Source organism: Antechinus flavipes, chromosome 2 (assembly GCF_016432865.1).
Source record: "Antechinus flavipes isolate AdamAnt ecotype Samford, QLD, Australia chromosome 2, AdamAnt_v2, whole genome shotgun sequence".
Classification (NCBI taxonomy): Eukaryota; Metazoa; Chordata; class Mammalia; order Dasyuromorphia; family Dasyuridae; genus Antechinus; species Antechinus flavipes.
The window spans coordinates 5096101-5240279 of NC_067399.1; the positions used below are offsets into that span (position 1 = coordinate 5096101).

At 43.8% G+C, this 144179-nt stretch overlaps 1 protein-coding gene across 1 annotated transcript; it reads left to right on the plus strand.

Annotated features, from left to right (window-relative positions):
* The first annotated feature begins 51243 nt into the window (after positions 1-51243).
* On the plus strand, positions 51244-112405 carry LOC127546299 (cytosolic 5'-nucleotidase 1B-like). The gene is made up of 14 exons (XM_051973496.1): positions 51244-51390; positions 61611-61706; positions 61992-62180; positions 62789-62899; positions 70763-71050; positions 71526-71693; positions 75739-75868; positions 82733-82855; positions 90292-90482; positions 91710-92048; positions 92462-92659; positions 96801-96908; positions 108352-108771; positions 111462-112405. The coding sequence occupies exons 1-14, from the start codon at positions 51358-51360 to the stop codon at positions 112077-112079; spliced, it is 3012 nt and encodes a 1003-aa protein (XP_051829456.1). The 5' UTR covers positions 51244-51357; the 3' UTR covers positions 112080-112405.
* Positions 112406-144179: the final 31774 nt, after the last annotated feature.

Here is a 144179-nt window from a genome sequence, read left to right on the forward strand (position 1 = left end):
TTTTTTTTCTCTCTCTCCCTTCCTTCCTTTTCCTTTCCTCTTTCTCTGTCTCCGTCTGTCTCTATCTTTCACTCTGTATCTCTCTCTGTCTTTCTGCCTGGCTCTGTCACTCTTTTTTCTCCCCACCCTGTTTCTCTGTCTCTTTCCTCTGTCTCTGTCCCATCTCTGTCTCGTTGTCTGCCTCTCTCTGTCTCTCTATGTGTCTCTGTCTCCTCTCTGTCCCTGTCTCTATCTCTGTCTCTCTCCCCTCCCTTCTCTTTCTCTTTCCCCCAAGTTTCTCTGTTTCTTTCATCTGTCTCTGTCTCTCCTCATCTCTTCTCTTTCCCTTTGCCTGTCTACCCCCTTTTCTATCTCCTTTATTTACTTGATTATAAAAATAATGTATCCCCCAAATGGAACTTTAAGCCCTTAAGGGCACCAGCTGGGCTCAGGGGGATTCCGTCAGGAACCATTCCAGCCACTTCATTGGGTGGCTCAAAGGGAGGTAGAAGAGACCTCTGCAGCCTCTTCTCCCCCTCCCCTTCTCCAGGGGAGGCTTTTGTTCCTTTCAGGAAAGGAAGTGTGGAAAGTTGAGGCCCGAGGCCTGTGGGTCTGCGGCCCTGAGGCGAGCGCGATCATCTCGGTTTTAGACAAGGCAAAGGCTAGAGGTCCGGGGACGTACGGAGAGTGTATTAAAGGCCGGACTTGAATCCAGTCCTCGGTTCTCCATCCCCAAGCCCGGGAATTAGCTATGGGCGCCCCCCCCCCCCAGTCCGCGATCCCGGAACGGCCCTTGGGCCCCGCTCCCACACTAGAAGGCCTCTTCTGTCCTGTGGGCGCTCCCCACTTCTCTCGAGCATCCAAGAAGCCCGACAGAAGCTCGGGGCCCTGCTCGGATCCTTGCTCCCCCCCGCCCCCCAAGGTCCAGAGCCGAGGACGAGCGGGGGAGGGGGGAGGAGGCACGTGCAGAGCTCAGTGGGAATCGCGTGGGTGTGAACGCGGGGAAAAGTTGGCCGGGCCGCGCGGGAGGCTGCCGAGCCGAGCCGGGCCTCACTCCAATGTTTAGCTTGTCCTGACAGCCCCAGCTGCCCAGAAACATTCCTTCCCCGAGCTGCCCTTTGGCTCTGCTCAGTCTCAAGGAGGCCGAAGCGCCCCCCGCCCCCCGCTGCCCCCACCCACCCCGGCCCCGGGCGCCCCCGCCCCGGGCTTGGCCCCCTTGGCCAAGCTCGCTGGTGCAATCAGCGCTCCCATTCCCCGCCGGGGAGCGGGAGAAACCGGAGCTTGATTACACTTGGAGCACAACTCCCTCTCCTCCTGCCCCCCCCCCTCCCCCCGGGTTTAAGTACATAAAGATTTGCCTCCGCGCTGGATCCTTAAGTGATTCATTCCCCTTGGTGGCGCGCCAGGCCGAGAGCCGAGAGCCCGCTCTGGGAAGCCAGAACTATCTAATCACTCCCCAGCTTCGCGGGCAGCCATTTATCACAGGCCATTAATCCATTAGGCCGCTGCTTCCAGCCCAGCCTGTCACCAGCACCTTCCTTTGAACAGCGCCAGGCCCGGCTGTGAGCGCGCTCCTTATCGCGGGGCACAGCGGGCCGGGGGGACCCGCCGAGCCCGACTCCCGGCGCCCTGCCCTCCGCTTGAACTCGGCACCGGGCGGCCCGGGCCGGGGGCTGGCGACCCGCGCTGCCCGGATGCGGGGACTCGGCTGCAAGGACCCTTCGGGGCCGGGACACGCCGCGGGGAAAGCGCGGACGCGGCCGTAGGAGAAAGCCGGGGCCGTGGCTTTGGTCCTGGGCGCTTGGGAGAGGGAGCGGGGAGGGCTCAGATCCGGCCCGGGCTCCGCCATCGATGCATCCCGTGATCCTCGGGCTCTGGAAAAACGAGACAGAGATTCTCCTCACCTTTCCCAGCCTCAGTTTCTACATCTGTAAAATGGGGAGAATAATGCTAGCGCCGACCTCCGGAGAGTGTTGTGAAGACCAAAAGAAATTTCGCATCCATCCATCCATCCATCCATGGATAATATAAATTGAACACTAAGCATGTGTATGCAGACATTAAAACAGTAATTACTTCTGTGTTTTTTAAAGTCCAGGGCCCTCATTTCACACTCGGGACAAGGGACACCCAGGGGGCCAAGGAAAGGTGCCCAAAGTGGGGGGGGGGGGACCCGGTCTGTCACCCGGCCCAGGCACAAGGGGATAGGACCTCAAGCTGGAAATGACCTCGGAGGTCATGGCATTCCACCCTCACCCCATTTTAGAGCAGACAAAACAGGGCCCCAGAGCTGATGTCAGTGACCCGGGGCACACACGATGGGCTTCCTTCCCTGCCCAGTGAGGAGGCTGGCATCCATTCTGTGAGCCCCTAAAACCCTAGGCAGGTCACTCTTCCCCGGCTTGCCCCCAAACCCAGGAACTTTGCAGAGAGGGGCCTCAGACAGCATCAGCCGGACCCAAGTTGGCACGAAAACCTGTCCTGTAACTGGCGATGGGCCGGCCTTTGCTTGAAGCTCTCCAGGACCTGCTTCCCCCTGAGAAAAGCCATTCGTTCCACTCTGGGAAACTCGAATTCTTAGAAAATGGCTTTTTTCTTCTGAAACCAAGTTCAAATTTGTTGCTATGGAAATCTGACCTCTTGCTTCAGGCTCTGCCTTCTGAGGCCAAGCAGAAAAAGTCTAAGTCCTCTTCTAGGAGGCTGGAAGAGGCTTCCTTCCCCCCCCCAAGAACTTCTCCAGACTCATGGAGCCAAACCCTATCCCGTCTGTCACCAAGGCAAGCTCCTTCCTCAGTCTGTCTTTCTCTTGGATGTGCTTGTCCAGGGCCTTTTCAAACCTTGGCATCCAGGTGGGATCCCATGGCACCGGGGGACAGAAACCTCCTTCTTGTTCCTGGACAAAGCATCCCTCCTCATGCAGCCTAAGGTTTCAGTCCCCCATTGTCGTGGCTACACATGCCCCAGCCGACCACCAGGGAATGTGCTCGCAAGGTGGACGGGTCCCTCTCGGTGTCCAATTTGTCATGGGATCGAATCTCACCCGGTGGTCACGAAAATAAAACATTGTTGGTCTCTGATAATACTCCTCGTTTTAGGAGGATGGCACTTCCTGGCAAGTTTATCGAGTTTGTGAAAGACCTAGTTTGGGTAGAATGGCAAACATCTGGGGTAAGAGAATTCGCAAAGATGGGGGAGGGGGCTCAATACATGAGCAAGGTCCTTCACCTGAGTTTGAAGCATCTACTGTGTCCAGTTCAGGGAGAGGGAGGGGTGATGTGATAAAAGTCATTTACAACATTAAGTCACATTCACTAACAAAAGGTTTTCCATGGCTGTGAACTCCACTGGAGGCAGCAACATGAATGAAGAAGTAGACAAAGAAGGGGCCATTTTGGGATGCATTCATGGACATCTGGTGTCCAGAGCAAGGGGACTCATCAGCATCACTGCCCTCCTCGATCACCCTTGAAGTCCCGTGCCTCCTTCCAGATACATGTGAGAAGGGCCATTTAACAAGAGTCCAAAGGAGGTTCCCCAGGCTTGGGCAAAGCCTTCCTATCAGGCTGTGTCAGGGACAGTTGCAGAATTGCAGAACATGAAAGTTTAGAGGGACCTCAGGGACCATCTCATCCATCCCATGCACAGCAGAATCCCCAGAGAGACCCATCCTAGAAAAAGAGCAGACTCGGGGGAGAATCACAAGTATCTTCAATTACTTGAAGGGCTGTCCTAGGGGAGAGGGGTGAGAATGTCTGTATTTGGTCACAGAAGACAGAACCAGGAGCTTCGGGAGGAAGGTGCAGATAGGTAAACTTGGAACATATAATGACTAGATCATAATGAGCTCCCTGTCAGTGGAGGGCTGATGGCAAGCCCTCCACTGGGCTTCCAGGCTACCAGAGGGAGCTGGTGACTTTAGGCTAATCTCTCGAAGTGCTAAGGGTTAATGAATTATCTGGCCCTCCCTTTAATTAAGTCACATCATAAATATTTATGAGCTACATCAATTTAATGGATTTTGGTGGCAGATCATTTAGTCCAATTCCTCCTTCCCTTTTATTCCTTCATTTTGGAGGTAAAGAAACTGAGGCACATCCTATTGCTTGAAATCACACAGCTTGTCTAAGCAGAAAGGGAACAAGAACTCAGGTTTCTTTTGTCTTCCTTCCATGGCATAACCTCATCATTTGTTTATTCGTTCATTCATCTATCCATGTACTCTATCATAAATATTTCTTTAGGACTTTCTGCTGGAAAGGCCCCCTTAGAAAAGAAAGAAGCTCCTTTTCCATTAAAGTCTGCAAAACACTTCCCTTGCAGCCACTCAATGAGTGAGAGATATCATTATCCCTAATTTACAGAATGGGAAACCGAGGCACAGAAAGAGGAAGTATTATTCAACCCCTGAGTACTGGGACTGATATACAAGGGAGACTAAAAGGAAGGGGAGGAAGGCCAGAGCACATGGAGCTTGTCCACATTACACAATGGTAGACAGCTCTCTCCTGACAGCTTAAGCTATGGGGCCTCATACCACAAGTTGAGATAAAGAAGGTGATGCAGGGAATGACACTTTTATGTTTGGAACCCCTTCCACCCCTAGTCCCCCCCAACCTCGTAACGGGCCGGTACTGTGCATTTTTGGTGTGATCTCTGTGATTTTCACCACCACGCAGAGTACAGCTGTTGCTCCCTTCCAGTGTCCCAGCCCGTCTGATGGATGGGGCCCCTTATCTCTCCAGACCGCACCCCAGCAGTCCTGAGGGCCTATTAGCCTGCTTCTAGATGGGAACTCTCCCAGCCAAATATTTGTGTCAGAGTTATCACTTGTTTATGTTAAATGACACCTCCGTCTATTTGTCACAGGGTTTCATTTGTATTATGTAAATTCCACAGAATTATTACGTGTTCCCTGACAAATGACATCGGCGTTGGCCGAGGGCGTTCCAAGGGCCCTCGGTTCTCGCAGACCCCCATCCCACCCCAAGCTGGTTGAATGGGAATGAAAATTTCAAATTAAACTCCTTGGAATGGAACAGGGAAAAAGACTGGATGAGTTCTATTACTTGAAATTTGGAATTACCTCCTCCTCCCCTGTACTATTCTTGTGCCCACATCCTACATCTGAGTGTGTAAAGGCTACACCTGTGTGCTCACCAACGGCAGAGGAAATAAAGGTAATGCAAACAGGATGCACCTGCCTTCTTACCTCCCCTAAAAAGGGGCCTAGGACTAATAGCTAGGACTGATTTTCAGAATGGGGGGGGAAACTGGGATTGTGTTAAAGTTATTAATGTTTTTCCCCCACTTTCTTTTATTTTTCTTAATTTTTCTTTGAATTGTGGTTTTGCAACACACATAGTAAGTCTGATAATGTTTTCTAGCTTCACACATATGAGTATTATACTACTTGCCTTTTCAATGGCTGAGGGAAGACCTGGAGGGAGAGAGAAAATTTGGAACTCAAAATTATAAACAAAATTATTAATATAATTCATTCAGAATTAATTAGCCATTTGTGTGTACCAGGTATTTTGTAAGGACTGAGGGTACGAATTGAAATATGAAACAAACTTAGGCACCAAGGAGCTTCTCTTGCCCCCAGAGAAAACAACAGACATTGGTAAGTTGGACAAAAAAATACAAAGTAAATTCAAGTTAATTTGGAACAGGAGAGTACTAATAGCTGGGGATGGGGGTGGGAATTAGGACAGTGTTCGGGCTGCAATGGGACCACATCACAGGTCCTTTTGTTTGGGAAGTTCTCTTCACCTACTCTGGCAAACGAGGGGCTACAACTTTTCAAATAGTCATTGTAGGTGGGAGGAGCAGAGAAGCAGAATTGTGGCTGTGCCTCCAGGGATATAGCTAATAAGAGACAACACCCAAGTTCCAGCCCAGCTCTTCTGACAGAAGCAATGTCAGAAAATGCAGATGACTACCTGACGATCCCTGTATAAGCTTCTCAGAATGTCCCCATCCACCCCCTACCACACACTTTGGATCTGACTTTCTCCAGCATTAGGGAATGCCAAGGATGGACAAAAGGTTCTTCCATGTGAAGTTCTTTTGATGGGCATGAATGAAAGGAAGAATGGTTCAGGACAGGGACGGGACCCAGGTCTCATGGCTTCTGGTCCAAGGCACATCTTCTAGTCCCTGAAGAGCAACCTGAAGATTTGGGAGCCCCCAGAATTCCCAGCTGTCACTTAATTGAATTTAAGGTCGTTCTTGGCTGCTTCTGTAAGAGTTGAGTTTATGGCATTAACTGGTAAATTGTCATTTCACAGCTTATTGAATGAAGGAATAACTGTTGTGCTTGCTGAATGATCTCTGAAAGACCGTGGAGAACTGGAAAGATAACAGAAGCACAAAAGAGGAAAAGGAAAGAAGTCTACAAAGTATAGACCAGTGAACCCCTCTTTGTTTTCTAGAAAAATATCTAGAATTCATTATTGCAGGAATCTTAGTGAATACATAGAATCAGTCAATCAACAGGCATTTATTATATGCCACACTTTGTACTAAGTACTAAGAATATAAAGAAAAATCAAAAACAGACATTGTCTTCAAGAGGCTTATATTCTAATGGGAGAGATAAACTGTACACATGCTTAAATGCATTTGGGATACAAAGTAGATAGAAAATAATAGCGTTAAGCAAGGAAGTCGCCAGCAAAGAAAGACAGAATCCAATTTAATCAAGAACAAATCAGATCTTATATGAAACTGTTTTAAAAGCTTCTGAATAAACAAAATCAAAACATCCAAGGGGAAGTGATTGAATAGGGAAAAAAATTATACCAATATGAAATTTCTCTGAGAAGTACTTGATTTTTAAGAGATAGAAGAAATTAACAGATATGGATAATACACACACATATATATATATGAACATTACTATATGTGTGTGGACTATATATGTATATATATATATATATATATATATATATATATATGTATGAGGGTACTCAACAGACAGACTCATTGGTGAGTCTACTTCAAGCATGTAAAGACTTCCCGTGGCAGAACTGGAGGGAGAATGAGTACAATTTGTTCCCAAGGTCATGAAAGCTGCTGAAGCAGATCCTGTGGAATACTTAGAACCTGGTTAACTATTAAAGGCGCCAAGGGCATCCACTGCATCCCGGGTCATCACCAGTTATGCTGACTTTTGTTTTACTAGTAGATTTCAATGACTCTGGTTAAGAGATATTAAGGCTGATGACTGTAACTCTACCTCATCCAAATCCAATTCACAAGCAACTGAAGACATCACCTTGTAATGTTAGTAGAACTCTTCAAAAAGCAAGTCCAAACAACAAAACATATACACAAATATGTATGATATAAATACATGTTATATTGTTACATATATAAGATATGAAAGAATACTTCTAAAAGAAGAAATGCAAAGTATTCACAAGCACACAAAAAAATCTTCCCCTTCACTAACAATAAAAATGCAAATCAAAAGACCACCGAGATCTTACCTCACACCCTGCAAATGGAGAAAATGACAAAGGATGGAAATGGTCGCTATTGGAGGGGTTGTGGAATTCTAGGTTTAATCACTTGGTAACGTGGCAATTAAGGATCATTTAAATAAAGTGACTGAAATGTTCATACTCTTTAATATAAAGCACATTCCAAGATGAAATATACATCTAAGTATTCCTAATAACACTTTTATGGTGGCAAAGAACTGAAAACCAAACAGGTACTCATTGATTGGGGAACAGTTAGGCAAACTATGGTGCAGGCAGGTCATTGGATATTATGGTTTTGTAAAAAGTGATGAACGTGGTAAATCCAGAGAAGCATGTAAAGACTTCCATGCACTGATGCAGAGGGAAGCCAGCAGAGCCAAGAAAAGAAATGTCAAGTATAATGAAAAGAACAAATTATACAGAAGAAACCTTGCTCTGAAGAAGAGATCTGAGAAGCAGCCCTGGCTGAGGTTGGAGGTCCACAGATGGTGGCTTTTTTTTTTTTTTTTGGTGGATTAGTTTTGCAAGTTTGTCTTCTTTCTTCCTCACATATGCATATGCACATGCATGTGTGTGTGTTATATGGGCCAGCTCTCTTCGGGGAAGGGGAAATATTGGGGAATATGCAATATAAAAAGAATATGAATAAAATTTTATTTAAAAATGTAGTTTATGCCAAACTAATTTCATTTTCGTTTTTGATGGAGATCAGGAGAATCCTATAGATCAGGAGTCCTCAAACTTTTTAAATAGGGGGCCAATTCACTGTCCCTCAGACTGCTGGAGGGCTGGACTAAAGTAAAAACAAAAACTTTGTTTAAATAAAGAAACTTCCTAGCCCTGGGTGAGGGGGATAATCGTCTTCAGCTGCCGTATCTGGCCCGGGGGCCCTAGTTTGGGGACCCCTGCTAGATGAATAGACAGAAGAGAGACAGACAGACAGACAGACACACACACACACACACACACACACACACAAACACAATGGGAGAGACAGACAACACAGAAAGACAGAGTTGAATGCATGGATAGATAGATGGGTGAATGGATGGATGGGTGGATGGATGAATGGATGGATGGATGGATGGATGAACGGACTGAGGGACAGACAGCTAGATAGAGAGATGGACAGATAGATATTATATAGACAGGTATAGTATCACAGTACCTAAGCCAGGTAGACTCATCTTTCTAAGTTTAAAATTTCAGACATTTACTAGCTGTGTGACCCCTGGGCAATTAACTCCGGTTGCCTCAGTTTCCTCATCTGTAAAATTGCTTGAAGAAGGAAATGATAAATCCCTTTAGTATCTTTTCTAAGAAAACCCCAATGGGGTCATGAACACTCATACACAATTGAAAACGACTGAATCCTCCTCAGTTTCCGAGTCACCCCCTTCCCCTTCCTTCCCAGTTCCAGTTTTCTTTCCCATTATCTGTGATATGGAGAAGGATCTGCCTCACACGTAGAGCTTGAGGTGGGGTAGGGGATCGGGATGAGGGTTGGGAGGAAGGAGTTGGAGGCTCTGTTCTGGCCTTTGGGCCCTACCTCCAGCTTCCTCCTCCTCCCTGAAAAACACTGGAGAGGCCCCAAGTCTCCTGTAGCTACAGGCTCAGCCTTCCTCTGGGTCTCTGAACTTTTCCCTGAGTCTGCTCCGCCACCCCCTCCCCCAAACCCCTCAGATCGCGCCAGGAGCCCGCAGCTCCGCAGCCTAATCATGGGACCGACGCCCTAGAAGGGTGCGGCCTTTCACCCCTCTGCTCTTCCCCCCCGGAGGGCAGCCGGCTCTTGAGGGGATCTCCCCTAGAAACTCCCCTGAAAGCCACTTTCATTGTCCGCACCTTGCTCTCAGGCCTGGCCAATGGGGGCAATGATGGGCCACTGGCTTGGCCAATCCCTGTCAGGGAGGGGGTGGGGTGTGGAAGCCGGGTCCTTTAAAAGGTTTCTGAGCTTTGGGGGCGGGCACCTGCCTCGTGCTGCCGGCGGGGGCTGAAGGAGCAGCGGGCCGGGTGCCCGTCTCTGCCCTGGCTCAGTCCCACCGTCATGGCCGAGCAGCGCCGCGGCTTACCTACTGCACCTGTCCAGAATAACGGCAACTTGGCTGCCGCCGAAGTCTCCAGCCCGGTTCAACCCCAGGCCGAGACCTTCCCGGCGCGGCTGCCGCCTCCTCTGCAGGCGTTTCTGTATTCCTACAACAGCCCCCACAGGCCCAGGCCATCACCCCAAGGGGGCCCCCGGAGCCACCGCACCCGCAGGCAACGGCGTAACCGATACAACTTCAGCTCCCAGAGGCCCAGACCGTCATCCCAAGGGGGCTCTGGCGGCTCCCGCAATCCCAGACTGTACCACGTGGGCCGCAGGCCACGTGGTGGGAGGACCTACGGTAGCCGTGACCCCAGGCACTCACTCCATCTAGACATCTGCAGCGACCTAGATTCCAGTCAGTCACCCCGAGAGGGCATCCCTTGCAGTATCATTGTCGGCCACAGCCCCGGGTTGTCACCTCATCGGGACTTCTCCAGTGGCCTCAGTTCTAGGCTGTCAACCCAGGAGAGTACTGGTAGCCCAGAGAACCTCACGTCACCCCAGCAGGACACCTGCACTTACTTCTGGCAGTCATCCCATGCTGTCCCCGCAGCCGCCTCAGACTCAGGCCGTGGGACTCTGATCCCCGCAGCAGCAGCCTCGGACTCGGACTGTGGGTCTCTGGTCCCCGCAGCAGCCTCGGACTCAGACTGTGGGTCTCTGGTCCCAGCAGCAGCCCCCTCGGACTCGGACTGTGGGACTCTGGTCCCCGCAGCAGCCCCCTCGGACTCGGACTGTGGGACTCTGGTCCCCGCAGCAGCCCCCTCGGACTCGGGCTGTGGGTCTCTGGTCCCCGCAGCAGCCCCCTCGGACTCGGACTGTGGGTCTCTGGTCTCCGCAGCAGCCCCCTCGGACTCGGGCTGTGGGACTCTGGTCCCCGCAGCAACCGCCTCGGACTCAGGCCATGGGCCCCTGACCCTCAAAGCAGCCCCGACAATCCCAGATCGTGGTCCCCTAATCCCCGCAGCAGCTCCAGGCCGTGGGCCCCAGGTCGGTGCAGCAGCGGCCGAGACAACTCCAGGCCGCAACCTCCCGAGCCTCCCGGCAACTCCGGCAGCCTCAGGCTGCCGTCCCCGGAACCTCCCTTCAACCTTAGGCCGCGGTCTCCCAACCTTCCTAGCAACCCCAGCAGCCCCAGGCCCCGGTCCCCCGCCCTTCCTAGCAACCCGGGCAGCCTCAGGCCACGATCTCCCGATCCTCGCAGTAACCCCTTCAGTCCCAGCCCCTGGTACCGCAACCCTCCCGGCAATCCCAGGCCTTGGTCCCCTGGTCTCAGCAGCCACCGCTTCCCGAGACTACACCATCTGGAGCACCAGACCGATGTCCCCATTCTTCCGAGATTGGCAGGGGAATCTAATTATGCCTTTTCAACAATATCCCCCTTTTTATTACCCAAGTCAGTACAGCTGGGAGCTACCATTCCCTCCGCCCTGGTTACAGTGACAACTCTGGAGCCACAAATCCTGTCTCAAACCTGGCCTCCATTTCCCACCTCCATCCCCACTCCCAAATTCCCAGCTGCATTCCCAACTTCCAGTAGCTGCAGCATCCTATTTGCCCACCCCCAGGCAAGAAGAAATCCTCCTGTTCCTGGGCTGGAGCTCTTTCCCAGCAATTCCCCCAGAGTGAGTAGGGGATCCTACGATAGAGCTGGAGAATATGGGTTCTCACTTGTGGAAGGTTGGAAAAGAGCAGTTCTACTCCACAGCCCTGCCCTCAAACACTTGGTACAGAGGCCTGTTCCCAACCATTTGAGCACCCTGACCCTGCTTCCCACCAGCCTGATATGAGCCCCAGCAGCCCAGGCCCAGCAAGGGAGCCAATCATAGGGAGAGCCCAACTCTGGGCAGCTGAATTAGGGCCTGAGTGAGAGCAAAGTAACCTAAGGGAAAAGCCAACGCAGCTGGTCCTGGTTTGCTTGTCTTTTGACTTTCACCCTTGAGAGCCAACTGGGCCTAAGACTTGGACCCATTCCAGGACTGGGAGTCTTAGTTGTCCCCAAAGGTTCTCCCAAATGAGACCAGCAGACCCTGCAGCTGAAGCAGTGCTGGCCCTGGGTCTCCTGTCTTTCTAATCTGCTCATCTCAGACTAGCAGCCCAAAGGCCTATAGAACCCCCTCCAGCTCTCCTTCCTGCCCACCTCTGCCCCAATTTGACTCAGGACCTTTTGGAGGACACATGCCAGGTTCTGTCTCTTCATCTGCCCCAATAAGCCTCCTTCCCTCACTGGTACTAAGAGGAGAGCTTTTTCATACTAATTTGAAAATCTTTTATTGCGTGGTGGACACTTGGCTTTGGAAGATCTCAATCAGACTCACTGTAACCATAGAAAAGTCACTTTTCAGTGCCTCAATTTACTGTGATAAAATGAATTTGTGAAGTCATTAAAGTTCTCATATGTGGGGGAAAAGCTGCTGTGAGCATTTTTTTTTTTTGGTACACAGAAATCCTTTTCCTTTCTTTGATTTGAGTGTTGGTACAGCCAGGCAAGCGTATTTATTTACAGTTTTGGTTTGGGGCCTGAGTCCTAATTGCTTTCCAGGACAGTTGTCCCTACAGGGTGCCAATGCCCACCTTCTCACAGAGCTTTCAACTGCTGCCCTTTCCCTTTGTTTTTCTATGCCAGTATAAGAGGGAACCTCAAAGATATTTTAATTTGCACATGTAATTATTAGACATTTGGATAATTGCTCATTTGACTAAATTTAGATTTCTTCCTTAATTCTTTGGTCAGAAGATAATTCTTAAATCTTGGAAATAAAACCTTTATCAGAGATACTTGACATAAAGACTCTTCCCCCACTTAACTGTTTTCTTTCTAATCTTAACTTCTCCCCACTTCACATGTTGCAGAGATACTCTGCTACGATTGCCTTCTTGACTCCATCTCCCATAATTTTTTTTCTTCTTGCTGTGGCTAACATCTTCTCAAGCATCTTTACTCTCAATTATCTTTTTTTAAAAAATATTTTCTTTTTTTTTTCTTTTAAGTTCCAAATTTAAGTTGAAATTCTCTTCCTTACTAAAATTCCTACCTACTTTTTGATGAGAAGGCAAGGATTTTTGGTATCAATTATCTCCATGAAGTCATATAAAATATATTAGCTAGAGGGGGAGAGAGGAAGAGAGAGTGTATGTTCTTTCTTTGAACCAATTTCAATCACAGTGAAGTTCAAACTTTGCCGACCTCCCATTTTCTTGGTCCACTTAAAAACTCTTCTTTGTGTACTTCTTTTATATGAGAATATTTGGCCTATTCTATTTTTACCATCCTCCTTCTCCCAGGACATCCATTTTTAATCGACTCACATCCATGTCCTCTATGTAGACTTGTTTTCACCATCCTAATAATGATTACATTTTGTATCTGTATCATCTTCCCATATAGAAAAATAAACAATTTAACCTCTTTGAGTGCTTTATGATTTCTTTCATTTTTATCTTTTTATGCTTTCTTTCTAGTCTTGTGTTTGAATGTCAAATTTTCTACTTAGCTCTGTTCTTTTTATGAGGAAAATTTGAAAGTCTTATAATTCACTAAATAGCTAATTTTCCCCTGAAGGATTATATTCAATTTTGCTAATGAGGTTCTCCTTGGTGGTAATGAATATGGTGATCATATTCTAAACTCCCTGCATCACAGATTCTATTTTTACTTTTCAGATTTTATTGTGATTTCACCTTATTCATTTGCTTTTTAAATTTTTTTTAAAAAAGCTTTTATTTTGTTTTGTTTCCAATTATTTCTGCTCTTATTTTTAATATTTCCTCTTTTGTATTTTTACTTGTTGGCTTTCTGGTTTTTTAGTTTTTTAAATGCCTATTCAGTTCATTGATCTTTTTTCCATTTCATTAATGTTTCTTTATAGAAGTATGATTTTCCACCCTGGAGATAAATGAATTGTATCCCAGAAATTTTGGCATGTTCTTTTGTTATTTTATTTTCTTTCATACACATATATAAATATACATAAATAGAGTTATTTACTTCTAATGGATGAGAGCTATGGAGCTTGTATTAATCTAATGGATTAGAGCTAACAAAGTCAGCATCTAATAATACTTTATAATAGTTTCTGTCCTATAAGATGAAATTTAACAGGAATGAATGTAAAGATTTATAAAAACAACTTGATAAAGCTGAGCTGAAGGGAGGCAAGGTGAGATAGTGGTTTGTTTGAAAAAGCTCTGGGGTCATTAATGGGCTGAAAATTCAGTATAAGCTATAAAAGATAATTTTATCCTGGGCTGTTAAAAAAAAATAAAAAAGGATTATCCCCAGGATTAGGGAAATACTGATCCTAGGGCAGAAAGTTCAATTTCAAGTGCCACATCTTAGTAAGGAAATTGACAGGAATGTGTTTTTAGGGGAGATCCTGAAGTTTTGGAGGGGAAAGTTTTCAAATCCCATCTTTGACACAAAGAAGATGTAGGACATGGGGGAAAATCCCTTAAATTCTGAATAATCTAGGAAAAGTGTCTTGATTCAGATTTACAGGTCTATGTTACTGACCTGCATTGGATCAGGGAATTTCAACATTGGGAACTTCTCTAGCTTTTTGGTCCCAATTTCCATTTTTTTAATTTTAATTTTTAATCTATGGAATCAAACAAGTATTAAGGGAAAAAAATGATTGTGTATGAAACTGCAAATCAACCATGTACCATTTGTTATTCCTTCTAAATTACATTAATGTAACTAATTATGTAATTATGTAATAAATTATATAAGATGTAAATTTCTTTTTTTCTTTCCTCCCCCCCATCCTAGATATAGCTACCATTAGTCACAAATGGGTATATATGTATGTATATATAAATATATATGCACATACACATGTATATGGATACATACATATTGTTCTATACATACTTCTTTATAAGTTCTTTCTTTTAGACTCTGCAGTCTATCTTCAAATGTCCTTTATTTCGAATGGGTACATCCTGGCCATATGACGCTGGAGAAGTTATTACCTCTATCTCAGTTTCCCCATCAGCAGAATGGAGGTAATACTCAGCTATTTATCACATAGCTCAGAGGTGAGAAGAACGGCCGCTGGAGGATAGGGGAATCCCCAGCTACATCCCAGCGCCCAGACTCTGTGGGACTCTGGGAACCCCAGACCTGGCCTCTGTCAATGGACTACTCAAGGGTCCGACATCAATTGGCTTGGGCACAGTCCCCGCTTTGGAGTTAGCGGGACCATCCAGGACGAGTCCACTTTAGGGGGAAGTGGGGGTCAGGAGAGCTTTGGCCTGGAGCTTTCCTGAGCAGCGTGGGATTTGACCCACCCACACATGTGCATGTACACACGTACACCCCCACATGCACACAGTACACTCATGTACCCGCGCACACAGGATACAACCTGACACTATTATCAGCCCCACGGCACAGAAGAAGGAACAGGCCCAGGTGCGGGCGTCACGGCGCGTCTCTGAGGTCACAGACCCCAGGTGGGAACTACCGCCAGCCTTGGGGCTCCTTTCGGGATGGTGGCAAGAAGACTGGGGCTTCCAATTCTGCCTCTTGGATTGAGGAGGGGCGAGACCCTACACAAGTCACTTAAGGGCTCTCACGCTGTTTTTTCCTCTCTAAATCGGGGATCATCGTGTTTATAGTCTAGTGGCTTCAGCCTCGTGCCCAATTCAATGACCCCATCTGGGTTTTCCGGCGGAGATCCTGCCGGGAGGGGTTGCCGTCTCCTTCGAGAGGGGAGAACTACGGCAGCCAGCTAAAAACGTGGCGGGAGAGCCCAAGGAGGCGACCCCCTTGGAGAGCTTTGGAAACCTCCAAGCGTGGCCGGCGGCTTCGCGCGGGATCCCCGCTGACAGCCCCCGGGAGATAGAGAGGAGGCGGGGGAGAGAGCAGGCGGGGAAGGAGGCCCGAGGGTTCGACGCCGGGGTCAGTTTTCCCCCGGGGCCGTCTCAGTCGCCAGGTGCGGGGACAATTTATCAGCCCCTCATAAAGCCAAGATCAAACGGGCGCTGCCTCCCCCTGAGCATCTGCGCCCTGGGAAGGAACACTTAGGCCCCGCTCATGTAAACAGTTCTCAGTTAAAGAGCCCCCTGTTTATAATAAGCAGGGAAGGAGAAAGGGGTCAGGGCAAGGCCTGCCGAGAAGCAGGTGGTGGACAGCCTCACGTTGCCCCAGAAGTCATCGGAAAGTGGAATGTAGCAGCTCCCGTGGACGCCAGCCTCCCCATCCCCACCCCGTCTCTGTCTCTGTCTCTGTCTCTGTCTCTGTCTCTGTCTCTGTCTCAGTCTCTGTGTCTTTATCTTTCTCTATCTGCCTGTGTCTGTCTCTGTCTCTGTGTCTCTGTCTCTGTCTCTGTGTTTGTCTTTATCTACCTTTCTCTGTCTCTGTATTTCTGTCTTTCTCTATCTGCCTGTGTCTCTGTCTGTCTCTCTGTCTTCATCTCCCTCCCCCCTCTCCAGCCTACCTTTTTAACATGCTTTCATGCCTTGCCAGGCCATGTGACCTAGGAATCTCCTAAAGTCATTTTCCATCTCCCAGAGAAGCCCACTTTTTGCCCAGCCCAGCCCCCAAAGACTCACAAACTACAATATCAAGGGGGAAGAGAGGGGAGGGGGCACTAGCCTCTCCTTCCTGGTGGCACCAGATCCCCAAGAGTGAGAAGGACATTCAGAGATCATCTAGTTCTACCCATAATTTCACCTGATTGGAAACAGACCCCCAGGACTCATGCAAGGAGCAGACCCGGGTCCCACCCCCACATCCAGGCTGCTCCAGTGCCCTCATTCTATGGAAAGCAATTTGTGGGGCCACTCTCAGACCTTGGTGAGTGAGGGGCACCCCCTCCACTTACAAAGTGTAAAGGCTGGAATCAAGAAGACTCCACTCTCTCAGTGGACTCAGACACTAACTGTATGACATTAAATCACTTAATCTGTTTGCCTTGATTTCTTCAACTATAAAATGGGGATAGTAACAGTACCTACTTTGCAATGCTGTTGTGAGGATCAAGTGAGATAAAAATTTTGGAAAGTGCTTAGTACAGTGTCCAACACATACTGGGAGTTTAATAAGTGCTTCCTCCCTCCTTTCCTCCTCACCCTTCCTTCCTTCCTTCCTTCTTTTTCCTTCCTTCCTTCCTTCCTTCCTTCCTTCCTTCCTTCCTTCCTTCCTTCCTTCCTTCCTTCCTTCCTTCCTTCCTTCCTTCCTTCCTTCCTTCCTTCCTCCCTCCCTCCCTCCTTCCTCCCTCCCTCCTTCCCTCTCTCCCTCTCTTCCTCCCTTCTTCCCTCCCTTTCTTCTTCCCTCTCTCCCTTCCTCCCTCCCTCCCTCCAAACTCTGACATTCTACAGAAACTGCTGTGACCAACAACTCAGGCCTGGTAGTCACTCTGATAATGGTGAACCTCTGAACATCACCAAGATGGTTCTCAGATCCTGAGTTGGTCACTTGCATCCATTACTGGAATCTTATTTTAAACATTCATTTTTAAATTTTCAGTCAGAAATTTTCTCCATCCAACCCACTTCCTCACCCATTGAGAAGGTAAATAATAGGATACCCATTGTATGTGAAGTTTTGTATAACATATTTACATGTGTCAAAAAAGAAAAGCAAGAAAAATAAGGTGAAAACAGTTTGCTTCACTCTGCATTAAGTTTATTAACTTTCTCTGAATCTACCTCTCTGTGTATCTGTCTCTGTCTCTTGAAGTGTATAGTATTTTTCATCATAGGTCTTAGGACTGGAACAGTCTTGGGCCATTGCCTTGATTAAGGTAGCTAAGTCTTTCACAATAGATCGTCTATTCCTGTTCTATGTATAATATTTTCCTGGCTCTGCTCACTTCAGTTTGCATCAGTTCATATAAATCTTTCTAGATTTGTCTGAAAGTATACTGCTCGCCATTTCCATAGCACAACAATGTTCCAATCCAATCGTGTACTATAACTTGTTTAGTAATTCCCCAGATAATAGGGATCCCTGTAATTTCCCATTCTTTGCCACCACAAAGAGTTGCTAGAGTTTTAAAACATATAGTTTCTTTTCTCTTTGATCACTCTAGGACTTCTTCACCTAGTTTTTTTTTTCAAATAGTTCTAATAGAATTAGAATGAATTACTCTTTGAATATTTGGAAGAATTCACTTATAAATCCATCCTATGGATTTTTTCTTAGAGATCTCACTTATGATTTGTTCAGATTCTTTTCTAGATAAGTCTCTTTAAATATTTCTATTTTCTCTTCTATCATTGTAGGAATTTTTTTGCTAATCCATTTCATTTGAACTGTCAATTTTATTGGCATATAATTGAGCAAAATAGCTCTTAGTTGATTAAATTTCATCTTTATCAATGGTGCATTCACCTTTTTTAATTTTTGACACTGATAATCTGATTTTCTTTTTTAAAATCATATTAACAATGACATTTATTTTATTTTTATAATGCCTTTAGTTTTATTTACTAGTTTTGTTTTCTTTTTTACTTTTAATTTTATTAATCTCTCCTTTGATATCCAGGATTTCTATTTTGGTGTTTAGTTGGTTTTAATTTGTTCTTTTGCTATTTTTGGATGTATAACCCATCCATTTGTAATATTTTTCTCTAAAATGTGATGTTCTTTAGGAGCAGGTTTCTTGGGGAACTTCTGGAGGCAGCCTTAGTTTCAGTTCAGTGTAATCACCCCAAACACTGTCAGGGATTAAAGTCCAAATCCTTTATTGTTTCTGTCAAAATCTTATCTCCTTTACTTGGTACTGGGCTAGTTTTCTGGAGGCCTTCCGGATCTTGCCTTCAGCCCTTTGTCTCTTCCAGCTTCTGCCTCTAGTTCCCTCTGAATGTCTCCAGACAGCACAGGGGTGGAAAATGGAATGAATCTGTCTCCACCTCCGAGAGTGGTCTTGTCCTTTAGTGAGCTTGTCCTTTAGTGGGCTTCTCCTTATGTATTCTCTCTTAAAAGTGTGAATCTTGTGGAACTCTAATAAGTACTTAGTACATTCGTGAACTAGAGAACTGTTAAGTACCATGCTAAATCAGATAACTGACTTCGAACCTTGCAAGAATCCTAATATTCATTGCTTTGCTCTTTTTTTTTAGTGATTACATGAATATATATAGTATGCATGCATGTTATATCAGTTATTATCTTTAATGAAATTGATTGTTTTTATGATTCATTCTTTGATCCTAATTATTTAGGATAAGCTTAGTTTTTAATTCATTTTTAATCTATGCTTCCAATGCTTTTTATTGAATATAATTTTAAATTACTTTATAGTCTAAAAAAAGTAAATTTAACATCTCTCCTTTTTGTATATATGCATATGTATACATACTTATGTAGATACACACACATTTGTGTGTGTGTGTGTGTGTGTAAATGTGGATTGTATTCTTTACTTTTTTGAGAATAGGTTCAAAAAAGAGTGAAGTTCAAGTGTTGCTAACTTCCTCTCTTTCCTTCTGCTTTGTAAAAACTCTTTCTTGTCCACCTCTTATGTGAGAGAATTTTGTACATTCTTCTTCCGCTCTCCCAGTACATCTCTTTCTCAGACTTCCGTTTTTGTTTTGAGATCATCCCAATATAATAGCTTCATACTCATGCCCTCTAAGTAGATTTCTTCTAACTTCCCTAATGAGGATAAAGTTCTTGGGGGGTTACATATAGCATCTTCCCTTGGAAATATAAACAATTTAACCTTAGTAAGTTCCTCATGATTTCTCTCTCACATTTACGGTTTTATATTTCTCCTGAATCTTATTTTGATTTAAATTTTTTATTCAACTACAATAACTTTTTTTAGGGTCATGTCCTTTTTTTCTTGCTTTCTTATTTCTCCCACCTATTCCTTGACTTTGAATTCCATGTTGAAGTTAGGCTCTGATCACTGGAGGTTAAATGAAGAGTATCCAAGCTTCAGACTTTTTTACCCCACTATTTTCAGAGCTAATTCTGGAGGCCTATAAATTTTTGGTGCTTTTAAGGTGGTATGATTCTAAGAGAGCATGGGAGAAAATGAATTCATCCCTCCTTCCCTTACTTTAACCCTCAGAGCACAGGAGTCCCAATAGTAGGGCCCTGTAGCAGTCAGTTAAGCCTGAAAGGGAAAAAAAAACCTAGCATCAGCCAATTTGTCCTCCCTAGACCAGTGAATTGTGAATCATCCAGTATGAGAACAATCTAAGATGCTTTTAGAGTCAGTCTACAGGGAATTGCCATCGAAGGATAGGGAGTCAGAAAGGGCTCAATAGAAGAAAATAAGGAGGAAATCTTCTCCCCCACCTCCAAAATTAACAAAGATCACAGGAATCTTGAGGATAAGCAGATAAACAATCACGGAAGTTAAAGAGTAGAGGGGAATATGATTTCAGGTAGTTGCAAAGAGAAAGCAATTGACCCTGTAGGTTGCTGAGAGAGCATAGAACCAACATACATTGTTCCTGAATGGTTTAAACCAAAAATAAGAATTGTGAGACCAGAAATTTTGGCCTGCACAGTGTTGGTAGAATTTTAAAAATCAATTCATTTGTGGTCAAATCTTACCAAAGAAACAAAAGAGAAGTCATATGATTGGGAATGCAAACACAAGTAAAGGACAATTTATTTATTTATTTACTTTTCTTTCTCAACATTTTATTTTTCCAAATATATAGTTTTCAACATTCTTTTTTGTAAGACTTTGTGTTCCAATTTTTTTTCTTCCTCCTCCTCTGCTTCCCTAAAATAGCAAGCAATCCAATGTAGGTTAAAAATGTACAGTCTTTCTCAGTATATTTCCAAATTTGTCATGTTGTACAAGAAAACTCAGACCAAATGGGAAAAAATGCACAAGAAAGAAAAAGCAACCAAACAAAGGTGAAATAATATGCTTTGATCAATATTCTATCTACATAGTCAGATGGAATTTTTCATCCCAAGTCTATTGGCGTCATCTTAGATCACTATATTGCTGAGAAGAGCTAAAGTCTCTCATAGTTGATCATCACATACTGTTGTACAATGTTCTCCTGGTTATGCTTGCTTCTCTCAGCATCAGTTCATGTAAGTTTTTCCAGGTTTTTTTCTGAAATCACCCTGTTCATCATTTCTTAAAGAACAGTAATATTATATTATATTCATATACCATAACTTATTTAACTATTCCCCAATTGATGGGCATCCACTCAATTTCCAATTCCTTGCTACTACAAACATTTTTTAACGTGTGAGTTCTTTTCCTTCTTTTATGATCTCTTTGGGATACAGTACCAGTAGTGACACTGCAGGATCAAAAGGTACAAACAATTTGATTCCCCTCTGGATGTAGTTCTAAAATGTTCTCCAGAATGGTTAGATTGTTTCACAACTCCACCAACAATGTATTAGTGTCTCAGTTTTCCCACATTTCCAATATTTATCATTGTTTTTTCCTATCATTTTAGGCAATCTGAGAAGTGTAAAATAGTACCTCAGAGTTGTCTTAATTTGCATTTCTCTAATTAATAGTGATTTAGAACATTTATTCATGTGACTATGAATGGCTTTAATTTCTTCATCTGAAAATTGTCTGTTCATATCCTTTGGCTATTTATCAATTGGGAAAAACTTGTATTATTATAAATGTGATGTTTCAATCTGTAATCAATTTCTTCTTTGGGTGTGGATAGGATTTTCCATTACAAGTTCTTCAGAATAGTCGTGGATCATTGTCATGCTGAGAATAACAAAGTCATTTATTGCTGGTCACCCCAGAACATTCTATTACTTCATTGTACACAGTATATTTCACTTTGCTTAAGTTCATGGAGGACTTTGTGAGTTTTGTTCTAATAACGTCCTGCTTATAATTTTCCACAGAACAATAATACTCCATGACAATGATATAACACAATTTATTTAGCCATTCCTCACTTGAAAGGGATCAACTTAATTTTCATTATTTTTTGCTCTGAGGAAAGTACTGCTATAAATATTTTTGTTAATATAGGTCATTTCCTTGTTTTTTTTTAAATCTCTTTTGGTATTCATGCCTAGTAGTGGTGTTGTTAGATAAAAGAATATGCATGAATTGATAGCCCCTTGGGCACAGATCATATCCTTCATTTATCATTTGGGGCATGGTTCTTAATTTTTTATGAATTTGACTCAGTATGTATTCTTTAAAATCTAACCATTTAAATTCTGCAATAATGCATTTGGATTATTACTGCAACAAAATTAATTGGGCACCACCAGAATATTATTTATATTCAACAACAAGTCAAGATGGAAAAATACTCATGGTATATAAAATAGTTATTCCTGCTATTGCAAATGGATCTCAGAGTTACTTCATGCCAGACAAACTCAGCTAGGTGCATTCAGAGGCCAGAAAAGACAGAAAGCTGGAGGCTGAAGCACAGGCCCTTGGACCATTCATTTCCATCTTCATCAGCACTGTGGGGGCAGGTCTGTGCTCCTTAGCTTCTCCACTGGAACCAAGACAGCAGGAGGCCTCTAAGAAAGCTGCCCAGCCTCAGGCAAGGAGACAATAAAGGATTTGGACTTTAACACCTGGCTGAGTTTGTCTGAGCTTATATGCTCTCTCATCATAAGTGTGAATCTTGTAGAACTATATTAAGTACTAAATACATGTACTGAACTAGATAACTTATTAAGCACCATGCTAAACAACCATTGTCTTTATCAATTCCACTGAGTTAGCACCTTGTTTCAAATTCAGCGTTCTGGCCCATAACATCAATGCATATACTTTATAAATAAAAAGCTTTCATTTTAAAAAAGAAAAAAAAAGAAAGTTGATGTCCAAACTTTTGGTTTTTGATCATGACTTTCAGGTAGATCAATAATTTTTAAAGTTCTCTCTTCTGGATCTATTTTCTAGGTCAGTTGTTTTTCCAATGAGATATTTCATTTTTTTCTATTTTTCATTTCCTTTTAGTTTTGCTTTATTTCTTCATTTCTCATAAAGTCATTACCTTCAATTTGCCTGATTATGATTTTTAAAGAATTATTTTCCTCAGTGAACTTTTGCTCCTCCTTTCCCAATTGGTCAATTTTGATTTTTAAAGCATTCTTCTCTTCATTAGTTTTTCATATTTCCTTTTGCAACACTATCAATTCTTTTTCTAATTTTTCCTCTCTCTTTTAACATGATATTCAAAATCCCTTTTGAATTCCTCTATGGCCTGAACCCAATTCTTGCTTTCTTAGCGGCTTTAGATGTAGGAGTTTTGACTTTGTTGTCTTCTTCTGAGGGTGTGTTTTGATCTTCCTTGTTATTTTCTATGATCAGAAACGTCTTTTGTTGTCTGTTCATTTCTCCAGTCTATTACTTGACTTTTACTCTTTGTTAAAATAGAGCTTTATTTCCAGGTGGAAGGGCACGGTTTCAAGCTTCAGGAATTTTATGCAGTTGTTTCAGAGATCCTTCTAGGAACTTTACCCCAATATCTCTTTTCTGTCCTGGAACTGTTAGGAATGTCCCTGCCCCACTGTAGCTGTAAGATCTAGTGTTCTAAAGCAACAGTCCTGCTTTGCTGGTGCTAAGCTCAGGCCGTGTCTAGAGCTGGCATGGCCTGTACTGGGATTGCATGATATTCTCCCATTCTGTTGCCAAAGACCTTTTCTGCTAACTTCCATGTCCTTTTTGATGTCTCTGGGCTGAAAGGTCTGGAAGCCACCAGAACTGTCAGTGATTCAGAGGTGACTAGACATATTTCTGCTTTAGTGATATGAGGCTGGAGCTAGGGCTGAGACCAGAGCTGTGCTTGCATAGCCTTCACTGGGTCTGCATGCTGTTTTTCCCCCTGATCTCACAGACCTTTTCTGCTAACTAAGTTCCTTTGGCTGGAAAATGTTTTATTCCATCTCTTTGGGTGTTCTGATGCTCTAAAATTTGTTTAAATTCATTATTTAAAGAAATTTGAAGAGGTTTAAAGGAGGTTTGTGAGTTCCTGCCTTTACGCTTCCATCTTGGTTCTGCCACCTATTCTCATAAATTTAACTCTGTTCTCTATATATTTTAAAAATGAAACCTTTATCAGAAACACTAGCTATAAAAAGGAAGCTTTTTGCTTCTTTTCTAATCTTGGCTGCATTTGGTTTTGTTTATGCTAATTTTATTTTTAATTTAATGTGATCAAAATTATCCATTTTACATTTCATGTTGTTCTATGATTCTTCTTTGACAATACTGTGACATATTTAACATGTATAGGACTGCTTGCCATTTTGGGGAGGAGAGTGGAGGGAGGGAGAGGAAAAGTTGAAACAGAAGTGAGTGCAAGGGATAATGTTGTAAAAAATTACCCAGGCATAGGTTCTGTCAATAAAAAGTTATAATTATTTAAAAAAAAAAAAGAATGACAGTTTTGTTTCCTCATAAATTTCTCTAATTCCTTAAATTTTTTTTCTTCCCTTGTTACTAAAGTTAAAAGTTCTAATATTGAATAATAGTCGTGATAATGGGCAACTTTGTTTCACCCCTGAGCTTATGGGAATGCTTCCAGCTTGTCCTCATTACATATGGTTTAGATGCTGCTTATCCTTTTAAAGAAAATTCTATTTATTCCTGTGCTTCATAGTGTTTTTAAATGGGAATGGGTGTTATAATTTGTCAAATGCTTTTTCTGCATCTATTGAGATCACTGTGTGGTTTCTGTTAGTTTGGTTATTAATATAGTCAATTATGCTGATAGTTTTCCTGATACTGAACTATGCCCGCATTCCTGGTACAAATTCCATTTGTTCGTAATGTATTATCCTGGAGATAAATTGCTGTAATCTCTTTGCTAATGTTTTATTTAAGATTTTTGCATCAATATTCATAAAATTGTTTTATAATTTTCTTTCTCTGTTTTGGCTCTTCATGGTTTAGATATCAGCATCATATCTGTGTCATAAAAGGAATTAGATAGGACTCCTCCTATTTTTGCAAATAGTTTATATTGTATTGAAATTAATTCTTTAAGTGTTTGGTAGAATTCATTTATAGAACCATCTAACCCTGGAGATTTTTCTTAAGGACTTCATTCATGGCTTGTTCAATTTCTTTTTTCTAAAATGAAATTATTTAAATATGTTGTTTCCTCTTCTATTAATATAGGCAGTTTGTATTTTTGTAAATATTGATCCACTTCACTTATCTAGATTTATTGCATACAATTGGGGGAAATAATTTCATCTTCATTGGTGCTGTTTTCATTTTTGATACTGATTATTTAGTTTTCTTCTTTCCTCTTTCTAATAAAATTAACCCAATGTTTATCTATTTTGTTGTCTTTTTTTTTTCCATAAAACCAACTCTTAGTTTCAATTTTGTGTGGTTTAATGACCCCATTTCCATTTGGGACAAGTAGGTCATGCCATAGTGATAGAGTGTCAGGCCTGCAATCAGGAAGATTCATTTCCTTGAGTTCAAATCTACTATTCCTACTACTACTAAACTACAACAAATACTATTACTACTACTACTATTACTATTATTACTACTGCTATGACTATGACTATGACTACTATGACGACTACTACTATTATTACCACTATGCTACTACTATACTACAACCATCACTACTACCACTATTACGTGGCTAGAAGCTGGAAAATGAATGGATGCCCATCAATTGGAGAATGGTTGAGTAAATTGTGGTATATGAATGTTATGGAATATTATTGTTCTGTAAGAAATGACCAGCAGGATGAATACAGAGAGGACTGGCGAGACTTACATGAACTGATGCTGAGTGAAATGAGCAGAACCAGGAGATCATTATACACTTCAACAATGATACTGTATGAAGATGTATTCTGATGGAAGTGGATCTCTTCGATAAAGAGAGCTAATTCAGTTTCAATTGATCAAGGATGGATAGAAGCAGATACACCCAGAGAAAGAACACTGGGAAATGAATGCAAACTGTTTGCATTTTTGTTTTTCTTCCCGGGTTATTTCTACCTTCTGAATCCAATTCTCCCTGTGCAACAAGAAAACTGTTCGGTTCTGCACACATATATTGTATCTAGGATATACTGTAACATATTTAACATATAAAGGACTGCTTGCCATCTGGGCTAGGGGGTGGAGGGAGGGAGGGGAAAAATCGGAACAGAAGTGAGTGCAAGGGATAATGTTGTAAAAAATTACCCTGGCATGGGTTCTATCAATAAAAAGTTTAAAAAAAACTACCACTATTACTATTATACTACCACTATATTACAACAACAACAACAACTACTACTACTACTACTATTACTACAACAAGTTGAACTAAAATCCCTTCCATCTCACAGACTAACAGCTGGAAAGTATCTCAGTGGCCACTAGTGCAACCCATACCTGTCCATATTTCCCACAGGAACATTCCCTAAATACTCCAAGCTTTCAGATCTAGAGTTCCGGCAGAAGTCATGCTCGTGTTTTGGGGCAGGAGTAACCTGAATCCCTAACCAAGGCAGGGGCATGACAGACATGAATTGAGGGCTCTGCCCAGGTAAGAACCTGCCCAGCCATTCTGGCTCCTGCCTCCTGTGGACTCCAAGTCTGAACAGCCTGGGCAGGGGTCTTGGCTAAGCCTCTGAAGGCAGTATGTCACCTCCCACCACCATCACTCCATCCCCACTTGGCCCTAACTCTGGAGGAAGCTTTCCTTGGCTCCAGTAGCTTGGGGTGGGAGGGGGTCTGCTCTCTGGCTCATTCTCTTCAGCTCTATGGAACCTCCCTCCCTCCCTCAGGAGACAGAAGGAGGCATAAATATGCTGGTTGCTAAGAAAATTATCCCACACAGAACTCAGAGTGCCCCAAACCTGGAGCTTCTTCCCACCAGAGTTGGGAATTCTTTCCCCAAGAGCAGCTTGGTGCCTGATGGTCTAGGGAGCAGAGGTCGGGAGCTCCCCCTTTTGGGGCAATATCTCATTTTCTCAGTTATTGGGGGAAGGTCCAGGGATCAGGGAGTGAACCAAAACTCAGTCTGGTCCCAAAGCCAAATCTCTGCCTTTGAGCTTCCCTGGAGGGGGGTCATTAGGACTCTTTTCTGAAGGCTGGGAAATGGGGGCAGAAACCTTGATGGATGTCTTTCCATCCATAAATAATGAAGAAACTTTTTTTTTTAATGTCATAGTACTGGTGAGCATCAGCATAGGACTGTCCTTGGACAAAGTCCTATCTTCATTTCACAGACTGAAAAACTAAGATGGGGAGCGGGGTGGAGTTGCTTTGCCACGGATCACCAGAGACAGAGCACGAGGCTCCCTCTCCGCCTTGGTTTCCTCCTCCCACACTCTGCGGTCTCCTTCCAGTCAGCAGGCCCCATTTCAGTTTCCTCACCCACCCAACTAGGACCAGAACAGCCTGTGAATGTCTGTCTGTCCATCTGCTCTCCACTAGCCATGAGCAGCATCTCCTAAGGAGACGAGCTGTCCAGCCATGGGACGGATGCCCTGGTGGGTGGTGAGCAAAAGCTTGATGTACCATGGGATCTACCATACTTGTTCCGCCTACAAGTGTGGGCCGGCCGCGACCCCTTCCCCACTGGCTGGCTCTCAGCTTACTGTCCCGGGCTCATCACCTGTGTTACATCCCGGATTCCTGTGGCATCCTGGAGAACAGACCACCGACGGGGCCATTCTCAGAATAAACTTGGGAAATGCACAACACAAAATGAGGGTCACCCCATTATATCAGAAATACGGTTGTTACAATATAGAAAAAAGAAAAGCTCCCAGGACCCCACCCTCCACCACGCTGCTGGGTGTGACCTGGCACAAGCACGCATTGGCCACAGGGATGCAGGCCAGGACATGGGCAGGGATGGGGAGGATGGCCCTCAGGACGTCCTGCCTTCCCCGTCAGGGTCCGCCACTGACTGCCTCCAGTGGTGGCTCCCAGCCAGATGTTCTCTACAAATCAGAGGCTAAGCCCCTGAGCTCTGAGGCCCTTCAGAGTTCTAAAATCCAGCGAGACTTGAGCAAGGCTTTGTTACCTAGGACCCCCCCCCACTGATGTGTCCACTTAGGGGGGGGGATGCTAATTGGTGCATTTCTCCTTCTCCTGGGCCAGCCTATCCCTTCCTAGAACTGTTTCTTTAGAGATAAAGTTGAGGTTCGGGCTGGAGAATGTCTCCGGCCTCCTGTCCCGGCCCCCGAGTCCCACGGCCCCCCACTGAGCTTCTCATGGCTCCGAAGCCCTTCTCCAGTGACATCCTCCATTCCCTGTCCCAGCTGTGACGTTCTCTATTTTAGGGTCACTTACTCTACCTTGGGCCGCTTCCACTCAGGCCAATAAATATTTAATCACTGGATCTGTGGCGGTAGGGGAGGAGGACGTACAAAATATTGTGCTTAACGGGCTGCATGTTAACATCCTTAAGTCTGAATAGTAGCGAAAGGCTCACCTTAGCCATGGCGTGCAGCGTGGTGTAAATGCTCGCACTGAACCTTTATCAATCAACTCTCCTGAGGTGACTCTGGCACCTCTCTGCATTTGCTCCCCCATCACCCTCACCAAAACCTTGGACCGCTCTTGTCCTGGGGGTGCCTCGGACAGCTCTCTCCCGCTCACACCTCGCCTCTTCCCTCTTCTCAAACCTCTCCTCGGCTTTTGTGCCTCCCACTCCTGACCACACTCCGTGGCCAAGACCTCTCGAGACCATCTCTCGGGGTCAATAATCCCCTACAAAGTCTCAGGATCTTTCGGACAAGTAATTCCCCATCACTGTGTCCTCTGGGAATCTCTGCGAAAGGGAGCCCATGGGAGGCCCAATTTCTAGCAGCCAAAGGGAGGCTCAATTTCTAGGAAGAAGAACCTTTCCTATAGTTACACTAGACTAGCTGCCTGGATCCATTCCCAAAGATCTGGTTGGCTTCTCATGCCAGCTACCTCCCGTCCCCTCCCACCTCATTCTGGGTGTCCATTCCAAAAGCACAACCTGACACAGAACCCTGGAATTGATAGGAACATTATTTTTCTTAAAGTCAGTGGGAAAAAATAAGATAACCAGGAAAAGCCCCTTCTCTTCCTCGTTCCTAAGGAATGACTCAAACACCTTGGTCTGGGAGTGGGCTACCTGGTAGGCCGAAGCCCCGCTACCTCAGGAACGTCCACTCCCAACCCAAAAGGCCGTGCTCTGGGGTCAGGACCCGGACAACAAGCGGAGAAACGAGCTCCCTGAGCCGGAAGTGGCCTTCAGCCCTTCTGCAGGAGGGGTGGGGATTTCTGCCTGTCCCTTTGTTGTGGCCATGGAACAGGACTCAGTGGGAAATTCTGACATTTCTTTGGTTTGTTTCTTGTTGGTTATCTGAATATCCAGAGTGAAAGAGAGACTGCGGCCCTATATATGGCCCCATGGGGAAGGGGATTACCAGGGAAAGAACCTCCAAGTAGACCAGTGTCATTTGGAGGAATGGGGGATGTCTATCTGGGAGAAGATCAGAGGAGATACTTTCACATTCCTAGAAGGCTTCCCCATGATGGGGGGATCAGCGTTGTTCTGCTTGGGCCAAGAGAGCTCTGCTCTCACGAACCAGGCCCAAGCCCAATGGGTGGAAGTGTCAAAGAGGCAGGCTGAAGCCCGACCGAAGAACCAGCTTGGGTACCATCTACATGTAGAAGAGACTCTAAGAAGTAAGGTCCTCCCTGGGACCTCTCTGAGTGGAGACTTTGTGGCCACTCTGGGGAACTCGGAGGGAGATTTCTGCCTTAGAATATGCTGATTGAAATCTGTCTGTCCCTGCAAATGACTCCCAGATCTGTCTGAACCTGCAAGTGACTCTCAGATCTGTCCCTGCAAGTGACTCCCAGATCTGTCTGAACTTGCAAGTGACTCCCAGATCTCTGTCCCTGCAAGTGACTCCCAGATCTGTCTGAACCTGCAAGTGACTCCCAGATCTCTGTCCCTGCAAGTGACTCCCAGATCTGTCTGAACCTGCAAGTGACTCCCAGATCTGTCTGAACCTGCAAGTGACTCCCAGATCTCTGTCCCTGCAAGTGACTCCCAGATCTGTCCCTGCAAGTGACTCCTGGATTGTCTTTGCCTGCAAGTAACTCCCAGATCTCTGTTCAGCCTCAATATTTCCCCTGAGATTCAATCACTAGGTGCTTATTGGACATTCCAAAGTGGATATCTTGGCGACATCTCAAACACAGCATATTTAATCCATCTTTCCCTCGGACAAAACTGTCTCCTTTCCAAATATCCTGGTTTCTGTCAAAAGTAGCATCAGCTTTCCACTCTCTCTCGTTTAAAACCTTACCGTACCAATTCCAGTAGACTTGTGATGGAGAGAGCCATCTGAATCCAGAAAAAGGACTATGGAGACTGACTGTGGAACACAACAGCATTTTCACCTTGTAATGGTAATTTGCTGGCTTTTTTTCTCATTTTCCCCCCTTTGATCTGATTTTTCTTGTGTAGCATGATAATTGTGGAAATACGTTTTGAAGAATTGCCCATGTTTAACCTGTATTGGATTACTAGCTGTCTAGGGGAGGGAGTTGGGGGAAGGAAGGGAGAAAAATTTGGAAACACAAGGTTTCGCCAGGATGAATATTGAAAAACTACCTTTGCATGTATTTTGAAAATAAAGAGCTATTATTAAAAATAAAAAAAAAAACTTAGCATATCCTTCTCCTAGCTCTCCCTTATCCCACATTGTCAGTCTTTCCATTTCAGGCTTTACAACATGTCTTCCTGCTAGCACCCTCTCAGCTGCCATCCTCTTCCAGACTTTGATCACCCTTCCCTTATAGTATTGCAGCAATCCTCCATCTGGTCTCCTTGCCTCAAGTCTCTCCCCATTCCAGTTTGGGATTAACTAACTAGTTAGACGCAGATAGAGATACAGCATTTATGAAATCACTCTGTTCTAGGAACTGTGCTAAACTCTAAGGGTTACAAAATCAAGAAATCAAAATGGTTCCTATTATTATGTCAAAGACAGTCAAAGAACAAGGAAGTCTCTGCTTTATAATGTTCTTGCTTTAAATCAAGAACCATAAGAATACCTAATTCAATAAATTCCAGGGCTGTCTTGTTAGCTCTGACTCCTCTGTTCCCTTTTTTTTGGGGAAGAAGCAGGGAGAGACAATTGAGTAAGTGACTTATCCAGAGTCACAAAGCTAGTAAGGATCTGTAGCCAAACGAACTGGAGTCCTAGATGTTGTATCCACTGTACCACCCAGCTGTCCATGTTCCTCTTTTAAAACTAAATACAACCTGGATCCATCTCATGTTTTCAGCCTCATGGACATGATTTCCTTTGTCACAGCCAAATTGACCTTTCTGTTCTTCACTCCCAATATCCCATCTTTGGGTTCCATGACATTAACCATTCCATTTCTGATCTCTCCCTCATTGAGCCCTCATCTTCCTTTAAGATAGAGCCCAGGTTCCACCTTCAACTTGAAGTCTTTTCTGCCCCTCCCAACTGCTGGAGCGGCTTTCCATCCTCAATGACTTTGTATTTTCCTGCTCTGTGTGTGTGTGTGTGTATGTGTGTGTGTGTGTGTGTGTGTGTGTGTGTGTGTGACACCAAAAGTGAACTAGACACCCTCACTAAAGCAGCTTCAGATCTATGGAAGAACACAAATCTCAGAGCCCAGTAAGGAGCTACACCTAAGGAAAACTTCATGGACATCCAGTAATCAGGAGCTGGGATGCTACTATTTGGCTATGTCTGAACCCGTTCTGTATGTATTTGCGGGGGGCGGGGGGAGGTGTTTGTTTTGGAGGGAGGTGTTCCTTTAACAATTATCTTTATTATACCTGCTTAAAAATACCCTTTCCAAAACCTAATTCTGACTGATTATCAATGGGGAGTAACACTGGTGGGGGCTCATGATCCAGAGTTCTAGAACCCCCAGCAAACCTCAGAGCCCTAAGAGAGTAGAGCAACTTCCTTTTGGGTGTCCCAGCCCGAAGAGTTCAAATCAGCCAAAGGATCCCAGAAATGCTGTCACACTGAGGCGTCCCAACAAAGGGTCTTTTTCCATGCTTCAGGGGACCAAGGTCGCTGCAATAGGTACCCATGGCATGCAGAAGCAGAATGTGGCTGCCCACTACTCTGGGATCTAACACAAACTGCTATGTTTGTCATTTAAAGTTCCTTTGTATTTGAACTCAAAGTGACTTTCTCATGCTCATTTTCTCTTATTTTCCCTCTTATACTTGGCACCACAGTGAAAACAGCCTCCTTGCTAGTCTCCTCCCATTGTATTCCATCTCTCCCTCTGTGACTTCATACAGTCCTAGAATATTTTCTTTCCTGCCCCAGAGCATTCCTTTATTTAAGAAACCCAGTGTGTCCTTCTTGAACCTAGGGTAAACCACAAATATTTGTGGGCTGACACTTAGCAAAGGGGTCACGGAGCCCATGGGCAGATTTCAGGGGGTCCGTGAACTTGGAATGGAAAAAAAAATTACATCATTATTTTGACTAAACTTTGGTTTCCTTTGTAATTCGATTTATTTTATGCATTGAAACACACCCTGAGAAGGAATCTAAGAAGATGTGCCAAAGGGATCTGCAGATCACAAAGAGTTAAGGGCATGGTCTGGTTCCAGGCCATGTGTGGCTCCCATACAGAAAGTTCTATTTCCCACTCCCATGCTTTTACTCGGGCTGCTCCCCAGGGCAGGAAGCTCTCCCCATTCTCCTCTCTTAATCTCCTAGAGTTTCCTTCCACCATGACAGGTGCTGCCTTCTCCTCAGCTCTCCTGATTTCCCAGTCATTTGGGCTTCTGCCTTCAAGTCCCACTAAATTTATTCCATGAATATTTCAAGCACACTCCTCTGGGCACACATTATTATTTTCTTCCAGTTGACATCATCTCCTTGAAGACAATGACTGTTTCAGTTTTATCTTTGAGTCCCCAGAGATGAACAGAGGGCAGGTATACAGCAATTGCTTAATAATTCCTTATTGAATTGGAGAAGCTCATTTAGTTTGTGGTCTGCCATGATGATTGTCTCTTTCTTGTGTTCATATAGTTCCTGACTTTCCCGTGGCAGATAGATTCCTGAACATTTTATATCTCAACAGATATTTTGAATGTTTTTTTTTCCTTTGTATCTCTTGCTCCTGGACTTTATTGGTAATATATAAAAACGCTGATGATTTCTACGATTTATTTTGTATCTTGTAACTTTGTGAAAGTTGTGAAATCATTTCGAGTAGTTTTTTAGTGGATTCTCTAGGGTTCTCTAAGTATACCGTCATATCATCTGCAAAGTGATAATTGAGTTTCCTCATTACCTACTCTTATTCTTTTAGGATTGTCTCTTTAATTGCTTCATGTAAGAGGCAGGCCAAAGAGCTAATCAATTAATCAGTAAACATTTATTAAGCACCGATATGTACCCAGCACTGTGCTAAGCACTAGGGGTACAAAAACCCCCCACCAAATGATAGTATCCCTGTCCACCAGAAACTCATTATCTAATGAAAGAAACCACATGTAAATAAATATGTAAACAACATGCCCATAGAATAGGAAAAAAATGAATAGAAGGAGGGCACTAGACTAAGAGGGGAAGGGAAGGCTTCCTGGAAAAGGTGGGATTTGAGTTGGGACTTGAAGGAAGCTGGGGAAGGAAGGAGAAAAAGTATGGGGGACAGCCAGAGGGAATGCTGAGAGAGCCAGGTCTTGGCTGATAAGTTTGACAGAATCCTTCTGTTTCTTCCTGGATATCAGTGAGGCAGGCAGGCCAATGGGCATTTCCTGTTCCCAAGGACTCCTTCCCAAATGGATCCTGGCTTTGATCTTGTAAAACAGAAGATAAGAGGAGCTACTAAGGGATTTGGATCTGAGAACATTGAACAGGGGGACGTTCCTCATCTCCTGCCTTGCCTATGGTGTCCAGCTTCTACCTTTTATCACCAGAAAATAAGAGGCGCGGGCTCATTTGCGCTGAGTGCCCACAGCACTTAGCGAACGTTCCCAGCATCCTCTAGAAGGGACAGCTGGCCCGAAGGAGGCTCGGCTTCCCAGCTGTTAGAACATCAGTCAGCATTCCAGGCAAAATGACCTGTAAATCCGAGGCTTTGGGTAAGGGCTTCCTACCAGAGCTCTTTGATTTAATGAGCAGCGAGCAGAACTTTCTCCATAGAGATCTCTCCAACTTAAAATAAACGGAGCATTCCTCCGGCTGCTTGTTTACTAAAAGCCTGGACGTTTTACCTCTTTGGGAAGATGAAAGACTTGCCCTGGCGCTGAGCGTGTAGCAGTTATAAAGGAAGAAGGACTTAGGCTGCCTGACCTTCCAAATCATGTTTGAAGAACACCAGCTAAAAGCATTTTAAAGGTGAGGCCTGAGGGCGGCCTGGAAATGAGTTCTCTTAAGTGGAATGAGGCACGCTCCTCTGAGCCCTTGGATCCGTCACCGGCCTCTGGCAGCCCTGTAGCTAGGCTGGTGGACCTGCCAGGGCTAGTGGGGGGCAGAGGTCACCCAGAATAAGCTCCTCCTCTGGTGGGTCCAGCACCCGCAGTGTGAGCAGGCCGACCGTCTTGAACACCGTGCTGCAGGTGCTGGACACCCCAGAAAAGTTTATACCAGGAATTTCTGAGATCTCTTCCAGCCTGGGCTCTCTGTGAATCCACAAGAGTACATCCATCTCTAGTCTTATGAAATGGAGGCTAAGTCCAGGAAGGGAGAAATTAGGAAAAAGGGATAAAAAACTGGAAAGGGATCTGGGCAACCCCCCCAATAGATGGGGAACCTGAAGAACAAAGCGGGTGAGCTGGGGGGGGGATTCATTCATTCACATAGACTATCGTGGAAGGAACAATGGGTGTGGTGTCGGAGGAACACTCTGCACTAGCAGGGAACTCTGGGAGAGGAGCCGCTTCTCATCTAGGCCTCCATGTTCTGAGCCAGACAGCCAGACTCCTATTCCTACTTTATATATAATCCACATACATATACACACACTCTCACATACACACATACATACATACTCTCACACACATATACTCATACATGTTATACACAGTGACACACAAACACATACACACATACAACATATACTCTCTCTCTCACACACACACATGTCCTAGTGTTATGGAGAGAGCACTGACTTTGGAACCAAAGCCTCCCCCCAGTCAGCCTCCCCCCAGTCAACCTTCCTCTTTCTTTCCCTGTAAAATGGGGGACATAGGGTCTTCCTGCCCAACCCCACAAGCTTTTGGTCCTGGTGGGTTGCTGGCAGAGACCCTGAAAACCTGTGTGATACTTGTAAAGGTCCATGGGGCTACTGTTCCCCTGGTGTCTGAGGCTGGTTTGGCACCTGGTCTTCCTGACCAGAGTCCTGCGATCTAGAGGCTGCCTCACCTGTCTCCCCGCTGCCCCCATGATTTCTTGAGTGACAGCTCTGTGACCAGGAACGAAACGGGGCTGGATCCATCACACCTTAAAGGAAAGCTGGATGCCCAGTTCTGGGGACACGAAGTTTCTTTCCCAGGGAGAGAGATGCCATCCTACTGCAGGGATGGGACTTGGGCAGAGAGATCAGAACAAAGGTCTGACAAAGCCCCCTAAGGTCACATCACACCAGAGAATAGACCTGAACTTTTGAATACAGAAAATGAAAAACCAATGGAAAGAATACATAGATTGACTCCAGAATTTCAAACATACTAAGAACAACAACAAAACAACCCACACTTAAAGTGATTAAATTTACATTCGAAAACAAGTTTTGTAAGCAAGCTGAAGAAAGACCTTCAACAATAAAGGATGGAAATTTGTATAACACAAGACTACTCTGCACCCACCAAGAAACAAAGGAGGCAATGGAATAATGTGTTCTTTAAAAAAGAAATTGGAGAATTTTATTTTGCACTTACTTTTTAATTTATTTATTTAATATACATTGCTTTATGAATCATGTTGGGAGAGAAAAATAAGAGCAAAAGAAGAAAACCATGGGAGAGAAAAAAAAAGAGTGAACATAGCATTTGTTGAGTTATATTCAATCTCCATAATTCTTTTTCTGGATGCAGATGGAGTTTCCTGTCCAAATTCTATTGGGATTGCTTTAGATCACTAAACCGTTAGGAAGAACCAAGTCTTCCATATTTGATCATCACACACTCTGGCTGCTACTGTGTACAATGTATTCTTGGTTCTGCTTGTTTCACTCAGCATCAGTTCATGTAAATCTTTCATCAGCTTGTTCATCATTTTTATAGACCAATAATAGTCCATTATTTTCATATACCACAACTTATTCGACCATCCCCCAATTGATGAGCATCTACTCATTTGGAATAATTCATTCTAAAACTCAATGGAGCTCAGAATGCAGCCTAGAATGACCTGCCTTGAACACCTGAGCTTAAATATAAATAAAAACGACAGATGATCAATAATAAAGAAGCATTTGAAATATTCTTAGGAAACCAGACCTGAAGAAATTATTTGCTCAAATAGGCCCTCAAAAAGGGAAATCCAGGGGGTATGAACAAATGCAGAAGTCAAGGATGGCAACAGCCGAGAGATCAGTAACAGACTTCTTTCTAAAGCAGACAAGGCTGAAGGTGGAAATCCAGAGGCAGTCATAGTAAAGAGACAGGCCTAATGAAAAATTATTCTTAAACTGCAAATAACCTAGAATTGAAATTTAAAATGAGACAGAAACAAAGTCAGTAGGCATGATGTAGCATGGGCAGATGTAGCTGCCTGATTCCTCCCCTCAGGGTTATCACATGGCCATACAATAAACTGTCACCTATTTTCTGTCTCTGATCTCAGGTGAATCAGGAATGGAGAGAGAACGACTGGTTATGACCTTGTGAAATTCAAAATGTCACAAGAGGCATCACTTTATCTACTGGTGCCAGAAGCCACAGCATCTGATTCCAGTCGGGTGCCATCTCTAAGGAGCCATCTGCATGTAGGGACTCAACTCAGCAGCCCGGACACCATGTCCTGCAGGTAACGCTGGCTATGCCCAACCCAGAAGCAAACCGAATGGTAGAGGGGAGGAATGTTTGATAGCCAAGGCCCGAGAGATTAGAGGACAGTGGGCTTTTGGTTTTAGCAACTATGCTTCAGTTCTTGCTATATCTTTCTTTTACCTTTCTTTTTTTTTAAGCTTTTTATTTTTAAAACATATGCATAATTTTCAGCATTCATCCTTGCAATATCCAATTTTTTCTACTTCCTTTCCTTCAACCCCCTCCCCAGATGGCAAGTAATCCAATATATATTAAATATGTGCCAGTCTCCTATACAGCTTTCCCCAATTATGGTGCTGCACAAGAAAAATCAGATCAAAAAGGAAAAAATGGAAAAAACAAAACACAAGCAAACAGGAACAAAAAAGTGAAAATACCATGTTGTGAATCACCTTCAGTTCCCACAATCCTCTCTCTGGGTGCAGATGACTTCTCCATCACAAGTCTATTGGGATTGGCCTGAATCAGCTCATTGTTGTTCAGAGTTGATCATCATGTAATCTTGTTGTTGCCGTGTATAATGTTTTGCTGAGAAGAGCTAAGTCTGTCATGATTGACCATCGCATAATATTGCTGTTGTCATGTACAATGATCTGGTTCTGCTCATTTCATTCAGCATCAGTTCATGTAAGTCTCTCCAGGTCTTTCTGAAATCATCCTGCTGGTTGTTTCTTACAGAACAATAATATTCCATAACATTCATACACCACAATTTATTCAGCTATTCCCCGACTGATGGCATTGACTCAGTTTCCAGTTTCTTGCCACTACAAACAGGGCTGCCACAAACATTTGTGCACATGTGGGTCCTTTTCCCTCCTATGTTTTAAGCTTTCTTGCTGCTGTCTTGGCATATAGACACAGTAGAGACATGGCTGGATCAAGGGGAATGCTCAGTTTGATAACTTTTGGGGCATAATTACCGATTGCTCTCCAGAATGGCTGGATCCATTGGCAACTCCACCAACAATGCATCAATGTCCCAGTTTTCCCACATCCCCTCCAACATTCATCATTACCTTTTCCTGTCATCTTAGCCAGTCTGGGGTGTGTAGTGGTGTCTCAGAGTCATCTTAATTTGCATTTCTCTGATTACTAGTGATTAAATTTCCTTTTCTAAAAGCTCATGATGCTATCGTGTCCTTTGATAGTGGGACCTACGATGTTTTGTTCCCTTAACCCCTCTCTGGTATCAGACCATTCTGGCCTTCAGCTGGCTGGGCTGGATGGCTACTTCCATTCTATAATTCTGTTCCTTCCAATTCTATATTAATCATGATGATAATAGGGGCCAATGTTCATGTAGCTCTCTGAGGGCTGGAAAAGTTCATTTGATTCTCTCAATAGGAGCCATTGTTAGCTCCATTTTACACTTGAGAAGCTGAGCGGCAGAGGTTGTAAGAGACTTGCCCAGGATCACCCAGCTAGGAAGTATCTGCAGCAGCATTTGAACTCCAACCCTTCTAGCTGCTCTTGCCCTCCTTCCCTTGTGGATAGCCCGGAGCTCCCCGTATTTTCACGGTTTCCTCGGGTTCTCCTGTTCTAGATCCCCCATCCCAAGGTCTCCTGCAGCTCCCACCATTCTTGAGGTCTGCGCAGTGATTCAAACCAGAGTCTGCCCACCTCTGGCCCTCTCCCTACCTGTAGCCGGCCGCTCCCCTCCCGGTTGTTTCCCTGCCATTTTTGCCGGACTTGTTTATGGTTTAAGCTTTCTTTCTGCCGTCCGCTAATGAGTGTCACATGCTCTTCCCCCTCAGCGCCTGTCAGGGGACCAGGAATGTTTGGCCCAAGCCTGGTTTCCTGAACACAAGAGCCGGCAGTGTTTATGCTGGCCCCCCAGGCCAGGATTTTGGTGGCAAGGACAGCGCAGTGAGTCACCTGGCCCCCGCCCAGGTTGGGGGGGTACACTTCCCCTGTTTGAATTTCTGAAGGATGACACGAGCACCGCGGGACACGTTGTGGGGGTGGGGGGGAGGGCGGCAGCCGGGCCAGAACCGGGTGGGCAAATGAGGACAAGATTCTCTCGGTCTAGGAGAGGAGGCTGCTAGGAGGAAGGGACAGGCCAAAGCTGGAGGCCACGGGAGACTGTGAGACGCGGCCACGCCAGCCTTCCTGCCCTACTCCGGGTAGGGGACAACATCCGGAGCGACCAGACCTTTCCTTGATGTGTATGTGTGGGGAAGAAGGGAGGCAGAGGTCACAGTGATTATGATCGGGATAACAATAATGACCGATTAATCTGATAGCATTTACGCAGCACCTGCTGTGTACCAGGTACTACGCTAAGGGCTGGGCTACAGGAAGTGATATTCTCCTGGGGTGTGTGCTCTCCCAAGGTGGTGCTTGCTGGGATCCTCAAAAACGAGAGCTTCCCTAAGAGGTGGCTAATACCAGGGAGCGACCTCTATGTAAATGATAACCGTGTGCACCCAAGCCTGGCAGACTATGGGGAAGCCTAGCGGGCATCAGGAACATGGGTGCTGTGACCGGCAGGGTACCCAGCCTCTCTCCAAGAACCCTCAGCTGAAAATACTACCAGAGTCACTGATCTGAGAGCAGAAGGGATCTCAGAGACCAGCTCACGGGACTCCTACCCGAACAAGCAATCCTTGGGCAAATCCAGGCGTTTGTCGAGCCTGCCATCCCTGTCACAAGCCCTGGGATGGAGGGTCCTTCGCTGAATGTCCTTGGGCTCCCATGTCAGCACTTGCCTCCTGCGGGCTCCTGAGAGTCAGGCACAGGGACAAGTTTTCTTTCTATTCCCTACCGTTTGGAAGATGAAAGCAGGAAAGGGGAGGTAGCGGGGATGTGCATGTATGTGCATGTAGGCCGTGTCCCCTCACTAGAACCCCCAGCCGGATCTGTTCCCCACTTCTAGCATCCTGCAGCCTGCAAGTGTTCTGCACTGCAGCCTCAGGTCAATGGCCCATCATCCTTTGCTCACCTTTGCTCTGCCCCAAAGCACCTTCAGGGTATTTGTTCCTGCCTTCAGATACTGCACTATCTGCCCCCAAGCATATAGTCTGGATAAATGAGTCTATTCCAACTACTGTTTCATCCTGCTGAGTCTCAGAATAATAATCATGAGGATGATATCATTTGTATAATGCTTTAAGGTTTGCAAAAGTGTTTACAAAGGTGATTACATTTGATCCTCATAACAATCCTGAGAGATAAGTGCTACTATCTATATTTTATAGATATGGAAACTGAGGCAGACAATGGTCAAGTTATTGACCCAGGGTCTCATAACTAATGTCAAACTGAATTTGAATTCAGGGGTTCTAGATTCCAGGCCTACAATTCAATCCATTGGACTCTCATGTTGTTTCTCCCATCCTGCCTGCCCCATAGAACTGTGGGAGTTCTGTGAGAGTAAGACTCTCTATTCTTTTATCTCTGAATCTCCAAAAGGGTTTTTGCTCCCCTCCCCCCCGAAAAAAGAGACTTCATGCTTTTTGAGTGAATGCATGAGTTCACATTTATCTTTTCTTATCATTCTGGTCACCTGTGGCTGAGATCGAGCTTGTCCATGTCCTCCCTACAATGTAGTACAGAAAACACATTCAGTGCTCCTGATACAGAAATGGCAGGTACATTTGATTTATTCAGCCTTTTTCAGGGGGTTATAAAGCTCAGATGGCACAGTGGACAGAGGGCCAGGCTCAAAGTCAGCAAGGCTCACCTTCATGAGTTCAGATCCAGCCTCAGAAAGTATGTCACTTCACCCTGTTTGCCTCAGTTTCTTGAGCTGGATAAGAAAAGGGCAAATCTTCCCAATATTTCTGCCAAAAAAACCCCAGACGGGGTCCAGAGTCAGCCAAGACTGAAACATGTGGACAGCAACAAATTACTCATGTGACCGTCTGACACAGTCAGACCGGGCAAGTGTTATTATGCCCATTTTAGAGATAAGGAACCTGAAGCTAAGTAGTTTGTTCTGTCTGGATCACTCAGCATTGGGATGTGAGCCCAGGAACTCAGGGGACAAGCTCAGAGCTCTTTCTACTCACCCAGACTTTCTCCTGTGAGCAAGAAGCCCAAAGCCCAGGGTCCCTTTTCATAAGACCCTTTCTTTACCAAGTCTTTCATATGCTCCAACCTGAGCCAGATCAATTGGAGATAGAAGAGGAAACAGACTAGAGAGCAGGAGAGAGCAGCCTAACACCTCGGGGAAACGTGGAGAGCCATTTTCATTAACACCAGCAGGGCCTGATTTCATTGAGTTTCCATGGACAGTGTTCACATTTTCCCATGACATTGTCCAGATATAAACTGTTATGATGAGGAGCCATGGGGGAGTGGGGAGGTGGGGGGCCTCCAATTATACTTGAGGCAAAAAGCAAATGATTTGCATATATCGGTGAAGGACGTACTAATAAAAGGCCGGTCTGGAACTTTTCTCTGCACGATGATGACTTATCAGCCACAGTCACCAGAGCAAAGCTGGAAATTACCTAATTGCCAGAAGCCATGGATATTTGACTTGGCAAGGACCCCAGGTTTATCCCATTTATTTTTTTAAGAATTTGGCCCTGTGACTATTTAGAAATGTTTAATGAACGAACGGTAGAATATAAACGGAACAAGCAGGGCTCTTTTCAAAGCCCATGTTGCACAACATCGTCGCTGTCGTGGTAACACAAATAAACTCAGAAAGAACCGGCTACAGCCCAGCCCCCTCCACCCTCAGAACGATGGGAGTCCTGGGTCTGGACAGTGTCCTTGTCCCAGCCTGTCTCATTCCAGCCCCTTGTCCGTCTGTCCCCTGGGGCGTTTTTACCGGTCCCTGTGCCTTGACCTGGGGAAGGGAAGGAAAGATGGAATAAGAAGGTATGCTCAAGACCAACTCCCAATTTTTTTTGGGGGGGGGGCATCGCTTGGGCCAACCATGCTCTAGGGACAGAAAGGTGAATTGATGAATGGAAGAAGAGAGAAAGGAAAAATAAAGTAATGTCCACACAGACATTATCCCCAGATGCTGGAATGGATCTCAGAAGTTGTGAAAGCCATTGTTAATAGCCAGGGACTAGAGACCAGATCCATTTAACTATTTGGCATCATGTAATTTTTTTTGTTTTGTTTTGTTTTAAATTTTATTTACAAGTTATATGCAGGGGTAATTTTTCAGCATTGACAATTGCCAAACCTTTTGTTCCAATTTTTCCCCTCCTTCCCCCCGCCCCCTACCCCAGATGGCAGGTAGCCCAATACATGTTAAATATGTTAAAGTATATGCTAAATACAATATATGTATACATATCCATATAGTTATTTTGCTGCACAAGAAGAATCTGACTTTCATCATGTGATTTTTACAGAAATATTTACTTGGTGGGTATAAATGGAACAAAGAACAACATTCCCTTGCAGCCCTTTAGTGTACACTCTCCCCATTTCCTTTTCCCATCAGGTTAGTCTTTAGGAGGACACTCAAAACTCAGTTTTACTCCCACAGCATTGATCCCACCAAATTTTATAACTGTCTTTTTGACTGGGCTCCAGAAAGTCCTTCATCCTTCAGGTTTTGTCCAAGCTTTTTGGGTCATCAAGGTGGGCTGACTGTACAAGCCAGCCTGAACTCCTACTCCTGCATTCTTCTGGCCCATTTCCCCAGAATTTTCCATGTGCTTAGTACAGTGCATGGCACACGGTAAGCACTTAATGCTTGCTGCTGATTGACTCACTGGTGGACTCTTTCTCATCGGACATCTCTAATAAAAGTCTGGGAGATTACTTCTCTAGCATGTTGTACAACAGGCCTTTAGCTTGTAGTTTCCTGTCTACCCTTTCAACAGAACTCCTAGACTGGGGAAGTAAGAGAAATGAGAGCTTGGAGAAGGTAAGAGTAAGAGAAGAGAGCCTACAATGGTGAGGCAAGCACAGGTTCAGGGACGTCCTGCCGCTCCATGAGGGGTTAGCTCGAATCAAACCTCCAGCGTTCCAGTTCTCATTACAGAACTCTACCCCATGACATGAATGAACCAAGAAACCCTGACAACACATCTTTTGGACCTGAAGCTGCTCCAGTGTCCTGTGTGAGCCAAGTGGTCCTCATCTGGGACTCTTCCAAAGAAGGTTCAAACTCTACATGGGCCAGAAGTCCACAGATATCTTTTTGGATTAGTATTTTGACAACTGAATTTGAAAATTATTTCCTTTGTAATCCTATGCATTTTATTGTATGCATTTAAAAAGCATTATTCTGAAAAAACAGCTAAATGACACAGTGGATAAGAGTATTAGGCCTGAAATCAAGACGACTCTTCTTGAGTTCCAACTGACTTCAGATGTTTACTAGCTATGTGACCCTGGGCAAGTCACTTGTTTGCCTCTATTTCCTCATCTGTAAAATGAAGTGGAGAAGGAAATGGCTAACTACTCCACTGCTTTTGCCAAGAAAATCTCAGAAGGGATTATGGAGAGTTGAATACAACTGAAAACTGACCATCATTTTGAGGAGGGGTTCATAGGCATCATCATAATTCCAGGAGGGTCCACGATACAAGAAAAGTTTAGAAATCTTAAGTTGGTGTACAAATTATATCTTGGGGAACCAACAAAGTTTAGGAAAGAAAATATATTATGTTTTGTATTCAATGGCTATGAAATACTTTTTATTAACGATATGTTTAGAGCTTTAAAACAATTTTTGCTATACAGATGCTGGCGATGATGATGGTAATGATGGTGTTTATGATGATGATATATCTGTTAATACACTCTATGAAACATTTCAATTCATGAGTCTGTTTATGAGAGTAACTAGCTTAATGACACAAAATGTTCTAAACTGGCACTTATGAAAATATAGGAGATATAGAGCAAGGCAGGTTTTACCAATGAGTAGGGTTTCAGAGCTAATTCTAACTAGGTGTAAATTTGCACACCTTTAGACAGCAAATGGTCTTTATTCTGACCTCTATTTAAAGATGCAGATCTGAAGGATTAAAGTTGTTGACTCTCTGATGATGATGATTTTGAAGTTTTCAAAAGTGCCTTACATTTGTTTTCTCATTTTATATTTGCAATACTCTGTGATTTAGGGGCTGCAATTATCTTCTTTTTGCAGATGAAAAAATTAAGGGTTAAAAGAGCTTAAGTGACACCTAATGCTCTATGTCCCTTGACACAGCTAAGACAGGATTCGAACTCAGGACTTCTCCACTCCAAATCCAGAGAACTCCAGCCAATTTGGTACTTCCGTTCCTTAAAGGCACAGGAAAACAGCCCAGTCAAGGGTCTCTGGCCAATGAGAGGCTATCAATGCCCCCTGGTGGCCAAAGTTTCAGAGGGGATTTTTGTTCAGGTACAGTGGCTGACATTTTGTGACTCCTTCCCTAAAAAAGATTTTCACAGCATGGATTGCAGGAGAGAAAGGATGGAGATTAAGAAAATCGTCGGCCGCCTTTGGATTCTGCCAGCTGAGCCAAGGCAGGCTTCCTGACCTGACCCAACTGCTCATTCTGAGACTACAACAGCTCTGGACAAGAAGACTTGTGTCTCAGATTTCTGTTTTTGTTATCTCCCTCCTCACTGGGTGACCTTAGGGGATTCACTTACATTCTCCACTTATTTGTTCATCTATAAAATATGAAGGAGGACCAGAATTTAAGAATAGTGCAAAGGGTCAAGCTGCATCAAGGGACATGGAGCACTGTTTTTTATTCACCAGGCAAAGAAAATATAGTAAGAGGAATTTATTTCAAAGAAAAAGTCTAATCAGCTGAGTGTGTCAATTGACAGTGTGGTCCTTCTAAGGGCTGAGGACCTAGAATTTTGCAGAGAGGAACCACTAGACACATCTGCACAGCCCACCTGATAGGTTGGGCTGAGGGTCCAAGGATATGATCCATTATCGCTGCCATCCTTCTTTGTGCCCCCATTTCTGATGAAGGTCAGACAGATGCGGACTATGGCAGGAGTCGGCTGCCTACACCCGACATTAAGGCAGTGAACAATCCTGACAGCACAGGTGTGAGGTGTGAAGGGGGTGGACTTTCCTTGATCCCAGGAAGCATCTGTGTAAATGTGAAAATGGAGCTCTGAGGCTCCCCTTTGGGAGGCATCAATTGGTCCACTGAGAGAATCCGAGAGGATGAAGACCACTGGTCATACTCCAGGTAGCTTAAAGGTCAATTCACTGAGTCCAGGAGACGGACTCCCAGAGGAGCCTGTATCATCACAGGGTAAGTAGAGCAGCATGAACTGGAAAATGGGCTGGCAAGAATCTTGTTTCTCTTTTTTTCTTAACCACCCTTCACTGGAAAGTGAAATCTTCACTTCCAGTTCTTCTCTATAAACTCCCTCCTCCCCAGTCTCCTTATCCTGGAGAAATCTCCAGCTTAAGGCCTCTAGATCCTGCCTGGTGACTGCCAATTCATACTAATACAACAAGAGCCTAAGCAATGGACCACCATACTCCCACCATCCTCACAAATCATCTTATCTTGCCCGTGAATGGATATCACTTACAGTTCTTCCATATGGTTCCATTTTATGTGTTTTCTTCCATTAGAAGGAAAGTTCCTTAAGGACATGAACTATCCCATTTGATTTTATATGTATTCCCAACACTTAACTGAGTTCCTGACACATAGTACGTGCTTAAGGAGTATTCTATCCATCTATTTATCTATCTATAAAAATAAGAGTTAACCATTGACATTTTTACATTGGGGTATAGTTACTAAAGATACAATTGGGAGGAGGTAACTGAAGAGGTGATCCCCTCCTGGTTCAGGCTTGTTATGGTGGAGGGCCCTTGTGTTGCTTGCTGAAACTATGAGCTATACCATTACCCAGGACAGACAGGTCATGGTAGAGATCCACTGTAGAAGAAAAAGGCACATTTCTCCAGTGTGGTTGCCAAAAAATCCTCAATGGGCAGGGGCATTGGACAGAATGCTTTGGCTTGCTATGATCCTTGGGGTCAGGAAGAGGCAGACAAGACTGAACAATAAAACTAAAACAAACTCCCCAAGGAAGAGATAGAGATGCAACATTGAGGTGTTTCTTTTTGTTTTTTTCTCCAAGTTCTGTCTTTGCACGGAGGTACAGAGATGAGGGGAGAGAAAGCGAGAAGAGAGACAGAGACAGCCTGAAAGACAGACACAGATTTCTACATCCCACAGGGAAGAACGAATCCATTTTAAGAAACATGTTAATCAGCAAGTCAGTTGTAGAATGAGAGGCAAATAGTAGTTGAAGGTTACTCACCCCACTCCCCTACAGGAGAAACTGTGGATACCTAGCCTGGAGAAGAAAAAAACTGAAGGACTACCACTTGGAAGAGGGATTAGGTGTGGATTTTTTGACTTCAGAAAGCAGAATGAAAAAGTTGGGAATGGGGGAAAGTGATCTTTTAGGTGCCCCACCTCCAGACACAGTCATTTCCCTTGGCTGGAGGTCATATATGGGGCTGGTACACTGAAATAGCACAGGTTACACCCAGTGGTCTCTGGCATATCTAAGGATTCAGTAATAAATAGCTCCCTCAACCATAAATATTGAGTAAGATGACATTTGAGGACCATTATTTCTTTAAGAATCTGGGTACGTGCCAATTTGGTGCATATGCTGGGCACTGGTAATATCAGCACTGATATTATTTCATTGTCTAGAGTGTCTTTTAGCAAGAACATAGTTTTAAAATTAGATCTGTTTTTAGTTTTTCTTTGTCTAAAATCATGATTGCTCAACCTGCCTCTTTTAAATATCAGTTGAAGCATAACAGATGCTATTCTGTTATTTTAACTCTATATGTCTCTTTTATTTCAAGCGTATTTCTTTTAAACATATTGTTGGATCCTGGTCCCTAATTCATTGTTATCCACTTCTGCCTTTTGGGTGAGTTCATTCCATTCACATTCATGTTGTGACTGCTCTCTCCATCCCATTTTCTTCTATTTAGCCTTCTTTTTCTTTTTATCCCATCTTCCATCTAAAGTTTGCTTTGCTTCTGACCATTGATTTCTTTTATATGCCCTCCATTTTTATCCCTCTCTTTTCTTTATCCTCTTTGCCTCCTACTTCCCTATTATAGGGAAGATGAAATTCTATTATTAAATGTGTGTGAATTTCCCTCTTTAAATCACTTTAGATGTGAAGTTCAAGCATTGTTCCCCACCCACCCCCCTTTTCCTCTGCAAAAGGTCTTCCTTGCACACCTCTTTAATGTGAAATTATTTCTTTCATTTTTCCTCTCCTTTTGCTTTTCTCCCAGAGTACTATTTCTTACCTAACCATTGTTTTTATACATAATCACTTATTCCCGAATCCTCTTTTTATGAAGAATCCTCCCAATTATCCAAATGATAAAGTTCTTACAAGTTACATGTATCTTCTGATATAGAAAGGTAAATGATTTAACCTTATTGAACCCCTTATCTTTTATGTTTCTCTGAGTCTTATATTTAAAAGTCCTTTGTTTCACTAATTTATTCATTATTATATTTAAGAATTATACTCAGCTTGGCTGGTTAATTTTTGGTTGTGTCCTCAGCTCTTTTGCCTTCTGGAATCTCATATTCCAAGTATTTCACTCCTTTTAATATGGTAGTTGCTAAGTCTGTGTGATCCTGACTGTACCTACAGAGTATTTGATTTTTTCTGGCTGCTTGAACTATGTTTTTTTCTCTTTGACCTAGGACTTCTAGAATGTGACTGTAGTATTTCTGGGAGATTGGGAATCTCTGAGGCAGTTATCAATGATTCTTTCAATTTCTATTTTACCCTTTAGTTTGAGGATATTGGGTTACTTTTCCTGATAGTTGCTTGAAATATGTCAGGGCTCTTTTTTGATCACAGATTTCAGGTAGTATAATAATTTTTAAATTCTCTTTCCTCAATCTATTTTCCAGGTCAGCTGTTTTTAGTTGTTTCCTTGTTTTTTGTAGACACATTATAAATTTTCATACTTTTGACTTTTTGTTTCTTGATGTCTTGTGGAATTATTAGCTTCTGCTGGCCCCATTCTAAATTTTAAGTAATTTTCTCCAGTGAATTTTTATGCTTCTTTATTTGACCAGTTCTGATTTTTTGTTTTTATTTTTGTTTGAGGCAATTGAAGTTAAGTGATTTGCCCAGAGTCATACAGCTAATAAATATCAAATGTCTGAAGCTAGATTTGAACTTAGGTCTTCTGGACTCCAGGGCTAGTGCTGTACCCACTGTGCCACTTAGCTGGCCCCAATTCTATTTTTGTGCCTTTTTTCCTAAGCTATTGGTTTTTTTCCATAATTTTATTCCTTTGCTTTCATTTCTCTAATTTTTCCTCTAGTACTCTCATTTAATTTTGAAAATTGACTTTTAATTTCTTGCAAGAATTCTTATTGAACTAGTGTACTATTCACATCTTTCCTTGTCTGTAGCTGTTTTGACTTTGTTACCTTGTTCTGAGTTTTTATCTTCATCCTCCCTATCACCATGATGGATTTTTATGGTCAAGTTATTTTTCATTGTTGTTTACTCATATTTCCGCCCTCTTTATTTTGAACTTTTTATGTTCAAGTTGGGCTCTTTTCCCATTATGTGGATTTTTTTAGATCTTTTCACATTGCTGTTTTCAGTGACAACTGTTCTGTGCTATGGTGTGATCTATGGAGATTGTAGTTACTACTCTCCTAGTTTAATTTCTTGTTCTTACCCAGAAAGGATCCCTGATATGTTGGGATTACAACTCCTGCCTCTCAGGGCCTCTGCTCCCACGAGTCTGGAAGTGTTTGAGGACATTATTTCAATCATATTTAGGGATAAGCATACAGAAGCCAGAAACATTTTCCCCCAAAGCCTGCATCTAGAGATGAGGGTTGGGAGGAGAGCTGAGGGGAAAAGAGCACTGGAGCATTTTCAGGATACTGGGATTTTGGGTTCAGTCAGATGATTCCTAAATGATTCCAAGAGAAGCCCAATGTTTTTCTCTCTCAAATGTTTCTAAGTAGTTTTAAACTAGTTCCAAAGAAACAAAAACTTGGTACAGAGAGGAAAAAGTCACAACATGATGATCAGTTCTGACAAAACACAGAGCTGGTTCCCAAGAGAGGCAGGCTGCTCCCTGTCAAAAGGTCTGTCAATGTCCAAGCAATGGGTACATCCCACCCATGACACACACTGACAGCCTTTGCCAAGAAATTATAACAAAAGAATGACCTGAATCTCACTGACTGGTTTCCTAAAATGCCCTGAAAATCATTCTAATGAGCTATGTGTATTTATTCTTGGTATATCTGTTTTATATTTCATCAGAAATGAGAACTGACAATGATAATTCCATTATCAAAACTAACTTGGACCTGTCCATGGGTAGGTCATAACAACACAGCACTATGACTTCTTTTGAGAGCCTAAATGTCACAGAAGCAAGAATGAAAAACAAATGAATCTTTTATGTAATGGGGGGTGGGGGGACATTTGGTTTTCTTTCTTCCCTTTTCATAGACTAAATTAGGATTTGTTTTAAAAAATGACAAAAGTTCAAAATATTCCTTTTTTCCCTTCCCAGTGCCTAAAGGAACATTATACACCTAAAATGTGCCAGAATTATGTTAATTGATCAATAAATAATAGATGATAAGGCAATAACGACTGCTCTTTACTTTAGGATTTCTTTCCACTTGTCACCCTTTTTTGCTCGAGAAATTTTTATGTGACCCAGATTTATAAGTATATAAAATAGGTACTCAAATCAAACATTCACTGATAATAAATCATAATTCCCTGACCCCCACGTTCAGTTGCACCCCACAGTGACCCCTAGGAGTCACACTTGGGATCGTAAATAAATTCTTCCCTTTGCTGGATTGTGGTTTCCTCCTTGGAACAACAAAGGATTTAGACCAACTACTTTTCAAAGTTTCTAACATCCCCAGTCCCGGATGTGATGGTCCAGCCATCGATAGGAGTTAACCTCTGACCAGGAGAACTCTTCCCTTCTGGGAGCCATCTGCATCTCTTACCATAGCCTCTGCTGAGATGTGACCTTCTCTCTGATATCTTCTTGCCCCCAAAAGATTTGGGAAAAGGTATTTCAGAGCAGAGATCATATGAAAAGTCTCTGCTGTCCCTTGCTCTTCCAACATATGATCAAGTCATATTAAGGGCTCAGTTAATATTTATCAAATTGAGGTAAATTCAATATATCTTTAAAATATGGGACTTTGACTCCAAACCCAAGATCTAGCCCTGGATGGTCTGACTTTAAAGTGCTCAAACATTTCTTTAGAGTTTTAAGACTTTTAAAGCCATCCGGAGCTTCAAAATACCTTATTATCTCTGTTTTAGAGATGAAGAATCTCGAAGCAGTTGCATGATTTTTATGGGATCATGTCAGAGGTTGGATTTGAACTTATCTCTTTGCAAAGGCCTGCATCCACTGTGGCACCACAGGGCCTCATAAAAAGTGGATTGGGAAGGTCCTGGCCACAGATCCAGAAGTGGAAGCAAAGGATATTGAGCCAGGAGAAGTGGAGGCTCGGAGTAAGGGGAAGGAATCTGCTCCCATTTCAAGGACGTTGTCCCATGGAAGAGAGACCAGACTTTTCCTCCTTCCCTCCAGAACCGAAGCCCGGAATGCTAGCAGACAGATTGTTGGGGACATTTCCCCCAAGTGGCCATGGCTCCTCAGGGGGCAGTGAGCAACATGCTAGTCAGCCAGGGAACAGGCTGGACTTTGGCAGCCTCCAAAATACCCTCCAACCCTGTGATTCTAGGATTCCAGATGGAGCCTGGTCAGACTTAGAACCAATTATCAAGCATGTATTAGACACCTACTGTATGCCATGCACATCCAAAGAGAAAAAGGAGATAAGCCCTGACCCCTCTACAGGGGGGTAATTTGTAAAAAAAAAAAAAAAAAATGAGGGTGAGGATAGTGGGACCAAGGCTTCTTGAAGGGAAAGGGACACTTCTCTTATGTTATTCTGCTCCTGTGGTATACCACTTCTGACTCCAGTTTTTTTTAACAGATGAGGAAACTGAGGCAGACAGGATTCAGTGACTCGTGCAGGGGTCACACAGCTGCTAAGTGTCTGAGGCTGGATTTGCGCTCGGATCGCCCAGGGCCACCCGCTAAAGCCCTACGTGTTTGAGCTTCCTTTCCAGATCGCAAACGCTCAGAGGTGGAAGGGATCCAAGAGGCCGTGCTAGTTCCACCTTCCATGATTAAGAGTCCTCTCCACAAGGTCAGTAAGTTGTGTCGTACCTGCTTGGACACTCTCAGCAACGGGAACCTTTGGGGCTTCCTTGTCTTTGTCTCTGCCTTCTGTTCTCGGTTTCTCGAGCTTGTCCAGACCCCTCTGGGCCTCCCAGACTTGGAAAGTTTCCCCCTCATCCCCATCTTTTCCCTCTTCTACAAGCCTGGCCCAAAGGCCAGCTCCTGTGAGCAGCCTCCGCTGCCCAGGCCCCCCCTTTGCTCTGATCTCACCCGGGCCGGAGCTGTGGGGGTACTTACCCCGGTCATGGCTCTCGCTGTAGCCTCAGGACCACGCGCCTCAGGACCTCCCGTCTACTGCTTAATAACAGTAATAATAAATCAATTCCGTCCAGTTAAATGGATCATTTCTATATGATGGGAGGAGCCAGAGAACGGCCAGACCTCCGGGAGGGAGAGCATCCCCTCGCTCCGGGGCCCTTCAGAGTCAAGGGATGCTGGGCTTCCCCCGGTCATCCTGGTAACATTTTCCATGAGTTGAAATTTGCCCAGGATCCCTTGCTCAAAGCGGCCCAATCCCGATGCTTCCAAAAGCAGGGCCATCTAGAGGCAGGCTGTTGCCATGGCAGCCTGCATGATGTCACAAGTTTGGCATTCCAAATCCCCGCAAGTGGGAGAAGAAATATACCATGGGTGTGAGAAGAAGGAAACATCTATTTAAAGAAATGATCTTCAGCCTTTAGGAGATGAGTCAAGATAACATCCCAAAGAAAAAGAAGGTGAGTGGCGGCAGCCAGCAGGGGGCTGCTCTCCTTGCCCAGCTGGCGCCTTAGCCAGGCTCCCCGTGGAAGGGGAGGGGGCGGGGGACCAGGAGGGCGGTGGCAGAGGGAAGGAAGAGGGGGCAGAGAGGGCACTCGCCCGCCTGGGCCTGGCCTTCCCCTTGCGCACTCGGCCGACGGGCTATCTGGGAAGGAAGGATTCTCCAGCGCGGAACATGAGCTTGGGAAGGCTCCTCGTCTTCTCGCCAGAAAGGGCCCCGGGGGCTCCGACCTTGGGGCTCAGGGAAGACAAACTCAAATGGGGCCCTCTGCCCCAGGACCACAGAGCCCATGAGAGCTTCGGGTCGCTGCCCGGAGAGCTGCAGCCACTCTGTCCGGGCAGCATCGGGTCAAGTCCAAGCACCAGGAAGGCAAGAGGGCCCGGGAAGAGTCAGCCCAAGGGTGCTCCTGCCCACCGCCCTGGGCGTCCTGCCTCCCTCTGAAGCTCCCGGCCGCCTCCTCCAATTACTTACTCTTCTCCGCTCCCTCAGTCCTTCCTCCAGGCGGCTGGAGAGCAGGCACTAGGCCCTTAGCCAGGAAGAAACCCTGGCTTGGTTAGATAATAAGCGACTCGGGCTCCCCAGTTTGAAGGGGTTTCTACCGGCTCTGTTACTGTGCCTTCCACAATTATTGAATCATAGAAGCATAGAATGTTAGGGTCCAAGGGGCCTTTAGGAGTCATTTAAAATGGATGAGAAAGCAAAACTGAGGCTCGCCCCAAAGAGGAAGGGGAGACGCCCACCAAGGCTGGTCTCGGTCCAGGCTAACAAGGAGCAGGCTCCGGGGAACAACAAGTGGCTCCGGCCTCGAGGCTGCGAGAATCGCTCAGGGCTGCCATGATGGGAGGCTCCTCAGGGAGCTGAACGGCTTTGGGCCTTAAACCCCAGCGCAGCTGCCTTTGTGCAGGTTCTTACAGTTCTTCTTGTTGTCCACCGAGACACCCTGCTTCTCCGTCTCCCCAACAGCGCCGCCCATACTTTGATAATTAAATTGTGCAGAAGGAACAAATAACAGATTGAGTCAATTATCCACATCATCCAACCTCTTCTTCTCTTCCCCCCAAAATCGTTCTTTCTTTAATAATTTAGATAATTATCCTGATTCTCCAAGATGGAATTCTCCATGGGTGACAGTTGGGAAGGCTGTGTCTGACCAGACCTGAGGCCCATGGCCACTGTTCATACAAGGCTGTGTCCGACCAGACCTAAAGCCCATGGCCACTGTTCATACAACTCCCGGTAAAGCAGGCTGGTGGGAGGAAAGCGCGTCCTTTGAAAGCGGAAGGGGAGAGTCGGCTCACCGGGGGCTTAGCCTCTGAGGCTGATCAGGATGATCTCAGTGACATCGGCAATATCAAACCCCAGATAGAAGGGGGCCCACTAAGCCACACAGAAGCCCCCCTGCCGGCTATAGAAAACCACACATTAACATGAGCTGGGTTTCATTGTGTGTTACTGACTTTGGTCAATGGTTACACTTCAGTCTGGTTTGATGACATGTCTGGTATCTGATCTAAATCCCCTCTGTGAGTGAGACATTCAAAGGGTCCTCATGCAGGCACTGGGTGAGGCGGGCGGCGGGGGCGGCCATCCTCACAAGGACCACATCTCACCAAAGAGGCAAGACCCCCTTGGACTTGGAGGAGGCCCTGTGACAATAAGTAGGCCACAGTGAGCCCCAGGACTAAGCACTTGTCTCCAGCCTCCCTCCCAGCCCACTGAACCCATCAACATCCACCAAGACCAGGGCCTCCTGGCTTTGACCAAGGGACCTCTCCTTCAGTGAGCAGAGAACAGCTCCATCCCTGGGGAAGCAGAGAAGCACCTGCCAACCGTTCTGATGGCCAGAACAGACTCTCCCACTTTACCAGCTAAGTCCTTCCCTCCCAGCTCAAAGCAGGACAGTTTTCCTCAAGATGTTCTCTGATGAGAATCTCCTTTATAGAAATATTAATAGGGTCAGTCCTGTAGAATCAGATAAATGGGAAAAAGCAAGAAGCAAATGGCTGCTTTCTCTCGTTCCTTAATAGGCAATACCCATCAAAAAAAGAAAAAGCACTCTTATTTACAGATCAAGTCAGCACCCATGCCCTGTGTCTACATGAAAGGAGGAAAAGGGCCAGGAGCTCACAACTAAAGGGGTAGATAATATTCAAACAGCAGGCTCTATTGACAGGATTCCAGACAGGGAAGCTTGGAAAGATCTGCCAATTATCAATGGGGAACAAGGGGTTCCCCAGGTCCATGGAGCCCTGCTCACTTTGGGGGTTTTCAAACAGAAATGCTTCAGATCGAGCCCCTGTGCAGGCCCAGTTGTGCCAAGAAAAAGATGATCCCCTCTGGCAACTCTGTGCTTGATTTCCTTGGATTCTTAAGCTAAATCCAATCTAACAACCACCTGTAAAAACCCTTGTTTTTTCATGACCTAAAAGAGGTAAATGGAAAACTATTGAACACAATATGTCTTGTGAGAGGAGGATGGCTCTTCTCCCTTTCCTTTCCCATAGGTTACCGAAAGAACTCTGGGAGGATCCTACTCATAAAAAGCTCTCAAATGCTGCTGGTTCTTCTGGTCCCTGTTCGGGCGCCATGTGCTGGGAACACAATATGTAACTTTGCTTTACCTCTGGTAGACCTTTTCTTCTTTTCTTGTGAGAGAATGATGATGATTCAAGGAGACCGGGAGGCAGCTGCTGTTCTCTGACCTCCCTGCTGAGAGGCCCTTGCACTGTCTGATCTCTCTCCTCCTCCCTCTGCCTCCAATTTATTTTCCCAGTCCTCAAGTAATGCCTGCATCAGTAAAGGCTGCCCTACAACTCCTTCAGATGTTCACAGCTGTGGAGGCTCTCAGAGAACCGACCTGCCCCTTAGAACTGACCTGCCCCTTACAGTGCTCTTAGGCATGGTCCTTAACAGAAAACGGTTTTTGCCTTTAGACTGCAGAATTCACTAGGTGAATGACATCAGTCCCCTGCACAATCAGCACTTAGGCTGTGCCAAGAAACTGAGAAAGGCAAGAGCCAGGGACCTGACTTTCCAGGAGCACAGTTGAATGGGGGAGACAATAGGTAAAGCAAGCCTTTATACAGCATAAATGGGAGGGAATCAGCAGAGGAAGCACTGAGCTGAGGTGGGCAGACCCAAGATGGGCGAGAGTGAAACTCAGTCAAGGAAGATCACAGACATTCAGAGAAGGAAGGGGAATGTTTTAGGCACAGCTTGGGGAAAGGCACAGAGAATGCAGGGATGAAGTCAGTGATGGGCATCTATCACTGGGCCAATTTTATCTTTTGTGCCTTTTTTTGTTATTGGTGTTCAGTCATGTCTGATTCTTCCTGATCCCATTTGGGGTTTTTTTGACAGAGATAGTGGAGTGGTTTACGATTTCCTTCTCCAGTGCATTTTACAGATGAGGAAATCAAGCCCAGGGGTCACCTAGCTATTTAGGATCTGGGGCTGGATTTGAACTCACAAGGATAGTCTTCCTGACTCCAGGTTTGGCATTCTATCAGCTGTGTCACCTAGCCTCTTTTACAAAACTGTTCATTGTTATTTCATAATTTTCTTGTTTTCTTCTCATTTCCCCCCAATTTTTATTTTATCATTCTGATTTAGTTTTTTTTTTTTTTTGCTCTTTCTATATCTCTTTGAGTTTCACACAATTTTCATTTTTCTTGGAGGCTATGTTTGTAGCTGTTTTCCACTGATATCTTCTGAGTTTTTGTCTTGATTTTCCTTCTTATTATAACTTTTCATGATCAGGGTCTTTTGCTGTTGTTATTTGCTGATTTTCTCTGCCTATTTCTTGACTTTGATCCTCCAATCAGCTTTAAATAATGGTTCAAAACAAATTCTGGTGCAGCCATAAGTCAAAAAAAGGATAGGGTGAAACAATTTTCCAGACCAACAAAATCTAGGTCAGCAAGAAGGCTCTGTTGTATTGGGGTGAAAGTAAAATTCAATGCAGCAAGGCAGCACTTCAGCAGGCCAGCAGCAGGCTTTGGGGACAACTGAATTGGCAGTGGTTACCAGAGTTCTCAACCCACAGATGGGAAGGAGGTGAACAACTGGTCAGAAGGAGATTATAGGAGTCCCTTTGCAGGCACGGGGAACGAGACCTTCTTGCATTACCCATATTCAGATCTGTATCACAGTCCTGCGTTGCAATCTCAGGGTGAGGAGGAGCACTAGCCTGCCAGAGATTATAGCTGTAGGGAAGCAGGAATCCTAGTCACCATTTCAGAGTGGAAAAGAGTACATGTAGCCTCACAGACTAGAGAACATAACAGGAAAGCAGTGATCACACCTCATCTCAGATCTCAAAACTGAAAACTGATCTGGAAGAACCAAAAACTTACTGACACCCAGAACTAGCTCTGAAAACAGCTGCACAAAAATCCTGAAGCTTGGAACAGTATCCCCTTCTCCTCAAGAGCAGAGCCTCTCTTTAACAACATTAAGTCATAAAAGAGTCTGGAAAATGAGCAAACAACAATAACAACAAGAACATATTGTAGTTATTTTAGTGACAAGGAAAATCAAAACACAAACTCAGAAAACAACAAAATCAAAATTTGCTGATCCAAAGTCTCAGTGAAAAATGTGAATTGCTCTTAGGCTTGAAAAGAAGTCATTTAAAGTTTTTTAAGTCAAATAAGAGAGATAAAAAAAATTAGGAAAAGGAATGAGAGTAATGCAAGAAAATAATAAAAAAAAGTCAACAGTTTGTAGCACAAAAAATGAAGAAAATAACAGTTTTTTTTTTAAAAAAAGAATAGGCCAAATGCTAAAAGAAAAACAAAAATTTACAGAACAGATGAATTTCTTCAAAAGTAAAATTGGCCACATGGGATAAGATATATAAAAATTCATTGAAAAAGAACTCCTTAAAAAGTAGAGTTGGCCAAGTGGAAAAGGATGTCCAAAAGGTAACTGAATAAGTAAGTCATTAATGATTAAAACTGGGCAAGTTGAAGCTAATGACTCCATGAGACATCAAGAAACAATAAAACCAAATCAAAAGAATAAAATAATAGAAGAAAATGTGAAATATTTCATTGAAAAAAATAACTAACTTGGAAAGTAAATCAAGGAGAGATCATTTTAAAATTAGTAAACTGCTACCAGAAAGCCATATTCAGAGAGAAAGAAAGAGAGAGAGAGAGAGAGAGAGAGAGAGAGAGAGAGAGAGAGATGCCTAAATATCATCTTTCTAAAAATTCTCAAGGAAAACTGATCTCATAGTCTACAATCAAAGGGTAAAATAGAAATGGAAAGAATTCATTGATCATTACCTGAAAGAGCTCCCAAAATGAAAACTCCCAGGAATATTATAGCCAAATTACAGAGCTCCCAGACAAAGAAAAAACATATTGCAAGTAGCGAGAAAGAAGTAATTGAAATGTCATGGAGACACAGTCAAGATTTAGTAGTTTTTATATTAAAGTATTAGAAAACATGAAATGTGACATTGGGCAAAGGACCTAGTATAACCTATCCTGAAAAACTGAGTATTATCCTTCAGGGTAAAGTTTTTAATTTATTGAAAAAGAACTTTCAAGTTGTCCTAATGAAAAGACTAAAGCTGAAAATTTTGATTTTCAAATACGAGACTCAAAAAGAAGCATAAAAAGGTAAACAGGCAAGAGAAATCATAAGATTCATTAAGTTTGAACTGTTTATATTCCTATCTGGAAAGATGATGCTTGTAATTCCTTAATACTTGTATTATTAGGACACTTAGAATATTCAGAGACAGAGGGCATAGGTCTAAGTTGGATATGATGAGCTAAAATTAAGGGATGGGAAGAGGGAATATACTGGAAGAAGGGGAAAAGTAGAATGGGGTAATTATCTCATAAAAGAAGCATGCAAGAGCTTTTGTAGTGGAGGGGAAAATGGAGAAGGTGTTGGGGGGTAATGCTTGAACGTCTCACTGGAATAGTCTCTAATAAGAAATAGTATTCCCCCACTCTATCATACCCTAAAGGAAAGTAGGATGGGAAGAAGATAAGAGAAGGTTTGAGCTGACATAAAGGGCAGATTGAAAGAGGCTATAATCAAAAGCAAAATACTTTTGACGATTTTAACTTGAGATAAATGTTCAGTAGCTTCAGGATTGATTGATGATGGTCTGTTGAGAACACTATGGAAATGTTCAACCCATCTCTCAAGGATCTTATCACTAATCAATATGACACTGAGTAGTTGAGATGCACCATAGGTCTTTGGCCCACAGATAGCTTTCAATGTATCATAAAAATGTTTTGAATTGTTACTATCAGCATAAAACTGAATTCCATCTGCTTTCTTACTGAGCCAAGAATCCTGCATTTCTCTAAATTTCAATTGTACATTACTTTTGGTGGAATTGAATGCTATCTTCTTAGAAATGGATGAACTCTCCTGCTGGTAAGGGTTCCTGCTGGTAAACCCTGTGGAATTTTTGTTTTTTATTTAGCAGCTTCTGAATTTCCTCATCATTTTCATCAAATCAGTCTTGATGTTTATGAGTGTTCTCACCCAGATGAGCAAATGCTGTGCTGTATACCAAATTTCTGAAAGCTTTCCACTCTTCTGCTCTGCTGTTGCCAGCTGTGTGTGCTGGCTCAAAAACCTTCTAAGTGGACAACAAACTGTTCCCTCTCAGAGAAGCACTCTCATTTATTGACATTAATTCTTCTGGTACTCTTTTTGCCTTGGGATCATTGCTTTTGTGGAAGGTGAATATTCAGCTTGGAAAAAATAAGTCTATGATCAATCCAGCACTTTTGAATGCTGTGAATAAATTCCTTGGCAGTATACCTTGGCAATATATTTTCCAGGGATGTCCACATTGATAATGAGATTGACATACACATAGCCAGAGGTAATTCAGTGTTTGGGAGGCTCCGAAAGAAAGTGTGGGAGAGGAAAGGTATTAAACAGATTACCAAACTGAAGGTTTACAGTCATTGCACTGAATCCATTAACGTATGCTATAAAACCTGGACAGTCTACTAGCAACATGCCAGAAAACTGAATCACTTCCATTTGAATTGTCTTAGGAAGAGTCTGAAGATCACCTGCAGGATAAGACACCAGAAACGGAGATCCTTTCTCCCACTGAATTGTCAAGCATTCCAACCCGTTGCAGAGAGCATAGCTCTATTGAGCTGGCCAAATTGTTTGAATGCCAAACATACATTTGACAAAAAGACTATTTTATGTAGAACTCACACAAGTGCAAGCAGTCACGAGGTGGTCAGAGCAAGTGATACTCGCAAGGTTTCTCTTAAAAAACTTAAGAATTTTGACAAGAAAAGATAATGATAAATATTAGAGGGAATGTGGGAAAACTGGATACTAATACACTGTTGGTGGATTTGTGAAGTGATACAATCATTCTGGAGAGCAATTTGGAATTATATCCAAAGGGCTATCAAACTGTGCATTATCTGATGATTAACTTGGCTCTTTTAAAAAATGAAGTGATTCAGGTCAATTCCAATAGTCTTATGATAGAGAGAGCAATGTGGATTCCACATCCAGAGAGAAGACTATAGGGCTGAATGCACATCACAACATAATATTTTCACCTTTTGTTGTTGTTGTTTGCTTGCTTGTTTTTTCTCATTTTTTTCTCCTTTTGACCTGATTGTTCATATGCAGCATGATAAATGTAGAGGCATGTTAGGAAGAATTGCTCATGTTTAGTATACTTGCTGTCTAGGAAAGGAAAGGATGGAGGGAGAGGGATTTGGGACGCAGGATTTTGTGGAGGTGAATGATAACTATCTTTGCATGTGTTTTGAAAATATTAAAACTAGTGTTACAAAAAACTTTAGAATTGATTTATGACATGGGAGACACTGGCATAGGATCACCTAGCTTGGTGTGCCCTCATCAGAGAAGGTAGGGTACTCTATGGACAATGCATAATTGAATTAGCTCAGAAGAAGCACAAGATAAGCAAAGTTAGAGAAGTTCATAGACTTCTCTATGAATCTGTTCAATCTGTGGCAGAGCATTCTAAGATCATATTAGTCTGCTTAGCCACAGTCAGATGAAGAACGAGAAGAATAAAAAGAACAAGAACAAGAAGAATAATAAGAAGGAGGAGGAGAAGGAAGATAAGAAGGAGGAAAAGAGGAGGAGGAAAAGAAGAAGAAGGATAACGAGGAGGAGGAGGAAAACAATAACAAGAAGAACAAGTACAAGAAAAAAACAAAGAGGGAAGGAGAGGGAGGAGAAGGAAGAAGAAGAAGGAGGAGGAGGAGAGGAAGAAGAAGAGGAAGAAGAAAAAGAGGAGGAAGAGGAGGAGGAAGAAGGGAAAATAGTAGGATAGAAGGAACACATAGTAATCTTAATTGTGAAAAAAGTTACAGCACATTTCCCTGAAAGAGGCCTAATTTTTCAAACATAGAGAACTGAGTGAAATTTGTAAAAATAAGAGCCATTCCCCAAGTAATACATGGTCAAAGGATATGTAGTTTTCAGATGAAGTAATAAAGCTATCTATGGTAATATAAAATGTTCTAAATCATTATTAATTAGAGCAATGTAAATTAAGATGACTTGGATGAGCTCTGATAGACATCCCACACTTATTAGCGTGACTAATATAACAGAAAAAGAAAATTACAAATGTTGGAAGGGATGTGAGAAAATTGAGACACTAAAGAACTATTAGTGTATTAGTTAGTTTGAACTGACCCAACCATTCTGTAGAACAATTTGGAACTATTCCCAAAGGGCTATAAAACTGTGCATACCTTTTGAGCCAGCAATACCACTATTTAATCTGTGTTCAAAGAGATGAAAGAAAACTGGGAAAGGCTTATATGTGCAAAAATCTTTACAGCAGCTCTCTTTATAATGACAAAGAATTGGAAATTAAGGGGATATCCTTGATTAGGGAAAAGCTAAACAAATTGTGATAAATGTTTGTGATGGAATACTATTATACTATAGAAATCATGAGTAGGCAGATTTCAGAAAAACCTGGGAAGATTTATATGAATTGATACAAAGTAAAATGAGCAGAACTTGCTATTTACATTCAACCTGAGTCATTCAGGACCCAAACAGTGATCAAATGGGGCTTGGCCTAGACCCACTGGTGGCTAATGAGGAAACAACAATGAAAGCATCACTTATGCCAGATGGTCTTTAACAAGGCTTGTCCAAGTTCCTTCTAACTGTATAATTTGTGACTTCAGGAATCATTGAAAGTGGGTGCAAGTTATCGGAGTGAAATTATGAAACACTGATTTTATGTCAGGGACAGTGTGAGCAGCTGGGGGAACCCATACAAAAGTGACACCATCTGGAGTCTCAGAGAGCTTATATTTTGAAGGACGAGAGTCATCTGCTTGGATCCAAGGAGATGAAGAACCTCACTATTGCTTTGGTCAGGACAACAAATCACTGCTTCAAGACCCTAAGCAGGGAAGCACCTGCTACCAATCTTCCTCCTGCTACTCTTCCTCTTCTATCTCTTCTTTTTCATCAAAGAGAAAATTAAATACAGTAAAGAAGAAAATGAGATGGAATGAAGAAGACTAGAGGATCAAAATGACCTAGAATCAGGAAAAACTGAGTTCAAATCTAGTCTTGGACTCTTACTAGCTGTGTGACCTTGGGCACCTCACTTTCTCCTGTGTGACTCAGTTTTCTCAGATACAAAATGGGGACAATAACAGCCCCCATCTCCCAGGTTGTGGTGAAGTTCATAAAAGAAAGTCCTTAGCATAGTGGCTGACATGGTCTAAGTGATAGGTGTTAGCTATTATTATTAACTACTCAGTTGAAATTCTCCCTCTGGTATTTGTGAGATATTTGACCCTGGTCAAGCCACTGCCTCAGTTTCTTCATTTGGTAAACAGGGATAATACTGGCATCTCCTTCCTAGGGTTGCCGTGAGGATCTCGGGCGGTAGCTTTGGGGAGGCGCTTTGCAAACTGTAAGAATGCTGCATACTATTGGGACCCTAGGCCAGATCTTGCCTCCCTGGCCCCCGCTTCCTCACGCAGACAGTCGTGAGGCGCGAGAAGGGGCGCAAGACTTTGCCCCTTGCCCGGGAGCGGTTTCACGTGGTAAAGGATGTTTGTTGGCGGTTCTGTCTTTTGTTTGAAGCCGGGGCTCCACGGCTTCCAGTCTGAACGAAACAAACCTCCTCTGTCTTTTTCCTCCCACATTAAGAGTAACGGGGCCATGAAAGTTGTCAAAGAAAACAATTACTTAGATAAGAAGACCATGAGGGAAGTGGAGAGACAGAACACGCGACAGAACGCCCAGGTGAGCCCAAGTGTCGGGGCCGCAAAGGCGGGTCAGGTGTGAAGACGTCAGGCAGGGGCGGGGCTGAGCACAGGAGGGGGGGGCTGGCCCGAGAGCTTCTTAGGGGACAAGTAGGAGCAGCTGGTCCCTGCTCCCCCTTCAGTCCGCATTCCCTGTGACCCAGGTGGGCGCCCAGAGAGCGCGCCTGACTCCTCCTCAGCCTAGAGGAGGAGCTGCCTCTGGGTCAGAGAGGGAGGGGGCAGGGTGCCCGGCCACGCAATGACCAATTTCTGCACAATCTTTCAGATGAGGCGTGCAGTGAACCCGATTCACTCGCTAAGGCGTTGTTCGATGTGGTGTTTTTCGTCGTATAGACGCTGCCTTGGCCTGGGGGCTGTGGAGGGAGCATTACTTCTTGGCCCCTTCCGCAGTCTGAGTGTTTATTTATATGTGTGCCTGTTGTGGGAGCAGGGTCGGCAGGCCATCATAATCAGGGTGAGCAGAGAACACACTACTTGGTTTTGAGGGGAGCCAGAGGCATTGTGGGAGGTGGAGGGGCCACAGGGCACAGCAGGCTACAAGCAGGGCCAGGGACTCCCCTTTCACACCTGGAGTTTCACTGATGTCCAAAGCGGTCCAAAAGATTTGAACCTTCCTGAGCACAGAGAAGACTAGCTATCTCTCAGCGCCTTCACAGGGCACTGTTGGGCACGCATTTGATCCTTGGCATTTGGTCCCGACCCATCTTTGGAAGAAAGGACCATTCTGGAGGGAGGGGCAGGGGGTCAGGGAGCCAGGAGTACGCTAAGCCACAGGAAGTTTTTTTTTTTTTTTTGACGGTTCTGGATATCCTATTTCATCCCTCTGTTTCCAACCCCCTCCCCCAAGTGAATCTAGGCTTAGGAGGAATTGAGGATGGGGATGGGGGAGCTATGGGTGGGGTGGAGGTGGAAGTGAGCAGACAGTCAGCAAGGAAGGGCAGGGAAGGAAACAAGGGGGCAGAGTGGTCCGAGCAAGGCTATTTCATATTTACTACTGGACAGGCTATGTGTGTACATCAGCAGGAGCAGTAGACAAACGCCCTTCTTATCTCTCCTCAACAGAGTATAGTGCAGGAGTTTATCACGCTGAAAAGTGACTCCCAGAAAAACCTCCGGCAAAGCCGAAATTCACGGGTTTCTGTCCCGGAGGATAGCAAAAACCGGAATCCCAGGGTATGAATGAGGAAGAAAGGAGAGGGGGATGAGGGGACACACAGAGGATGAGAACGATGAGGGTTGCATGGCAGACTGTGTGAAACCAAGAGTTCACAGCTACTTGAAGAGGAGGAATGGGAGTAAAGAGAGTAAAACTCTGAGGGATAAGGAGCATTAGGGTCATTCACATCAGAAAGGAAGGGGACGTGCATTTATTAAGTCCCTACTCTGTGCTGGGCACTGTGCCAAGCGCTTTATAAAAATTAACTCATTTGAGCCTCACAACAACCCTAAGGAAACTGAGGCAAGCAGAAAGGAAGTGAGGGTCACCCAGCTAGGAAGTGTCCAGAGGCTGAATTTGATCTTAGGACTTCCTGAGGCTTTGCTCTGGGCTTTGGGCAATTTGGAATCCCCTAACTATCCCTACTAAAACTATCACAAGCTATGTACTTTTTGGGTCTGATCCCTCCTGCTCCTCTTCTGAACCCCTGCCCCTACCATATGTTGCCTCATCATACAATTCAGGAGGCATCCCTTCAGCGACTCTCCCCACAAGACTTACTTTTGTTTTTTGTTTTTTTTTTTTTTTTGGTCAAAGATATTAAAGCATCTTCATGTAGGATCAGGAGGCCATCAGTAATAAAAGATAAATCTGATTTGGCTTCTGTCATTGCTGCCCAGAGCAGGATCTCTGGCCCAGAAAGGGCAGGACAAAAGTGGTTCATGGGGAATTGACCTTGACAAACCCAAGTTGCCAGGCCCAGAGGAATATTGTTCATGGCTACTGAAAGGCCTACTGCTATGGCATTTTAAAGATGGTGATTTCATTTGGTCCCAGCAATGTCTAGAGCACCAGCCCTGGAGTCAGGAAGACCTGAGTTCAAATTCACATTCAGGCACTTAGTAGCTATGAGTATGTCATTTCAGTTCTATGTGCCTCCATTTCTTTAATTATAAACCAGGGATCACAGCAGCATCTAGTGCCCAAGGTTTTTGTGAGGATCAAATGAAATAATGTTGATAAGGTGCTTTGCAGACTTTTAAGCACTTTAGAAAAATTAGCTTTTATTATAACTATTACCACAGTTATGAATAATTACCACAAGCCTGTGTAGTTAATCTATCCAATCTTTATTATTCACATTTTTAAAGTTTTAATAGCTTTTTTTAATTTTTCCAAATACATGCGAAGAAAGTTTTCAACATTTACCTTTGCAAAAACCACATATTCCAAATTTTTCTCTTTCTTCCTCACCCTCTTCCATAGACATCAAACAATGTAATATAGGTTAAATATGTATAATTCTTCTAAATATATTTCCATATTTCTCATGTTGCACAAGAAAAATCAGCTCAGTGGGGGAGGGTGGACAAGAGAAAGAAGAAAAATAAGCTCATCACAAAAACAAGAAAAACAGTGAAAATACTATACTTTGATTTACATTCAGGATCTCCATAGTTCCTTCTCTGGATGCAGATGACTCTTTCCATCACAAGTTTATTGGAATTTTTTTGAATCACCTCATTGTTGAAAAAAGCCAAGTCCATCACAGTTCATCATCACATAATCTTGCTGTTGCTGTGTACAATGTTCTCTTGATTCTTCTCACTTCATTCAGCATCAGTTCATGTAAGTCTTTCTAGGCTTTTCTGAAATCATCCTGCTGATCATTTCTTATAGAACACAATATTTTATCATAATCACATACCATAACTTATTCATTCTCCAACTGATGGGCATCCACTCAGTTTCCAGTAGAAAATGCCACTACACAAAGGGCTGCCACAAACGTTTTTGCACATGTAAGTCCTCTTCCCTTTTTTTTTTTAATCTTTTTGGGATACAGACCCAGCAGAGACACTGCTGGATCAAAGGTTATGCACAATTTAATAGCCCTTTGGTCATAGTTTCAAATTGCTCTTCAGTTGGTACTGATCTAGTTGGATCAGTTCACAACTCTATCAACAATGTATCAGTGTCCCAGTTTTCCCACATCCTGTCCAACATTTATCATTATATTTTCCTGTCATCTTGGCCAATCTGAAAGGTTATATCTCAAAGTTGTCTTACTTTACATTTCCCTAATCAATAGTGATCCAGAGCATTTTTTCATCTGACTAAAAATGGCTTTACTTTCTTCATCTGAAAATTGTTCATATCCTTTGACCATTTATCACTTGGGGAATGGTTTGTATTCTTATAAATTTGAGCCAATTTTCTATACATTTTAGAAATGAAGCTTTATCAGAAACACTGAATGTAAATATTTTCACCAGCTTTCTGCTTCCCTTCTCATCCTGGCTGCATTTGGTTATTTATACAATAAAGCCTTTTTAAATTTAATGTAATAAAAATTATCCATTTTGTATTTTATAATGTTCTTTAGTTCTACTTTAGTTAAAAATTCCTTCCTTCTTCACAGATCTAAAAGATAGACTATTCCTTGTTTTTCAAATGTGCATATAGTATCATCCATTATGTCTAAATCATGAACCTACTTTGATCTTATCTTGGTATAGGATATTAGATATTGGTCAATGCCTAGTTTCTGTTTACTATTTTCCAGTTTTCACAGCAATTTTTGTCAAACAGTGAGTTCTTATCCCAGAAGCTGAAGTTTTGGGGTTTATCAAATACTAGATTACTCTGTTGTATACAATAGTCTCTAACTATTCTGTCTTGTGAACCTAACCTATTTCATTGATCCACTATTAAATGGTTTTGTTGACCACTACTTTATAATGCAGTTTTAGGTTTGGTACAGCTTGATCACTTTCCTTTGCATTTTTATTCATTAATTCCCTTAAAATTCTTGCCCCTTTGTTCTTCCAGATGCACTGAATAAGATTAATTTAGGTAGAATTGTTATCTTTATTTATTAGCTTGGCCTATCCATGAACACTTAATATTCTTCCAATTATTTACATCTAACTTTGTATTCATATAGTTCTTGGCTTTGTCTAGGCAGATCTACTCCCAAATATATTATCTACAGTTATTTTAAGTGGGATTTCTCTATCTCTTGCTGATGAACTTTGTTGGTAATATAGAGAAATGCTAATGATCTATGTGGATTTATTTTAAGTCCTGCAATTTTGGTAAAGTTGTTTCTAGTAGTTTTTTTTGGTTGTTGTTGTTGTTGTTGATTCTATAGAATTTTCTAACTATACCATTATATCATCTGCAAAGAGTAATAATTTTGTTTTCTCATTGCTTACTTTAATTCCTTTTTTTCTTATTTTATTACTAAAGCTAATATCTGATACAATATTGAATAGTAGTGATGATAATGGGCATCTTTGTTCCACCCCTCATCTTACTGGGAATGCTTCTAGTTTATCCCCGTTACATATAATGCTTGCTGATGGTTTTAGATAGATGCTTCTTATCATTTTGAGGAAAAATCCATTCATTCCTATGCTCTCTAGTGTTTTTAATAGGAATAGGTATTATATTTTTAAATGCTTTTTCTAAATCTGTTGATGTAATCATAGGATTTCTGTTCATTTTGTTATTGATATGGTCAATTATGCTGACAGTTTTCTTGATATTGAGCCAATCTGCATGCCTGGTATAGATCCTACTTGATCATAGTGTATTATTCTGAAGATAAGCTGCTATAATCTCTTTGCTCATATTTTATTTAATATTTTACATCAATATTCATTAGAACAATTGGTCTATAATTTTCTTCCTCTGTTTTTGGCTCATCTTGGTTTAGGAATCAGCGCTATATCTGTGTCATAAAAGGAATTTGGTATGACTCCTCCTTCTTCTACTTTTCCAAATAGTTTATATAGTATTGGAATTAGTTGTTCTTTAAATGTTTGGTAGAATTCATTTGTAAATATATCTGGCCCTAAAGATTTTTTTTTCCCTTAGGGATTTCATTATTGGCTTGTTCAATTTTTTTTTCTAAAATGGGACTATTTAAATAATTCATTTTCTCATCTGTGAATCTAGGAAATCTACATTTTTGTAAATATTCATCCATTTTAGATTATCAGATTTATTGGTGTACAATTAGGCAAAATAGCTCCTATTTATTGCTTTAATTTCCTCTTCATTGGTGATAAGTTCACCCTTTTCATTTTTAATACTGGTATTTTTTTTTCTTTTGCTATTCAATTTGACCAAATGTTTATCTATTTGGTTGTTTTTTTTTTTCATAAAACCAACTCTTGGTTTTGTTTATTAGTTCAATAGTTTTCTTACTTTCAATTTTATTCATCTTCTGATTTTTAGAATTTCTAATTTAGTATTTAATTGGGTGTTTTTAATTTGTTCTTTTTCTAGCCTTTTTTAGTTGTATGCCCAATTCAATGATCTTCTCTTTCTCCATTTTATTCATGTAAACATATAGTGAAATAAAATTCCCCTTAAGAACTGTTTTGGCTTTATCTTATTAGTGGTATGTTGTCTTATTATTGTCATTCTCTTGGATAAAATTATGGATTGTTTCTATGATTTGTGGTTTGATCTACTAGGATTATTTCACTTCCAATTAATTTTTGCTCTATTTTTCCAAGGCTTTTTATTAGATGCAATTTTAATTGCATCATCTGAAAAGGATGCATTTACCATTTGTGCCTTAACACATAATCAATTTTTGTGAAAGTGCCATGTGCCACTAAGAAAAAGGTATGTTATTTTCTATCCCCATTCAATTTTCTCCAGAGGTCTATCATAACTAACTTTATTAAAATTCTATTCACCTCCTTAACTTCTTTCTTGTTTATTTTGTGGTTACATTTATCTAATTCTGAAAGAGGGAGATTGAGATTCCTTACTAGTATAATTTTGCTATATTGGGCTTGCAACTCACTTGGAGCATATATGTATAGTATTGATATCCATTCGTTATCTATGGTACTCTTTAGCAAGATGTAGTTTTCTTTCTTACCTCTTTTAATTAGAACTAATTTTCCATTTGCTTGGTCTGAGATCAAGATCCTTACTACTGCTTTTTTTTTTCCATTTCAGTTGAAGCAAAATAAGATTCTGCTCTAATCTTTACTCTGTATGTATCTTTTTGCTTCCAATGTGTTCCTGGTTAACAACATATTGTAGGAGTCTAGTTTTAATCCAGTCTGCTATCCACTTCCATTTTATGGGAGAGTTCATCTTTTTTATCTTCACAATTAAGATTAGTAACTCCATACTTCCTGCCATCTTGTTTTTCCCAAGTTACACTTTTCTCTTTTCTTCTACCCTTTCACCAACTCTCTCAATCTTCCCTTCCTTATCCTTTTTCTCTTTTACTTCTAACCTCCCTTCTATTAGCCTCCCCCTTTCCTTTCCTCTTTTCCATCCTAATACTCTATATGGTAAGGCAGATTTCTATACTAAATTAAATGTTTATGTTATTCCCCTTTTGAGCCAAAGCTGATGTAATTAATGTTCAAACAATGCTCATCCTTTTCCTTTCTTTCCTTCAACTGTAATAGGTCTTTTGTGTTCTTTATGTGATGTGATTTTTTAATGCCTCTTTTCTCTTCTCCAAGTACAATCCCTTTCTCACTCCTAAATTCTTTTTGGGATATCATCAAATTAAAGTCAACTTATACTTTACACCCTCTAAGTATATTATTTCTACCTGACCTGAAAAAAATACAGTTCTCAAGAGTTACAAATATCATCTTCCCATATAGGGATGTAAACATTTTAATCTTTAAAAACATAGATTTTTTTTCCTGTTATTTTTTATGCTTCTCTTGAATCTTGTATTTGGAGATCAAATTTTCTGTTTAGTTCTGCGTTTTCATCAGAAATGACTGAAAAATCAATCCCCTGTTTCATTTAATGTCTATCTTTTCTCCTGAAAGATAATGCTTAATTTTGCTGATTAGTTGGGTTGTAGTCCAAATTCCTTTGCCTTCCTAGATATATTGCAAATTCTCTAAACCTTTTGTATGGAAGCTATTGTATCTTGGGTAATCCTAATTGTGGCTCCTCAATATCTTAATTGTTTCTTGTGGTATTTTCTCCTTGACCTGAAATTCTGGAATTTAGCTACAATATTCATTGGAACTTTCATTTTGGGGCCTCTTTTAGGAGATGATTAGGAAATAGGAGATTCTTTCATTGACTTTTTAAAAATCCTTCAATTCTAGAATATCAGGACAGTTTTCCTTGATCATTTCTTGAAAGATGCTGCCTAGGCTCTTTTTTCATTGTGGTTTTCAGGTAGTCCAATAATTCTTAGATTTTCCTCTCTCCTGGAGCTATTTTCTAGGTCAGTTGTTTTTCCAGTGAGGTATTTTACATTTTCTTCAATATTTTCATTTTTAAAAAAATTCTGAGTGATTCTTGATGTCTCATTGAGTCATTCACTTCCATTTGTCCAATTCTGATTTTAGTGACTTGTTTTCTCACCTCCTTTTGCATTTGACCAAATGTACTTTAAAAAAAATGTTTTGTCCAATGGATTTTCTCCCCATTTTACCAATTCTAATTTTTAAAGAATTTTTCTTCAGAATATTTTTTCACTATTTCACCAAATTTATTCTTTAAAAGGTGTTTTTTTCCAGTCAGTTTCTATGCTTCCTTTTCCAAGATTGTTGGCTTTTCCTTCCAAATTTTCATAACTCTCCTACAAAGCACTCTTTTCACCATTTTTCTTCTATCTCTCTTTTAAGATCTTTTAAAAAATTCTTCCAAGAGAGTTCCCCTTTGAACTTATATTCCCCTTTGAAGCTTCACTTGAAGACTTTTAGACCTAGCTGTTTTCTTCTGGGTTTGTGTTCTGATCTTCCCTGTCTCTATACTAGCTCTCTACAGTCAGAGCTCTTTTTGTATTTTCATTTTTTAAATGTTGAGGTCTGCTTTTAAGGCACTGGGGAGATTGTCTTGAGCTTCCTCTGTAGTACTCCTCTGTAGTAAGAAGCCTCTGACAGGGGCTTCTTACTGACTAAGCTGGGGGCCAGTGTTGCAGACTTCCCCTCTGTGTTGAGGGCCTAGCCAAGTCCCATCTATTATGCTGGGGTTCAGGAGCTCACAAGTTGTGTTGTGTTGTAGTTGTGTTGGAGATCTCATGGCTGGTTTGCTGATCTACTGGCTTTCTAAGCCAGGACAGAGTAGTCAATGCTGCTATATATTAGCTAAGAGTGTTAGATTTCCAGCACTGGGCCATGTTCCCCCTGCTATCTGAGACAGAGATTTATTGAAGTCTTTTCAAGATATCTTAAGCTGGGAAAAGCATTACACTCCAAATGTGTGTGGGTTCTGTCATTCCAAAATCTTTTTCAGAGGCTTGATCTAGTGTTGATTCAGAGGGAAGCTGTGGAGATTTCAGGCAATGTCCTATCTACTACTCTCTGCCATCTTGTCTCCATCTTATTATTCCCATTTTACAAAGGAGGAAACTACCAGAGCCAGTGTCAGTATAGGAGCTTTGGATGTTATGGTCTCAAGATCCATATTCTGAATATGAAGATTTCATGGATTCAGAGCTCCCTCTCCCTCTCTCTGTCTTTCTGTCTCTATCTTGCTATCTCTGTCACACACATGCACACACACACACACACACACACACCCTAGGGTTATTTTATTCATAGATTGTACCTCTTAGCAATACAGCTTCCTCAAGGAAAAGGTTAGAAATGGCTTGTGTGAAGGTTTGGGAGTTGGGGTGGATGGTGCAGTGCATGTAAAGACTGTGAACATTCTGTGAATGAATAAGGTATCAACAGATTGAATCTGAAATCTGCTGCATCTGGGCACCTGTAAGGGGTACAATGTTTTATGCTCAGGGAGTGTGGACTGAATGTATAGGGAGGGGCTAGTCTGTGCTTGAGTGTGCTTGTGTTGTGGGGAGGGGGAAGAAAAAGCACTTGGAGTCAGGATGAACCACTTACTCAGCCCATTGCTCTTATCTCCAGCAAACCATCCCCCACGTGAACTCCAAAGGCTCTCTTTCGGACTCTGGGGAGCACAAGCCATCTTCTCTTGCTCCACCTGAGAAGGCACCCAACCCTCCAGAAAAGCGTCCAATAACAACCCCACCCCCCTCCCCATCCAACACTCCACCTCCAACCTCAGAAATGCTGAAGGCCCGATTGTCCCAGGAATGGAAGAACCCAAAACACTCATCCTCTCATAGCTCCAAGGAATCAAGTGAAGATAATGATGATGACGTTGCCAACTGGACTCCCGGAAGACCCAGGCCAGTAAGCAGTGTCCACTATCCTCCTTTCCTACCTCCCAGTGCTTGGTAAATGCCTTGGGCCTCCCCTACCCCTCTGCAGGCAGCCAGATTGATACTCTGGAGTATTTTCTTCTTCTGATCTCTGATTCTCCCTTTCCCTATCATTCTTCACCCTCCCTCATGTGTCCTTTTGTCCATGTTCTCCACTTGTCCTTTCATTGTTCCCCTCTCCTCCATCAGCCCATTCTATTTATTCCTGTCCTTCCATTTGTCTTTGCTGATCCATTTAGCTTATCCTTCTATTTTTTCCTCCTTTGTCTTCAATCAACCATAATCCATCTAGCCTTCCATCCCCAATCAACCCACCAACAATTGTCCCTCCTATCTACACCATTCCTCACCTTTATTGTCTCTTCCAGTTGTGTCTTCCTATCTGCCCCAGCCTTACTCCTCTAGCAATCCCTGACCCCCATCTTTCTGTCCAACCCTTCCTGCAGCCCAAACCTAAGCATGCTATCACCATTGCTGTCTCTTCCCGGGCACTCTTCAATATGGCGGAAGACAATAAAATCTTTGAGAAAGAAGGACTGGAGAAGTACATGGAATACCAGCTCACCCACGAGAATGTCACTCTGAAACCCGGACCCGCATTTGGCTTTGTCAAGGTACCAGTCCAAGGACAAGCTGACAAAAGTCTAAGCCAAACTCTTTGCACCCCCTAGGCTTGCATCTTTTGCTCAATGAGCTGGCTAGGCTTGATGATCTCTTGGGGCCCTTCCAAGTCTGACGATCTATGACCATGTGACTCTCCACCATTTACCCCCCACCTTAGACCAAGTAGAACTATTGAAAAGACATGGGAGATAGTGAATGGAATATTATGTACAGGAAGCATCCAGCAGCCTAGTTTGACTATAATATGATAGATGTTATGGAAAGGCAAGTGCTATGAAATATGACTGAAAAGACAAGTAAATATTAGACTGAGGAGAACAGCAAACATTAAATGCGCGCTGTTTGCCAAGCATTGAACTAAGCACTCCACAAATGTTATCACATTTGGTCCTCACAACAGTCCCAGGAGGTTGGTGCTATCATTATCCTCATTATCCAGATGAGGAAACTGGGGCAGACAGAAATTAAGTGACCTGCCCAAGATCACAGACTTAATGAATGAATGTCTGAGACTGGATTTGAACTCAGATCTTCCTCATTCTAGACCCAATGCTCAGTTAGTTGCAATTTTGGAAGACGTTAAATGTGAAATTGGAGGGGGAGAGCAGCAGCAATATGGCACAGTAGATAGAGCACCAGGCCTGAAATCAGGAGGACCTGAGTTCAAATCCTGCCTCAGACCATTAATACTTCCTAGCTGTGGGATCCTGGGCAAGTCACTTAACCCCAATTGCTAAAACAAAAAAAAAAGTGAAATTGGGGATTTTGATTTTTTTCTAGAAATAATAGGGGATCATCAAAGTCTTTTGAGTAGGAAAGTGGTATCATAAGATCTGTATTTTAATAAAAACTAATTTGGCAGGACTGTAGAAAGAGAATGGAAGTGGGAAAATCAGAAGTTTATTGCAATAGCCTAGGGAGAGAAAGGATAAGGACCTGACCCAGGATAGTGGCTATGTAAGTAGAAAGAAGGGAACAAATTCAAGAGATACAATGGAGATAGGAGGGCTAAGACTTGGTTTGGTGGATGTGGGAAGGAGTAAGTAAATGAAAGGAGAATAGGGCAAGAATCTTTATTTGTATTTTGCATGGGTTGGTTTAAAAAAAAAAAACCTTGGCAGAGTGACTCAGGCTCAAGAAATAGGTCTGGGAGTTGTCTGTTTAGGGATGAGAGAAAGAAGAGAACTCAGGACTGAGCCTTGGTGAACACCCATGGTTGCAGGTTATGATCTTGGTGATAAATCAGCAGAGGAGCCTGAGAAAAAGAAGTTAGATAGGAGAACCAGGTGAGATCAGCGTTACATCCCAAGAATGGGAGTATCCAAAGGGAGTAGTTGAAGATGCCAAAAGCTGCAGAGAAGTCAAGATTGAGAACTTGATGGGGAAAAGAGGCTATTGATGAATAGTTAGATCACAGAAAACCCCAAAGAAGTAGTTTTATTTCAGTGATGGAGCAGAGGACCAAAAGTAAGATCTCTGTAGGTCAGAAGTTGACTCTGTAGGTGACTGTTGACAGGCAGTGGCAAGGGTGTGAACTATAAAAGTAGACCCTACACAGTATAAGTTTTTAAGGATGGCAAGATACCTGACTGTAAATAGGGAGTGAGGAAATGGCCACTGAAGAGGGGGAAAGAGAATTAAAAAATGGCAGCGACTGGGGTCAAGAACACAAATGGAAGGGCCATCTTTACAGGAGAAGGCATCATTCATCCTTACTTGGAAGATGGTGAAAATAAGTGAAATGGTGAAATGGTGAAAAGAGAATGATAATACAAAAGGATATTGACTGGGGGGGTGAGGAGAGACTTCTTGTAGTATCTAAATTTGTAGATATACATAGTCTTCTCTGTCCTCCATTTTGTTTAGATTTAAAAAACAAATTAAAAAAACAATAACCCAGCATATATTTTTGAGCCACCAGCAGTAATTTTTGAAAGGTTTTAGAGACAGAGAGAGATAATTAAATATGTGCTTTAAGTACTTTGCTAATCATCAGTAATAGGAATATTTATAATAGCACTGGGCGGTTTATGGTGGTCAATTATAAAACTCCAGATGGCTTCAGACAAAAAAATTAATTCTTTTTTTAAAGTTGGGAGTGTAAAATAGTAACTTTGGCTCAGATTCTTGGGGAAAATTATAGAATATATAATTTAAATAAATGCTGGTTAGTGGATATTTCAAAAAGGAACAAGTAATCATAAAGCTCCAGCATGTCTTCATCAAGAGTAAGCCATTCCAGACTACCAGGTTACTGTACAAATAATTAGAAAGAATGTAATATTGTTTACCTGTCTTATGCTGCTTCTGTGGCTAAGATGAGAAAATGGGGACCAGAAAACAACACAATCTGGTAAAGTGAATTAGAAGTGAACGAGCATTTCCATTTCCTTAATTGGCCCAAAAAAACCCCAGCCTGGTGATCAGTCTAGTCATTAATGTTTAGATAGTAATATGAAAGAAGGTCCCCAATGGAATGTGGCAGGGAACATCAATGGTCTTATCTTTGTCATTGTCTTGGATTAAGGGATGCTTGACAGACGAGAACCATGAGCCAAATAGAATAAGATTCACTTTAATAGGGCCCAAAACAACATATTTTGCAAGTGCATAGGTATAGAAATGTCTGGACAGAGAATCTTCTGAAAACTAAGAAAAGTCTAAGGATTTTAGCGGACAATGGATTTAGCGGACATGGTAATTCAAAAGGCTAATGTTGTCTTAGGTAGTCTAAGAGAAGAATGATGTCCAGGACTGGGAAGGTCAGAGGCCCGTCCATAGTCCTTTGCTTTGTGCAGACCAAGTTTAGAATATGGCATTCAGCTCGAGGTCCATATTTTAGGGACAAAATGAGTAGTGGGAAGGGCTGGCAGTCTAGGATGGTGGTAGTGGTGATGGGGAGAATAATGATGATGGTAATGATGATAATGAAGAATTATGATGTTGATTGCAAGCATCTCCCAAAGACCTTATGGTTCACAAAGTGATTTTTATATATCATTTCATTTGATCCTTACAATATCTCTGTGAAATAGGTGCTGTTACTATCCCCATTTTACAGATAATAAAACTGAGGCTCAGAGAAATTAAGTGATGTGTTATTAAGTATTGGAATTTGAAATCTTTTTCTTGACTCCACGTCACTTCCATCCACTGTACCACATATTACATACGTATAGCTATAAGGGCCGTAAGCAATGTCCAAAATTAAGATAAGATGAATAAATTGGAGATATTGAGCCTGCAGAAATAAGTAAACTTAGGAAGGATGTAATGTCTGTGTCCAAGTGTTGGGAAGCCTAAAGATATTTGGGCCTGTTTCTACTTGGCCCTAGAGGGCAAAACTTAGCCACAGAGTCCCTGAAGAGACCATTTTAGGCTTCACATCAAGCTTCCATGTAGAGCTGCCCCAAAGGGCAGGGATTGTCTGTCTCTGAAGGCTTTGCCCCCAGTCCTTGGAGCAGGGGTGAGATGACCTCATGGCGGCCATGAAAGGGGCTGCTGCTGACATATCACCTGGAGATACACCTCCAAGCTCTGACTCTGTAACATTCATGTGTGCTAGTCAAGATTAAAGCTCAGCCTGCTGTGACCCCCTGCCCAGGGCTCTCCTGGACACCCCGTTCACCCGGGAAAGTGCCTTGCCGAGGCTCCTGGAGCAGGGAAGAGAGGGGCTAGTTTTCAATGGTAGAATTGGGACAAGAGGCTACATGCACCGCTCAGTCCCACTGTGCCCCAGCTCCCTGCCCCAGAGAATGTCTCCTCTGTCCTCTTCTGGCTCAGTGTCTGACTCCAGTCAGCATCATTGAAGAGAGGGAGCGTCCTCATCTGGGCAGTCGCTGCCCGGTCCCTGCCCCACCTCACAAAAGCAGACATTCCCCACCTGTTTGGCTTTTCCTTTTGGCTATGAGAGGTAGCCAAGGAGCCCGAGAAGCAGGTCTGGCCCGGGAGCCGGGCCCACTGTTCCCCTCCTGCCGGTGGCTGGTCTCTGGGCTTGCAAGCTGCCATCCGCACCTCAATGTTTGTAACCCACAGGCCCTGCAGAACGTCAATGCCAGACTGCGCAGCCTTTATCCCAAGGAACAGGACTTGTTTGATATTGTGCTGATGACTAATAACCATGCCCAAGTTGGGGTGAGGATCATAAACAGCATCAATCACCACGGTAAGTAAGTCAAATAAACACCGCGTGGAGGAGGTGTCTGTGGCCCAGGCCGGGGGGCTGGGGGACGCCCTGACCCGACAGAATGCCGCTCCTTTGATGCAGACACGTGGGCTGCACAGCAAGTGTTTATTTGCAAATGTCAGAACAAGAGCCGCCATGTGAGTTTCCGACTGCAGCAACGGGGTTTGGCCCAAAGCTCTGGACTTAACTTGTCAAGTGTGAGCTTCAAGGGCTTAATCCCAGGTCCTGCAATATCGCTCTGTTTTCTATTTTGTTTTGTTTTGTTTTAAACTTCTGAACTTGACATCAAGGAACTGTCAATCAAGAGGCATTCTTTCTATGATCAAAGTTTATTCCCCAGTAAAACATGTTAAACTTGTTAAATATTTAACTAAGTTCACCTCCTTTTTCCTACCCTCACCACCTAGAATTTCAGAGTCTCAGAGTTGGAAGTGATCTCAAAGATCATCTAAACAATCCCTACCTAAAACTCAAATCTCTTCGGAAGCATGACTGGCCAACAGTCACCCTGCCTCCCCTACGGGACAGCTGGTGAAAGAACTTGTCTTTCTTTTCTCCTTCTCTCTGTCTCCCATCTTCTAACCATACACATACATTCACACACTTGTACATGTACCGCCATGTGAGAACACACATGTACGTGTGCATACACACAGCTTGATAGCCTCAGTTTTGGATGGAATATTCTATTGATTAAATTCCACTAAAAAGTTTCATCCTTAAGTTAAAAGGATGTTTTGAAGAAGCAAGAAAATGGCCCCGAGTCTTTCTGCTTTGGACAGGACTGGGGAAATAAAGCTCACATACTCATTTTGACTTGGCCTAATGCAAAAAATTGAGTGTAAACCACTCTGCCATTTGCTTGCTTCGATACAAAAGGAAAAGTATTCTTGTCATCTCTGCAAGTGACTCATGTTCAGTCAGAATTGCAGACCCATGAATTACTGTGTGGGAAGGAACTGTGAGGTCATTTGCTGATTCTCACTCCTGAGCAGAAGGCTCCTCTGCAGTAGCCCCAGTGAGTAGTTTTCCAGACTCTGCTTGTGGACCTCTGGTGATGGGAATCCACTACCTGCTGAGGCAGCTCAGTCACCTTCCTCTTCATCTTTCCTTTTGAAGCCAAACAAAGTCCTAGGTCATAGCTTCTACCTGACACCCCTGAAGACAACTTGCCTATCTCCCTATCCTGCTTCTCCTCTGGAGGAAACACTTGTAGTTTCTCCAGGGAGTCTTCACAGGTCATGGATCCAGTCTCCTGTAATTCTGGTCAAGAAATTCCACACGATCCTCCCACAGGACTGTAAGTATTACACTAATATTTGGGACTGCAAATAGGGATCGTCCTTTACAAAGCACTTTCACAGCCACTGGATAATTCAACCTCCTAACAACCATTGAAGGGATGCATGTCATAAGTTATTTCTATTTTTCATAAAAGAAGGCTCAGATTGTTTAGCAGTCATCCCCAGGTCATACAACTTACAAGTGGGAGAGCCAGTCATTGAAAGATATAGGGCCTGTGTCCTTTTCACAACAGCAGGGCACTCTTTGGTACAGAAAGTCTTGGACTTTCCCAAGTAACTTTCAAGTTACACAGATATTCAAAGGTATTGACAAGAGTTATCCAGATTTTTGTTGGTTTCCAATTGACTTAAAATAAAAAAATCCAACTTTACTTGTATTGGGAGCTCCTTGATAGAATGAAGTTCACCAATACATGGCATTTAAAGGGGTCTAACGGGAACTGACCTTATCTTCTGTGTCCATGAACATATATGTATATATGTGTCTGTCTGTATGTCTGAATGTGTGTCTATGTGTATCTTTATATGTCTATGTGTTTTTGCACATGACTGTAGTGTGTATATCCAATATGTATATGTGTATGTTGAGAGTTTATCAATGTTTGTGATATGAGTGTTTGTGTATTTGTGTGTGTTTGTCCATGTGTCTGTGTGTGTATGAATATGGCTATGTGTGTGTCTGTATTTGTGTCTGTGTGTATTTGTGTTATAAGTGTTTGTGTGTGTTTTTGTATGTGTCTGAGTATGGCTATGTGTGTATCTGCATTTGTACCTGGGTTTATCAGTGTGTTATGAGTGCTTGTGTTTGTGTGTGTTTTCTGAGTATGGATATGTGTGTCTATGTGTGTGTTTGTGTGTCATGTATCTCTTTGTGTGTCTGTGTTTGAGTCAGAATTTGTGTGTCTGTGTGTGTACAAGCCAATGTGTTTCTAGGTATATCTATCTGTGTTTGTACACGTTGGTGTTCCTGTGTGTGTCTGTGTCTCCTCCTTTAATGTACTGAGATCCTCTAAAACTTCACACCAAAAAGGGTTCAGGAAGAAAGCAACTGATGCTTCAGTAGTTTTCTGAGCAGAGTCATTTGGAAGTGAGACAAGTCCAATTGCAAAGACATACAATAAGAACCTGCTTTAGAGAGAGACAGGAAAGGGGGAGGGAAGAGAATAAGCAATTCTAAAGTTCTTCTTATGTGTCAGACATATGAGCTAAGGACATTTTATATTCTCTTATTTAGTCCTCAGAATGCCCTTGGGAAACAGGTCTTATTTTTGTCTCCATTTTAAAGATGAGGAACCTGAAGCAGGCATGAACCAGGGTCAAACAGTCAGTAAGCTTCTGAGGCGAGATTTTAACTCATCTTCCTAATTCCAGGACCAGCATAGCATCCAGGGTGCCACTGGCTGCCTCTGGGGGGAAACACTTTTCTAACAGTAGAAGCCTTCTTTTGCTAATAATGAAAACTATCCAAAAGCAGACTAGTCTCTCTGACAAGGTGATGGTTTCCTTCCTTTGGAAGTCTTCAAGCAGAGTCTGAACAACTGATTATGTTAAGCAGGGCTGGAACAGTTGGTGATTACAGCTCCTTAACAATCAAATTCCAGGAAGTTGGTTTTGTCTTGTTAATTCGAAATAGTCAACTGGCATTGCTTAAGCATCTACTATGTTCCAGGCATTCTGGTAAATGTTAGGAAGAACGCAACAAAAAATAAAAAATAAACAAAAAAATCCAGTCTGTGTTCTCAAAGAGCTCTCAGTCTAATGGGGGACACAACATATAAACACAATGTAAAAGCAAGTTGGAGGTAGGACACAGTTTGGATCATCTCAGAGAAAGACCCTAAGGTTATGGGAACTGGGGATGGCTTTTGGCAGAGGTGAGACTGTAGCTGAGACTTGGAGAAAGCCAGAGAAGCCAGGAGGCAGATGAGAAAAGGAGGCAGATGAGAAGGGAGAGTATCTCAGACCAGGGCCCAGCCAGAGAAGAGATGCTAAGGCAATGAATGAGACAGATAAGAGCATGAAGCAGCTGGAGATTGGTATCCCCATAACCCCCTAGGACAGAGAAGTGGGGAAGGAAAAAAAGATGACTAGTAGAAAAGTCCCTGAATAGGAATGAGAACATCTAATGTCAAAAGCTGAGTCTGCCGCTCTCTGTCTGAATAACCTCCTTGGGCTTGAGAATAACCAGGGGCAGAAATACATTTCACTAACATGGAAGTGGAGAGAAAGGGAAAAAGCAGCAGATGAGCTGTTTTAGCTTTAGAATTGCCTGGTTCTGCATTTCTCAAAGCCGGCCATCAAACAGCCACTCCCGCGATCCTATTGAGTGCCTGGAGTGGCTCTGGGAGTAGGGAGAGCAGCTAGAATAAGCACTCTACTAGAAGTAGGAAGACTTTAATTCAAAGCCTGCCACAGATACTAGTAACTCCATGAGCTTGGGCAAGTCATGCAAGACCCTGTCATCATCATCAGAGTTCCATTCTCCCCTGAAGCTGATTACGGATAGTTTGAGCTTTAGTATCCTCAATTTGAAAATGGGAATAGAGAATCTGCCTTCTCTAAATCATAATATTAATCTAACCCAATACAACAAATGTTAAGTACTTCTTGTCACCATGCTGGGTTCTGACAACCCAAGACAAGAACAAAAGAGGCCCTGTCCTCAAGGAACTATATTCCGTTTGGATGGGAAAAGGAAAATTATAACACACATACACATACACACATACACACAAAATATAAATAATTTTGAGAGAGAATGACAGAAAAAGGAAGAGACAGAAACAGAGGGAGAAATAAGAGAGACATAGAGACAGAAATAGATAGAGGGAGAAAAAATAAGGAAAGATCGCATGTAGGGGATGGTAGATGAACTATACTTTGAAGGAAATTAGGTATTCTTTGAGAAGGAAGGAATGCATTGAACACTTAGGAAAGACTATTTGTACCCCAAAAAAAGATTGGGGTACAAGTAGTTGATGAGTCTGATTATAATAGACAGTTTGTGAATGAGAATGACATAAAATTTGAGTTTTCAGAGCCACTATTTCCTTGTTTTGGAAAAAAAAAAGGCAAAAAAAGAAGAAAAGGGGAATGGAGCTCTACATTATGCATCAATTTTCAATTCCAATGTTTCTAAGGTCAAATGAGTCTATCTATCCATCCATCCATCCATCCATCCATCTATTTAATAACTATCTTTATGCAGCTAAATGGCAGGCACAGTGGATAGAGCACCTGCACTGGAATAAGGAAGACCTGAGTTTAAATCTAGTAGTAGATACTTACTAGCTTTGGACCTTGGACAAATCACTTAACCCTGTGTGCCTCAGTTTCTTCATCTGTAAAATGAGCTGGTGAAGGAAATGGCAAACCATTTCTAGGATGGGGTCTGCCTGCCTCAAGACCTTCCCCACTCTAATCCATGCTCTGTTCAACCAGTAACATGATTTTTTTAAAAAGTCCAAGTCTATGTCACCTTCCTTCTCGGTCCTTCCCTCTTCCCTCCCACCTTCAAACTCCAGTGACTTCCTATCTTCAAGATCATATAAAAAAATCCTCTATTATTCAGAGTTTTATGATCTGCCCCCCCCAACAAACACACACACACACACACACACACACACACACACACACACACACACACCCTTTTCAACTTCTTATATTTTAACTGATCCCCATTTACTCTTCAAACCAGTCAAAATGACCTTGCTGTTCTTCCAATAAGACACTCCCAAATCTGAGAATTTGTTCATGTTTTCCCTATTGCCTGAAATATTTCTCCTCTTCCTTTCCCCATCCTGGTTTCTCTGGTTTCTTTCAAAACTCAGAAAAAATCCCACCTTTTATAAGAAACCTTCTCAACCTACCTTAATTTTAATGTCCTCCCTCTGTGAATAATTTCCAATTTACGCTATATAGAGTTTGATTATAGAATTATATGCCTGTTGTCTCCTCCTTTAAATTATGAGTTTTTCTCTTTATGAGAAGGTTCTGTCTTTTGCAATTCTTTGAATCCTTAGCTCTTAGGAGAGGGGAAATACCTGGCACATTATAGACACTTAATAAATATTTGTTGATTGACTGGTTGAATATAAGCTACTATCATGATTATTTGTACTTAAATGTTTGTAGATTTACTAAAAATCAATTTTTGAATAAATATAAGACTATGAACTCTCAGTCCCCATGCAGGCTGCTTTAAGGGTCTGACTTATTTAACAACATCTGCTGGGTAATAGACTTTTCAAAAACAAGTTGTTGTTCTTCAGTTATGTCTAACTCTTTGTGACTCTTTTAGGGGTTTTCTTGGTAGAGATACTAGAGTGATTTGCCATTTCCTTCTCTAGGTCATTTTGCAAATGAGAAACTAAAGCAAACAGGGTTACATGATTTGCCCAGAAGCCAGATTTGAACTCAGGAAGATGAGTATTCCTGACTCCAGGTCTGGCGCTCTATTCACTGTAACCATCTAGTTGCCTGTTTAAGTACATTGTCTAGAGTTATTTATAACACTAAAGAATCACTGGAAACATTTTGCTTCTTAAGAAGAATAACACAACATAGGCCTCCATCCATGCACAAGGATTGCATCTCCTCATGTTCTCATTTCCACATGTGGAAGATGGAGCTTTCAACTATAGTTGATTATAAAGCCAGAATGATGTTCACTTCCTTTTTTCCCTATGAAATCATAATGGGTATAACTTCTACTTCACTTTCTGATTTTGGAAGCATGGTAGTTACTCAATAAGCAGTGCTTAAGCACATAATATGTGACAGGCACTGGGCTCTGGGCCCCAAGACTAGGGATACAAAATAAGGCACAATTAATCCCAAATCTCAGAGGATCTCAGAGAGCTCGACAGGATAAATTGGGGATCATTAATAGAGGGAAAGAAAGCCCTGGTGTTAAGGGGAATTGGGAAAGGCTTCTTGTAGAAACTGAGCTTTGAGCTAGGATCCGAAAGAATCCAAAGTCCTCAGGAGACAAAGATGAAGTAAGGATGCAGTCATGTGTCTATGGTTACCAGAAATGTAACTGTCCAAAGTAGTATCTGACTTCTCCTGACTTTAGCTACTAAGTTCTCAGCAGTCTACCAAAGAGTGTCTTTGAAAAGAACTAACTCATTCAGTCAGTCCTACCAGTCACTTGCCCCTCTACTGAGATTTGTTGTTGCTATCCCATAAGCAGACAATGAGTTTGTAAATTCAATTCAACATCAATTCTGTGATACAAAGATAAAAACAGCCTCTGCTTCAGAGATGATAAAATACGGTAGTTTCCCAGAAGCCCAGAATATGTGGGCATTTTTATGACTAAATGACTTCTGACCTCCTTTCTAGATCTAAAATTCTGTGAACCCATGAAATATCAGCACTACTTATTGTGAAGAGCATATAAGAATCCTCTGAAAAAATTTTTTAAGTTGTAAAGCCAAAATATAAGCAGTTCTTCCAATAGGCAATAGTGCCAACATATAAGCTGAATGTGTGTATGTTTCCCTAATATAACTGTGGTTTTCTTGTCTGTTCATAGGCTTATTAATTGACCGCTTCTGCCTGACTGGCGGAGAAAGTCCTATCGGCTATCTAAAGACGTATCTTACAAACTTATATCTTTCTGCAGATTCTGATAAGGTACAAGAAGCCATAGAAGAAGGTAGGGGTCTGTTGTTTGTTTGTTTGTTTAATACTCCTCATCAATTCACTGAGGTATTTACTAAGAACTCAAATATAGAGAGAAGTACTAGAACTATATTAGAATACAGACATGACAGATAAAATAAATCCTTTCTCCAATGTTGGTTGGCATTTTCTTTGCATCTAACAGTCTCAGAAAATACGGAATGCTGTGACTTGTCCAGGATCAATCAGCTGGGACATGTTGAAGGCAGGAGAACACAACCCTTCCTGGCTCTGAGGATGCCTTGCTTTTTCCATATTATATCACTTCTTCTTGGGTCATTTTTCTTTTTTGGCTAAGTAATCATGATAGCTTCTAGCTCACCCCTCAGGACTCAATGGTCTACCTGCTGAGTCGGTGCTTGACCCCATGAGCTCTACCCCCAAATGACTCCCCATAATCGCACTACAGCATGCAGTTATTCATTTGTAAATCAAACCATCTGTTTCTCCTACCTCTTTCCCATTCAAAAGAACAACACGAAGAAATGATTGATGCAGCTCAACCTTTAGTGACTCCCTGTCATCTCCAAGATAAATTCCAAGCTCCTCGGGCTGTCATTCCAGGCCCCTGTAATTTGCCTCCAATCTCTACTTCTAGGCCAATGTTCTATATCAGGTTCTTCACATGAAAGTTTTGCTTCATCCAGTCTGTTGTACCATCCTCACTGAATTTGTAGTCATTTAACCTTTCTTTTTGGTTTCTGCCTTTGTCCAAGCCTCTTTCCCATCCATCCTACTTCCATTCAATTCACTTTTTCAAGCTTTTTGAAGAGTACCCGGTACAAACAAAGCCCTATGTGGGGCTATGTCTGGATGTAAAGTAATACTTCCTGACCTTCCCAGAGTTTGATGTTTGGGGGAGGAAGAAGGGGGAAGCAAAGACCAAAAAGTTCAATACCAATAACCATAGTGGGGCCAAAGGAGAGACTCAAAAAAAGTGAGAAAAGCCATTTCTTTAAGTCCTCCCCGCTCACTAGCCTATTGGTCCCTAATCCCAGTCACTGACAGATGAATCATAGCACGTTGACATCTCAGGGATCCTGTAATGCAACATGTTCTTTTTATGTGTATCAAAGGATTAATGCAATGACCCCTGACCCATTGATCAAATTTGGAGGAGAGTTCCATGTGCCTCTGCAATACTCTGCAATAATGGACAACCTGGACAGAAAAATGACCCTTTCTTCTCTTGTTAACTCTCTTACCAGTTACCACTCATGTATGTCTTATTAGTCCTTGTCTTACCCACTATCCACTTATCAACTCACATTAGGCTTTGTCCAAAGACATAAAGGAATTATAGGTAAATTACTTGCTATATAAATGATACAGTGTGACATAAAGACATGGAATTAAGAGAACCATTTACAAAGGCATGTAGAATGGAGTTACATGTAAGGTTCCAGGTGATGTGCCATAGGAAAAACAGAGGAGCCTTTGTTTTCAGGAACCCACAGTCTAAAAGAGGGAATAAGATAAGAAATCTATGAAGGCAAAGAGGGAACAAAGATATACAAGTACTTAGAACAATTATGACCATCAAAAATAAAGACAAGATGGTACAATAAGGGGATCTAATCCACTTTAAACATAGAACAAAACATACCTACTATGCCAGACATTAGGCCTGAAGTAAGCCTCCGAGGGAGCTTGGGCTAGAAGGGAGTAAGGCTGTGGGAGGCGCCCCAGACTATTTTATTCATCTTTAGGATCTCTCTAACTCTGCAGCACGTGGGAGGTTAGATGGAACATGGAAAGGAGAGAGATATACATGGTCAGGAAGTTGGGGCTGTCATACAGATTGAAATGAGTCCCTTTCAATCTAGAAAGAATAACTTTTAGTGGGGAAGTGACCAATGTTTGAACAAAATCATTAAAGTCCTAATATAATGGAAAAAACTAATCCCACTTTGTCATAATCGATCAATAAGGGCAGTTAATTAACATTTATCAACTGACAGTATGCATTTATGAAGGGAATCTTAGTGTCAGGCACTCTGCTGGTTGTTATGGATAAAAAGAGCATAAAAATCATGGTTTGATCTGCACTGAGATTCCATGGGTTCTTTTTCAGGACATGAATATCATTTTTCCTCATAAGTCCTTCAGAATTGCCTCAAATGAATTGTATTGTTGAGAATAGCTAAGTCATTCACAGCAGATCATTATATACTATGTTACTGTATACAATGTCCTGATCTCTGTGTACTATAATTGTTACTGTGTACCATGTGCTGATCACTGTATACTATTACTGTTACTATATACAATGTTCGGCTCACTTCATTTTACATCGGTTCACCTAAGTCTTAGCAGGCTTTTCTGAGAGCACCCTGATAACCATTTTTTAATAGCACAATAGTATTCCATCATAATCATATACCACAATCTGTTCAGCCATTTCCCATTTGATAAGCATTCTACCAATTACTAATTCTTTGTCGCCACTAAAAAAGCTGCTATAAATATTTTTGTACATATAGATCCTTTTCCTTTTTTATCTCTTTGAAATACAGACCCAGGTTAAAAGGTATGAATGGTTTATAGCATAGTTCCAACTGGCTCTACAAAATGGTTGGATCAGTTTACCACTCTACCAGTAATGCATTAGTATCTCATTTCCCCACATTTCCTCCAACATTTGTTATTTTCCTTTTCTGTCATATTAGCAAATATAATAGATATAGGCTATAAAATCTGACTTCTGACTTCATTATTCAACTGAAGTTGCTCTCTCTGAAGTTATTGATTTCTTTTTATTAAGATCTAATAAGAATTTTAATTTTTTTTATAATATTGTTATATTTTATATAAATGTGTTATATAAAATATATATGTTGTGTTCATATTATATATAATTATAATTATGTATTTATGTAAATATATTATATATCATATTTATGTTTTTAAAATAATATTTTGTTAGTTAACCAAAAATCTGCCTTCTCCCTCTCCCCTCCTTCAAGTGAGAATACAAGAAAAGCAAAATCTATTACAACAAACACATACAACTAATCAAAAGAAATTCCATTGACGATATGTAAAAATACATATTTATCTCATTCTGAATCCTTTACCTCTCTATCAAAGGGTGGACCATCAGTCCTTTGGAATCCCAGTTAGTTATTACATTGATTACATAGTATCCTATCCCACTTCTATACTACAACTTATTCATCCATTTCTCTTCAGAGTTCTATGATTTGACACTTTAAAAGAATTATAAATATATATCTTTAGAATTTTTTTTGTTTAGATATAATTCTTCCCTTCATCTACCATCTTGATTCCCCTCTCTTCTATTTTCCTTTTCAATGCAATGTATTTCTGTACCTATTAATGTTTGTGTGTGTGTGGCCAAGATATTCTATCTCTCTTTTGACCAGTCCAAATGAGACTAAAGTTCAAGTGTCAAATGTCTGCCCCATTGACCCCAGCCCTTTCCTCCTTCTTTATATAGATGTCTGCTTCTAGACTCCATTATGAGATAAATTCTCCTAACCTCTTTTCCTCCCTCTCTGTTATATTCCTCTTCCTCTCTCTTTCCATTCCTTTGTTAAGATCAACAAGTTTGTGGCTTTTTTTTATAGCAGAGAAACTTAATAAATATCAACTATATAATTTACTGATAACTGCAAAACTTTTCAGTATTCTATATTTTAAATATCCTCAAAAAGCTTAATCATTTTTTTTCTGGGAAGTGCTATGAACCTGGCATCAATCTGTTGATACAAGCATTCGTTTTGACTAACCAGTCCTAGTCACTTCATTTCTGCTAATGCTAATATCTAAATATTTATTCACATTTCAAAGCTTTCCTTTTTATTTATTTATTTATTTTTTGAAAATTAATTGATTGATTGATTTTTTTTTTTTTTTTTTTGCTGAGGCAATCGGGGTCACACAGGATCACACAGCTAGGAAGTGTTAAGTATCTGAGACCGAATTTGAACTCAGATCCTCCTGACTTCAGGGCTGGTGCTCTATTAACTGCACCACCTCGCTGCCCCTTCCTTCCTTTTTATTTGAGGAAATTTTTTTACATAAGATAATTTAAAAGAATAATTTTTGAATGCAAACTCATAACATACCACATCAGGAATCACAAGTTTGCTTCAAATACATTTAGTTTGCTAGTGACACAACCAAATGTGTTCATCAAGATTAAAAAACAAAACATTCCTAAATACATTCAATTGAACTGATCCCATATACATCTCCAAACTGTATTTTTACCAGCCAGTAACAATGGTCCTTGTTTACTCTCCTATTGTTCATTCATTCACACTTGTATCTTTTTATGTTTCTCTTAACTCCTATGGTGGAATGTCAAAGTTTTTGCACAACTCTGTCTTTTCATCAGCAATACTTGGAAATGCTCTACTTCATTAAAGATCCAATTTCCCCACTGTGGCTATTATACTCAGTTGTATTGGATATATTATTCTTGGCTATAAGCCCTAGAATACTGAATTCCAAGTTCTTTGCTCCCTTATACTTGAAGCAACTAAATAGTGTTTGATCCTGATTACAGCTCCTTAGTATTTGCAGCTTTTCTTGATAGCTGCTTGCAGTATTTTTCTTTGATGTGGAGACTCTGGATTTTGGCTGTGCTGTCCCTAGCAGTTTTAACTTTGGAGATGCTTTCAGAAAGTAATTTGTAGATTCTTTCCATTTCTCCCTTTCCCCTCAGTTCTAAAATATCTGGATAGTTTTCTTTTATGATTTATGAAAATCTGATGCATAGCTCCTTTTTAAAATCATAGCATTTAGATAGTTGAATGATTCTTAATTTTTTTTCTTCTAAATCTGTTTTCCAGGTCCATTTTATTTGTTTGTTTGCTGTGAGACAACTTATATTTTCTTCTATTTTTTCAGTCTTTTGACTTGGGTTTAATATTTCTACTTATCTCAAGAAGTCATTGGGCTTCTATTTGGTCCGTTCTAGTTTTCAGGGAATTTATGGCTGCAACAAGGTTTCATATCACTTGTTCCAAGCTGTTAATTCATTTTCCAACCTCCCCCCCTCGTAGTTCTCATATGTTTTCCATTTTCCCCTTGACTTTTATTTCATTTATACAAAAAAAAATTAACTTTAAAAAACTTGTTTAGTCTCTTTTAGGAATTCTTATTGAATTTTGCTCATTGTGTTTTTTCTCTGAGAATTTGCCTGTAGATGTTTTGGAATCATTCCTTTCTTCTGGGTTTGTACCTTGAGCTTCCATGCCATCATAATAGCTCTGGGCATCTTCTCTGGCCAGCCCTCATGCTTGGAATGTTCTCCCTCATCATCTCTATTACGTGGCTTCTCTGGTTTCTTCAAGTACTAGCTAAAATCCTACTTATTTATTTATTTATTTTTTGGCTGAGGCAATTGGGATTGTGTGACTTGTCCAGGGTCACACAGTTAGGAAGTCTGAGGCTGGATTTGAACTCAGGTCTTCCTGACTTCAGGGCCAATGCTTTATCTACTGTGCCATCTAGCTGCTCCTCAAAATCCTACTTTCTGAAAGTGAGCTCTCTTAGTCCCCATTAATGCTAGTGCTTTCTTGGATTATGTCCAATTTATCATGCGTAGATCATGTTGGTGCACAAATATTCTTAGGTTGTTTCCCTCTTGAGACCAAAATCCTTGAGAATAGTAGTTATTGTACCTGGCACACAGTTGATGATGTTTAATAAATACGTATTGATTGCCTGAGTCTTTCCATTGACCTGTGTAATAATGCTTTCATTCTTGGTGTTCCAGGTCATGGTGTTCTAGACCATGCTACCATACCAGTGCACTGGTAACATAACTGGCTTTGAAAAAGATGAGTTTTGACTTTCATAGGAATCACAGGGGACAATAATTATGTTTTGAAATTCAAGAAATCATACCTTTCACTCTCATCCTCCTTTTTATCACTTATTACACATGTCTTGCCTGGCCCAGAGATAAAAACTACTGGACAAGCTCTATAGAGGATGCCTATTCAAATGCACCTTGACAAATCACGGCAATAAACATTCTACATCGACTTAGTCTTTTCTTTGTAGACAGGCTGGACTCATTTGAATGATCATTTATCTCTGTCCAGAAATTGTGCAATATCCTGGAGCTTCATATAGCCAGCACCATGTCATTTCCAAAGAGAAATATCAGGAGGAACTCACTTTTGATAGGAATACTCTTTGACCTGGATCTCTCCTCTCTCCCAGTGATAAATGACTTTGTTTTATGCCTTGACTGATTTTTATTATAATATGGTCTTTAAATAAAATAATTTCTATCATGACCCTTTCCAATGAATCTTGAACAATCTTGATGAATGTATAGGAAATACTTAGTGATAGAAGCCCCTGTATGATAGCATTCCTTTCCACTAAATCATCTTTTCTTTTGTTTTTTTTTATTAATTCACAGTCAATAAGCACAAAGAAATCCTAAATTATCTTCATATTTTCTTTTATTGTGATATGGAAAGATTTAGGCCAGTGTTCATTATTGCTTGTGAAAGAAATCATCAGTGATGTCCTCAATTTCTATACACTTGACCCACACCAAGATTTGGTGGGAATGAGCCAGTGGGCTTCCAAGCTGGTAGTCACTGTTTTCTTCGACATCTTTTTCTGTATTAATAAGCCTTGAAATGGATTTCCATGCCTTTGGTATCTTTCACTCCTCAAGATAATATAATATATATAAACTATGACTCCAGATAACATGCAACACACAATTACATAGTCTCCAGCAAGGAGAAATGGCAAAGATTTACTCTATAAATCTAGTTGGATCATTTATATTTAGTCTAGTCTGCTCTACCTGTTCCCAATTCCTCCAGAATGAAATATAAAATCCTTGACATTTAAAGTCCTTTAAAGTTCGTCTTCTTTCTACCTTTCTGGGCTTTTTATGTCTGAGCCCTCTATTCATTCTGCTCTTTCTATTAGCACTAGCTTTGAGAGCATTTTCTGCACAGGACTCCCCATCTCCTATCTCTCAGGCTTCCCTTCATGTCTGTCTCTTATTTCTGCTTTTTTCAAGACTTAGCTCAAAGACCACCCATTGTAGGAAACCTTGAAAAATAGGGTAGATTCTCTTCCTCTGAAATTATTTCCCACCTGCTTTGAATAAAGAAGAAAAGACTGAGAATGAAACCCTTTCCATATACACTCAGCAGGGAGATACCAGAAAGTGGGGCCATATTATCATAGTAAATTTGATATATTTTTAAAATATCTGCAGTCTTTAATAGAGATTCATACTTTGATATACAGTCCTCTTTTTTCATTATTTTTTGTATAAGAGAATGTCCATGTTTATTAATGTATATTAGTTGCATGATAAAAAAAATTTAAACAAAGTTGGGGCAGAGGCCAAGGGGCATCCTGGGAGGATGCTAACAGGGCTATTGCCATTGTTTCTAGGGATTGCTGCAGCAACGATGTACTTGGGGAACAAAGACTTGCCATTCTTGGATACACAACTCCGAGTAGCCTTTGATGGGGACGCTATCCTTTTTTCGGATGATTTTGATCAAAATAGTAATAAGAAAGAATCAGAAAAAAATGTTCATCACGAATCAACAAATATTAGAAAGAACAAGTACCTTGTTCAGGTATGGTGAACGATTCTTTCCTAGAGACAAAGAGATCCCATAAATGAATGTAATCCAAACCTTCCTTTTTCTAGTGGGAAAAGTGATTCAATTCACTGGCCTTCATGTTTGTGATTGTGCTGGGCTTCCTCGTTGATATCTCCTTTTCAATGTGATAAAATCACCCAATTTCAGCATTTTAAAAGGAACTTTTGTTTCCCCAAGTCCATCCCACATGCTGAAAAGCCTCTGGTCTGTAACATCCCAGAGAAAGGGTTGCTTGAAGGCTTGCAGGCAGCCCAATTTAGGAGGTTTAATCTGATATCCAGCCTACATTTGTCCCCCTTCAACATCCTTTTTTTGCTTCTTGCTTCTTTCTGAAGACACAGAACAAGTCTTCTCCCACTTCCATGTGCCTCTGTTGATACCCACTCATGTTTTCTCTGGGTTATTTCCACTCTGATTCTGCTTATGGCCCTAAAAGCCTCCATTCTTCTCCTAAACCCCAAGGCTTCCTCCATGATGCCTTTGATCAGTAGCTTTTGGGCCTCGAGAAGCCGCCCGGCCAGACAGGTGTGGGGGTCTGCCCCATCCCGAGGTGACAACATGGATGACTGGGAGGCACATGGTCATTCCTCAGCAGGGAATCGTCCTCTACCAGGAGTCATCCCTTCTTATTCCAGGGCTTTATTTGCCCAGAGGATTCAGCTCCAAGGGGGCATTTACCCCGACCCAGGCCGTGCTCACCCAAGGGCTTTTGTCTCCTTCTGCATTATGGGTCCCTGGGAGGTGCCTCATTCACTGGGCTGGAAGCCCCTTGAGGTCTTGGGCACAAAATCCCGGGTGGAGGTCGGTATCATAAGCGCCGTCCCAGAGAAAGGAGAGGGAAGGAAAGAGTGAGAGGCAGAGAGGCCGTGGGCTTGGAACTCAGGTCAGAGATGGGGCAGAGGCAGGAGGGAAAGGGCATAGAGAACCAGGGTCTGGGGAGGAGCGCCCTCCTCTCACCCACGGGACTGTGGGATCGGCATGCCCTGTCCGCGAGGGCCAGTGCTTCTGAGCTCTCAGTTATCCTTTTTCTCACCAGCAAATGAGGGAGAAGATATGGGAAACCAAGGCCCGGAGAGAGCCAGCAGGCTACCTCACCTCCAGCCTGTCTCTGTAGCCTGGGGGCAAAGACTAGGTCTGAGTCTGGTGCGATCCCCGAGCTCCTCCTAAAGCCCTTCATCAATGCTGTCTCTCTGTTCCCAGGGTCCTTTGAAACGATTCCTAGAAGACTTAGGGCGCCTGCAAAAGAAGTTTTACGCCAAAGATGAGCGGCTGCTCTGCCCCATCAGGACCTACCTCATCACAGCCAGGAGCGCGGCCAACTCGGGGGCCTGTGTGCTCAAGAGACTCCGGACCTGGGGCCTCGAGATTGATGAGGCGCTCTTCCTGGCGGGGGCCCCCAAGGGGCCTATTTTGGTCAAAATCCGTCCCCATATCTTCTTTGATGATGACATGTTCCACATAAAGGAAGTGCAGAAGTATGGCACCTTAGTAGGCAATGTACCCTTCCCCGGCCTCTGGAGAGGAAGCCAAAATCAGGAAGTTGAGAAGAAATAAAAATGGAGTGTTACTCACGGGGGCTCTTGGTCTGTTCTTGCTGAGTTTAGTCATTGTCTGAGGAAAGGAGGCGGGAGAAGAGACAGAGCGAGACAGAGAAGGGGAGATGGGAAAAGGGGAGGGAGAAAGGGGAGCGGGGGAAGGACAGGGAGGGAGAGAGAAAGGATGTGGTATTTTGCCTATTGGGTAAAACAGCAGAAGACAAAACCAGACCCGGCCTCTTGGAAAAGATGTCAAAGGGATGTTCTCATCCCTCATGAATCTCAGCACATGCTCAGGAACCTTTTTGTGACCAATTCAATCCTGGGTTGAACTATTCGATTATATCTGAAGAGCTCTTCCTGCTGCACTTTTGTAACCACAATAAACATCTCTACTAATGTTAGTAACAACAGCAGGTCGACCATGAGGCAGGTGCCCAAGAGCCCGGACAGGACAGCGAATGTCGGGCTGAGGCTGCCCGGGCCCAGAGGCTCCGGAGCGCCGCAAGCCTGCTGTCCCCAAGCTGCAGCAAATGCTTCTTAGGAAACAGCTTCTGGCAGCCGATGAGGCGGCCCACCGTGGAGTCCAACAGCCCGTCCCTGTCCCAGCGATCGGCTGCAATCTCTATTTCTAAAGCTGAGGAAGCTGCTCCGACCTGTTTATAACCACAATGCCTCAAGACTAACATGCTGACTCTTAACTATCAAGATCCTGCTGAGCCACAGAACTGGGAGGATCCATCTTCGCATCTGGGCCTAAGCCACAGGAAGAGAAACATGGGAGATGCCTTGGGATGGCCCAGCAGAGGCTGCCACGTTCGCTAGAAAGGTGAAGGCAAAGTGGGGGAGCCGGAGCCAAAAGCTGCCGTCCGGGCCTGGGATGGTCTCCATCCCACCTCATTGCCATCTCTAGGGATTCTGTGCCATGGTAGGGCCATTAGCCCTTCCTGATGATCCGGAGGGGAGCCTGCCCTGGGTAGGAGGGTGGAAAGCCCCAGGCCTCTGATGCCCCCTCCCAGCCTCAGCACAAGAAGTCACCTCCATTGTAACCCAAGGGGCCTGGATTAGACCATGGCCGGAGACCTGGCCCACCAGCAGCACCTTCTCCCCCAGGTCTCAGGGTGAGCAGCGCCAACCACTCCTCCTGGATGAGTTCTCAGGGAAGACAGGGGTCAGCGCTATTTCCCAGAATCCTCTGGCGCCCTTCCACTACGTAAGGCTGCTTGGAGGTCAGCTCTATTACCCAGAATCCCCTAAACATTTTTAGTGGGAGCCTCTGCCCCAAAGACCAACTCTCAGCCAGCCCCTCCTTACAGGCTTGGTCAGGGCAAAGCATCCTGGGAAAGATCCTGCTTTTCCCGAATAGGCCAGATAAGCTGTTATGGCCCACCCTCTGCTATGCTGGTATAGAAAGGACAGTTCTTTCTGCTAAAAGCAAAGTGATTCTTATTAATCAACAGATGTTAGTTAAACACAAAGATGTGCCAGGTGTTGTACAAAGTGCTCGGGATACAGAGAAACAATTGTGCCCTCAGGAAGCTTAGGTCCTTTTTAAAAATGAAATTTCTTGTTTTCCATTTAACAACTGATTTTCTCTTCTAACTATACACCCACCATCACAAGTAAAAAAGGCTGGGGAGTCTTTAAGCAAAAGGAACCCTCATTCGCTATCCCTCTCCCAACAGGACTGATAGTTCCTTCCCTTCCCTTCCCTTGACTGGCCCTTGGTCAGAAGAAAAGAACATGCTTCCCCAGGAGCAGACCTTCGGACCCTTGGCTGGGCACTGCGCTGATCCAGGTCCTCTCTTCCCTCGGTGCCGGGGCCAGTGTATAAAGTCCCCTCCCTAGTGCTCTCTCCCCTGGCCTGCCTTCAGAGAGAATTTGCCAGGCTCCCCTGAAACCGCCCTTCCTATTTGGAGCCCAATAGTATTCCATCACACAATCCTCCAGTTGATGGGCACCCACCCAGCGTCAGGTCTTTCCCACTATTACATCATGCACAGCAGCCACCTCCCAGTAAAACTATCTCCACAAAAATCTCAACCAGCCTGAGGGCAACTGAAGAACCTCCAACTTGTTAGTGACTGGGAGGGTCTATCCCAAGCACACGAAGACTTTCCAAGGGAAGGAACCTACGAGAACAATGTGTTCCCATGGCCACGCAGGCGCCGGGGAGCCTGGGTCAGACATCCACTGCCTCCCAGGCCGCTGCTGGACCTCCTGCCTCTCGTCCTGCCCCTGGGCTTGCAGTACCCCGAGGCTCATGCCTTTGCATAGCTCTGCCTCCCTTAAACACAATTCGGGAGGAAGGCCGACAGCAGCCTCCCTCCAAACAAGCCTCTAAACAGATTCTGGAGTGAAGAGACCCTCAAAAAATCACAGTGAAACAATTTTTCAGCATACGTGGGTAAAAGGGGAGCTGGCTTAGCACAGGGGTGCCGAGAATCTAGTGGGAGGCTCTTAGCCATGGCACAACCAGCAGTGGAGGCCCTTGGTTCTGGCTCAGCAGGCCAGCTCTAAGACCTCCAACCCAAGCTCGGAAGGCGTATTCAGAGCCCCCCAAACCCAGGACAATAGGTAGGGGATAGGCCAGGCCGACTCAGTGCATGGGAAAGCTGATAGCACCTCCGGCTCCAGAGTCAAAGACCACTAAGAGGCCCCTGTGCCCCTGAGAAAGAAGCCTGGGACAGCCTCCCCATGTCCTAGAAGTAGAACTCAATTTTTTTAAAAAGAGCCCTGACAATAGAAAATTTCTATAGTGATTGCAAAACTCAGAACACAAACACAGAAGAGAAAAACAAAAAGTCTATATGTGAAGCCTCAAAAGAAATATGAATTGGTCTCAAGCTCAAAAGGTGATAAAGAGACACAGAAGAAAGCAGAGGAAGAAGAGAGAGAGAGAAAAAGAGAGAGAAGGAGAGAGAGAGGAAAAACTGGGAAAAGAAATGACTGTTATATAGAAAATAATGAAAAAATCCATTTTTGGAGAAAGAAACAATTGGCTGAAGAAAACAACTCCTTAAAAATAGATCTGACAGAAACTAGGCATTGATACCATACACCAAGATAAGGTCAAAATGGCTTCATGACCTAGGCATAAAGAATTTGATTATAAATAAATTAGAGGAATATAGGATAGTTTACCTCCCAGACCTAGAGAAAAGGAAGGAATTTATGACCAAAGAACTAGAGATCATTATTGATCACCAAATAGAAAATTTTGATTATATCAAATTGAAAAGTTTTTGTACAAACAAAACTAATGACAAGATTAAAAAGGAAGCAATAAACTGGGAAAACATTTTTACAGTCAAGGGTTCTGATAAAGGCCTCATTTCCAAAATATATAGAGAATTGACTCTAATTTATAAGAAATCAAGCCATTTTCCAATTGATAAATAGTCAAAAGATATGAACAGACTATCCTGATATTCTAGAACCAGAGAGTAAAATATTTATTGAAAGAATCCACTAGTCACCTCATGAAAGATTCTACGGAATATTGTAGCTAAATTTCAGAAGTATCAGATCAAGGAGAAATGACTGTAAGCAACTAGAAAGAATTCAAATATTTAGGAAGCACATTCAGGGTTACCCAGGACATGGCAGTTTCCACATTAAAGGATTGGAGGGCCTGGAATAGATAATCCAGAAAGCAAAGATGCTTGAATTATAATCAAGAATCAACTACTCAGCAAAATTAAGCATACCTTTCAGGGGAAAAGATGGACAATCAATTACAGGTGATTTTCAATTCTTTCTGATTCATTCATTTACAGGGGATTATCCTTTCTGAGAAGAAGACCAGAGCTGAACAGAAAATCTGATCTTCAAGTACAAGTCTCAAGAAAATCATTAAAAGGAAAATAGAAAAGAAAAAAATGTTATTTAAAGGTTAAACTATTTACATCCCTACATGGTAAGATGATGCTTGTAATTTGAAAACTATATGTTTTCATGTTATGGCAGTTAGAAGGCGGTATACATAGATGGAGAGTATAAGTTGACACTGATGTGATGATATAAAAGTAAATTAAAGGGTGGAAAAAGGATTATTTTGGGAGAAGAAGAGTTGGTAAAATGGGGTAAATTACATCACATAAAAAAGCACAAAGGACCTATTATAGTAGAGGGAAAGGGAGGGGGATGAGTTTGAATCTTAATCTCATCATATTTGACTCAAAGAGGAATAACATACATATCTCATTGGGTATAGAAATTTATCTTACCCAAAGAGAAATAGGAGGAGAAAGGAGGAGGAGAAAGAGGGGAGGCTGATAGGAGTAGAAGAGAAAAGGGGTAAAAAACAAGTGGGGGGGACTGATAGAAAGAACATATTGAGGGAGGGGTCAGAAGCAAAATGATAGTGACGGAAAGGGAGAAAGGAGAAAGAAAATTATAAATTGGGAAAATAGGAGGAGAAAATACAAAGTTAGTAATCATGACTTTAAAGGTGAATTGTGTGATGACCGCGTATTTTAAAATCAGCCGGAGTCAGGATTTCAGGTTAGGAGAAAATTGTCAATCTTTATCTTAGTGGAGGTGAAGGGGAATTGGAGGTGAAGGGAGATCATAGGTGAAGGGGGGGGAGGGGGTTGTGATAGCAATGCGAGTAGCTGTGTCAAGACGGCAGCCAGCAGTCTGAGCTGTAGCAAGGGACTGTGCAGGCTACAAGTTCTCCACCTTTCAGTCCTCTTTCACCGGCTTTCTTGCTCTCTCTCCAACACCTTTACCCTCTGTAACCATGATGGAACAGGCCATCTCCTTCGCCAAGGATTTCTTGGCCGGTGGCATCGCCACTGCTATCTCCAAGACTGCTGTGGCCCCGATCGAAAGAGTCAAGCTCTTATTACAGGTGCAGCATGCAAGTAAACAAATTGCTGCAGATAAGCAGTACAAGGGCATAATGGATTGTATAGTCCAAATTCCAAAGAAACAAGGAATGCTTTCCTTCTGGCGGGGTAACTTGGCAAATGTCATCAGATATTTCCCCACCCAGGCCCTTAACTTTGCCTTTAAGGATAAGTATAAGCAAGTGTTTCTGGGAGGAGTAGACAAGCACACACAATTCTGGAGGTATTTTGCTGGCAATCTTGCCTCTGGTGGTGCCGCTGTAGCCACTTCTCTCTGCTTTGTCTATCCCTTGGATTTTGCGAGAACCTGATTGGCAGCTGATGTTGGGAAGTCTGGCACTGAGAGAGAATTCAAAGGCCTGGGAGACTGCCTTGTGAAAATCACCAAGTCTGATGGAATTCGTGGCTTGTATCAAGGTTTCAATGTCTTAGTGCAGGATATCATTATCTATAGAGCAGCCTATTTCGGGATCTATGATACAGCAAAAGGTATGCTCCCAGATCCCAGATCCGCTTCCTTCTCCATGCCCCCTGCCTCCACCCAACAAAATCGTCATTTCCTATACAATACATCAGAACTTGCACAAAGAGTGGGTGGGGGCCATTCTTTCTCCAAGTATATATATTAATAGAGTATGGTCCAATTACTATTTAGCCTCACGTGCTTGGGACCTCAGTGCATCAATTCGAGCCTCAGCTCATTACAGAATTGGATGAATTCTCCCATAAAATGGAAATATAGCAGAGTGGATTAAAAGCCAGACTTCTACAATACATTGTTTACAAGAGATACATTTGAAGTCAAAAGATACACACAGAATAAAGGTAACATATTGGAGCAGAATATATTATGCTTCAGTTGAAAAGGGAAAAAATGAGTATCAATCCTAATATCAGACAAAGCAACAGCAAAAATACATCTATTTCAAAGAGATAAAGAAGGAAACCAAATTTTGCTAAAAGGTATCATAGGCAATGAAATAATATCAATATTAAAAATATATGCACTAAGTGGTATAGCATCCAAATTTTTAGAAATATTAAGTGCCTTGCAGGATGAAATAAACATTCAAACTATACTACTAGGAAATCTCAACCTCTCTGTCTCAGACTAGATAAATTTAATCACAAAACAAACAACAAACAAGTTAAGGAGGTAAATAGAATTTTTGGAAAGTTAGGTATGATAGATCTCTGGAGGAAATTGAATGGGGATGGAAAGAATATAACTTTTTCTCAGTAGTACATGGCACCAACAAAAAAAAAAAAACTGATTATAAATTAAGTCATAAAAATCTCACAATCAAAATACCTTTCTAGGCAGAAATATTAAATGCATCCATTGCAAATCATCATGCAATAAAAATTAAATATAATAAAGAGCCATGAAAAATAGACTAATCTTAAATAACCTAATCTTAAAGAATGGGTTGGTCAAATACCAAATCATAGAACCAATCATGTCATCCAAAAGAATGACAATAATGAGACAACATAACCAACATTTTTGAGATTCATCCAAATCAGTTCTTAGGGGAAATTTTATATTTCTAGATGCATACATGAATAAAATAAAGGAGAGATAATCAAACAAGCTACTAAGATACTCCCTAAGAGTACTCCCTAAGAAAAAATCTTCAGGACCAGATGTATTTACAAATGATTTCTACCAAACATTTAAAGAATAATTATTTCCAATATTATATAGAATATATACCAAATTCCTTTCAAGACACAGACGTAGTGCTGACATCTAAACCAAGAAGAGCCAAAACTGAGGAAGAAAATTATAGACCAATCTCCCTAATGAATACTGATACAAAAATTTTAAATAAAATATTAGCAAAGTGTTTGTAGCAATGTATCACCAGGATACTATATTGTGACTAACTGGGATTTATATCAGAAATGCAGGGATGACTCTATGTCAGGAAAACTATTGATATAATTGACCATATCGCTAACAAAACTAATATGATTATCAAAATCAAGAAAGAAGCATTTATCAAAATACAGCACCCATTGTTAATTTAAAAAAAAACACTAGAACGCATATGAATAAATGGAATTATTCTTAAAATGATAGGTAGCATCTACCTAAAACTATTAATGAACATTATATATAACAGAGATAGATCAAGGGTTAAACAAGGTTGCCATTATCACCACTATTATTCAAAATTATATTAGAAATGTTAGCTTTAGCAACAGGATAAAAAAAATTGAAGAAATTAGAGTAGGCAATGAGAAAATATAACTCTCACTCCGCAGATGACATGATGTTATAGAGAATCCTTGAGAATCAACAACAACAACTTGAAACAATTAACAATTTTAGCAAAGTTGCAGGACATAAAATAAACACACATAAATCATTGGCATTTCTATCTATTATCAACAAACCCAGCAGCAAGAGATAGAGAAAGCCCATTTAAAATAACTGCAAACAATATAAAATATCTGGGATTTTACCTACCAAGACAAACCCAGGAACTATGTGAACATTATTACAAAACACTTTTCACACAAATAAAGTCAGATCTAAACAAATGGAAAATATCAATTGCTCAAAATAAAAATGACAATCTTAACTAAATTTATCTACTTATTCAGTACCATACCAATCAAACTGTAAAAAATGATTTTATAGAGCTAGAGAAAAATGACAAAATTTATCTAGAAGAACAAAAGGTCAAGAATAGCAAGGGAATTAATGAAAAAATAAATAAAAAGGAAGGCGGCCTAGCCATACCAAATCTAAGACTATATTATAAAATGGTGTTCATCAAAACTATGTAGTATTGACTAAAAAACAGAATGGTGAAATCAGTGGAATAGGTGAGGTATACAACAGTCAATAATAATGGTAATCTATTGTTTGATAAATCCAGACTCTAATGTCTGCAATAGGAACTCACTATCTGACAAAAACCACTGGGAAAACTGAAAAATAGTATGGCAGAAACTAGGCATTGACCAACACCTAATACCCTATACCAAGATAAGGTCGAAATGAGTTCCTGATTTAAAGAGTGATACTTTAAGCAAATTAGGAGTTTTTCTGTCAGGTTTTGACAGGAGAAATTAATAATAACCAAAGAAGAATAGAGAATATTATATAATGCATAATAGAAAATTTTGATTATAATAAATTGAAAGTTTTTGCACAAACAAAACCATTGCAAAGTCGGAAGTGAAACAGAAAGTTGGGAAACAATTTTTTACAGACTTTTTCTGATAAAGGTCTCACTGACTCAAATTTATAAGAATACAAGTCATTTCCCAATTGATAAATAGTTAGAGGATAGGAAAAATTTTCAAATGAAGAAATGAAAGAAGTTAAAGTCATTTAGTCCAAATCATTATTGATTAGAGAAATTAAAACAACTCTGAGGTACCACTTCACACCTCTCAAAAATTATATTTAATTATTTAATTTTGGAAATTATTTGATAATATTATTCCATATTATTATTCCATATTATTATTTAATTATAGAAACAGTTAATAATCATGTAAAAGAAAAGGACAGTGATCAAACAACATACCAAAACTTCTGGGATGCAGCTAATGCAGTCCTCGTGGGAAAAGTTATAACCCTAGAAACAAATAATAACAAATAGAAAAAGAAGATTAATGAGCAGAATATCTATCCCCAGCTCACTTCTACCTCTTAGAATCTTGTCTCCCTTAGAACTCTTCTGTATATCCCATACAAAAATCAGGTCAAAATGGGTACATGATTTGAGTATAAAGAGTAATATCACAAGCAAATTAGGAGAGCAAGAGATCGTTTAATAGATCTTTGGAGAAGGGAGGAATTTTTACCAAATTATATTATATTGATCAAAGAAGGACTAGAGAACATGAAATGCAAAATGGACAGCTTTGATTACATTAAATAAAAAAATTGCATAAACAAAGGCAACACAAAAGAAGCACAATGTTAGGAAACAATTTGTACAGCCAGCATTTCTGATAAAGACCTCATGACTAAAATTTATAAAGAACTGTGTCAAATTCATAAGAATACAAGCCACTCATTCCCCAACTTATAAAAAGTCAAAAGATACAAACAGACAATTTTCAGATGATGAAATTAAAGCCATCAAATGTTGGAGGGGATGAGGGAAAACTGGGTCATTAACACATTGCTGGTGGACTTGGGAAATGATCCAATTTTGATACATTCTGGAGAGCAATTTGAAACTATGCCTAAAAGGCTATAGAACTGTGCATACCCTTTGATTCAACAGTGTCAGCACTGGGTCTATATCCCAAAGAGATCATAAAGGAGGGAAAAGGACCCACATGTGCAAAAATACTTGTAGCAGCTCTTTTTGTGGTGGCAAAGAAGTGGAAACTGAGCAGATGCCCATCAATTGGAGAATGGCTGAATAAATTATGAATACGAATATGAGTATTATATATAGATATGATATATAATATATCATATTAAGAAATATTATTATTCTATGAAAAATGATGAACAAGATGATTTTAGAAAGGCCTGGAAAGATTTACACAAACTGATGCTGCGTGAAACAAGCAGAGCCAGGAATACTTTGTACACAATAACAGCAAGATTATGTGATGATCAACTAGGAAAAACGTGGTTCTCAGCAGCTCAGTGATCCCAAGCAGTCCTAATAGACTTTGGATACAAAATGCCATCTACATCCAGAAAGAGAACTATGGAAATTGAATGTCAAATCAATACATACTATGTTCACTTTTTCTTTTTTTTTTCTCTCATGATTTTTTTCCCCTTTTGTTCTGATTTTTCTCTCTCAACATGTACATGTAAATCCCGAAAAAACAATAAAAGTTTAAAAAAAAAACCTCTTCTGAGGTGACATCACCTATAGAAAGGAGGAAGCCTTTCCTGAACCCCTTCTTCCCCCTCCCACATTTGCCTTTAATTTATTTATGTACACATTGTCACCTGTGATAGAATGATATCTCCTTGAGAATGGTGACTATCCCAAGAGCCTAATGTGGTGTCTGGGATACTTGCTGAATGACTTATTAAGGTAGAGGAGATCTATTCCTAGGCTACCGAAGAAATGTTGGATAATTATACACTGAATATTAGAGAGGGGATGAAATAAGCAGTGGGAAAGCTCCTGGAACAGGTGAGAGGGGTGGGCTCCAGGAAGTCAGTCAGTCAACAGGCATTGTTTAAGTGCCTCTTTTTCAGACTCTTTCCCTCTTTTATATCCACAAGCTCAAAAAGCTCAGTCTAATGGGAAGACAATAAAACAATGATATATGAATAGAATATATACAAGATAAACTCAAGATGATCTCGGAGGGACTGGCAAAAGGTGGTGCTTTAGTTAGGAAGAGAAGGAAGCCAGGGAAGCAGGAAGCAGAGAGAAGCAAGGAAAGGAAGAAGTGTGGACAAAAGCCAGTGAAAATGGCCCGAGCCCAGAGATGGAATATTGTATATGAAGGACAGCAGAGGCCAGTGTCTACAGAGCCAGATTCCATGGAGCCCAGGATGGGGCAGGAAGTCCAGAAGACCACGGAAGCCCCTGGCTAGGAAGGGTTTTAAAAGTGAACCAGAGGACTTAATGCCTGGTTCTGAAGATGACCTGGAGTTCATTGAATAGGCGGAGTGAGGGGGTCATAAGGGATCTTCAGATGAGATTGTTAGCTAAGGGAGGAAGGACTGCTCTGAGGGACAACTGAAGCAGGGAGCAATGATCAGACTACACGTGCAATAGTCCAGGATGCAGATAAGAGTTGTCCTTAGCAAGAAGGGGTACCTCTTACACATTTAATTTTTAGAGCACCTTAATGGACTAGTCACTCCCTAAGTCCTTAAGCCTTGTATGAGGCACAAAGTAGGGGCTTAAATGATAAATGTTTATTGGTTGATTTGAATGAGGAAAGCAGGGTTTTTTTTTTAATAATTTTGTCTTTATATTACCTAGGAACTTGCCCATAGGACAACTAACAAAAAATGGATTGGATTAGACTGGATTAAGAGTTTGAGTGGAATTGAGATTCTTACAACTCTTCAATCTTCTTGGATTGTGTTTTTATTAAATTCTGTTGATAAGCATGTTTTTATATCACTTTTATTTCTGAATATATTTCTTTTCCTCCTTTTCTCCTAGCAAGAGAGACATTTCTTGAAACATAATAAAATGTAAAAAAACCCAAAAAAACAAACAAAAAAACCTAATACATTAACGGAATCTGACAGAATACGCAATGTTGAATATCTATCATTTTGTTTTTTTATTCTTGGACTTTTTGGTAGATGTGATGAGGTTTGGTGCAGGGCAAGGAGTTGTGGGAACCCCTTTTGGTAAATGAATTTACAAACCCGAAAAGTTGAACTGGCAAAAGAAGTTTATTATTAAAGATCTAGCAGAGAAATCCTCTAGCAGAGAAAGAGAAAGTTTCTAGTGGAGAAATCCTCTAGCAAAGAAGTGAATAGGGTCCTTTTAGGGAAATGTGTGAGAGAGACAAAGAGAGGTTAATGCTGAAAAAGACAATGTCTTTCAGCAGGCAGGGGGGTGCAGCTATGCCAAGGAGAAAGGTTCCTTGGCATGGCATGTTAGGTTCTCTGCAAGGAATGAGCCCCACGTTGCCTCTTTTTATAATTAAAACTTTGGCTGAAGGCTGGGGGGCAGTTTGAGTTGGAATCAGAGATTTTCGGAATTGAACAGAAATTTTTCATTTGAATGCGTGTCCCTGGACTGATTTCCATCTCCAGCTAGGGCTAAGAGTGGTTCTGGACTGAAGTAGTCCCATTCAGATAACACTTTACCTTGATTCTGTGGGGCAGCTCTCTCAGGGGAGAGTATAATTTAAATTATCAAGTGCCTACTATCTACCAAGCAGTGCATGAAGCCTGGAGCTACAAAGAAAGAGAGAGAAGAGAGAAGAGAAGGGAGAGGGAGGGAAAGGAAAGGGAGGAGAAGGAGAGAGTGAGGGAGAGGGAGAGGGAGAACACAGACTCTTTCCACAAGGATCACACATCCAAAGGGGAGAGATGACATTCAGATGACATATCCAGTAAGTATATGGGAAGGGAAGATAGGAACCACCCCGCAAGGGCAGAAGGGAGAAGAGGAGGGATCTGCCAGATGGAGGACGGAAGGTAATCCCTCCAACTTTGAGGAAGAGCCCCTGAAAATTCAAGGAGGTAGGAGACAGGCAACATGTGCTAGTGATGCAGTGTGAGAAGGGGGAGAGATCCACTCTGCATAGAGAGGCAGGTCAAACCCTGAAATTAGTGGCAAAAAGGAAGGTTTATTTTTCACTAAGCAGCTCTCTCTTAGGGGACAAATCTCTTAATGAGATTTTCAAAGAATGTGTTAACAGAAAGCTATTTTATGAGCAAATCTTGGAGATGAGGACAGTTTGAGCTGATTATCAGACCAAGATCTTCCAACTGAATGAAATCACTTTGAAGGCTTTTTTCCAGAATTTGGAATTTCCTGAATGGGAATCTGGCTACCCAAAAGATCAATTGGGGTGGGGGTGTGATTTTCCCAAGATCTCCAGTTGAATGATGCTGCTTATCTTAGAAAAAGGCCCCTCTGAAAAATATGCCCCTTCCCAGTCTGGAGTCTGAGAGACCCCAATCTCCCTTCTTTTACAGATCAAAGGGGACACAGTTTCAGAGTGATTATTTTACAGATTAAAGGGGACACAATTTCAGGGTTCACCTCCATCACAAGAAAGAGCCAGAAGGCCAGGATCAGAACATATTGGAGTAGAAAGTAAGATGTGAGCAGGTTGGAATGGCAGCGAGGGGTCCGGCCATGGAGGATCCATGTTCTTTGGGGAACACTGTCTTCTGCAGCAAATAAGGATGAGGCAGTGTTACTCCAAGGGCCTTTTCTTCTTGTTGAGAAGGTCTTTTACCAGCTACTTGTAAAATGTGGTGTTTAAATTTGTTTTGTTTTATTTGGATCTGGTGGTGATCTGTGGGCTGAGTGACCAGGGGATTGTTGTCTCCATGGTAATGGTGATCACGTTTCATGATTGTTTTACTTCTCCTAGAGACTTAAGAGTCCTCAATCATTCTGCACAACCTGTCCTCAAGGTCAGTCACTTTGCTTTGTATAGAATCTATATGTTGCTTTAATGTGGTTTAACTCCCTACCCAACTTTCCCACACTCTAGTGTTTTTCCACCCTGAATCTGTTGATCCTTCCTCTAGGTTTCTATCACACTCCCTTCCTCCAGACACTATTAATAGCCCATATTTATACTGTTCTTTAATTGTGCTGAGTGATTTTCTAGTCTTCCCTGACAAAGTAGTCAGAAGAACACTCACAATGATTGTAGGACATGGGAAACACTGGTACTAGACTACCCAGCATGGCACGCCCTCACCATGTGATCTATGAGCAAAGCAGAACTGAATTAGCTTCAAAGAAATGCGAGATGCACAAAGTTAGAGGAGCTTCCCAAATGTCTATAGGGACTCTGTGTCTGACCTGGAGCAGAGGGGACAGGATAAGCTATGGTTGTGGGAGATCCCTTATAATTGATCCTGAGCTACAAAGTACAAATTTTCTTTTGCTAACTTCACTGGAAATTTGCCATGGACTGGGGGTGAGGGCATTAAAAGGGGAGGCTCAATACTAACAATCTCTATTTTGTTTTTCTTGTGTAGGGTTTCTGTCTTCTTCTTTGGTGGATTCAACTACAAGAACATAGATACTTCCCTTCATAAAGTTAATCCAAATATTTTCATAAGAGTTCTTTGCAAGGCACTTAAACCCCTAAGATTAACTCTGCTAGTACAAGAATCTCCAGAAGGGGGGCTACTCCAATCCTAAAGGGCTGTTTGCACCAGCTTTTTGTTGAATCTTTGTTCCATGATACTATTTTTTTTTTCTTTCTGTTTTAGAGATACTTCCTCGGTGCCTAGATTTCTACCACTTGTTCTTCAAGTGCACATCAGTGAGATGCATTTAATTGTCTGAATTTGACCAACCAATCTTGGTTGAGATGGAAATAACAAATAATTGATAGTCCTCCACCGAAGAATATGATTCAATTACAAGTAGCAATGCACTGGCTAGCTGCTTTAAGAAAATGATTCTTTTGCTTCTGTGATAGCCAGGAAGGATGATCAGAATTGTCCCAGTAATGATGGTAACTCAACATGGTCTCCATCCATGTTGGATGAAGGGCTTTTGGCCCTTCATTTAACAGACTAAAGGCACACATTCAGGCGAGTAAGACTGAGGCACTTTGTAAACTTTAACCACTAAATTACTGCCATTTTTATCTACAAGCCTTTTATACTTGTATAAGCAACCTTCTCTCTCTTTTCAATTTCAATTTGGATTGTAGATAATTTATCTCTTCTATATGACTCCACAGATCAGGAAGATCCATCAATTTATTGAGCAGAACAAAGTTCTAGACACTAAATATAAGAAACTTTTTGCTCTTAGAGTCAGTCATTTTTTTTCTATTGTTGATGTTGTTTTGTAGAGTTTTTTGAATGTTTATGTTCTGCCAGTTAATACTTTAGTTTGTCTTATTTTTCTCTCATTAATGACTATTCTATAGGTCTCAGTTTTATTCAGACTAATGAATACTTGACTTTTCTGAGAATGAGTGACTCAAGAAATGTTTCATCATTCAGCATGCTCAGAAAATAAGGTACATCAAAAAATGAGAGTCACACTCGGCGCTCACATTGGTGGATTACCAGGTATCCGTGAGTTAAGAATGTTTTTGTCATCTTTAAATCAAGTTTTATCCTATTTAAAATGTTGAAACCTTTCTTAATTTAAGGACCATACAAACAGACTGATACAGAGATGGGGGTAGGGGGCAGCAAGGGAGGGATGGTCTTTGTTAAGCATTGACCACCTGCCAAGAATCAGGAGAAGCACTTCACAGATTGCCATCTGATCTTCACAACAACCTTGGGAGGTAGGATTATTATTCACATTTTAGAACTGAGAAAACTGAAGCAGACAGAAGTTAAACGACTTGCTCCGGGTCACACAACTAGTGTCCAAGTCTAGATTTGAACTCAGGTCTTCCAGACTCAGTGCTCCATCCACTGTGCCATCTAGCTGCCACCTAGATAACTGTAAAGTTGGAAAAAGGAAACGTGAACCCAGAAAGAACTCAGAGAATGAAGATCACAGGGAGGACAAAGGGAGAGATGGAGAATAAGTAGTAGCTTGGGGAGATTTTGAATTATTTGAATGAAAAAAATTCAATGAGGGAGAATGAGTAGGTCTGAATATGAGGGATTTTAACATAGATTAATGCAAAATTCTGCATTTGAATTAATTTCACAAATGAAAATATGGGAAGTTGTTTGGGGAACGATGAGAGAGGGCAGACGGATTCTGAGTTGGGGGTTTTATTTTTTTGTTTTTTGCTGGATTTCAAATTTCACATTCTTCAAGTGTACTATAGTAGCCAAAAAAAAAAAAAAAAAATACACCTTGACTGAATTAATGGAGAACAAGGGAAGTAACATTTTGCCTTGATCAAGAAACTTTTCTAGTGTTCTGTTCAATTCTGTACCTTTCACCTAATTTATAAGCAAGGTGGAGTGTGTCTAAGAAAGGGCAGACCAGTAGTTTAGAGATACTGGGAACATTTATTATTCAGTAGAAAGGACTAGGAGGTCAAGAGATTTGGGGTTGAACTCTGACCTCTCCTCTTTCTCTGTTTTTCTTTTATTCCTTTTGAAAAATGAGGGTTTTGAACTAATTCTAGAATTCCTTCCAACTCTAAATAAGGCATTTTTGGTTCTGACCCTAAGTAAGAGTGGCCTTTTTATGGCATGAGGATGCTGAGCCTTTGTGTTGTGGGCCACGGGCACGGGCCTGTCTGGTGAGATGCATGGACCTCTCCTCAAACCCAAACCCATTGGGAAGATGGACCCCGTGCCGATCCATGATTATAAGCAACTGCGAATTTGTATATAATATCATATAGGCCAGTTTTGGCTATGACCTCTTCCTGGTATAATTGCAGTTTCATGGCCCAATTTCTCTCTATAAAACAATAAAGTTAATTGGAGGGGGAAAAAGTAACGGTGGGGCCCTTGGCAATGTCGCTGGTCAATAGCAAATGCTTGACAAACATCTTTTGATGATAATGCTTGATGTCTACGTTCATAATCGTTCCTATCTGGTCTCAGTCATTATCAGTTGTGTGTCCCTGCTTACCTCGGTTTCCTCATCTGTAAAATGGGCTGCAGAAGGAAACGAGAAGCCGCTGCCAGGAAAAGCCCGATGAGGTCACAACTGAACACCACAACGGGGACCAGAAGGGATCCGCGGAGGGGGCGACCTCTGGGGGGCAGGGGTGGGGGAGGGAAATAAAGCGTGGCCTCCAGGGACACTTGGGAGAGTCTCCACTCAAAAATACCGGGCCCCGCCCCCCACAAGGTTAGCAAAACTACGAGTCCCAGAAACCACCGCGGGGGGGGGGGGTAATTAGAACACATGCGCAGGCGCTGTCGGAGCCCCAGCTATGGTGGCGCTGTGCTCGGCTCTGCTGGCGGCGGCCCTGGGCGGGGGATTGTGGTTGACGGCACGCCGCTACTTGATGCCTGCGGGGCAGATCACGGCCGGCCTCATGCGCGGCAAGACGGTCATCGTGACGGGCGCCAACAGCGGCCTAGGCCGGGCCACAGCGGCCGAGCTGCTGCGCCGGGGGGCCCGCGTCATCCTCGCCTGCCGCGACCGCGGGCGCGCCGAGGAAGCCGCTTCTGAGCTCCGCCGGGAACAGGAGCTGGAGCGGGCCCGGGCCCAAGCACCGCCCGCGGCCGAGGACGGCCCCGCCGGAGAGCTCATAGTCAAGGAACTGGACCTGGCGTCGCTGCGCTCCGTGCGCACCTTCTGTCAAGAGGTGCTCCAGGTAAACGGGGCACGCGCAGTGAGGCGGGCTGCAGCCTCCTGTGGACGGGTGGGTGGGGACTGTTGGTGGGAAAAGCATGCGCAGTGAAGGGGGTAGTGGCAGGTGAACGGGGCATGCGCAGTGAGCCGTCCTCGCACCCTCCCTCCCCCTGGCACACGTGGTCTCTGCAGGTAGCGAGAGAGTCAGAGACGGCCACCTTAGAGAAGGTGGAACCTGAAGGAGAGTCCCGAAGTAAGCGCGGGCTGTGGAGCGGGAGAATGAGGAGCGGAAGCGCCAAGGCGCGGAGGCCCGAGCCGAGAAGTCCCCGGCGCCGACACTTTCGGGGTCGCTCCCACGAGTTGGGGTCCTGGGGGTGCGGAAAAAGGGGTCCCGCGGCTGGGGAGAGGGCTGCGGAGCCAAGTGCTCCCGGTGAGGAAGCCCCCTCCCTCAAGGCTCAGCTCTTCTAACCGGGGCACCTGAGTCAGAGGCGGGCCGGGCCCCTGGGGGGCGTTAGCCTGGCACAGTTACTGACTGGCACCCGGGGCACCGGAGTCAGAGGCGGGCCGGGCCCCTGGGGGGCGTTAGCCTGGCACAGTTACTGACTGGCACCCGGGGCACCAGAGTCACAGGCGGGCCGGGCCCCTGGGGGGCGTTAGCCTGGCACAGTTACTGACTGGCACCCGGGGCACCGGAGTCACAGGCGGGCCGGGCCCCTGGGGGGCGTTAGCCTGGCACAGTTACTGACTGGCACCCGGGGCACCTGAGTCACAGGCGGGCCGGGCCCCTGGGGGGCGTTAGCCTGGCACAGTTACTGACTGGCACCCGGGGCACCGGAGTCAGAGGTGGGCCCGGCCCCTGGGGGGCGTTAGCCTGGCACAGTTACTGACTAGCACCCGGAGCCAGTCAGGGCGCTAACCGCTCTGCCTCAGTTTCCCTCTTCAGCAGAGTGAGCTGGGGAAGGGAATGGCCGACGGGTCATGAGCCCAGAAGCAATAACCAAACAACCAGGGCCGGAGCCTGCTTCAGGGCCAGGGAGACCGCCTGTGGTGGTCTGGAGAGGGGACCGAAGTCAGGGACGGGCTGCCTTGACTCCTTGATAGGTCTGACAGTGGTTGTTTTTTCCCCATTGTTTCATTTTTTAAACTGAATCAAATACATAATAAGAAAAAAATAATAAAAAAATAGAATAATAAAAAAAGAAGAAATGTAATAAATGTTTTTAAAAATTGCCGTGTGTTCAGTAGAATATAAGTAGTTTTCAAAATCTATAACAAATTTCTATTTCAAGAAAGCATCAATAATAATAGGCGAGATGATATTTTCTTCGCCTCCTTGTAGGCCGTTCTTTAGCTCTCTTTTGTAACTTTTACTTTATTCTTTTTACCCTTTCATCCCCCACCTCCCACCAGCAGGCTGTAGCACAGCTGTATTTATATGTGCACATATACCCACACATCCACCCCCACTCACAGACACCCCTGCACACATACCTCTCTGTACACAGACACATAGACCTCTATACTCACACACACACACACATTTACACATGTAAACCTGCATATCCTAACCTTGCTGACTCCTGCTTTAATTTTGCTAACTTGCCTTGATATTACTTAACCTTCCCTTACCCATTGATCCCTCCCTTATCTTCTCCCCTTCACCTTTTCCTTCCCTCTTTATCTCATTCCCATTAATCTACACACTTTATCCCATTCCAATTAATCTAAATTAATGTACCTCACCTAATTTATGCTGCCCTTTCCCCCCTTCTTTATTCCTTCCCATTAGTCTACACAGCTTATCCTACTACCATTATTCTGCACGCTCTCTGTACCACCAATTTATCTTTTATCCCTTTCCCATTAGCCTACACACCTTCTCCCACTGCCATAAGTCTACACATCCTATACCATCCTATACCCCACCTTCTCCTATTCTCTCCCTCCACCTCTCCCCCTTATTTCTTTATAGATTTTGGAAAGTTCTGTTTCCTTCATGGTATATATGTAATGTTGCCCGTTTTACCTTTTCCGATGGGAGATTTTCAGAACTACAAGCCTTCAGCCTTCCAGTGTTTCTCTGTCTATTCTTTCTCCGTACTTCATTTGTATAACATAATTACTATTATCTTTTTCTAGGTGATTATCCTTTTTTTTTTTTTTGAGTCCATTCTGTCCCAAACTTTTTTTGAGCTACCCAACTGCTGATGTCAATCTTAAATATATAATATACATTTCCATGTAAAAAAACATAATTTGTCCATATAAAGTTTCTTGAAATTAATCTTTGATAGTGGGCCTTATATGTTAAATTTTCTATTAAGTTTATGGTTAGTTAAAATAAAGTTCTGAAAATCTGCAAGCTTGTTGGATGTCCATTTTTAACAATTCATTATTATGGATAATTTTGCTGGATGTGATATTTTTGGCTGCAGGCCTAGTTCTTTTGATTGCCAGTATACATGATTCCAGGACCTGTGTCCTTTGAGGTGATGATCAGTTCTTTGAGGATCTTGGAGATGGTAATCACTGGATTTCTTTTTGTTTCTACTTAAGCCTCATGTTCTATCACTCCAAGACAATTTTCTTGGATTATTTCTTACATTATTGTGTCTAGATTCTTTTTTTGGTTACAGTTTCTGACATCATTGGGCCAAGGGTCAATCGGGACAGGCCCTCGAGTCCCTGTCCAATGTCTCTTTACCTTTGCAGGAGGAGCCCCGGGTAGATGTCTTGATCAATAACGCAGGGGTCTTCCAGTGCCCCTACACGAAGACCGAAGACGGCTTTGAGATGCAGTTTGGGGTGAATCACCTGGGCCACTTCTTGCTCACCAACCTGCTTCTCGACCGCCTTAAAGACTCGGCCCCCAGCAGGATCGTGGTGGTTTCTTCCAAGCTTTACAAATACGGGGAAATCAACTTTGAAGATTTGAATAGTGAGGTAAAATATAATAAAAGTTTCTGTTATAGTCAGAGCAAGCTGGCCAATATTCTCTTTGCCAGAGAACTAGCCCGCCGCCTGGAAGGCACGAATGTTACCGTCAACGTGCTTCACCCTGGTATTGTCCGGACCAATCTGGGGAGGCACATCAACATCCCCCTGCTGGCCAAGCCTCTCTTCAATCTGGTGTCATGGGCTTTTTTCAAAACGCCCGTGGAAGGAGCCCAAACCTCAGTCTACCTGGCCTCCTCAGCAGAAGTGGAGGGGGTGTCGGGAAAGTACTTTGGGGACTGCAAAGAGGAGGAGCTCCTGCCCAAAGCCATGGATGACTCTGTGGCAAGAAAGCTCTGGGATATCAGTGAAGTGATGGTGGGCCTGTTAAAGTAGCTCTCAGGAGTGTGGGGAGGAGAGTTGGTTTTGGCAGGCCCTTTCCCAGGGATGGGCCTTGGGACTGGGGCACTTAGGCACTAAATATGTTGTGTGGTTTCTCTTAATCATTGCGACCTTGAAAGGCTCCAACACTAATGGACATGGCCACGTCCTTGAGGCTACAGAAAACCCCTAGTCTTAATGCTCTCAGACGAGCAGCTGTTTGTTAAGCTAAAAAACCAAGTGTTTACTTGAATTCAGAACCGGGCAGTGATGTCACTGCCAGGAGTCCCCCTGGCGTGGGATTCAGAATTGTTGGAATAAACACTGTTGATGAAGCTTGACGCTGTGTGCTTCTTTCTGCTGATAAACTCGCTCACTGGGCCCAAGCTCCCAACTGCCAAGTGGCTACCTCGGGGGTGACAGGTAGCACTGATCCCAATTCCCAGAGGCTCCAGCCTGGGTGTCCTTCTTCACCATGTGCTTTGCTTTCACTTTAGAGCCTGGGTCATTTCATTGGAGCAGCAGCCTCAAAGTTCCCCATTTTGCTTTTTAAGTAACAGGGGTTTTTATTGTTGTTGAGTGATTTTGGGGGGTTTGTTTGTAGTTTTCTGCCATCTCATAAAAGTGCAGAAAACCCAGTGAAAATGTAGTACAGCTTGAAATGCACCCACTCTGCTTGTCACTCTTTGCCAAGGGTGAGAGCAGCTGCTGCTTTGAAGTCCATTTTTAAGGTCTTTCTCGGCCTTCACTCTCCGAGAGTGGGGGGGATCCTGGCAGATCGTAAATCACGGCTGCTTTGTGTCCGTGTTGGACATGGAGCTTTGTGATCCAGGACTGGTAACGTTTGTAGCATCCCAGGTGTGGCCGTGCAGGTGTGGTCGGTATGGCTGCATCCTGTGCTCTCCGACTTCTTCAGAAAAAACCTTAATCCTATAAAGGAGTCTGCAGAGCTTAGCAATATGGACAGGAAATCAACTAAAATGTAACTTGGGAAAATCGGAGCTAATAAATCTGTCTTACACCTCGACTTCATTAAAAGGGGCTCTTTATTTCAAGGAATGCCATCTTTTCTGCATTTGGATACGTGATGCCTTTCAGTGGATTCAGGTCTTTTCCCCCAAAGTTGAGCTTTTTTTGAGTGGGGGAAAAATGTTCTTTGTGGCAGTGTTATAAAATGGGGTCTATTAATTTAGTAATGATGAAAAATGAAGCGCTCATCTGGGAAACACTAAGGCTAAATGAGCTGCCATTTGGAAAACATCCTTCCCACCCTGGTGTTTGATGAAGTAAGAGGGGCTGGAATGGCTGCAGCGTGATGAGCAGCTTGCCCTGGCCAGCCCAGATTGGGAATTCTCTCTTCTCTCTCCTTTCCATGGCTTGGCTTCAGACAGACCATTACAGAAGAGAGGAAAGTCGGTAAAATCGATTTTGCTATTTGCAGTCAGCCCTATTTCAAGGTGATGGGAGATGAAGAGAACTTTTCCCTCGTTCTCCGAGTGGTGCAGTTACGCTTTCACACTGGGTCTTTGGGTACTTGGCAATACCCGAGACCAACTAATATAATGAAAGAATTGGCTGATCAGCATTAGAGGAGGGTACATAAGTGTTGTTTGTACGATGGCAGAGCCACGTAGTTTTTTAGCATTGATTCAGGTGGTATGTAATATTACGGAGACAGTAGACCCCCTCTCATATGAAGTAAGCAAAAACACTTTGTTAGGACAAGAACTCACAAGCTCTGTGCACTTGTCAGACTCCACACATCCTTTAGGATCACGGGGAAAATCGGCTCCTTCATCCTATTAGTTTACTTGCTTGGGATCTAAAACCAAGTGAACAAAGTGCACTAGACCTGTAGAAAACTTATCATACCCCACACCAGCAGGGGAACCTTGCACAAGGCTCTTGCTTTAGCCTCTTTGCTTCTCTTTGAAATAAGATTTCTTTGCCCTTTAGAATGTTCACATTGAATGATTATACAGCCACTGGGGCTACGGCCACAACAAAAAATAGTAGCTAATAACCAGAGGGCCAAGCAACCATAACTAATACAACCCTGAAAATATCACAGGACAGTTTAATAATAACAATAATAAATAATCTTTATATTGTGCCTTAAGGTTTGCAATTGTCTTCTCATTTGATATAATCTCATTTGACTGATATAACATAATTGGTGTTTTTATCTCTCTTATAAATGGAGAAACTAAGGCAGATGGAAGTCAAATGACTTGGCCAGGAGAACCTGAACTCCGTTCTTTCTGACTGGGAGCTCTAGCTCCTTAACCATCATAATCCAAGTCATCAAGAGAACGTTCTGCATGTTTAGTGTCTCCTGCAGAGAAGGCGGGGGATTTAGACATTCTGGAGAATCTTTTCAACAAAAGTGTTGGGTTTTGAGTTTGGATCCAGATAAATCCCTAGGCATCTGGAACATTCACCGATAGGGAAATCGTGTCATTCCTTATGATGCTGATAAGTAAGTTTCTGCCCTTTCAGAATGGGCTGCTGTAATACAGTCAATGTAAGTGTCAGGGACTGGGGCAGAAGGAGCAGGAGGACAAATACGGGGCTGAGAAGTGAACGTAAAACCCCTTCATTTGGCGGCTACCTATGCTCTACTTGAGTGCAGGAAATGATGGCTTTTCTCCCCATTTTGAGTCCTGACGGACTGACCCAGTAGAGCCTGCCTAATGTTGAAGGAGTACGTGACTGGCAGCCTCTGCGCTGGGGTGACGAAATCGTCCTTGTCATCAGCTCTGACTCTGGAGGCTCTGCAAGGTGGGACAGCTCAGGTTTTCCAAGGGCTCCTGTTCTGTTTTGTGCATCGTTTCTGATGTTGGGGAAGCTGTTTGCTTGAAGACCAGGAAGGCTGGACAACACAGTTTTTTTGGTTTGGTTAATTTGTATTTGTTTTGTTTTTTTAATCTGATTCTACTAGAGTTTTGGTGTGAGGAACAGCAGCTATCTTCCCCAACGCCCCCTTGTCCCACAGACCTGCTGTGCCTGGCTAAAGATCTGAAAGCCCGCATTTGAATATTTAATTGATTCCAAATGTCTTCAGGAACACTCAAATTAGAACATGTCCGTAATGACCCATTAGGAAGCCGCCCCCCAGACAGCCTCAGATGTTACAACAAGCCTCCTCTGGGGAGGGGGGTCCTGCTAGTTGTAGGGAACAGGAAAGGAAGGAGTTTGATCTTAGCAGGAAGAAATTCAACTGATTTCTGTGTAGGCACTCAGTCACATGTGTCCCACATAGTAGTCCCTTCACCTAATTGAGGAGTGGGTAGGCCGAGGACCTGGGCTTTCCTCCCCTCAGAGCCTGTTCCCATCACAGCCCGTGTTCTACGTGGAGCCCGGGGAGGTCTTTGAACCTCTGAGTCTGTCTGTACCTTCTAGTCAGTGTCAGGGGGCAGGCTTTGAACCCAAACCTGTTCCCAAGTTGGGCCCTTTCTCCCTGAAGCTCTGCTGCCACTACCAGGGCAGAGACCTGCCCCTAAGCTCCAGTTCCAGGAGGCGCAGCGGGTTTGCATTTTACCCCTGTCCCTAAACTCCCAAAGGCTCAATCCTCCATTCTCCATTCCCAAACCGTGCTGCGTGCCCGTGATGGGCTGCCGAGAGATGGAGTGGAAACTTCTTGGCAGGGCAGAGCGAGCACTCGCTAACCTGCAGCACAGGGTGTTTTAGCAGCATTTCTGGGCAGGGAGAAAGTCATCTGCCCCCTGTTCTCCAGAAAATAGTTCACTTCTCTACCTTAATCTTCCCCCATGTCATCTCTAGCTCCAAGTCCTTTGCAGTCCCTTCTCGCCTATGTGGTACCGAATTCGCTTCTTTACCAGGAAGGGTCGGCTTTCTAGCCCCTGAATGGTCCCCTCCTCTTCTCTCCAAAGGCAAGCCTTCCTAAATGGTTGTTGGATTATCCAGGTAGACCCTTGAAAATGAAAATATATTGTTTTAGGCTTCCAGCTCTGCTACAGAAAAGGTATGCTAAACCCCTCATCTCTAAATCTGAAATTAAAGACCTAGGCCTGGATTAGAGAGAAATTAAAGACTTACAGCCTGCAGGCAGGTGGGATGGACCTGGAGGAGAGAGAAATTAAAGACATAGAGCCGGCGGGCAGGTGGGATGGACCTGGAGGAGAGAGAAATTAAAGACAGAGCCGGTGGGCAGGTGGGATGGGCCCGGAGGAGAGAGAAATTAGACATAGAGCCGGCAGGTGGGATGGGCCCGGAGTCGGGAAGACTGAGTTCAGATCCAGGATAGGCCACTAGCAAAGGGACCCACAGCAAGTCCCTTCTCTTCTGCCTCAGGTTCCTCCTCTCTCCCACGGGGATCACCCAGGACCCACTTTTACAATTGTGAGGATCAAATGAGCTGATATCTGCAAGGTGCTTCAGGCAGAGCCCGGCACATAGGAAGTACCGATGAATGGCGGCTCTTGTCCTTACTGGCGAGCTTCAGTGACGTGACCAAGCGCACTCAAGTGCAGCCCCAGGCATGGAATTGCTGCCTTGGTGACGGCCGGCGCCGAAGCCATGGGCAGGAGGGATGGCTGCGGTAATCAGTTGCTGTTCCATAGAGCTTGGGGGCTGGACTTGGGGTTTCACTGGGCTAGGGAGCCATGGCCCATCTTGTGACCTGAAAAGGTGAAGGTGCTTCTGCAGGAAGGCGCGAATTTAGGGTTATTCTGACGGACCACCCCCCCTCCCCGCCTCTCCCCTCCCCAACTGCCTCTTACTCCATCCCTAACTCCGAATGCCTCTCGTCCTACCCCTGAAAGTGAGCCGGACTTAAACCTACAGAACCTGCGACTCCGACTCTAACCCTAGAGGCGTCCAACTGTAACCCTCTCCCTAAAGACGGCCGCGGCCTTTAATCCTTCTCACCTCCAACTTTAGCCCCGAGTGCCTCCGCCTCGGGCTCTCGGCCTCCCCTAAAGCTGGGCCTGCCTTGCCCCGAGGCTCCTTTTAGGAGGTTTGGGAGCCCCAGGGTCTTATTTGATCTGCACAGTGGTCCTTGGGGCGAGGTACGTCCGTCGCCCCTTTGTGTAAGAAGCTATGACGGGGCCTGGCTGTGCAGCCGGCCCGGGCTCCCCGCTCAGACACTGGCGGGCGATGGGACACTCGGTGCCTGGGTTCCTCCCCTGAGAGAGGAGAGGATGGCGGAGGGCCCCGAGGCCCCCTGGCTTCCCGCCGCGTTCTCTGATCCCGAGGGTGCAGGTTTGTCCCGGGGCTCCAGGGAGCGCCCGGACCCTCGAGGCCGCTCACCCGGGTGCGAGCTGCCATTGAAGCGCTCGGTCAGGGGAGGAGCGGAGGCTGTGAGTGCGCGCCCGTGTGGGAGTGCATGCGGGGAGGGGGCAAACACGGGGTGGTCCTTCTAGATGGACGCGGCCCCGCGGGCCACGGGGGCCAGGGGCAGCCCCTCCCGTGACAAAGCCGGCTGAGGGCGCGCCGGGAGCGCTTCCCGGGGGAGGTGGCGGACTCTGTCACCAGGAGCTGCCCCGGCCCCGCGGGCCCCCTGGGCCAGGGTGACAAGGCCGGCCGGGAGCGCGCCGGGAGCGCTTCCCGGGGGAGGTGGCGGGCTTTGTCGCCAGGAGCTGCCCCGGCCCCGCGGGCCCCCTGGGCCAGGGTGACAAGGCCGGCCGGGAGCACGCCGGGAGCGCTTCCCGGGGGAGGTGGGGGCTCTCTCACCAGGAGCCGCCCGGCCCGGGGGCTTGTGCTCGGGTAATCCAACCCTTCAGAGTGGGAGGCGCCCCCGGAGCCCGGCCGCCCACCTCAGAGTTTATCTTCAGCGCATCTGGAAGAGTTTACTTTAAGCCTGAGCAGTGTTTGCTGCTGTTGGAATGAAAGTGCGAGGGTCGCCATCTGGCCGCCTGAGGCAGGAGTGAGGCTGGAGCCCCGTAACCCCGGGAAGGGGGGGGGACGGGAAGGGGGCGGCCCCGCGTGCAGCTGGCCTGGCCCCACTTGAAAGCGCTCCCCCACGCTGTCGGAGCCCCGGGGCCGGAGATGGGGTGGGGACCCCCGAGGGCCAGTGTGGAGGCGGAGGTGGGAGATAAAGGTAGTGAGGGCCAGAGGCCCGCACCTTCCTCACCAGTCTGCCCCAGGCCACCCGGGTCCGTCTGAGCCTCCGGGAGCTCTCTCCCCTCAACCCAGTTACACATTGTTTGTAGCGAGTTGTTTGCATCCCGGGTCCCCCCATTAGAGGGACCACTCGAGGTGAGGTGCTCTGTTGTGCCTTTCTTTGTACCCCCTGCACTGAGCACCGTGCCTGGCACATAGTAGGTGCTTTATAAATGCTGGCTGACTGTCTTTGTCTGCCTTAGAAGAAATCACTTTCCCTCTTTGGGCCTCAGTTTCCCTGGGTTATCTCCAAAGTCTCATCTGGCCCAAGGTCAGGGATTCTGAGATGTCACAGAGCTAGTGAGTGCCAGAGGTGGGATTCGAACTCTGGTCCCAAACACAGGGTTACCTTAGGGAAGCCGTTTCCCTTTTCTGAGTTTCCTCCTCTATCAAATGAAGGGCCGGTCGATCCCTAAGATCGCTCTCAGCTCTGACCTTCTGATACTTAAGTCCCCTGCGGATGACTTCAGTGACCGCCCTGGGGATCACCACATGTTCTCTTATTTTTTGGCACCCAGAGTAAATCACATTTCCTTTTGCTTTACAGTTTGCTGTCTTTCTCCCCTCCCCCCATATCCTAATACAGTAAATAATGCAGTCATTATTGTCCCATTATACTGGGGAGGTAACTGAGGCTCAGAGAGAGGATGTAATTTGCAGCAAGATTTGAAGGCAAGTCCTTCTAAGGCCGGTCCCCAAACCCTCCCCATCATCCCTCGCTGCTCCTCAGCTGTCCTTGTACCATTCTCAGGTCCTGGGCTGGCTGGGAGCAGAACAATTGGCGGGGCTCTTGTCCAAGAACCAGATTTCTCTGGTGTTTGGGGAGGAGGAAGCCCTGGAGAGCAGACATATAGAGGGACTCTCCATGATCTCAGAAACTAAAGCTGCCTCAAGTGACAATGAGGTGACTCAGGCCAGTTCCGAAGGTCTTGTGACCTTGAGAGCCATCTGCACCCAGAGAGAGGCTGTGGGAGCTGTGTGGATCATTACCTAAGATTCTCACTTGTTTTGTTGTTGTTTGCTTGCTTTTTGTTTTCTTTCTCATTTTTTTTTTCCTTTTGGATTTGATTTTTCTCATGCAGCACGAGAATTGTGGAAACATGTTTAGAAGAATTGCACATGTTTAACATACATTGGATTACTTGCTGTTTAGGGGAGGGGGTGGGGGGAAACGGGGGAAATTGGAACAAGGTTTTGCAAGGGTCAATGTTGAAAAATTATCCATGCGTATGTTTTGAAAATAAAAGGCTTTAAAAAGAAACAAAGTTTGAGCAAAGGTCATTGGACTTGGCAATGACGAGATACCTATAGAGGATTTGTGATAAGGAATCAACTTCTTAATGACTTTGTTGTTGTTCTGTTGTTTTTCATTCACGTTCAGTTCTTCATGCCCCGTTTTCTTGGCAGAGATCTGGGAGTGGTTTGTTATTCCTTCTCCAGCTCCTTTTACAGATAGGGAAACTGAGGCAGACAGGATTCAATGGCTTGCCGAGGATCATGCAGCTAGTGTCTGGTCAGGTCTGGCTGAGTCCTGGCACTCTACCTCCTGTGTCACCTCGCTGCCCTGATTCCAGCTTTCCAAGACTAAAATGGACTCCTCTTTGAAGGGGAATGAGAGTTCTGAGTTTTTGGAGATCTTCAAGCCCAGGATGACTCGAGGGACGTTGTCTTGGCCGTGAATAGGTGGGACGACCGGACCCGCTCCAGCTCTTGGATTCGGTGAATCTAGATTCGACTTCAGGTACAGGTGAGCGGTCACGGGCCGTGGGATAGCCCTTGTCCCTCAGAGTTCTGTGAACCCAGGAGGCGGCTTGATGGACAGTACAGGGAACCTTAAAGCAGAGACAAAAGGGTTCTCCTGGGGCCATTGATGTAGCGTTAAAGGGAAAGAAGAGGATACAAGTCAGACCCTTCATGAGACGGGTTTGGAGTCGGGGACGTGGATTCAATCCTGGCTAACTGAGAGGTTTCCCAGAGATGGCTCTAATCTTCCAGCTCCAAATTTAGATTTTGTGGGAGTCACCTACCTAGTAAGAGGTGGTCCAGATCTGAACCCAAAACCCAGATTTCTTCCAAATCCGGCATTCTTTCTTCTTGTTTTGACGTTTCTCTCCCAAGTGTCCTTGGGACAGCAGGTGTTATTTTGTAAGAAATTGCGTCATTCAAATAGGTCTCTTTGAAAAAAAAGAAAAGAAAGAGAGGAAGAAAAGAAAGAGAGGGAAGGAAGGAAGAAAAGGATAGTTTCTCCAGGCCACCCTATATAGTTTCTCTGTCAACACAATTGAATAGAAAAGACTTCTGCTTAATATCTCTAACTGTAAATTACCGGGTAGTTGAAGAAAGCCGTTCCCAGTGCAGCCCACTGGTTTCATGCCAGAGGGAGAGAGATCATGTTTCATCGAGATCGGAGCAATTGCCCAAACAATGGAGATGTCTGAGTTATATCATAATGCAGTGATCAAAAGAAACATGTTTCAGGGCTCAGATAGCCTGGGCAGACCCACGCCTCCTCCCGAATCCCGGAGACTTTAACTCTGCAACATCTGCAGAGAGTCCAAAGAGATTAGAAATGCCCTGTTATGAAAACAGACTAATTAAAGACTTCAAATACCGAGAATAGTTTTCCCGCTATGTAACGTGCCCAACTGATAACAGGGCTTGACATCGCTCATATTATTTCACTTTTCAAAAACTTTCAATTGGAGGAGAGATAACACAGAAACTTTCTGGGTTTCTTTCTTTTTAAAAAAATAAAAATCAAACCTGAAGTCAGCTTTCAAATGCACAGCCTTATCATCTTGGTTTTATTAACACAAATAGCTCATGGAATCGTGTTTCCATGCTCCAGATATTGTCTTTTATTTCTCCTCCCCACCCTTCTGCACTTCAGGGGTCGGTAGGTATGGAAGAGGGTCAGGATGTGGGATGATAGGGCTTTAAAACATGTAAAGTACTTCATGTATATGATCTCACTGGAGCTCCACAGCTGCTCTAGGAGGCGAGGTCAACAGGGGTCATTTTCCCATTCTAACCAAGAGAATGCTGGGACTTGGAGAAGGCAGTTGCTTTTTCGAGATAATACAGTTATTACCCAAAGTGGGATTTGAACCCAGGCCTTCCACCAGCACTCTTTATTAGGTATATTGTCTTTATAACTCCCCCACACAAGATACACACACACCAACACACACCATGAAAATGTAAATGAAACTTCAAAAATTTGAACCAAATTTTATCTTGGGTAGTCTGAAAAAAAAGGTTAATTAAGTAAAAGACTACTTCAGTATTGTAAACAGGATTGAAAGAAACATTAGTAGTAAAAAATATGAACAATAGTTCTCAAAAAATTACAGACTATTAATAATCACATAAAATGATTTTCCAAATAAGTAATAGCAAGAGAACTTTCTTAAAAGGTTCACCTCGTACCTTGTGTGTTGGCAAAGGTGACAACAGAAGTGAATAATCGTTGTTGGAAGGGTCTGGGTAAAAGTACACTGGTGCATTGTTGGATCTGTCTATCAGTGTCACCGTTTTGAAAACCAATTTAGAATTATGCTAATAAATTAGCTAAAATGTCTCTACGTTTCACTCGGAGAGTTTACTATTAGGCTTCCGCCACAAGCAGATTGTTGAAAAGAAGAAAGTCCCCATATATACCAAAAGGATTATAGCAACAATTTTTATGGTAGAACAGAATTGGAAATATCATAGAGGCTCGTTGCTTGGAGAATGACTGAAGCTGTGGCCCATGATGGGGAAAAATGGTCAATGGGATGAATGCGGAAGAGGCCAGAGTACGGATGACGGGGAAATCAGCTGAGAAAATAGCAACACCATGACTGTAATGTAAGTGGAAAGAACACCGCGGAGCAGTGGAAAGTGAATGGCACAGAATTGCAGGGACATCTCCCAGAGAAGAGACCTGGGCAGAAGCCCCCGGCCGCCCCCTGCGGACGTGGGAGGGCCACAGGGCTGGAGCACTGAATAGATTCAGTGTTTTCTGACGCATTAAATAGTGCTGTTGGTGCTGCTTTCTTTTCTTCCTTGGGAAATGCCCAACAGACCACACGTAAAGCAGGAGCCTCAAATCAGATTCCTTGAGTCTCATAGAAATCCATAGAAATCAGAAATACCTCGGTATTATCCCCATTGGACAGAAGAGGAAGTTTGCTAAGACTGCCTGAGAGGAGTGGAGCTGCCCTCTTGCCTGAGCTGCTGTTACTGATAGTAATAGCAGTAGTAATAATAATAGTAATAGTAGTAATAATAGAAATAGTAGTAGTAGCAGTGGCAGCAGCAGCAGTGCTAGTAATAGTAGTAGTAGAAGTAATAGTAGAAATAGTGGTAGTGGCAGCAGTAATAGTAGCAGTACTATTACTATTAGTAGTAGTAGTAGTAGCAGCAGTAATCGTAATAGTAGTAGTAAAAGAAAGAGTAGTAGTAGTAATAGTAATAGTAATAGCAGTAGTGGCAGCAGCAGTAATAGTAGCAGTACTAGTAGTAGCAGTGGTAGTAACAGTAGTAGTGGTAGTAGTAATAGTTGTGGTAGTAATAATAGTAGTAATAGCAGTAGTACTAGCAGCAGTAACAGTAGCAGGACTAGTAGTAGTAGTGGTAGTAACAGTAGTAGTGGTAGTAGTAATAGTTGTGGTAGTAATAATAGTAGTAATAGCAGTAGTAGTAGCAGCAGTAATAGTAGCAGGACTAGTAGTAGTAGTAGTAGTAGTAATAGTAATAGTAGTACTTCTAGTAGTAATAATAGTAGTAATAGCACTGCCTACCTCACAGGGTCACTATGAGAGGAGAGAAAGCACAGCTGAAGGGCTCTGCAAACTTTCAAGTACCAAGTTGCTACTCCTATTATTATTACTGCTACTGCTGCACTCACACACACTCACTCACACACACTCACACACACACTCACAGTCTCACACACACTCACTCACACACACTCACACACACACACTCACACTCACACTCACACACTCACACAGTCTCACACACACACACACTCACACACACACACTCACAGTCTCACACACACTCACACACACACTCACACAGTCTCACACACACACTCACACACACATACACTCACACTCACACACACTCACACACACACTCACTCACACACACTCACACATACACTCATACTCACACACAGTCCAGGTAGGAGGCCTTGGGCTAAGCGCTGGAGAGAAGCGGCCCTTCTGTACTGAAGGGCTGCGGGTCCTCCCTGACAACTAAACCACTCACAGCTGGCCCATGAGCCTGCCCCGGCCCACTCGGTCAGTCAGCTCAGTCTCGCTGATGGAGGCCATGGGTGGCAGGCTGGACAGAGCTTGGATGGGAAGGTCAGGGAGCCGGTCACTGGCCCCGAGCCGGCTCTCCCCGGCGTTGGCACCTTCTCTGGCTGCAGTGACCCTTTCAGTGACATGGTTCTTGGATTGTTTCTTGAAAACCCAAAGGCAAATCACTGACGGAGCCTTCCTGGGCCAGGCCCCATGCAAGAGATGGCGGGAAAGACCTCGGGGTGGGGGGAAGGGGTCTGCCAGGCCCCTGGGCTCCAGAGTAGATGGGCCCCTTATTGCAATTTCTGCCCAAACTCACAGTCCAGTGACATGGACTCCTCCCTGCTCCTTGTCACAACACTCTGTCTTCAGCTGGAGCCTTTAACACTGGCTGTCCCCCCGATCCCCATCCGGGCCTTTGTCCTCTCGGCCTGCTTGAAGTCCTCAAACCCTTCAGCCAGAGGCCTTTCCCAGTGCCCCCCCCATAACAGCCAGTGCCTTCTCTCTGTTGGTCATCTCCAATTACCCCACTTAACCTGTCTGAAGCCACTTGTCATCTTCCCATGGAAGGGTGGGGGCTTTCCCCCCTTTTTGTATTCTCAGCACAATGCCTGACACACAGTAGGCAATTAATAAACGCTTGCCAGCTGCTTGTTCACTTGCCTGTGACTAAGCCTGATCCAGAGAAAGGTCTCCGGCTTCCTTGGGGAAGGGGCTTCGGGCGCTCATGGGTGGTGGGAGACCACTTCCCTCCAACCGCAGCCAGAGCCAGGCCCTCATAACCCGAGGCCCCCTGAGGAAATAAATTGCCCGCGGTCGAGAGAAAGAGTTAAGGAGTTATTTATTAACGTCATTAGTCATCCAAATTCTTGTAAGGACCAAGAGCCAAGCCCCACGGGTCAGCCACTCCATGTTTCCGAAACACTTCCACCGTTCTCTAAACACCCGCCCCCTGATTTATGGCTCCGGCCTCCGCGGGGCCTCCCGAGCCAGCCTGTCCTGCCCCCGGCGTGGGGACCCTGGCCTTCCACGCAGCTCCGCCGGACTCCGGGGCAGCAAAGGGAGGGTCTCCGGGAGCCTTCCCCCTCCCCACCGCCCCCAGCCCCTTTTGTGTTTGCCTCCCTGACTCCTGGGGACTTCTTGGTGCTGAATCCTTCCACCCCCAGGAGTTTATTCCCTGCGTAGCGTGGCAGGATTTAAGATTCAGAGCTGGAAAAGAGCATGGGGGCCTCTTGCTTGGCCACTCATTTAACAGTTGAGGAAACTGACAGCTGGATATGGTCCATTGCTTGACCCAAGCCACACCATTAGTAAGCAGTGGAATGGATTCGAACCTGGTTCCTTAGAAACTAGATTTATCTCCACTGAAACAGATCATCTCCTGCCTTTTTTCCTGGCGGTCTTGTTGCTAATCTTATCATCAGTCGTAGTATCGCAATTAGTAGCAGAGGTGGTGGCAGTAGTAGTAATTGTTGGGGGTAGAGGTGATAGTAGCTGTATAGTAGTGGTGGTAGCAGGAGTAATGGCACTAGTAGTGTCGCAGTAGTAGTAGTGCTGTTGGTGATGGTTGCAGTGGTTGTGGTTTCACCATTAGTAGCAGCAGGTGGTGGTTGTAGTGGTCATAGTACCAGGAGCACCAGGAGCCCCTGAAGGTTCACAGAGCCCTCGGAGGCCGGAAAGGGAGCATCAGCATCTCCATTCTACTCCTAAAGCAAAGGAAAGGCCAGAAGTGGGCGGTCCCACCTCTAACTCCTCCCGGGCTTGGAGAAGCTGGGGCAGGCAGCTCTCCTGAGCCCAGAGCCAGAGGGAGTTGATACCAGGAAGCCAAGTGGATATTAGTCCCACTCTCTAAACACTTACAGATTGCCTACTGTATACAGGTCTGGGCTTAGCCCTACAGTCATGGCCCCGTCCTCATGAGTTTGGATCTCAAAAATGACAGTTCTTGCACTTGACCGTGTGATAGAAGCCCCTTTGTCTTCTCCATTATGAACTCTCCTTCTTTAATCCATCTGCACCTTCCTACTCTGTGGGACTCTGAACCAAGACCTCCCACCAGAGGCTCTCCCTCCTCTGGGCCTTTGTCCACCCTGCGGGACCAGAGCAACGTGCAGGCCGCCCAAATGCTGTCCCAGAAAACCAGGGAGCCGCTTCCAAGTGCTTAACAACTGATTCTCCACAGGGAAAAAAGCATTCAGACGCTACACTGGAGGTTAGTCTTTAATATTAACGTCTTTGCCATCCCTGAAGTCCAGAAGTCCATAACAAAACAGTTAAACCCTGTGATCCTGTGTTTGCTGATTTGGGAGGTGGGAATACACTGAAAATGAAACCCCCAGATCTCCAGCCATCCTTGGAGACTCCATTTTCCCCTGATCATTCAGGAGTGTGCAAGACACACACTTTGGAGCTCTCATGAGGACAGATGACCCGGGGGAAGAGTGAGATGAAGAAACTGGTGAGGGGGAGTTCAAGGAAAGCTGAAACAATTGGGAAGTCTTGGTGGATGGCTCCCTGCACTCAAGGATGAACGTTCTCATACCCAGTCATCCCCTCCACATCCCAGTGCTTGTAAACATCCAAACTCCATTCCCATTTCCCTCAACTCTCCCAACCCCAGTTTCATTCCTAACTCCATCCAGGCCCTTCCATGGGGACCTCTGTAATGCCTTCCCCCACAAACTTCCCTTCATTTCAAATCTATTCTCCCTCTCCCACGTCCCAGCTTTTACTGAAACCCGACTCTCCCCCACCCACAATGATACCGTTCCCTCTCTGGCCACAGTCCCAGGACTGGCTGCCCCTTTGCTCCCTTTCCTGGGCTCACTGATAGAGACCAAGGCTCCCGAATATCCCTTCCAGGTTTCCCCTCCCTTCCTCCTTCACTCAGTGGCCTCTCTTCCTTTAAGGTCTCACATCAGCACCCAATCAGAATCCTGGTAGCCACTGTCTCTCTAGATCACCACTGCCTCTTCCTCAGTGAGACTGATCCCTGGTCCCCATCTTCTCTCCTCCCCAACTCCGACCCTTTTCTAGGGAATATACAAGGAATAGCTTTTACATCAATTAAGGTAGTAAAGCTTTCTCCAGGAAGGCTTCCTTTAAGTTCTAATGTCTTCCCTCCATTAATTATTTCCTATTTATTCTGTATAAAGTTTGCTCTATATGTTTGTGTGTCGTCCTATATTCGAATGTAAGCTCCTGAAGGCAGGGATTATTTTTGCCTCTCTGTGTATCCCTCGGGCTTAGCACAGTGCCTGGTATATACTAGGTGCTTAGTAAATATCTATTTGTTAATTTTGTACGTGTATGGAAGTGGGGAACACAGGGAGTCACAGAATCACAGTAATTTAGATTTAGACTCATCCAAAACAAATGAACTACTTGCTGTCCTCCATGAGCTTCCCTTCTATGGGGTGGGAGGGTGAGGGGGGGAGGGAAGCTGCCCAAATGAAAGCACATGTAAGGTAGAGTTAGGAAGAAACAGAGACAGATAGCAGGGGCCTTGGATGCCAGCAGGAACTCAAACTCCATCCTGTCAGCCATGGGGAGTCTCTGAAAGTTTCTGCTTGGCGTGGGATAAGAAGAAGGGTACTGAGATAGTGTGAATGTGTCTGGGATTCTTGTCAGGGCTGCTGTTCAACAGATTCCAAAACCATAGAATGTCAGACCTAGAAGAGACCTTAGCTACCATCTCATCTGACCTTTTTTTTAAAGAGGAGGAAACTGAGGCCTAGAAGGAAGAGACTTGCACAGCATATCGGGGCCAAGCCAGGAGCATCATCTGGGCCTCCCAGAGCTCATGGGCCAGAGCGCCTCCTCCTCCTCCTCTTGCTCTTGGGGTTTATGGCTGCCTTCAAGCTCGAGCTCATGGGCACAGCCTGGCTCTCCATGCGATCAGGCCTCTCCCTTCTCATATCAAACATCAACATTTCCAGAGGGTGATGAAGAGAATCAGAGGATGTGGGAGAGAGGCAGCAGGTGAGACACAGCCTATGAGTCACAACACTGAGGGACTAGGAAGAAGAATCAGAGACAGGGAGGCAAAGACAGAGATTGACTATTGGGCCAGTCACGTGGCAAAGGCAAGGCAAGAAGCCTGCACCCTCTCAGGCTCCATGGTGGTCCTTTTAAGTGAGTGCTAGGAAAGGATAGACCCCCTGATGTGAACCTATGGGAGGGTGTCAGCCCTGGGCTGCTGTTTGCCTCTGGAAGAGATATCCATACTGATGAGATCCCTGAGCCCTGAGAAGCAGAAGTGTATTTGTCTGTTCAATCTGTTCAAAAGCATCTAAGTGGAACAATGACAGCATGACAGTCAGGATGACCTGAGTACAAATCCAGTTTCAGAGTAGCTGTGTGATCCTAGGCAAGTCACTTGATTTGTTTTCTCAACTGTAAGTTAAGGATAATATTAACACATTTCCAAGTTTGATTTAAGGATCAAATAAGATAATAGTGTAAAGCACTTAGCTCCATGGCTGGCTAGTGGTAGGGACTATATTATGTTAGCCATTATTATTCAGTGGGGTGTCTTCTTGGTTAAGATGACATTGTTTCAAAGCTAGTTTCTAATATACCCAGTCTGCCAGAGGAGTTTGGTTACCTCGCTCAACAAGACATGCTGCAGAAGGGAATGGACAAGAGATGCTGCAGAAGGGAAATGGACAAGAGATGCTGCAGAGGGGAAATGGACAAGACATGCTGCAGAAGGGAAATGGACAAGAGATGCTGCAGAGGGGAAATGGATGAGAGATGCTACAGAGGGGAAATGGACAAGAGATGCTGCAGAAGGGAAATGGACAAGAGATGCTGCAGAGGGGAAATGGACAAGACATGCTGCAGAAGAGAAATGGACAAGAGATGCTGCAGAGGGGAAATGGACAAGAGATGCTGCAGAGGGGAAATGGACAAGAGATGCTGCAGAGGGGAAATGGACAAGAGATGCTGCAGAGGGGAAATGGACAAGAGATGCTGCAGAGGGGAAATGGACAAGAGATGCTGCAGGGGAAATGGACAAGAGATGCTGCAGAGGGGAAATGGACAAGAGATGCTGCAGAGGGGAAATGGACCAGAGATGCTGCAGAGGGGAAATGGACAAGAGATGCTGCAGAGGGGAAATGGACAAGAGATGCTGCAGAGGGGAAATGGACAAGAGACAAGACATGCTGCAGAGGAGAAATTGAGGAGGTGCTGCAGAAGGGAAATGGACAAGAGATACTGCAGAGGGGAAATGGACAAGAGACGAGACATACTGTAGAGGAGAAATGAATGAGAGGCTCTGAAGAGGGGAAATGGACAAGAGACGAGACATGCTGCAGAGGAGAAATAGAGAGATGCTGCAGAAGGGAAATGGACAAGAGATGCTGCAGAGGGGAAATGGATGAGAGACACTGCAGAGGGGAAATGGACAAGAGACAAGACATGCTGCAGAGGAGAAATAGAGAGACGCTGCAGAGGGGAAATGGACAAGAGATGCTGCAGAGGGGAAATGGACAAGAGACGCTGCAGAGAGGAAATGGATGAGAGACACTGCAGAGGGGAAATGGACAAGAGATGCTGCAAGGGGAAATGGACAAGAGACGCTGCAGAGGGGAAATGGACAAGAGATGCTGCAGAGGGGAAATGGACAAGAGACGCTGCAGAGGGGAAATGGACAAGAGATGCTGCAGAGGGGAAATGGACAAGAGACAAGACATGCTGCAGAGGAGAAATTGAGGAGATGCTGCAGAAGGGAAATGGACAAGAGATACTGCAGAGGGGAAATGGACAAGAGACGAGACATGCTGTAGAGGAGAAATGAATGAGAGGCTCTGAAGAGGGGAAATGGACAAGAGACGAGACATGCTGCAGAGGAGAAATGGAGAGATGCTGCAGAAGGGAAATGGACAAGAGATGCTGCAGAGGGGAAATGAATGAGAGACACTGCAGAGGGGAAATGGACAAGAGACAAGACATGCTGCAGAGGAGAAATAGAGAGACGCTGCAGAGGGGAAATGGACAAGAGATGCTGCAGAGGGGAAATGGACAAGAGACGCTGCAGAGAGGAAATGGATGAGAGACACTGCAGAGAGGAAGTGGACAAGAGACAAGACATGCTGCAGAGGAGAAATGGAGAGATTCTGCAGAAGGGAAATGGACAAGAGATGCTGCAGAGGGGAAATGGATGAGAGATGCTACAGAGGGGGAAATGGGCAAGAAACCCTACCAGCGCTAGCATTCTGATTCTAGAGAAAGGTTACTTCAAAATTGTGGGTGCTGGGGAAGGGTCTTCTTAGCCTCAGGATATAAACTCACTTTCTTTTTTCTTTCTGCTCTTGGAACTTAAAATGGATCATGCACAAAAATCAGGGAAAATGTATGAGGAGAAAGTCATTGAGGAACTTGTTAAAGATTTGCAGGCAAGAGGTGACATGGGCCCATAGTAGTTCTTCGGAAAGCTTAACCTGACCTTAATCTGTACAAGAGGCAGCAGAGATGGAAGCAAGGAGTCAGCACCTGCTGTTGCAATAATCCGGGTATAGGAAGATGGGGGTGACTTTTAGAATAGTTCTTAATTACAGTGGATTGGAGGGAAGCTTTCCCTATGCCTCAGTCCATGGAGTTCCTAGCTTAGAGAGCTAAAGTCTCTGATCAATACAAAGAGAGTAGTATTCATTTCCAACAAATAAATGACAGTATATTGATTGGGCATCCAGTGGAAAGTGCCCGCCTGCCTGAATATGGGTCATTGAGCAACTGTCTTTATCCTGCCCTAAAAGATGAGAGCCCTGGCTAGTACCCATGAGGCTTTGCAAACCTAACAGAACCTCAGTCCTGCGCCCTCCAGCTCCAAGTCCTCATCTGGAGACCACACTATTGAATGCCTTCTCCCTACACCGAGAGCCACACCTGGAGCATTACCTTGAGAGCTAGGGGCTCTTTCCAAAGCGCTCCAACTTGATCCCGGAGCAGAGGAGGCAACCACGTGGGATAGAAAGAAGAATGAGTTACAGTCCAAGGCTGTAGGGATAGGTGGGTCATGTTGGTCAAGTTTCTTCCCCATGAACCTCAATTTCCTCATCTGTAAAATCAAGGGGTGGGGCTAGAAGATTTTCAGGTCCCTTTTAGCTCTGACACTCTATCTGGCTTGTGTAAATGACTAATTTGATGGTAATTCAATCCAAAATTGGGAGGTAGAATCATGTAGGGAATAATAACCAGATTTTGCGGTAGCTGCGTGATCTTGGTAGGGTCACTTGGTTTGTCAAGGCCTCAGTAAATCCAAGTCTAATTTGATGACCTCTCTAGTCTGACCCATCCAGCTCGCACTCCGATGAAAGTTCTAGTTTATGGTGTTTGGATAAGGAAGCTGAGTCTGAGAGAGGTCGCCCTGGGAAAACACGGATTTGAACACTAGCCTGAGGACAGCTCTCTTGCTCGGTCGGCATGTTCTCAAGCCAGACAGGTGCCCAGGAAGCAATAACAGCAATCAGAGGGCCAGAAAAGGACTAGGTTCGGATGCATCCTGGGGCTCTCCCAACTACAAGACCCCAAGCTCTTACTGTTTGTGGATTCCCAGGCCTTGCGTATTATGTATCTGTTTGTGGAAATGGGCACGGAACTGGCTGAGTAAGAGTTTGGAAAGAGGCCTGCCAGAAATGTAAAAGGAAAAGCCATTGGAGCTTGAGGCAAATGGACCAAGTTACAGAGGCAGCTTTGGGCAGAAGGGAGGGACAGAGACGAAGAGAGAAAGAGACAGAGAGGGAAACAGAGACAGAGAAAGAGAGATAAGGAGACAGAAACAGAGATAGACAGACAAAAGGAGACAAAGACAGAGATAGACAAAGACCTAGACAGAGGCAGAGATATAGAGATAGAAGCAGACAGGAAGAGAGCTGGAACTGCATCCTCGGGGACTTGGATGGGAATCTTGGCTCCGCCTCTTTCTATTTGCTTGCTTCTGGACCAATCACTTCCCCTCCCAAAGGCTCAGTTGCTCTTCTGTAAAATGAGAGGACTGAACCATGTGACCATTTGTGGCACTAATATGTTGTGACTCTTAGAAAAGAGAGAAATGGTGTGTAAAATTCTTCCCCGGTCTCACAGCCCATCAGCGGGCGCTTGGTGCTCAGGTAAGTGTAGGCTGGCTAAGATTTGGGGTGCAGTGAGCTTTCTGGGTCAGAGCCCCGAAGCCCAAGCTACTGCCCAGGGGCCGACAGTGGTCTTCAGCACCTGGAGCATCCTCGGGATAATTTATGAACAAAAAGGTGCAGCTGAGTCATGAATGCAACACTCGCTTAGTGAACACAATCGGTTCTAATGCTTATATTGAAAATGCAAATTTGTTCCAACACTTGATGGATTCGGGAACAACCTGAGCATAACCTAACTTCCACATTAGCTGATGTGCAGTTTCATGTGAGAGAAAGAGCGGCCAGGAGACTGCTTCGCAATGGCCCACAAGCCTCCACCCTTCTGACGCCCACTCCCACCAGCAAATGTCTGTTCTTTATCGGGGTCAAGAACCAGATTTCTTGTGTATCTCTGGTGCAATGGAGCTGTGGGCAGAGGACTGCCTGGAGCACCATCCTCCTGCACGTCCCTCTGCCTGCTGCCATGGGCCCCGGGCTGCCAAGGTCCCCCCTTTGGTCTATACGGCTGAGAGGTCGTCAGACTTCTCCACAGCCACTGACTCTGGTCGCCCAGTCCCATGGCAACCACCGAGCAACAGCTGGAAGCTCTGGAGGCTGCCACTAGTATTTTAAAGCATATAATAACAGCAACAATAAGAAACTTAAATAATAATAGCTAACATTTATATAGTACTTATTTTCTAGCAGGTATTTTAAGAAATTTACTTATCTGATCCTTCCAACAATTCTAGGAGATAAATGTTATCACACCCATTTTACAATTGAGGAGATTGAGGCAAACAGATGTGAGATGAGTAGTGCAGGATCTCTAGCCAGTGAATATCTGAGGCAGCATTCGAACTTGGGTCTTCCTGATTCCAGACCCGGCCTTCTTTAAAATCCTGGTGCCACCTAAATGTACAGAACGGCTACCGTTCCCGTTATTTCGCTCCTGTCTTTTCCTTTGTGTCCCTGCCATTTCTAAATGTACTCCCCACCTCCATTTTCCCCATAGTCCCTATAGTTTCTATCCAACAGTTTTGTATCTCTCATGTCATAGAACCGAATCAGGCCCCTATTAAGTGTCAGGCACTGCTGGGGCATCAGGGAAAGACAAACACAAGAGGCCCCTGCCCTTGGGGAGCTTCCGTTCTCCTAGTGTGGGGGAAACCCTCAGAGGCTTCAGGAAAACTGCTTTCAAATAGGTGGCAGGAAGAGGGAAGGGGAACCAGGCATGAGGGACAGCCTGTGCAAAGAGCTGGACATAGGAAATGGAAGCTAGGTGTGGAGACACGCAGAGGCCGGTTTGACTGGACTGTGGCTTACACGAGAAGATCCAGGAAGGCACACTGAGGCCGGCCCGTGAAAGGGGAGCCTGAAGTCGATCCCACCCAAGGGAGCAAGGATGGCACAGTGTGGATGCTGTCCCCGTCACTTGTGTGACCCTACTGTGCGCCTCCCCCTTCAGTCTATCACTAGGGCAGTGGGGACATCAAAGGATATTCTAGCTTTAGGGCCAGCTTCTCCAGGAGGACTCCCATAAGTCCCAGTGTTTTAGGCACAGGCAGCCTGGCTGCTTTTCATTTAAGATGAAAGGGCTCGGGCCTGTGCCGGACATATCGGCTGGCCCTGGGAAAGTCCCCCAAGCCAGCATCAGTCCGTGCCTCCGACACCTCTGACACCTCTGAGGGCTGGAAGGTGCTTAGGGAGAAGAGACCTGCCTTGGGAGAAGGCGCTTCCATCAGAGAGTTCCCTTCACGGTCATGGGTCCGCTCCAAAAATGGTGCGCGTGATACATATAAGTGAAGTAATCATAATGAGAATGTGTCTCCCCTGTCAGCATCCTCATCTAATGGGATTATTCCTCTATGTTTATTCACAAGGGGATTTTAAAACACTTGGTTGAAGGTTGTTTAGTCTGGAGAAGAAAAGGGGAGGAGGATGAAGGTGCAGAAGGATCAGAGGTCTCTCTGTCTCTAGGAGCCCAGAACTAGGAGACCAGGTTATGCTGTGCACGATACCAGAATGGCCCCAAAGCGTGAGGAATTGCTCCCATCGCCTCCAAAGGAGCAGCCTCAGCCTCAGCCTCCTGCTCCCTCTCGAGTCATTCTCCAATTTTTTAAAACAGTTTTTCTTTCCCCCACTGTTGTTACTCTCTTGTCAGGCTCAGTTCACATAAGCCTTCCTAGGTTTCTTCAAAAATTTCTCCCCTTCATCACTTCTTATGGAGAAATATCACCTTCCATTCACATACCATCATTTGACTAGCTATTTCTCACCTGACGGCCACCACCTGTCTCCTGACAGACATTACGATGGACACAGCACTAGGTCTGGGGTCAGGAAGTTAAAATCCAACTTCAGATTCTTCCCGAGTCCCTTCACTGCTGTCTGCCTCAGTTTCCTCAAATATAAAATGAGGATAATAACAACACTGACCTCTCGGGGTTCTGTGAGCATCAGATGAGATATTTGTAAAGTTCTTAGTACAGTACTGGCACACAGTAGGTGCTTAATAAATGCTTATTTCCTTCCCCTTCTTTGACTAGTCTTCATTCACACAATATGTTTTATCTTCCAATTCCTTCATCCTTCTTAACCTATCACCAGAACTATTTGAGAAAAGAACGTTCTGCCTCAGACCCTAGATTTAGAGCTGGAAATAGCCTCTGAGGCCAATTAGTCCACCTCCTTCCAGAGATGAGGAAATTAGTAGCTGAGGTTATTCTATAAAATATGATGAAAGAGGTAGTTACAAAGGTACTTTTGTCTACCCATCATATAGCCATTCATCAATCTGTCTATCTACCTATCTATCAATCATCTATCCAACTGTTCATCTACCTATTTATCAATCATCCATCCATCATCCATTCATCTAGCCATCCATCTATGTATCTCTCTATCTAGCCATTCATCTCTCTATCCATCTATCTATCCATCTATTAACCATTCATCCATCTATCATCCATCTATCTATTCATCTATCCATAAATATATCTATCCATCTATCACCCATCCATCTATCTGTCCATCCATCCATCATCTATCCATTGGTCAACCATCCATCCATCATTCATCCATTTATCTATCTAGTCATCCATAAGTTCATCCATCTATCCATCTATTCACCCATCTATTCATCTATCCATAAATATATCTATCCATCTATCATCCATCCATCCATCTATCATCTATCCATTGGTCAATCATCCATCCATCTATCACTTATCCATCTATCCATCTATTCATCCACCTATCTTTTATCTATCATCCATCCATCCATCTATCCATCATCCATCCATCCATCATTTGGATTTCTACATCCCTCTCTTACTTTCCTCCTCCTTAAAACAGCAAGCAATATGATGGAGGTTAAACATTTACAGTCCTTTTAGACAGATTTCCACATTTGTCATCTTGCACAAGAAAAAAACAGACAAAAGGGGAAAACCATGAGAAAGAAAAATCTAACAAACAAAAACAAAGATTGAGATAGCACTGGCTTTTAGGCTATCATATCACACTGTTAGAAGATCCCCATAATCCTCAACTCTTAAGATTGGTGTCAGCTCTGAAGTAGCACTCTACACCTCTCAGATTGGCTAAAATGACAGGAAAAAGATAATGTCAGAGAGGACATGGAAAACTAGGACACTAATACATTGTGGGTGGAGTTGCGAACTGATCCAATCATTCTGGACATCAATTTGGAACTATGCCCAAAGGGCTATCAAATTGTGCCTAGCCTTTGAACCAGCAGTGTTTCTACTGGGCCTATATCCCAAAGAGATTTTATTTTTTGCTGATGCAATTGGGGTGAAGTGTCTTTCCCAGGGTCACACAGCTGGGAAGTATTAAGTGTCTGAGGCTAGATTTGAACTCAAGTCCTCCTGATTTCAGGGATGGTGCTCTATCTACTACACTAACTAGCTATCCCCGCCCCCAAAGAAAAAAGATCTTAAACTACTAGCCTTGCTTAGAGCCCTCCCGCCCCCCACCCCCCAGCCCTCTGTGAATGCTCTGAGTTATTCTAGCTCCAGAAGTCATGGTGTGGAGTCTGCCCAGTGTCCTTGGACATGGCCGGGCCTTGCCCTCCCTCACACAGACACCTCCCCCCTCTCCTCCCACATGGGATGAGTCGGAACCATTATCAATGACAACCCCCCAGGAGGGAGGAAAACGTTTTTGGATTTTACTTGTAGATTACTATTATCTGAGAAGAGCACACTCCCCCCTCCCACCCGGAAGTCACCATCTCCCGCCCTCACTTTCTCCCAGCCACATCCTGCATCATTCTCTAGCCTTAATAGTGAAAGAAAAGCGGCAGAGAAGCAGCTGCTGACCAAGAAGCCGAGGGTGGCGAGTCTGGGCCCCGGGCGGCCCCCGGGATGGAAAGGGGCTGCTCTCACCTCCCCCGCAGGCTCAGGGCCGTCCCTGCCTCGGAACAAAAGAGATTTCAGCTGTCACAGTCGGCAGAGACTGAACTGTTCTCCTTTCTAACTTGGCCGGCTTTCCGAGGGGGCTGCTTTGCATCAAATCCACCCCAGCCCCCTCCCTCCTTCCCACCAACCCCCCTTTTCCTTCGATGATTGGTGGAGATTAAATATCCTGAAATTATATCGATGGGAAAAAGTTAATAGAAACGTTAATCCAAATACAAGTTTAACAGTTCCCAGCCTTTGAAATGAGCAGCAAGGCCTGCGCCCACTGGGATACCCAGCCTGAGCGCAGGTGTTAATTGGCCCCTGGGAGGAGCCCAACGCCTTGGGACCGGGTGGTAGCCCGCTTCGGAATTAAAATTTAAAACATTGTTTTTTTTAAAAAGTAATAATTAGGAACAGATTCTATTAATCCTAGAGAGGCCTTAGAACAGAGACCACAGACGGTCATTCCTGGGGTGGGCTTCTTCCAAATGGGAAACTGAGGCACGGGAGGGGTGAGACTACCCACTTCTCCAGGTCTGTGAGGGGCCCTTAGAACACAGAAGAGGGGCCGGAGCTGCGAGGATACTGGAATAGAATGCACACGGCGGGGCCCATGGGAGCAGGAAGGTACAGCCTCAAAACAAGGGGGCCTCAGGAGGGCCGGAAGATGACTGGCCTTGGAGCCGGGGGAGCGGGTCCTGATCCAGGTCTGGCCGGCCGGCTCCTTATCCTTCTCTGCATCAGAGACCCCGAGTCTGACCACAGAAGGCCAGAGGCCAGAGGGGCCCTGGAGGTGCCTAATGCCAACATGTTCATTATTGAAGCGATGCTCAGAGAGGTTGAGGTTTTTTACTGTTATTTGTTTGACTTTTAATAGGGGCTGACAAGTCAGTCCATTCTTCTCATGCCTCCGTTTCCCAGTTTGTAGTATGGGGAATAGGGAATCTCTCCTGCCTCAGTTTCCCATTTTTAACAGGGGGGTCTTGATGGCCTGTGATCTCTGCTCTAAGATCTCTCCAGACTCTAAGAGAATCCGTTCCTAATCATCATCATTTTTAAACATGGCGTTTCAAATTGTCCTTGTGAGGAGGGGTCCTCCCCTCCCTCTCCCCCCGTTCGGCCTCGGGCGCCCCCTTCCCTAACAGCCTTTGTCGTGGTTGCTGTTGGTCCTTCCTCCTCAGAGAGGACCCTGACCTCAGGGAGGGCGGCCAGGCGAGTGGGCGGGATTTCGGGGAGGCCGGCCGAGCCGTCTGGTCTAGAGGCTGGGAGACCTCGGCCTCTCCGTCCAACCCCGTCCGACCATTAGGTCTAGGTGAGAAATGGGCCCAGAATGGCCGCCTCCGGGTCCCGGGAAGCCAAGGGAAGGGAGGCCGGACCGAGCCGTGGGCCGAACGTGGGGTTCCGACGGCGGGCTTTGGGCGCCCTCTGGCGGCCGAGCTGCGGCCTGCGCCGCCCGGGGCTTCTGGCCGGATTCCCGCTCTAAATAGAGCCCGGATTTATTAAGCAGATTTGGGGCTCATTTGGGGGGCCGAGCCAGGATTGATCCCCCCAATACAAACAGCCAGGGGGCTCCGCCTTCCCGAGGGCACCGGACTGGTCTCCAGCGCTTCCGCTGCCGAAGTTCCCCCAGCCAGGAGCCGCCAGGTGCCCCCTCTCCGTCGGGCGAAGCCCAGTGAGCCCGCCTTCCCCGCCGCTCGCCCCGCCTCCCTCACCGATCGCCCCGCCTCCCCCGCCGATCGCCCCGCCTCCCCCGCCGATCGCCCCGCCTCCCCCGCCGCTCGCCCCGCCTCCCCCGCCGATCGCCCCACCTCCCCCGCTGCTCGCCCCACCTCCCCCGCCGCTCGCCCCGCAGCGCAGGCGGCCGGCTCCCTCGGAGGACACCCAATACCTTGTTGTAAGCGCGTAATGTTTTTTAAAAGTATCTCCCTGACAGCTTTGGCTCGGGCCGCTCCCTATCTAGATTACTTCAATATGTCGCGGGCCCATCGCGCTCCGGCCTCCGCGGTTTCCGCGCCAGGACTTTCTGTCCCGTCCAACGCTCCCATCTGGAAGCAATGAGCCCGAGATTCCCGCTCTCCCCCAGAAAGCCGTGTCACAGAAAGTAGGAACTGCCGCATCCCCCCGAGCGCCGCCGCAGGCTCCCAGCGCTCCCCGAGCCCGATTTCCCGGCGAGCCCCGGGAGACCCATGACCGACAAAAGCCTGCAGGGAGCTGACAGGCCCTTAGAGCTTAATCCTCTTCCCGCCTCTCCCGGGATGGGCTTTAAAAGATAGTGGGGGAAGGAAGTCCTTCCGGGGAAGTGCGAGGAGCGGCGGTCTCTCTGACGGGGCCCTGGTGCCCCGGGAGGAAAGCCTGGGAAAGGGCTCGGCCACCTCCCCCCGTGGGCTCCTCACTCCCAGAGGGGGCGACGTCCTGAGCCTCGGAGCCTCTGGCCCGCAGGGACACCTTTCCTAGGAAAGGGCGGGTTCGGCTCATTCACGGGGATGAGACAGTGCCCGGGACGGACCAAGGCTGGGACCCCCGGCCAGAGGAGGCCCCCGCCCAAAGAGGAGGGGGATAGGGCTGGGGAACCGAGGAGCTGATTCCGATCCGGCCACGATTAATCCAGAATGCCAGAGGACGTCCGGGAGGAGCGACGAGAAATCGCCACGTGTTCAATCTTACTAAAGAGGAGCGGAAGCTCAGGGTGAAGGGACCCGGAGGTTTAGCCCGGAGGAGAGACGGTTGTGGCCAAGCATCGAAGGTCCCCCATGTGCGAGAACCCGGAACTTAAAATGTGGGAAGGGGATTGCATGGAGTCTAAGGCCGCTCTCTTCCTCGCTGACTCATTATTATCTAAATAACGGGAACCGGACTCGGATCTCGGGCTGTGTCCCTGCTCTACTTGGAGCGCTGAGAACATGGGGGGGGGGGGCGTCTTACCCAAACTCTGTAGTTCCCCTCACCACTAATATATGCATATATGTGTGTGTGTGTGCGTGTAGGCATGAATATATACGATAAACATACACAGGGAGACAGAAAAGAGGAAAAAGAGACAGAGACAGGAAGGAGAGAGAGAAGGAAAAGAAAAATAGAAAAGAATAAGAAACAGAGGCATAGAGAGAAGAGAGGGAGAGAGAGAAGGAAGACAAAGAAAAGAGAAAGAACAAGAAGGAGGAGAAGGAAACAAAAGAGAAAGAGAAGAGAAAGGAGGGAGAAAAGAGAAAGAAGAAAAAATACAGAAAGGAAAAGAAGAGAGACAGGGACATAAGGAGAAGAGAGGGAGAGAGAGAAGGAAGACAAAGAAAAGAGAAAGAACAAGAACAAGGAGGAGGAGGAGGAGGAGGAGGAGGAGGAGGACGGAGACAGAGAGAGAGAGACAATAAAAAGAGAAAGAGGAGAGAGAGAAAGGGAGAGGGAGAAGGGAGAAAATAAGAGACAGAGAGGGGGACAGAAGGAGAGAGAAAGAGAGCGCTTTCTCTGTACTCTCTCTACAAGGTTCCTTCTAGCTGAGACTGGTCATCCATACTCTCAGAGATAAGGACCCTGGGAAAACCTATCCTGGGGGTGCTCTCTTGAGATGTAGCCTCCCCCCTTTCACATTCTGGGTCTAGTTGTATCAACCATTCTCACCCAGAACAGTCGTGCTCACGCTCCTGCAGGAGTTTCAGCCCCGGAAGGCAGGGGTGCCTTGAGCCCTAGCTTCAGGGAGCCCCTGTCCCTCAGCTTCCCAGAGAATCACTGCCTCCGGGGCTGTGTCTTTCTGGGATTTTTAAGTTAACCTCTCTCTTTCTCTCTCTCTCTCTCTCTCTCTCTCTCTCTCTCTCTCTTCTCTCTCTCTCTCTCTCTCTCTCTCTCTCTCCTCTCTCTCTCTCTCTCTCTCTCTCTCTCTCTCTCTCTCTCTCTGTAAGTTAGTTCATGGCTAGGAACAGCTGAATTGGCCATAAGCTTCCCAAAAGGAGGCAGTTTTGACGTCCATCTTTTTTATACCAAGCCTTGATAAGCTTATTTGGAAACCTGGCCCGTGCTTGCTCTTTAAGTGCTTCAAACTAATCCAGTGTTTTCTCTGAGCTACCTTGAGAGCCCCAGTAGATGAACAATATATCCAGCTTTTGGAGTATATGTTTACCAGAAGAATCCCAAGATTCTTTGTGCCATGGATTCTCTGGGAAGTCTCAGAGCAGGCTAAGAGCTCTAGGGCTGAATCCTGAAGAAATGGAGATGATGGGTTACTGTGTATACCCCAGGAAGAACTGCTCTTCCCTAACCACCTGCCTCCATCACTCTCCAGCCGAGCTCCAGGAGCCCTGAGGCAGCCTTGGGGAAGGGAAGGAGCCAGGGCAGAGGCTAGAGTCAGAGACCTGGGTCTTGGGCACAAGCTCTTGCTGCTTCTCTGAGATCCAGTCTTCCTGCCACCATGAAAGCAGCTGGGGGTGGGGTGTCTGGGACTTCTGCTCTCACCGTGCTCCACCTCCAGCTGCATCTTTTGTGACCCCAGAACAGCACAGATGCTGACCGTGTGGCCCTCCCATCTGTGACTCATTGGGATGCCCACCACTGGAGGGTTTGGGGACCACTATAATAACTCTAATGTCTGTATGTTTCTTTGGGCAGAGAAATCAGAGAAAATGTCGGGAAGATTTTGCTTTGTTGGAAAATAGCTTTGTTTTGCACAGTTGGCGGTCAACATGAGTGAAGGAGGAAAGATGCATCTATTAAGCTCTTATTGCATGCCAAGGACTGTACTAAGTACTGGGGAAACAAATGCAAAAACTCAGATAGTCGCACATTTTGGGCAATGGGGCTCAAGGAGGATAATTTTAGCTTTGAAAGTTGTAAGGAAATTGAGTGAAATCATGGGGAATTAGATTGACACAGGCTTTATAAAATTGGGGACACTCTAAGGCCAGTGTATACAGGGGGAAGGAACCCACTTCTTTCCTCCCCCAAAACTGACTCAGGAGCTGAGAGTTCCAGAGAAAAAGACACTGTTGATTTGATAATGGTTCCAGAATTGGGAAGGGGAGCAGGGGGTGGGAAGTCGACACATACATGGCCAAGGTGGCTGGTGAGAATACAGCCTGGGAATAACATGAAAAATGATGGGAACGGGCCCAAACATGGCAGTGCATGTGAGGTACTTCCTAAGGGGGCAGGATGAGACTTCTGGAGGTGGAAGGGGTAAGTCTTTGAGGGCTGGGTCGCTCTGGTCTAAAGAGACAAGGCAGCTGGGAGTGGGGGATGGCAGATAGGCAGGGAGCCAAATAAGAATGAGTATGTACTTTGTTTGCAGATGATTGGACACTCAATGCAGCCTCTGAAGCTGAGATACAACAAAGTAGGGATCACTTCTCTGCTGCTTGTGCTAATTTTGTCCTAATAACCAGCATCGCAATTCTACTGAAGAGACAGCAAATCCACTGGACTGGCCACGTGGTTTGAAAGCCAAATGTATACTTGCCAAAAAAAAAATATTTTATGGAGAACTCACAAAAAGTGAGCTCTCCCAAGGGGGTCAGAAAAAGGATACAAGGACACACTCAAGGTCTCTCTTAAGAACTTGAGAATCAATTATATAATATGGGAGACCCTGGCCCAGGACTGCTCAGCCTGGCAGGTTCTCATCAGAGAAGGGGTTGAATTCTAGGAGCAAAGCAGAACTTAATTAACCGCGAAGAAACAGGAGATGTGCAAAATTAGAGAAGCTCCCCCAAGTTCACAGGGACTCTTCGTGTCCAACCTGTGTCACAGCATTCCGAGCTCGCATTGATTTGATTGGTCACAGTCGGACACGCTGTAGTGTGAGTTCCAACATAGTGATGTCATTGTTGTTTTCTTCAAGAACAAAAAACAATAACCAACCTACCTGACTGATCTGTATTCACAGGTAGCGCCACGTGCAGACACGGAGCACAAGCTGATTCAATGTCACTGAGTAATCACTTCGGTGTTTATAAAGCACTTTATATCTGTTAGATCATGTGAACTCCAAATATCCCTGGGAGGTAGGCGCAATACACATGCTTATCTTCGTCATGCAGATGAGGAAACTGAGGCTCAGAGATACAAAGATTTTTTTCCCATTTAAGTCCTTCCCTTTTTATCACAGGTGTATTCATTTTGTTTGTGCAGAAGTTTTTTGATTTTAGACAATCAAAATTATCTATTCATTTATATTTATCTCTATTACAGACAATTCTCAGATGAAGAAATTGAAACTATTTCTAGCCATATGAAAAGATGGTCCAAGTCATTATTAATCAGAGAAATGCAAATTAAGACAACTCTGAGATACTACTATACACCTGTCGAATTCTCTTGGATGACAGGAAAAGATAATGCGGAATGTTGGAGGGGATGTGGGAAAACAGGGACACTGATACATTGTTGGTGGAATTGTGAACACATCAAGCCATTCTGGAGAGCAATTTGGAACTATGCTCAAACAGTTATCCAACTGTGCATCCCCTTTGATCCAGCAGTGTTTCTACTGGGCTTATACCCCAAAGAGATTTTAAAGAGGGGAAAGGGATGTGTATGTGCCAAAATGTTTGTGGCAGCCCTGTTTGTAGTGGCCAGAAACTGGAAACTGAGTGGATGCCCATCAATTGGAGAATGGCTAGGTAAATTGTGGCATATGAATGTTATGGAATATTATTGTTCTGTAAGAAATGACCAACAGGATGATTTCAGAAAAGCCTGGAGAGACTTACATGGACTAATGCTGAGTGAAATGAGTAGAACCAGTAGATCACTATATACTTCAACAACAAATCTATATGATGATCAATTCTGATGGACGTGGCTCTCTTCAACAATGAGATATGAACCAAATCAGTTCCATTTGTTCAATAATGAATAGAACCAGCTACACCCAGCGAAAGAACTATGGGAAATGAATGTGAACCACTACATAACATTCCCAGTCCCTCTATTTTTGTCCGCCTGTATTTTTGATTTCCTTCACAGGTTAGTTGTACGTTATTTCAAAGTCCAATTCTTCTTGTGCAGCAAAATAACTATATGGATATGTATACACATATATTGTATTTAACATATACTTTATTTAGTTAATTTTTTAAATAACTTTTTATTGATAGAACCCATGCCAGGGTAATTTTTTACAGTATTATTTCTTGCACACACTTCTGTTTCGATTTTTTCCCCTCCCTTCCTCCACCCCCTCCCCCGGATGGCAAGCAGTCCTTTACATAACATACACTTTAACATATTTAACATGTATTAGTCTACCTGCCATCTGGGGGAGGGCGTGGGGGAAGGAGGGGAAAAATTGGAACAAAAGGTTTTGCAATTGTCAATGCTGAAAAATTATCCATGCATATATCTTGTAAATAAAAGGCTATAATTAAAGATTTGGGTAGGGTGTTTTCTCATTTTTTAAAGAATAATTTGAAAAGTATGACTACTACATTTTCTTTAAAAGTTTTAGAGAATTCTCCTGTGAATTCACCAGAACCAGAAACTTGTTTGTTTTTGCTTTGGTAGTTACTTTACAATTAGCTTTATTTCCTTTTCTGAAATTGAGTTATTTAAGATATCTACCTGGTTTTCTGATAATTTCATTATATCATAGTTTGAAGGTATTCATTTATTTCTTTTGTGTTCTCATTTTTACTAGTGTATAACTAGCAATATGTTCTGATCATCCTTTTCTTATATCTTCTGATTTTCTTGTGATTTCATCTGCTCATTTGCTCTTTTAATTTGAACTTTTTTTTTTTGCTATTTAACCAGATTAATGAAGTTTATTCATTTATTAGTCTTTAAAAAAAACGTTTTTAATTTTATTTATCATTTCTATGGGTTATTTTTGTTCCAAGTTATCTATTTCCTCTCTAATTTTTAATATCTCCTCTTTTGTGCTTATTTTCATTTTGTTTATATGTTGGCATTCCAATTAAAATACATATTTAGTTCATTAATCTCCCCTTTTTCTCTTAATGGATGTTTGTCAGCATATAATTTTTACCGAGGACTACTTTAGCTTCACCCTAGAAATTCTGTAATGTTGTTTCATTGTTTTCATAGTTATTGTTTCTATGATTCATTCATTCCTTGAGATTTCATTTTAAAATTTTAATTTGGGTCTTTATCTTTGTTGTCCTTTAGCCTACAGAAAAAAAAAAAAACATATTATTTTTATTTCACCATGGT

What these genes read in the sequence shown, in the direction of transcription:
- LOC127546299 (XM_051973496.1), top strand. Translation starts at nt 51,358, where the DNA reads ATGAGTCAAGATAACATCCCAAAGAAAAAGAAG. An exon ending in ACACGCGACAGAACGCCCAG is followed by an intron (nt 61,707 to 61,991) that starts GTGAGCCCAAGT and finishes ACAATCTTTCAG; the next exon opens with ATGAGGCGTGCAGTGAACCC. An exon ending in AGAACAAGTACCTTGTTCAG is followed by an intron (nt 90,483 to 91,709) that starts GTATGGTGAACG and finishes CTCTGTTCCCAG; the next exon opens with GGTCCTTTGAAACGATTCCT.